Source organism: Falco biarmicus, chromosome 1 (genome assembly GCF_023638135.1).
Source record: "Falco biarmicus isolate bFalBia1 chromosome 1, bFalBia1.pri, whole genome shotgun sequence".
Classification (NCBI taxonomy): Eukaryota; Metazoa; Chordata; class Aves; order Falconiformes; family Falconidae; genus Falco; species Falco biarmicus.
In genome coordinates, this window is record NC_079288.1 from 5,236,502 (window position 1) to 5,374,780 (window position 138,279).

General features: G+C 38.2%; 1 protein-coding gene across 1 annotated transcript; it reads right to left on the reverse strand.

Annotated features, from left to right (window-relative positions):
- Positions 1 to 16,428: 16,428 nt before the first annotated feature.
- On the reverse strand, positions 16,429 to 78,723 carry ANKFN1 (ankyrin repeat and fibronectin type III domain containing 1). The gene is made up of 17 exons (XM_056360757.1): positions 78,538 to 78,723; positions 71,135 to 71,345; positions 66,620 to 66,814; positions 65,018 to 65,131; positions 50,687 to 50,784; positions 49,077 to 49,167; positions 45,203 to 45,310; positions 38,580 to 38,679; positions 37,274 to 37,406; positions 36,543 to 36,659; positions 32,585 to 32,800; positions 30,260 to 30,426; positions 28,679 to 28,829; positions 26,712 to 26,880; positions 22,946 to 23,112; positions 19,336 to 19,555; positions 16,429 to 17,225 (listed from the first exon to the last, which is right to left on the reverse strand). The coding sequence occupies exons 1-17, from the start codon at positions 78,721 to 78,723 to the stop codon at positions 16,429 to 16,431; spliced, it is 3,240 nt and encodes a 1,079-aa protein (XP_056216732.1).
- Positions 78,724 to 138,279: the final 59,556 nt, after the last annotated feature.

Below are 138,279 nucleotides of genomic sequence, written 5' to 3' on the forward strand. Positions count from 1 at the left end.
GTAAGACCCAGAAAAAAATATCTGTACAGCCTGTGCACTATGCTATACAGCCTGTGCTCTGTACATTTTGATGAATGCAGTCTCTTTCAAAAAGTCAGTGCTGTGAACTGCCAGTGAATCTGTTTTAAATAATGCTGAGTGCTGGAGAGGTTGCCTCCATACAGAAATGATCCCATATTAAGAGGTAAAAAACCTGTCTACATATACTACGGAAGGACATGGCAGCTTGAGTTTTCCACCTAAAACAAAACAAAGTCTCTATTATAGTTATTTGTTTATTCTCTGTACTGCTGCCTGGCCAACCCAGTCAGATGTGAAGAGCCCACTCTCTCAGGCCCTAGGAATACAAGCTATAGGGATTGCTCTCACCACCGGTACCTTATTAAGTGATGGCTTTCCCAGGTCATTTGAAAGGTAATCACTTCTCTTAATTTTAAAGGAAAAGTTGTTCTGAATCTGCTGATCTCTGCAAAGTGAACAAGCAGTCCAGAGAATTTAGTAATCAGCTGGATTTTATACATATTTTCAAAGTATTGCAGGTGTCTGCTGTGGGAGCAATCTGCGGACTCCCTTGAAAAGTTCATGGAAATGTATTCCTTCAAGTCATTACCCAGCCTTTCTCCCTACCCTCTACCATTTCAGGACAGGAGTACATATACAGCTCTCTCTTTTCCTTGGCATCTGGACAACTCTTCTACTGTCACTGCCCTGTAGTCCTCAGCTGGCATAAGAATTCCAAAATAAATGAGCGTGTTGTAATCAGGAGAAAAATATTGTGTCCTTGTGGTGTTGATGTTTTTGCAGCTCAGCTTCTCAATGGCCACCACAAGTTGAGCTGCATATTTCTTTACAAAAATATGCTTGCATCGGTAACTTGGCAGGCCACTCACTGAATAGGCATTTAGCTACCTGTTTACTGTCGCCAACAAAGTTCAGTTGATGAAATAGGGGCGAAGAGGCACCCTGAAAAACAGCACACGTTTAGCAAGTCGGCGGCCAGTCTTTACGGCAAGCAGACTTGTACTGCAGATCTGGTGGCCAAGAGGCTTTCACAAGTTTCTGTGAAACCCAAAAGCTAATAGCAAGAGCAAAATAGAACAGAACGTCTTTAAAGAGACAAAGATACTGACTAAATATCTAAGTTTAACCATGTTTCAAGAAATCACATAAGCAAAATAAGCCTCAGTGGGTAATTTACAAACCTGCCTCCAGGCAACTAAAGAAGAACATGAGCCAATACTCAAAACCAGCAAGGAAGTACTTAAAGGTGTGTGGCTGTGTGCAGTCACACAGCCCGAGGGAACGCATTACCCAGAGAACTGAAAGGGCCAGGATGGCATTTTTAAAGCACTCACTGTCAGCTTAGCTCTGCCAACTTTATCTCCTGCCAAAGCACATCCAAAAAGGCAGGTCTTACCTGTGTTCATCTCCCAGAACCAACACTCTTACTGGGGCCATTCAACTTCCAGTATCTGTCACTTCTTTCAAAAAGTGTCTCAATGTCATTTCCAGTAAAACTGGATGCACAAATCCAGGTTTTTTTTAATCTCCCAATTTGTTTTAATCTGTAGCCTCAGTGCTCCTGCAAGTGTTTTTGCCTGCCCCCCATCAATTCACACCAAACCCACCTTCAAAGTACGCTAATTTGCACTTCCAGCCCATGCCTTCTTGCCAGCCTAGAGGGTGCAGGTAGAGCCAGAGCTGTGTATTTGTTCAGGTTGGAAGATTTAAGTCATGACCACTCATGCTGCCCATAGTTTTCCAATGGCCTTTCAGAGGTCGCAGGGGAAGGACAAGCTCTGTGGCCATAGACTGGGGCAAAGTCAGCACCAGGAGCTGGAGGAGATGCTCCCACACCCGGGCGGGCACTGCCCAGATGGCAACGTCACCACCGTCCGGGCAGTACTCACTCCTGACTAATGACAACCCAGCTGATCAGACTACCTACTCACTCCTCAAACTGTTGAAGCAGCACACAAGTGTTAGTGCACTGCTGCGCTGGGCTCTTTGCTTTCTCCAGCACAGCTCAGCAGATTAGGACAGGGACAGAAAGGCCGCAGAGGAATACGTACAGCACAACTGCACCATTTTTTCCACAGCTGTGGATTTTTCTTTTAAAAGGGTAGTGACTGTGTGTTATGAAAGTCCACAAAATATGAAGCTAATAATAAACTGCTAAGCATCATGTGGAGTCTAAAACTGCTTAATTTCAGTGGCTGCTAACATGCAGGCTATTTAGACTCGTTAACAATGTAAACCAAAATAATTCCTGTATGAATTAAAGCATGGGAGACAAGAACTGTTACACCAGCAGGAGTCGCTAAATTATGCTGAAAATATGTACACCAAATGTACATGGTGACATTGGCTCTTTTTCCACAAATTTCACATAAAAGAGAATTGCCATACTGTACCATCCAGTATGAAAAAGCATTCAATAGATATTTTTTCATTTAAAGAATAAGCCAACACAAGAGACATTTTCCAGAGGTAAAGTTCAATCCATCCTTCAGTTTTTCTTATAACTTTGCACATAGCCTTAAAAAAACCCCAAACCAGACTTGGACACGCAAATTCGGCTGAAGTGTGACCACCTGAATTGATTTTTCCTTTAATGACTTCATCTTTATTCATTTCCCTCAACTTTCACAGAAATTATGCGTGCGCATGAATAATGCATACACAGGGCCAAACACAAACTATTTTGAGAGCACAGCTCCTCCTAAATTTTTTCATGGGAATACATACTGTGGTATATGTATCTGATGGTACATCAAATACACTTTTAGAGTTCATCATAACTCACATTTTTTGTTTTTCCATACTTAAAAAAAGGTATTGGGAGGCAAACAATTTATTACACACACACACACACACCCCCCATCTAATAAGAAATATGAATTTAGAGGGGCAGTTAGTGCAAAGGGCCAATCAATCTTCAGCAAGTTTCTCCAAAAATTAATTGTACTCCCCATTTCTACACAAAACTGCTCCAGTACCAAGACACAGGGTCTCACAATGCAGTTTCTTTTTGATTTTGTTGTTGGGACACCTTTACAATCTGAAGCACCCTTCTCAAGAACAGACATACTGAACAGGAGCTAACAGCCCTTAGTCATCTCTTGGTTAAATGAACTAGAAAGAGTTGCCTAGGTATCTTGCTCTAAGGAATGTCTTCCAGTCCTTGAATCATTCTTACAAATCTCTGCTGATACTTCTGAACCTTTCTGAAGTCTGACTTCCAGAACAGATGAAATACTTGCATTAGTATGGATCTGTATGTGGTAAATCTGGTCATTTGGCAAAGAATTAAAGTTAAAATAATGGGTTAAACCCGAAATAGAGGAGACAGTTAGCAAGAAAAATACCAGTGAAAGACATTTGTTTGTCTCTTCAAATTAGATTTTTAACATGAAAGCTGAAAACTAGATTATTGCCTACTTGGAATATAATCAAGAGCTGATGCTCAGTACAGCTGCATTCTCTCCAGCTTTCATGGCTTCAGTGGATGCTCGAATGAATCTTCAGTTTGTTTTTAAAATTAATTGCCAAAACGAAAATATTTTTCCTCAGCATTGGTTGAACTGATTTTCTGTAAACTGATTTAGCAAATAATATGGAACATGTTGAAAGTGAAATAATAAAGCTATCTGTCACAAAAACAATGGACCTCTCATCATCTTGCACATTAGTGGCCCAACAGTATGGATCTCATTTACTTCATACTTGCTCCAAAGTGAAAGCTATCATCAAGTATGTAAAGGATGTTCTATTCATAAATGGTAACTACATTTCCTTGAACATAATTTTATTCAATGGATTTAAAAAATACAATATTGGACACTGGACGCAATCTCTGCAGAACATAGGAGATCAGTGAGTGCATGGGATAAATTTTCTTCTGTGTTGCCCCTTTCCCCAATATTGCGGGAGTCTGCTGATTTACTTTAAGCAAAAATATTACCATAAAAACTCCAGCTGAGTAAATGGGCTTTTCAAAGCTTGTTGCATTAAGCCTTTTATTTTACCTACATTCTTACCCAAATCCTACCTTGACAGATGCAGATAGAAGAACTATGGTCTTTGAGTAAGTCCAGAATTGTATATATTCATCACGTATTTGTATTTTAAAAAGCAGTACAGTTTCAGTAGCCTCACTCTTTGAAAACTTGTAGGACCCAATGCCAGCATGAAGCTCGACACAGAAATAGTTACCACTTGAGCTTACACAGAAGAGAAAGCTCCATCACTTTTCAAGTACAATGCATTAATGAAGGGAGAAAGTCAACAGTGCTAAATTCATCCTGAATGTTAAAACCACGGACTGCAATGGCACTAAGGGTCAGAGATGAGTTTGGCCTTCTGTGGCTTCGGCTATCTAATTTAATTAACATTTACGTTCTAAAAAAACCCCCATTTGCAAGTACTAAGTAATATGGTAAATATGGAACAAATTATCAGCAACAGCAGGGGAGATTTAAAATATGCATCTTGCGTTTGGAGTCGCTCAGAAACCTGTGGTGATGCCATCACTCAAACAGAGTAATCTTTATGAGTTTAACTTTGCCAAGAATGCATGTGCAAACCATCACCCAGCGACTCACCCGCACGGAGGACACACCAGCTGCCCTTGGCTGTGGAACTGCCCAGCCACGCGGACCCGTGCCTGAATGCTCTTGCACAGGAGGTGTCTCCCAGCCACTTAGGGCCGTGCTTTTCAATCTCTTCCGATTTGAAAACCCTCACCGCTTTTCTAAGGCGTGACGCGGATCCCTGTGTGGTGGAGCTGAAGGGTGGCGATGGCTGCAGGCTGCAGCCTGGGGGGCTCAGGGCGGCCATGAGGCAAAGGCCTGTCCCCGCCACTAGTGCCCCAGCCCAGCCCTCAGCGCCCCGCTTGCCTCAGAGCCCCGAAAGCGACCAGTACCTGAGAGGTGACAGCGACTGTCGGTGGCTGGCGTAGAGGAGGTGATCCACGCGGGCTGGGGCACCATGTCTGGGTGGGGACCTGCCATAACGTCGCGTCAAAGGGCCCAGGGGCTGTGGAAAACATCGGGCGGGTTTTTTTCATCGCCCTCGTTTATGACCCCTTGGCTGTTTCCCCCCCTCCGGCCGCAGAGCACCGTAGGCCGTTACCTCAAGGGCAGGGCACCCCCAGGCGAGCCTGGAGGCCGCCATTACCTCAGGCTGCCCAGGAGAGGGCGCCGCGCGGCGGCGGCGAGACGCCATTTTGGGCGGCGGCGCGGGGCGGTGCGGGGCGGTGCGGGGGGGCGCGGTGCGGGGGGGCAGTGCCGCCCGGGCAGCGAGCCCCGGCCCGGTCCCCGAAGCACAGGCGGGCCATCGGGCAGCCAGAGCGAGTGGCACCGGGCAGCCTCGGCGCAGCCGAGCGCCCACCTGCCCCGCCACAGCACACAGCGTTTTCCCGCCATCACAGCACACAGCGTTTTCCCGCCGCCACAGCACACAGCGTTTTCCCGCCATCACAGCACACAGCGTTTTCCCACCATCACAGCACACAGCGTTTTCCCGCCGTCACAGCACACAGCGTTTTCCCGCCATCACAGCACACAGCGTTTTCCTGCCATCACAGCACACAGTGTTTTCCCGCCGACACAGCACACAGCGTTTTCCCGCCATCACAGCACACAGCGTTTTCCCGCCGTCACAGCACACAGCGTTTTCCCGCCGTCACAGCACACAGCATTTTCCCGCCATCACAGCACACAGCGTTTTCCCGCCATCACAGCACACAGCGTTTTCCTGCCATCACAGCACACAGTGTTTTCCCGCCGACACAGCACACAGCGTTTTCCCGCCGTCACAGCACACAGCGTTTTCCCGCCGTCACAGCACACAGCGTTTTCCCGCCGCCACAGCACACAGCGTTTTCCCGCCGACACAGCACACAGCGTTTTCCCGCCGTCACAGCACACAGCGTTTTCCCGCCGACACAGCACACAGCGTTTTCCCGCCGTCACAGCACACAGCGTTTTCCCGCCATCACAGCACACAGCGTTTTCCCGCCGTCACAGCACACAGTGTTTTCCCGCCACCGCGGGCTCGGCAGCGTCAGGGCTTGGGGCTGCTGAGGTGTGAACCTGCACAGCCGCAGCGCTGCCCCAAAGTGGTGAAGTTAATGAGGACGAACTGACTTAGGCTGTTAAATATATATCAATGAAAAATACCGGTAGTGTTGCAAGGGGTGTTAGGTTGGCATGGAGGATGATGTGGGTATTTGTGATATGCAGCAAATGCAAAAGACGGGATAGGAGGTTGTGACTGAGCTCCCAGCTCAGCTCTTGTTGGCGTCAGGGGAAGCTCTGGGTGCGCAGGGGGGGCTTGGGGCGAGCCCTGGCGCTCGCAGCAAAGCAGGAGCACGGGGCAGGAGGAGACCACTGCTCTCTTTGCTGCCTGTACTGAAGGACAGAGCTGCAAAGCTGAGCAGCACGAACCAGCATGATTTAGCAGAACCACCAGCCTTTGTAGTGACTTTTTGTAAAATTCCCACCTCTGGTGTCTGAGGGAGGGTGAGGCACGCGCGGTGCTTGGCAGTCATTGACGGGCTCCCTCGGCACCTGCCCGCTGCCCTCCTGTGCGGCACAGCCAGGGCTGGTTACCTGCTCGCTGCCTGCGGGGACGGGCTGCGGAGGGTGCTGCCGGGAGGGAAATGCGGCCAAGCCGCAGGGGGACGCATCCCGGCTGGGGCCGTGAACACGTGCAAAGTGCTGCTTGCACACATCTTCCCGAATGCAAAGACAACGAGCAGCTAAGAACGGTGCAGGGGTACGGCCACCCCTGCAAGACGGGGCGAGGGGCCGGCGGCGCTCCGTGGCTGCTCTGACAGAGTCCCTGGAACAGCCCGCTGCGGCTGAGCCCGTGGCGGGTGCGTTTGCGCATGGTGCATCTCACATCTGGAGACAGGCGGCGCGTAGCTCGTGGGCTGGACCTGTGCCAGGGTTAAGCCCCCAGTAGTCGGAGCTGGATCCCTGGTAGCACTCGTGATGGGAGGTCAGGCGCAATGAAAGAGCCCTAGTAGTTTGAGAAGGAACACACCAGCACCTCTCCTGATGGGAGGTCAGGCGCAGTGAGCAGGAGGGCCCCCCTCGTGCTGGCAGCTCCGTTCCAGTGTTTGGCCGGACTCCAGAAGATTAAAATAGAGCCTTAGACTGTCCCCTCGGCAGCACTGCCAGCTAGAGCCCTGACAATCCTGGGGTTGTACTCAAACGTGAGTCCCTCGGGAGCGTGGGCTTTACCCTAACAGCTGAGGCACTGAGTAGGTCGAAGCAGGCAGGGTTATTGCTTTTGTGACTCAGACTCGAGGAAGAGAGGGATCAGGATGGAGCCACGAGAGAGCAGGGGATCGGAATGAAACCACAAGGCACAGAGGGGGAAGGAGCAAGTGTGCCCCAGAAGAAAGCTTAAAAATCCTTGTTCTGCTGGGGCCGGGTTTAAAGCACGTATAGCCATGAGAATTGGATGTTAAACTATTCAAGCCCAAGTTCTGATTTAGCTTCTTTCTACAACTGTTTCAGGGAAAGAGAAGATAAGCAAAAAAAAAAACCCCAAAACCCACCCCCCCAAACCCCCAGTATTTTCCTTTTGCAAACATTTTAAAAAGCAATATGGGAAAAGGCGAAGGCCATGCAGGTTCTTGTGAAGAACTCCTTGTAGGTAGAAAAGTCTTTTGTGGTCCAGAACTGATCACAGCTGAGGGGAACTAGAGCCACATTCTCATACACGTGTGACTAATGGTAAGTGCTGGAACAAGACGCCTGATTTTCAGAAGTGAGAAGCACTCCCAAGTACCACTAAACCCCACAGCAGCGGCAGATGTCGGCATTTCGTACAGAAGGGTGTTTCAACCTCGTCAACTATTACAGATTTATTTATTACCACTTAATGAAGGCATCCACACTTGAGATGTTTTGCTTCAGGATTTTCAGAAAGTGATTACAAACACTGCCAGGCAAAACATTTTGGCATTGCATTTTTTTTTGGAAAATCAAATTTGGTTGAAATTGTAAAATAATTTATTTTGAAAAAAATCACATCAGTTCAGTAAAAAAAATCCCCATATCACCAAATTCAGTGATTTTATTTTTATATTTCCAAAACAAAGTATTTGTATTTACTGGTATGAAAGGACGCTTAATCTTTAAATTAACTTTAATGTTAGTTTATAAAGCTCAAAAATTGCTGCTCAGTTTAGCATTTTTTCTTTAAAACTGAGTGTGTATATGAGCAGCTGAATCTACCTGAATTTTTTTCCCCTGTGTGCTTGCCATGATAAAGATGAACTTAAAATCAGAATAATTAGACCTGTTATTCACACAGGTAAGGAGCAGAAGCCCTACTGATTAATTAGGATTAATTATTTAATATTTATTAATTAAAAACTCTTAAGAAAATAGAAATATTTTAGTAAGCCTTGTCTAAATGAAAATATATTTGTTTGAAAAGAGTTTGAAAACAACAGTCTGGGGAAGAGAACGGTGAAGCTTATTAATAACATTTTTTTCTGTGTTTGCAAAACAAACAAAAACCCCAAATCAAACCCAAAGCTTTTATTTAAGGACAGAATTAAAAAATAAGTTAACAGTTTGCTCAGCGAGATGGCAGTTTATATAAGTTAATACAGTTGAATGGAGCAGCGAAATGCTTATCTTTTGCTGTCAGAAGAACGAGTCAAAAACATGCCTATAAGAGTTTGTTAGCTTCTTTCCAGTTGGTTTAAAAGCATTTCAGTAAAACAGCATAGAACACAGAGGCAATTATAGAACAGCACTGTCCTTCAAGAAACCATGGCAAAGTTGTTGCAAAGGTCTGTAGGAATTGCACTGTTCACCTACTTATCTTCTTAAATAAAGAAGAAATCTCGGCTCAGGGCAAGCAAAACATACGAACAACCAGGCTCTAAAAATGCATGGTACATGCAAAAATGCAGCAAAGTAATTTAAGTACATGCACACAAAATTCCTTCTTTGTCTTGTGGTGTTTTTTCTAATTAATTTCTTAGGTTACTGTACATGCCTAATTACTTGCATTTGGCTTGGGTTTTTTTTTTTTCTTTTACTGACTTAGTAAATGTGGTAGCAATCTTAAGGTTTTGAAATTAAAAATCAAGGAATCAGAAATGACTGACAGTCACATTTTATCTTACATTTTAAGAATTACTTTGCTCTGCTGCTTAATTCCGCTTTGGCTGTGTTTTGAATAAAATATATTCCATGTGAAAATATCCACAGGTAACTCCAGTAAGATGCTGTTATTCTGAAGCTTGCAATGCCTTGGCATGTCATGGCTGAAATACAGACATTTGTCAACATTTACATTACCATATATACTTGTGCACAAGATACAGCTAATCGACTGATGATTTTATAAGGATGCCAGCCAGAAAATTGTGTCCCTGCTCTGTCACAAGCTCTTTGTGTGATCTTGGGCATGTCACTTACTCCAGTTATGACATTATCTGTACAAAAGGGAGAACAGTACATGGAATGTTGAGAGTCTCAGACAGTATGGTAGTTAAAATATGGTTAGCAACCTGCCCACCTTTGAAATAAGGTAAACAGTGACCCAAAGCAGAATTCTTCCAGTTTTACTTCAGTATTCAAAATGTGGAGTTGTTCGTATTTCTCTTGCTTACCTACCGTAACCTAATTTTATACTACATGGGAAATGTTGCTGTGCTTTTCTGTCTACAAGAATATGTGAAAAACAGAGGAATCACAACAAAAGACTGTGTTTCACTTTTGTAAGGTAATTCCCTCAGCAGGTAATATTTGGGGTGTTTCTTGACTACAGGCAGGTTATACATATCTGCAACACGGTACTGTTGCAATGTGGCCTGGAAGCAGGGATTCACACCAGGAACGCACAGCGGATTCTGCCAGGCTGTCACTGTAAACACGCAGCCGAAAGCTGCCGAGCCCCTGCGACAGCCCTGGGCTGGGGGAGAGGGCTCAGCCTGCCGGCCTGCGCGGTCGGGGTGCTGCTCACTGCCTTGATGCAAAGATGCTTGCGTGGCAGCAACTTCTGCGGTTGTAATGCATGGATTAGAAGGATGCCACTACAAATCTGACTGCCCAGATATCACTTCTATATTAAGGCATTTACATTTATATAATTTGAGTTTCAACTTCTGTTGACTTTGATGAGAGGTTATTTTTACCCACAGACTCTGGAAGCCATGCCTATTTCATTTAGGTTTCTGAATATGTAGACCAAAGTCAAAATTTGGAGACCATATTTGAAAGCTTGGCCTTAGAAAAAGTCACTTCCCAATAAAAATAAAAGAATTCAGGGAACAACACAAACTACATTCAGATTTCCATGGATTGTAAAGCTCATATACATGGGTACTTGAAGCTAATCAAATGGAATGTATTTCAAAAAATACAGTTTAAAGATTATACACAAGTACACATGGTATTTAGGATTATGTGAATGTATACAATAGCATTTTTTTGTTAATGAGGGAGAAGACAAAGTATATAATTTTAGAAGATCACAGGAGCTGTAAGAATGCAAGAGCACTTCAAGTCTTCTAAATCTTAAAAGAGCTAGGTTTCTATGATATTAGATCAAACAAAAAAATCTATGTTAAGAACATTTTTATGACAACGATTAACTTGAATAAACCTAAGATTTCTTTTACTAACCAATCTTTTTTCTAAAATAGTATTTAATATCTGAAGTTATAAAAAATATTTGTAGTCCTGAAAATTATTTTTATTGTCTATTTTATGTACTATACATGCCTCTTTCAGGAATTATTAAAGAAGCATGAGTCATACGGCACTCATTTACTCTTGGCTCATGGCCATCCTCAATATATATTTTGCTATTTTCAAACCATTTGCAGGTACATATGCATGAAAATATTGTTGTGTCAAGTCCCAAGATCACAGTTAGCACAGCACACATTGTTCATCTATGTATTTACAAAGTTTTAAAGCACATAAAATTGTGCATTATTGTGTACCAAAGTTTAAAATTTAACATACGCTTGGTTGCATATATAGCAAAAAGTTACAATAAAAATCTGAACAAAGACAACCAATAAACAGCCAAATTGCTATGTACAAACAAGGCAGGAAGCAATTAAATGCTGCCTTGCACATTTCACTTAAATTACTTTTTCTCTGAGGGGAAAAAAACAAACAAGCCCTCTTCCCCTCCCCCAAGTCCCCAATAACCCTAAACAGTCTTCATTTTTATCAGCAAAAAAACTGGAACTCCCATTGCATTCAGTAGGGGATTCATTTGCATAATAAGGGAGAGAAATTTGGTCCCTATTATAAAATGTAGCAATATATTATGCAGTGTGTATCCCCCTCCCCCACCCCCCCACTCCCCCAACACGTAACACAGCAGCAGGGTGGGCTCGCTCTCTGGGCCCACCTCCGACAATGGTCCCTGTGACCTCTGGGGGAATACTCCATGAGATAAAACCCCTTCTGTCTTCCTTACACATACCAGTTTTTACACCAGCATAAATGTGTTGTCATGATGATTCCACTGATCCAGATCCTCAGCTGGTACTGCGCCAGCCCCGTGAGCGAGCGGAGGGATGCCGATGTATACAGGGTGATGCCTGACTCAGCTTCAGTGGAACCACTCTTGATTTACACTGGTGCAAAAGAACCTGGAATGAGGTCCAAGGACAGCAGGATTGGGCCCAAACTGACCTTTATATAATAAAGTCAACCACAAGAAGTCTGTGCATTTAGCTTAAGATCTGCTGAATAAATTACTACAGTTCACAGTAATAAGGTAGATCAGTGCTACACCAATCACTTTCTCTAATGTTAGATCAATTTCACATAGCTTTTCCAAGAAGGAGAAGAAAAATAACAATAAACATAAAAAATATTATCTGACAAGCAAAAGAGGTTTTCTGTAGCCTGGTGACAGACAAGCTTAGTAACACATTGCCCTGATATAGGATGACTGGTTTAAAGGTTAAATCGTGCCCAAGTACTTGCTGTAGTACAGAAAGACGGAGGAAGATACTCTACCTGGCTCTTACTTCCCTCCAAAAGCCCAGTATGAGAGAGCTGGCTGGGCAGGAGCCCATAAACACCAGTACCGAGGAGGGGTGGTCTCTGACTGGTGGGATCTGTACAACTTTCAGCAATGTATGGGGCCAGCTCCAAAGCCCGTCATACCAACACAAGGGCTCCTCGTGACCTCACGAGTGCTTGCCTAGCAGAAGGGAGGGCGCCCGCGCAGGGGGAGCTGCTGGCCAGAGCGTGCTGCGGAGGGGCACGTGCAGCCCACCTCGGGGAGCGCTGCCCTTGGGGTTTGCAAAGAGTGTACTGGGCGAACAGCTCTGCTTCTCACTTCTGGGCATGATTTAGCCTTATGAATTCTACTTCATGGAGTCGAAAGATAAATTATACTTACAAATAAACTATTCTAGCTATTTAATGTTTTTCTGTAGTGGAAAAATCAGACTCAACCTGATGAAATCTCTGTTGTCTGAAAATTCAAGGCCTCTTTACTAAAAATACTTTTTGCTGATGGCAAAGTTCAACACCTCAGAGAAATTCAGAGTAAGTTTCCAAGCTGTACACTGTATTTTCAAGTACACTATACCCTTGTTGTTTGTAAGGCTGTATTAAAGTTTTACATAACAGTCATGAGCCATGCATTTAAACACCTTGAAGGAGTTGACCAGCAACTTAATGCGTTTCTTTATGCCATAGAGAATTTAAAGATGCACTATCTCTTTCCAAAGCACTCTAAACATAAATGTTCAGGATAAAATATTCCGTCTTCCCCCTCTCGCTTTAATGTCTGCATTTCAAACTATTAATTACAGGTTTCTCTGTGTGTGCTCTTACTGTATAGAAAAATCCAGTTGTTAATTAATATCTAAAGGGAAAGAAAAAAACCAGAAAACAAGTATGGGAAATAAATGCTTGAGTCACAGGTTTCTTGAGGCAAACTGTCCATGGGCAGACTGCCTTCTTGCGGATGCAAGGAATTCTGAGTGTAAACCTTGCAGTTTACCTATATCTTGCTTCCTACCAGCAGAAACAGGAAAGTTTTAGACCACTAAATGGGGAGATATGGTCCACGTCTTTTTTCCCTGTGGAGTCATAATATTAAAGCACTGTATTCTTTTCTAGCCAGTCCAAGTCATGCCTAGAAATAGGAGGGACTGGGTTCAGCCCAGGTGAAAACACACTCCCTGAAAAATGCAGGACAAAGGTTCTGTGGCAAGATATATGAATAAGAGAGAGATTTGCAAAGCCTAAGTACCCATTTTAGAGCAGAGCTTCAGCTGAAATAAGGTGGGTACAGACTCACTTGAATGAGCTGTGTGCTGGCTAATGAAATTCTAGTATGCAGTGGGCTCTGAGCCACACCGTTTCCCATTTCTGTGCAAGAATCCTTGGAGGGGCACTCTAGCTCAACCTGGAGAAAGGGTTCCTAGTAATTAAAGCAAACGTCTGAGTCTCTAACATTAATTTTATTCTTGATGGTGAGCCTTTACCTCTAAGCTCTACTCAGAAGAGTCACTCATGCCTTTATGGAGTGGGGACAAGGGTAAGTGTTCTGCAGGATTCTTCTGAATTGCAGTAGTTTCTTGTGAAATGTGAGCGATCTTCCTAAGGGAACTGCAGAAGTACTATGATTAGTATTATGACAGTACTTGAAAGGCACCACTTTCTACTATTATTTGTCTCTGGGTGTTCGTTACTATTCTTTTAAGGAGCTGCTTTAGTCAGTCACCCGCTGAATAGGTAGGGAGAGCAATTTTGAACAAAGAACACGTATTTCTATCAAAAGATAATTCAGTACTTTATAACCAGGAGTATTTAAAGTCAGAACCATCAATTACTATTTTGACTATTAAACTGTGTGGAAGAACTTCAGTCAGGAGGTAATGGGATCAAGGAAGCATGCCTCTGTGGCCATCATTTAAACACTACTTCTGTATGACAAGGTTAAAATCAAGATGGGGTAGACCGTGGCTAGCATTGGCACTCTCAGAGTCAAATTCCATCTTAGCACAGGAGATTATGATGAAGTCAAGCCCTTTCTACTAGAAAAGGATCCAGCACTTTGTTAGATACATGACTACTTCTGGAAAAGTCCAGCAGACGGAGTAGGCAACAGATTTTTACATCCTAATCTAACCAGCAGTGTATACCTGTTCTGCTGTAGATTTTTCTACTTCTTGCCCTCGCTGTTCCTGAAGAGCCAAAGCAAAGCAGGGTGGGTTTCATTTAGGAACATCTTGTTTTATCTCATCGCTTCCTGCAAAAACATATGGCCTCAGCATATTGTTATTTTTATTCTTTAATAGACAGTTTTACGGCAGTTTTACTTAGAGGCTAAATAGATTAGGGAGAGCCTGGGCTAGGTGCTGTACACTGGAAAACAGTGTAAATTAGTTTGACTTCTGGATATGAGCATTACATTGTTCTGGCCCTCCCTGGTGAAAAGCTTTCTGCTAATGAATGTAATCTAATGTAGCAAGCTGTCACTGCCTTCAGGGACAGTGAACCATCACTGTTCGGTTCTATGGTGTGTGAGTCAGGTTTTCCCCGTGCAGTTCCATGTGGCATAAAACATACAATGTATGTCCTTCTAGCTGCAAATTGGCACTGACACTTCTGCTCCCCCCCCTGCATCTTCTCACCCACAGGAATTTTCAGTATGGGTCTCATTCCAACCCTGTGGAAGTGAAAGGAAGTCTTTCCATCCTCACTGAGCTTTGGATCAGCTAATGAATGAATGTTTTTGGTGCAAAAAGTGAACTTCCCTCTCCCAGAAAGAAAAGTTACAAACTTTAATCCCTTATAGAAAGTTTTTGCCCTTGTATCACTGCGAAGACTCTTCTTGGCTTCCACACACTGACCAAGCATAAAATAGTGAATAACATTTATTTTTGAATTTATGGATTGAGTTCACAGGGATTTTAATAGCACCAGGGTTATGGAAGTGCTATTTTAATAAGGACCACAGATCATGGGCCCAAATCCTTACCTTTACCTCAAGGACTTGTAAACTCAACTATTTAACTCAAATCTCTTTATTGGAGGCCTTAGAATGTATCCATCTGGAGGCTGAAAAATTGAAAGGTAGAAGGCTGCGCAAACATGGAGTGAGGGAATTTAACCAGCAGGAATGTGGCCTATAAAATTAAACTTCAAGAACTGTTTAAGAAAAACTAAAGCTTGTGCAACAGCTGGGGTTTCTCTCTACATTAGTTCATTTTTAAGTGACTCAAATGTTATGGTTCTCATTAATACAGATTTAATTTTTGAAATCATCTTCTGTAGTACTGTAAGTCTTATTCTGGTTGCAAAGGACAAATCACGACTCACTGTGATCTGCCTTTAGACAAATAAAGCATGCTAAAACACCACCTCCCACCCTCCTTATGATATTAATATTTATTGGTGGCCCACATAAAACATCTCAGATTTAAAATGCACCCCAAATTTCCCTAATCTGAATTGCCAGAATATCCCACTTGCAGACATGGTGACCAAATACCCCGGAAGTTTACCATGAATATTCAGGAACAAAAGTAGGGGCATTTCTTTCCAATGGGTGTTTGAAAGTGCCACCAATATAAAGAAATGTGCTCTTTTGTGGTGGGCAGAAGAAAAGACCAAGCTTCACTTCAATCTCACTTAGACCCCACATATTATTCCTTCAGAATATTCGGAATTCCTTGTCCTCATTCTGCCTGCTCTTGACCTCAAAGGTTCACCTCCTAAGCTTTTAAAATAACTTGCTACTTATATAATTTGAAATCTAAGCTCCTGCAAAAAACCACTGTGATAATTATGTCAGGCTGTGACAGCATTCAGAGATGGTGTTGACAGCGTTTTCTAGATATTGAAAGGATTTTCATTTCTATGTAAGTGGCTAGAAACTCTGGGTTGACTGTTACTAGAACAGTTAGCACTTCAGTTATATGCAACCTAAATCCATTCAAGAAGGGTGAGAAGTAGAAAAATTTATAGGAAATGGTGGAAAACAGGTTAACAGAAGTTTAGGACACAGCCCTAACATGAGGACACCAAGGATGTTACAGTTTCTGCTAACTTGCAGGCAGAACCTCTCATGCTTAAAATCTTGCATGCTCAGAAAAACATGAAAATCAAGAGAACTGCAAAACCTGATTATTAGATTTGCAGCCACAGACCGTTCTGTTATGTGGTGACTGTTACGACTCTACCTGCAAAAGCTGCAGATGCCAATAATAGTGCTTGCATCATGACAGATACCCCTGTAAGACCAGAAATCCGGTGAAGTCCAAAGATTAGAATTCTTTTGAGTGGCATGAGTTGCCATTTCAGAAGCTGGATTTTTACAAATGGTTTTGAAAGTAATGGCCCTGCACGCGTAATGCTCACTATTTCATTGGGAAGCAATGGGAAGCAATGCAGAAGTCTAGGGTTAAAGCGTGCTGCTGAAGACTTCTGAGACAGCAGAACCCGACTGGTCATCTGGACCCATTATCTGTTGCATAGCATTGTGCACATCCCTGTGTTCTACAGACTGTGCGCTCATTGCCCAGGACTTGTTCTCTTCACCCAGAAGTGGTGTTTTACAAGGTTCCACATGTATCCTATGGACATTCTGCCTTGACTCCTCATACTTGCCTTTCCCATCTTCTGGAAGGCTGGATGCATGAGGTAAGAAAGTGCTCCGAGACCCATAGATGGGAATCTTTAACTGCTCACTGGAGGTAGGTTCTTGAGACAAGTCTGGAGATCTCATGAGATGCTGAGTGTACACACCTTCAGACAGAGAGCCAGACTGTGTCTCGCTGTGCACACGCAGCCAACGATGATGCCGGCTGAAGTAGTTGTAATGTTGATGTTTCCCTAGCTTTTTTTTCCCTAAAAAGCTCAGTGGCTGCTTGGAGCCAGAGGACTTATCAATGCTTTTTGATGTAAGCCCTGACATCGTTAGATTGCCTATACTCTCTGTGCAACATTCAGCGTTAGTATCAAAGGCACTACCCTCCGTCAGGCCTTCTTTCAATGTTAGGCAAGGCTTCATGTCGTGGACTTGGAGAACGTCAGGTGCACTGCCACCCAGGCCACTGCCTGCCTGCTGGGATATGTCGTGTGAGGAGGAATAAATCAGGTCTAATTCTCTGGGGCTTAGTGCATCACTGGAGTCATAGTCACTGTCGGTCGGAAGGAAAACTTCAGAGCAGCCTTCTTCATCTGAGCAGGGCTGGGAATCTGCAAAGAGAACTGATTAACACTAGGAAGACAAGCACAGGAGAGAAATTGCTTAATTGTCAGTTATGTTTGGTTTTTGGTTTTTTTTCTTAATTTAGAACCAAATCTACAAATCTTAAAATGTGTGTGTGTTTCCTCTGTGGAACTGTGCATGGGCCTAGGTGACAGCAAAGACAGTAGTCAGGGAGGATTTGCAGATGTGTTAGAGAGGTGGTGGTAGAATTAGCAAAACCAAAAAGGATTAATTTATTATAATAAGTACAGGGAAGAATTTATTTTGAATTGGGACTAAGTTCTGAAGGGATCTGTTTTCTTTTATGTTGTTTTCACCAGAGTTCTTAGACATGGAGATTTGGGAGAGAGAAAAACTCTAATCCAGATTCTGGTTTTATTAAAGATGTCAGTTAAGTTACTTCAGATTTATACCTCTGTGACTGTGAGTAGGGTGCAACTGTATGTGTGTGTAAAAGGCTTGAGGCCAGACATGGAGGCAGATGAGCAAAACCCACCCTTTTGCCCATCAGGTGCTTTATGCATGTTCAAATCCAAAGCACGATTCACATTTGAATTTGTTGACCAAAACTCACGCTAGCACTGAAATCACTGCTCTCTTTTGGCTACAGAAGGATCAATAAAATAGTAAATAGTGGCATATGTGGCAGGATGGGTTGATGCGCTGGATGGTTTATATTAGATCCAAGAAAAAAAAAAAAGTAGATTCTATACAGTGCTGACTATTCACTTTGACCTAAGGTACCATGTAGCACAGCAATAATGAATCAAGCCCATGTAGGACAAGGTAATGCTCTACTTTACATGGTGCGAGACCTAAGGATTATTCTGCTTGTAATACGGGGCAAAATAATAGCTCACAGAGAGATACTGAGAAAGAACCCCACTGTGCTGGAGCGAATTAAAGCACCACCATCTTTGGGTTTCTTTCCTCTTAACCTAATCTATTCAGAGTAGATTTATTAATTTTTCTTAACTGTATAAACCTGCCAATTTTTTTAAAAAAACAACCTTACAAAAATGTTCACGGCAGTTGTTTAACACAGCATCTGCTGCTTTTGTTTCTACTGTTTCATTTAATTGTTGCTTAAAAACAGCTCAGCAGAATGATGGTTTACATTTTTCTCCAAAGTCCTTATTCTGTTAGCAAATTGGGTATTACTGTTTAATCTGCTTCATCTTTATTTGCTGTGATCCATTTCTTTCATCAGTTTAATTTTCCCACTGTTCAGAGAAGGAATAATGGCCAATGAGGTGGGTACTTACTTGTTTAATTCTGTGTTTTAAAGTGCTTGTCTAAGACACTGAAAACACTGAGGTATGTGAAAATGAGTGTTAAATCAAACTACTGTTGGCACTAAAATTTGCACTGTCAAAACAAAGCAAGAGGAGCATTGGAAAGAATGGCTTCAAAGCAGAGGAACACTCAAAGCAAGGAAAGAAAATGACGATCAGAGAAAGAGAAGGTGACACATGGAGACTATGGAAAAGTCTGACTTAGATTCTGGACAAACTATTACAAACTATAGTGTAGAGTAGATAGGTGAGTGATGAAAAAGGGTCAATAGCTTTTTCTTAGTAACTCATGTCTCACCAGTCTAATAAAATGCTGAATTTGCACAATTAATACACAGGCATCCTGAGATTTCCGCAGAGCATTTGACAGGCTTCTTTACCACAGGTTTTGAAGCAATGAAGTTGTAATTGAGATGAAGGGAAAGCTCCCTTTATTTATTAATCACAGATTTTTGGTGTAGACAACAAGTGAGGTAGCCAGCTTTCACTGTGGATGGATTTTACTAATTCTGGACATCATGGAGAAGTCAGTGATAACACTTGTCTCTTCCAACCTGTTTGTTAAATGATCTGGAACAGTGAGGTGACACAGTTGGCTGATGAGTGATTATTCCGAGTAGTTGAAACAAAAAAATGGTTGTAAAGATTGTAGAAGGATCTCAGGGTATCGAGTTGCAAATTTTGGTAAAATGATTGTTAAAATACCTTGGCAGGTATGGGAAAGGTTCACTCCTTTTAGAAAAAGAACTGTTACAAGTGAGTTCAAGGATTTCACCTGACGAACAAAGAAAAGTTCTCTTACCATTCACAGCTTTTCTCCTTTGTGTCCTAGCCTCAGGTGAAGGGGGAGGTGAAGGAAGACAATCTAGATGTGAAGAGGTTGAACTGATTTTCTTTTGAGAGTGTTCCTCTGAAAGATCCACAAGCTTCTTTATGGGTAGGCCAGCTGCTGGCTGCTTGTATCTTGCATACTGCAGTGCTTCTGTGATCCATCTCATTTCTCTCCAGATCTCATCAATTTGCTGTAGGGAAAAAAATGGTGAAAAAGTACAGTGAAGTCTGTGTATTAATTTTATCTAAGTATGTACTTTCTTCAGGTGTCCAAGTAGGTGTGTAGTCACTGCCAACAGAAGCAGGATCCCCTGACAGGACACTTCAGATTCAGGTGTTAGAACTGCCTTTGGTTAGGTGCTTGTTCTCTTCCACCACTGCAGAGGCTGCTTAGAGCCATCACACTCTCAAATTAGGTACCTCAGTTAAAAACCTGTAGTTAACAGGGGTGAATCCAGGCCTAAACTCTGACATGGAAAGGAAATGAAAATTGTCTTATGATGGAGTAAGAAATTTGATCAATTTTGTAGCACACTTGAAAGTTGGTTTCGTTCTGTGTTGGAATGAAAGCAAGACTTCTTGAGCATCCTTGCAAATCCAGGATTGTGTTCAAAAGCAGAGTGCTCAGAACAAACCTAGTTCTTAACAGAAGAATATACATACATGTGGAAGAATATGTATATACATGGAGGGTTGAAGCACAGGTATGAGCCAAACTGCAGGTTTCTCCCTTACCATCATTCCGGTCTGTATACATTTTAACAGTATAAATCTACACTAAGACAGTTCTAAGACATGCCTGTTGATGGCAATAAGAGACAAATGCCTGAATCAATATTAGGATATAGCTTTAAGTATCTGCAGAGAGAAAGATGCTGTTTAATGTGGGTCTTGAGAGTCTTTTAATAATGGAACACTTAACATCTTCAAAGTAATTCAAGATGTTTGATGACTGAGCAAATGCTGCTGCAACCAGCAAATTACAGTGGCTGTATCATGTCCTTCTGCTCCAGTATCCCTTCTAGAACTTCCCTTGTACTCCTCTTTCTACAGAAGATTCTGCATTTAAAGAAGTGATCCTTCATAGTAATATTGCAATGTTTCAGGGGAATTACAGCCCTATGCAGTTACACAAGCTGCATTCTGCAGGAATGCAAGAACGAGAGCCCTGGGTCAGTAAAGGGACAGGCAAGAGGGAGGGGTACTTCGTGCAGTATTATCAAATCGGGCAGTGGCAGAGGGGTCAGTGAAAATGGGACCGCAGACTGATACATTCTAAGTCCTCCAACACATACTCTTACCTGGAGATGCTTCTTCCTAAAATGCACATTCAAAGTGTGAAGTTCATTGCTGAGGGATACCGTAGATGCCAGATTAGCTAGGGTAGTTCTTGGTGAGCGGTTTGGGGGACAGGATAGCTGGATAGCTGGATCTTTGTTTTGACCTACTATGGCCACTTTTACATAAAGGTGAAATCCCGACTCCAATGATGTCAGTGCAAGCCTTGCCACTGAGTCAATTTGAGCTAAGAACATACACTGATAAGAATAGTGAATGGTTCAGAATTAATTCATAATCCTACATCATTTCAAGACTTCAGTGTAGCTCCATGAAGAGAATGTCAGTTAGCAAACGTCCCACCTATTTGATTTTGGAGATTTTAGGTTTCCTTTCCGTGATCCTCCCTCAGCCCTGAACAAAATTAATACTGCATGCAGTTTAATAAAATGCTAATCCTGATGCCATTCTGTAGTGTCTCCTGGGATAACGGACCAGTCATTTTAATGATTCTTTTACACTTTAGGAACATTTGAAGCATTATGCTTATAAATTATTTGAAGCATTATAAATTGCAGTTTAACTTCAGGTTTAGTTTCAGTGCCTGTATATTTCTTTTCTTGCTGGCTGTGTAATATTCTGGTAAAGACACTCGAAGTATCTTATCTGCTGGTTGGTTTTTGGTTGTGTTTTTTTTTTGTTTTGTTTTGTTTTGTTTTTTTTTTGTTTTTTTTTTTTAATTTTTACTTTTCAGTTGCGCTCTGACTCCTTTTCAGAACAGCATTTATATAGACTCCCTTGCTCTTTACAATGTTTGGTTTGTGTAGTGACTTCAACACTGTCTTAGATGTAGGATCACACAAATGCTCTTGCGGTTTTGTGGTCACCATTGAAGATTGCGGTATGTGGTGGGCTGAGATACTTTGCCAATAGGTGGAATACAGCTGGTTTTCATTTGAGAGGAAACCTGACAAGGCTAATACACTGTCACAATAATTCAGCACAAAGCACTGAAGTTTAAAATGTTCTCCCATATTTTCCCAGCGTATGTATCTGACTCAAACACTGAGTCACATATATACGTCATGGAGTCATATGGAGAAGTCACATGGAGAAGAGAACTGTCTGTACAGTGCACGCATATTAATATACATAAACTTATTTTTGGTGTGAAGGATAAGATTTTTCCAAATGCTCTTGCACACTGGGAAAAAGCTAGATTTTCTGAGTGAGAATGGGAAGATGAGAAGGAAGGAGAGGACTGAGCGGTGAAAGGACAATGGAAGATTCCTCTCTGCTGCATGCCAGGTTGCCAGAAGCTTCAAAGTGGGCAAGGCAAAGAGGATCTGACTTCAAAGCAAAGAAGAACAGAAATCTTATCATCTTGTTCGTAATAATGGAGGGCTGAATCCCATTATAAATGGGATAAATGGTTGTCTTGGCCTCTATTCCAACAGAAGGTTGCTTGAATATGAAGAATATAGAGCTGTAAAATTATCTGCACCTCACTTGTAGAATGACAAATTAACTATGTCCATAGATGCACAATGCAAAGGTCATGAATTTTATCTATAAATAAGCAATTGCCAGAATGGTTTGCGAAAGGGCAGGCCTGGCTGTGCTGCACAGTGGGGTGTAGTTTGAACATCCCTGAGTTGAGCAGCTGAAGTCCTGATCTGGGAACAGTACAGGAAAATCAGTGTGAGAGACAAAGGCTAAGCAAAGTAGACAAGTATGGTAACATTTGTGGTCCTTCTGCGTTGGGGGACTGAAGCAATATTACTGCATAGTGCTGGACTGACTTACAGATGCTTTTTGGGCTAAACTGCCATCTTAAATGCAGAGCTGCTTTCTTCACTGTGATATCGTTGGTGAAGATTGTCTCCACAACCTAGTCTGAATTTTCATTTTATTTTTTTAAATTGGCAAGTTATCATAATGAAAAATGTTCTCAATTAAGGAAGACAAAGGAGAAAAACGATTGCACAAATGAATGCCCAAGCATAGTGCTACTTACATTAGATGGGAGGGAGTTTTACAGGCAGACTGACACATTTCTTTATAACAGTCTAGTATAACTGTCATTTGATTTTACCCATAAAAATCCTTGTATAAAAGCAACTACTAAGGAAATCATGTTCTGGGTTTGAATTTCATAAAAACAGAATTGCACTTTTGATACAACTGCTCTTTTTATGATGTCTGTGAATAATTCTCCATTTAGATTTCAAATTACAGCCCTATGCAGTTTTTAAGAAAGCCACCTTAAAATCTCCTTGGAATAGTCAGAAACAGACTATTACCTGTATGTAGTCTATAACTTGCTGGTGTCTTTGTTTGGCTGCAGCGACTTCACTGTCTGAAATTGCTTCCCTTAGGGATTGCTGGGTTTTCAGAGAGTCCAGCTCTATGACAGCAGAAAGGCGGCAATACAGGCTTATAAATTTTTCCTTGTAACAGCAAAAATGAACTGTGAAAAGACCAAGTGCAAAGGAAACATTGTTATATTCTGGTTATGAAATATGAAATCCTTAGTCTTCAGTACACAAACTTTATTAAATACAATTGCCAACTCTGGGTGAGTTACTTTAAGCTAGAAATAAATAATACAAGCTCTTAGTCTCCTCTCATTTACATTGGATTTACTCTGTAACTTCACTGATTTCAAAAGAGCAATTTCTAATTTATATCTAAGTGAAGGGATAATCAGGTCCGTAGTATGCAACTCCAGAGGCTATCTTGCCCTCGATAGCTTTAATTAGAAAGGCTCTTTCTAAGGCTTTTATAGCTCATAATTTCTTTTATCAAGAAAGTAGTGACATGACTGGAAAATGGAACTCATCTTTTATTTTTTTAATTGAGTGTTTCAGAAAGAAAGTATCATTTTGAAGGATGATAACTTTCTCATGGGCTAGACTAGCTTAAATAGTAACTTAAATGTAAATGACTCAGTAGTAAAAGCATTTCAGTGATATCACAGTTTGGGTGAAACAAAACTCTTTTAGGTGTTATCATCATCCTCTGAACTCTGATGCAGAAGGGTAACCCAGCAAGTTCAGGCATGACCTCTTGCTTTGTGTAATTTGACTTTGGAGCAGCACAGAGCTCTCTGAGCTGCCTTTAAAAGAGGTAACTAGATAACGGAGTCCGGCTGCAGTGCCATGGAGCTTCACAAATGTTAATTTACCTGGCCTCTTAAAGCTACATTATTCCAGAATCTGCAATTGCTCAGGCAAAACCTACCAGTTATCTCTATGAACTGCAGTACAGACATACCAAAGCTTGCTGAGGGAGAACAAGTTTTCAGAAATACCTCCCCATTCATTGGTGCTTCAATAAACGCAAGCATACAGCGTGATTTTGTTATAGCAGCAAACGCCAGTTGGGTTACTACTGCTGCTTGTATGGATTGTGGCATATTTTTCAGGGTGTTTAAAGTGTAAATTGCATATATTATCCTTATCATAAATATTAATAAAGAAACAAAACCAGTGTTATATGTCTACTTGTCCCTTGCAAACAACATGGTAAGAATAATTGAAGAGAATTTCTCAAACTAAGAAACCCAATCACAGAAGCGGAATTAGCATAACAATAAAGGCTTAATCTGAACATAGAAATCCCACAAAAAAGAGTGAAAGAAAGAACTCTACATTCTGGTTTCTCAATGATGCCTAGATATTGCAGGGATCTAGTCTGAATACTGTGTGGTCTTACAGTATATATGCCATATGTGGTGGACTCTTGAGTGAATTACAGCTGCGGTTTCAGCTTCAGTGCTGAAGTTTCTAGCCTTTGTGGTTTTAAGTCAGACCCTTTAATGTTACTTTAACAAATGTTACTTCAACATAGTCTTTTGTGGTTATGCAATTATATATTTGGTAGCCACCAGCTAATGGGGAATGGAAGCTTCTAATATTTGAGATGTGAATCACAGTCACTTTATAGAACATCAGGGATACATATATAATAAGTCATACAGAAATGTCATCTGCCTTTGGCCAGATGATTGCTTACTTTAAAAAAAATATTCAAAAGTAAAATCCAGCTTTCCATACTGTTTTCTCCACCATGAACTGCTTTTCCACTGCTAAACAGAGGTCTGCACCCAGAATGATTTTTGAGAGATTACTCTGTCACGTTTAGCTGTACTGCATCGTCCCATTCAGTGTCTATTGCTTTGTCAGCCCAATGCATAATACGTCGCAGAAGTGAGAACGACTCCTGCCCCTGGCCTGTATACCATATAAAGAGCATTAAATAGTCTGTGTGGAGGTTAATTTCACCAGAGGTGGAGATGCTTCATGCATTAATTTGCACAGCAGATGCAGCAGCCACCTCTCACAGGGAGAAATGACATGGGCTCAATACACAGCCCAGCTGTAGGCTTCAGGGTTGCGTGTCAGGACGGTAATAGGTCAGGCTTTAGGGCACCGCAGCCATGGTTATATGACCCAAAGCACTGAACTAACTCTTCTAGTTCAGTTATGTTAGTTTTATTTTGAGGGGGTAACTTTGCCTTGACAGATTACACCAGTTTATGTATTGTCTGTCTGTACAACTCACAATTTTGTGGCAGCTCAGCTGTCATCTGTCCTCCCACAACCAGCATAAAACCCCAGTGCTGTCACAGACACCACTTTGCTGTGGTTGGTGTGGCATAAACACAATCAGGTATTCCTGCCTGATCCAAATAAGGCTTGTGGTGCTGGATGATGGCAGGTCATGGATCTATTGTGACTGCAGAAATGCAGTCCTGGTAAGACCCTCCATTAACGTCTAGTCGTTGTTCTCCTACATTAGTGACTCCAACAGCGCTTAGCAATGATGTATCAGGAATAGTGTGGTAATGGTCAAGCACGGGAACAGGCTGCCCAGGGAAGTGCTTGAGTCACTGTCTCTGGAGGTATTTGAAAGACATGTAGATGTGGCACTTAGGGACATGGTTCAGTGGTGGGCTTGGCAGTGCTGGGTTAACGGTTGGACTCAAAGGTCTTTTCCAACCTAAACAGTTCTATGACTCTTTGATTCTGTGGTGTCACATAAACACCAGAGAGAGATATCACTGAGCTCACAGTTGCCACGAGACACGTATTCTGTAGTGGCTCCTTGTGTACTGACTCCATCCGTTTTGGCTCGTGTCTTTGTGCCTTCTCCAAGGCAGAGGAAAGAAAGAAATCCAGTTTTACAGTCCAGAAAGAAACAGAAGAGACTAATGTGTAAGGCTCAGCAGTCCCCATACTTATAATATTCTTCCTATAAAGAGCTATTAATTCCTTATGAGCTGCTTTTATGTGGAACCTTTCTTTCCTCTGTGGACCGAAGAAGAAGAAATGAGAAATAGAGGACCTTGAAGCTAAAGCATCTTATGCCTCAGTGAGATAGCTGGAAAACTCTGTTTTAGGGAATTCTTACCCAGTCAGCAATGCAGTGGAACAAGAGGGTTGAATTTGCTACAGCAGAGGATGAGCTCCCTAGAGAAGCAGATTCAAGTCCAGTGCTTTGGCATTTTTCACGACAGGCTTTTCCTGCACCAGAGCAATAGGACTGAGTCTTCTGCATTTCCCCAGGAAAAACATGACCCTCATGTGGGAAACTCCACTCAGACCTTTCACTAAATTGTGAGGGCAGTCAGACCTTGCAGACCATCTGCAACAAGGAACTGTAAAAATTATTCTCTACAAAACTAGTGATTATTCTTGTGACAATTTAGAGGGATTTTTTTCTTTTTTTTTTGCATCTCCTTTCACACTCCAGCCTTGCTATGTTGTGTGTAATTTTTGGTTCTGTTTTTTAAAGAACATCATCTTCCAAATAAGCTTATAGGCACATACTGGATAACTGTGGGCTTTGGTCTACGCTTTGCATTTCAATAATGATGGTTACAGTATATGCTTTAACCGCTCTGCTCCCTCTATAACTTGTACACAGTTATAGGTAGTGTTGTTGCCAAAGCCATCGTGTGATTTATTGACTCTCCACTGGGACAAGGGGGAAAACAGATACAACTTTGTGATTTTATTATAAGGAGACTGGGTTAATATTTCTAGGTGAAGCAAGCTACTATACCGAGTTCAAACATCTGAAGAGGGAGGTTAAGAAATCCTGAGTGTGGGGTGTAAGGATTATTCTGTCCTGGGGCAGTGCAGACGTCGTCTGAGGCGGGGAGCAGGAGAAGAAAGGAGACATTGTGACCCAGTTCCAACACCTCCTGTGTATACAGACGGAAGTGCTTAGCCTGTAGAGGGACACGCGCGGGGGAAGAAATAGGAGAGAATTACAACATGGCACTTATATAAACAACACCCCAAATGATATAAAACATTAAAGAAAATTTGCACAACATCAAGCTTGGAATTTTTATAAAACATAAATATTTGGGGGGGGGGGGAGCGCTAAATGTGGGTTCATGTCACTACATAAAATAAAGATTTAAAGCTGCAATGTTCCACATTAAAACAACACACACAGGCACAACCCCCCTGAAAACAACATTTATGTTTCTTATTAGGCAGAAAATGATCACATGCCATGTGCTTTTCAAGATTATGATTGCATAATTATGTGAAAACATGAAAATGGATTCAATTAAAAACCTTTAAGATTCAATTTAGGGTTGGTTAAGAGAAATATGCAGCTCTCCCTCAACACAGCACTGAAAAGGTTTAACAAGTGCTGCAGCACGAGAAAATGGCACACACAGGAGTTGGCCTGAGGCTGCCGTAGAGCTGCTGTGTGCAGCGCTGCATTTTGCCCTGGGTATGCACCGGTGTCACTGTCCATGATATGGTTTACCACAAAAATAATAAAAATACTTAAATAAATCTGTTGAATTAAAAATTCAATTCATTAACATAGAAGTTTAGTCCCGAGTCATCAAAACATTTACAACTATGTTAACTGCAAGGTCATGTTTATGTCTCTCTCTCATGCACAATAGATGAGCTTAAATGCTTGGCTGAACTGCAGCCTAAGGAACATATTGCACATTGAAATATTTTAGTCCCTAGCTCAAAAGAAAAAAAAAAAAAAAGGCACAAAAGCTATAACCTCCAAACCTCCAAGAAAATACACCAGCACAGAGACCTGTACAGAGCCCTATTGAATTACAGTGACTGACCACAAAGCAGCACGCCATCTGTCTTAATTTTGGATCTACTTGAGTCTTACTTGGCTCTTCACAGGCTAGACGGTGCAGGACTGATGGATTCCTTTTTAAAAGCAAAACCTAAACCTTTCAAAATCAAGAAATGTAGAACTAGATTAATTTATTTTAAGGCCACATCTTTCTAGCTGCACAAATGGACCTTGAACTAAATATAAAGATTACTTACTTCTACTTCAAGCCCTCTTTACCCTTGTAGACAAAAATAAAATGGAATTCATGTAAACAAGAAACAAACTCCTTAGCTTATTTCTTCATGGATCTTTCACATCATAGATTATCCTCCCTGACTTTATTTATTCACATACGTATTTCTTGTACCTAAATGTAAAGCCAGAAGCCAGATACCTCTCCTCACCCACAGCAATCTGGAGGTCTGGAACTATGTGTTTTAAAAGTGCTATGTTTATCTGTGTGTAAAAGAATAGCAAAACACTCTGCCTTCGGCAGGGCTTCCATACATCCTCACTATTACCTCCAAATGAACAGTCAGTTGCCCTGCTTGCCTGGAAAAATACCTATTTTTCTTTGCCAGCTGGGTAAAGGTGCTCGCAACTACTAGTTTCATTCAAAAGTGCTTATTTGCACCTGCCTGAGGTTGCACAAATATGCTAGCAGATGCAGAAATAGGAACTCACTGAAAATTTGTGTCTTAATACTTGTATGTTCACATATGCAGGAAAATACGTGTCTTATTGAAGATGTTCCCTGCATGCACACTTAGGATAATGGAATACAAAACTTCTCTGCTGTTCTTTTCTTGTAGCCGTAACATTTAATACCTACTTGCAAGTTACACAGTTTGTAGCTTTTAGTTGTGTTCTTAAGAATCAGTTTTTAAAAAGGTGATAAATACCATAAAGGAAAATACCTGATGCAGAGGTAGATTGATCTGTTTAAGGAGAGCTTTCACTGCCATCTGGAGCTCATACAAGAACAATTGAGTAGGGCAGTCTGAAGTATGATCCATACTTTCCACAGATTCTGAGCCAGAAAGTGTTTGGATCCATTCCCACTCATCTCTGTATGTTGAGTCAAGTTAAAATTAGAAATATAACAAAAGTTCAATGCACAAGCAGGAATTCAGTGTATGTGCATTTGGGATCTGTTGATAGTTTAATCCTCATACAGCAAAACATTCTAAACTTGTGCAATCCTGATTGTTTATGGTTAAAAATCTGACTTGAAAAGTTCAATTTTTCTAGCACATGTACATCAGGCTGAACATTCCTTGCAAACCTCTGAAAGTCCAACTACCTTTGACATATTTCACTAAGGCTTCACACTCCGGTTTTCTTTTTTGCATACTTCATTCCTTATCTACCATGTTATTTTAAAAAAAACATGCATTGGAAATCCCAACAGTGATAATTAGCAGGAAGTTTAATTTCTGTGACAGACTCTCTTGAACTCACTGGAGCCAAAGAACTTCCTGGTTTGCTCGAAATATATCCATTTTAGACCAGATAAACATGGGAATCATCTTTCTGGATCAAATCCTTAATTCACCCTGTCCAGTATTCAGTCTTGAAAAGCAGCCAGCACCAAACATTCAAGAAAAAAAAATTACAGGAAACCCTACTACAAGATGAGTAATAGATGTGGTACAATTTGCTCCTAAATAAAGATCTGATCTTAAACTTCAAGAATCAGAGATTGTTATAAACTCTGAAGCATTAGGCTTTATATTTCTTCCAAATTTTTTGTTAGCTTTAACTACTACATTCTGGATATCCTTATTATCCATATAGTTATCCAGTACCTTTCTCCTCATGCAAAATTATCAGCTGGTTGCTGAAATGATGTGGGATTAAAAAGCCCCAGAAAAAAGCCAGTAAAATGCATCGCCCACTGGGCAAGGACTAGGCAGCACAAAGAAGTGCACTTGCCCAATAGACAAGGGAAGCAATGGCCAAGGGGGAGAACGGCTTTGCCAGAGCACAGCAGTTCAAGGGCTGATAGCATTTGTCTGAATATGTCTTTTCAGTTGCTGCATGTTTGCTGTGGATTAGAGTGAGAAACCAGATATTACACAAGGGCATACACAGAGAGATCACCAACACCGCATGGTCAGTGAAAATCAGTAGAAAGGGTGACATTTAATTCACTGGAGGCTGAATCAGGGCTTCAGGCTGTGATCTTCCTAACAGAAACACGAAGATCATTACCACTGTGCAGAATCTGAGTGACTACAGGACACCGCCCTTGGAAGCCAGAGGGCTCATATGTGCGTGTTCTGGACAGCCCTTCAGACTGCTGGGTGCACGCAGGGTGCCTGTTTGGTTCAGCGCTGATCTCTGTGATGCTACGCACCCGAGCCAAACTTTGCTGGCACCTATCATTTTGCAATGGCAGAATTGCCTTAGTGTTTAGATTTGATCAGTTGTTTCAAACTTAAAGCAAATGTTCTCTTCCTACATATGTGTGTGTAAGTATGTATATATTCACTTACTTGGAGACATTGCTGTTGTCTCGGATTTTAACATGACACAGGACGTTAGGCAACTTCTGCAACACAAGCACTTTGATTTGATCCACAGAACTGCAGAGTTTAAGGTAACCCAGATACAAGCCGGGAGGGAGGCGTTGCTGACTTCGTTTGTGATAGGAAAGTATGTCCTGTTTTAAGAGAAACAGTCCTACATAAAAATCTTATTTTTTTCTCCACATAAGTGGAAGAGTTTGGGATCAAAAAGCAACAAATGTTTTTATAGCTGTCTTTTTGTTTCAACAGTGTTCCCAATTCACAAAACATTTAAGCACATGCTTGAAGGTATAAATAATCTCTGGCAGTTTGGATGCACTTGGACAAGTTTTTACTTAAAGCCATACACAGGTTCCCTCCACGTCATGCAGGAATTGGGCCTAAAACCCTGAGGTTTCAATCTTCTACAACTGTAGTATTTAAACTAGCTTAAATAACACCCACCTCTGCGATCCTGTCTGATCATTTCAGCAGGGAGCTGGGTCACGAAACTGATTCAGCTGAAAAACAACTCAGGAAAAAGAGCAGTCATTTTTCAGCCAGAGCAGTTCCCTAGTTTGCGTTTGGTACACAGCTACACCGATGGAGCAGAGCAGCACTGGGAAAAAACTGTCACCTGGGGAAGGTGGGAGAGAGGGGCTGCATAAGCCAGTACTGTCACCAAAGAAATCCCTGTGGAGTCCCAGCCTACATCTCTCAAAAACTGTTTCTGTATCACCTGCTGTCAACAGGAAGAGTATGAGTATGAGTGTGAGCTCTATGAGTATGGAGGTTGCTGGTTTGCAGAATTTAGTTAAAGGCTATGTTTTCTGAACAGATGTATTTATCAACAAATAGAGCTTACAAGGAATTAATAACAATGGTGTATTTGCAGAAGCCAGGAGACATTTTTAAGGCTGTGTATAGCAGTCCCCCAAAACTACCCTAAAAATGATGTCCGCTGCCATCCTGAGAAATGTGTGCTTCTGCAGTGGGTGAGGATTAAGACACCTGGCCTCATGCCTTTACTCTTGGAACCATCAAATTATCTGCCAGTGCTATGCTTGGCTCTGACCAATGCAATTAGACCCTCATTTTCACAAGCACTTCATGAACAAAATACCCATTCGATGATTAAACAAGTAATAGAAGAAAGGGTGGGCATTAGATAGGAATGTGTAAACCATTAGGGGAACATTTTTTCCACTAGGATCTCTGTGGAAATCTGATCAGGCCTGCATTTTGGGTTTCCTAATATAAAACTTTTGCCCAGATTGACATTTTTCTACACCTTTAACACATTTTAATACATTAAATCTAACATAGATCAGGTAAGTTTTATTGTCTTTTGGAAATTTTTTAACGTTTCTAAAACCTGGTAATGTGTATTTTGATTGCCTGTCAGTTTCCGGTACAAAAAGCACAGTCTCTGCCCAGGAAAGTGCCTTTAATTCAAAAATTAACCACAGCAGTCATCATCTAGTTGAGGGTGCTAAAGAAGGGATGAAGACAATGGCTTGTCTTCTAGTATTTTGGGTAACCGTGCAACTGAGTTTTAGAGAGATTGGCTCCTGACATTTTGTGAGGAATCGGTTGCTGTTACCTACAGAGGACATGTGTTAATCTTTATGTGAGCTATCTATTCTTAACTTGAGGTCACAGATACCTTGATTCTTGCAGGGCTGAAAACCCACACTTCTCAAAGATGTTAACTGAACTGACTATGCAAAACAACTTCTAAGATCGATCCTTACCTTGGTATTTTTCTAATTGTGAAGCCCAGGGCCATATTATGCAGAAATTAAAGGAGACTTACAGTCAGTAAAGAATTCTTTAGCAACTATACCAGGCTCCAAGGAACTCTGAACCTCACAGAACAAGTTTATTAAGTAGAACAGTAAGGTTTTAAACCTAGATTTAATGTTCAAGGTTGGATGGAAAAATCTTATGGAGTGTAGAAATTGTAAGTGTCTGTATAGGTGCTTAAGAACATCCCACAGAATTTTAAAGGGTTTTATATCCCTTGCTACAGAATTCTACAGCATGATTTCCCGAAACTGATAGAAACTACTATTCTCTGCTAGGTCTTTGAAGTAATTTCTTTAGAATCTCATGGATATTTTACATATTAAGGATCTGATCCCAGACCCACTGGAAGTAATATAAGTCTTCGCTTTCAATGGGAGCCTTGCCATTAATTTTATTGGGCACTGGATTAAGGCCTAAAATTCTACAAGACTCTTCCAAAAATCAGGGCTCTGGCACAGGCTTTACAAAAGCAAATAACATACAGTAAGAGAAGTAAAGCGCTACCTGGATTGTTATAAGCAAGATGTCTAATGCTGTTGGCTCCTCTGGAGTTGAAAGGGATTTCCTCTGGCTTTGTAGTTTGGATACCTGCATCCATTTGCCATTAAAAAATGAATAAAGACTCTCCACTTCTCTTATAGTAACTATCAGCATATTGCCATGTCGATCCTTGATTGGCTCATAAAAAACTCTGCCTAAGTTGTGAGTTCCCAGCAAATTCTAGAAAAAATGCAAATTGTAAAATGACAGTTATTCATCACATATCAGGAGAGTGGTATTTTTTGAAATTTTGTACTCACTGACATCAGTTCTATTGACTTAAAAAAAAAAACCCTAGACACATAATGTTTCTCAAACCCTTCCCCTACAGTCATATCATTCAGTTACAGAAGGAAAAGTTTTTCCCCAGGTTGTGTTTGTGGGTTGAATTGTGGATCCTCCGATGTATTTGGTCCAGCAGTATTTAGTCCAACTTTTAATGGAGAACATCAGAAAGACTTACGACCCAAAGCCTTTGTTGAAGGCAACACTGCAAAGTAATTCACTTATTTTGACAGAACTTCCTATTTTTGCCCAGTAATGTAAAGATAAAAGATGCAATTTTCAAAAGCACTCAGTGTTGGTCTAGTGGATATTCCTTTGCTATCTATGAAGCCCTTCTGATGTGAATTTACTGAAGAGCTAGGTGCTTATCTTAACCTCCCTGTAACCAAATGTCAGAGATGATACAAAATTATTCCTCTACCAAATTATTCATAATGGACACTTCAAATATTTTCTGTTAGGGTCATTAACTATAATCTCCATTTTCTGTTCTGTTTTTAAAATTATTCAGATTATTTTCAGCAACAAAAGAGGCCCTCATATCTGTGGTGAATGCAAATAATTCTATAGCTAAATTGTGGTGTGTTTGTGAAGGAACACAGAAGAATTTGAAGAGACACAAACCCTGTTTCTTTTACTTCAGATACCAAGAATGTGCTAGACAAAACTGGCAGAAACTAACAAACTACCAGGGCAAAGCTCTCCAGGAAAATATGTGAGGATTAAAGAAAAGTAATTTTAAAAGACTCCACATAAAATACATATTTTGGTCAAAATCCCTTTCCTCACACAGTAAGGCATCTGCTTATAGGTGCAAACACACTCAATCCAGTGACCAGCCACTGAAGAGATTCCCAGATGTCTTAAAGAAAAATGCCTAACATTTAAAATATGCTCATTACTTTGTGACTTTTCAAGAGATCTACAGTAAGCTGGATAGAGATGGGGGTAGTTTAGAATGCAAACTTGAATTCACAGTGTAGCACATTGTATGTTTGGGGAAGTGCCGTACATTAACTTAATGACACTGTAAATGGATAAATTATCCTGAAATGATTTATCTGTACTTAGCAGGCAATATTTACTTATAAACTGTATTATTAAATTGTTTATAAACTCTAGGTAGTCAGCACAGTGACTGCCCTTTATGTGGCATAACTTAGCTATTTCAGCTTTATGCATCCCTCTCCAGGGGATACTGCTGATGTCTGTATAACACCTTCCCTCTTCTTTTTTTAACTGTTCTGCCTTCTGAGGTTAGCCTCCATCACTGCTTAACACTGCGTGTCTTGAGTATACACTTTGTGTTAATCCGTGTGTCCACAAATCATTGTGTGTGGGACAAATCATTGCAGGTAGGTATTAGCCATCTAGTTGTCATATTAATCACTGCAACATAGGAATGTGCCTAGATTAAAACAGTTTTTACTGTCACTGACTGTATAGTCTGAATGGCATTCTAGCATAGAGAATGTGGGTACCTACTACTATGAATATGTGACTAATTCTTATACTAAAAACATTTTGTGTCTGCTTAGTTTGGCACCCCATCACTTGTGTTTTGTTTGCTTTAGTTGTGTAGTGGTAAAAACAGGCAAAATTACAGTCCCTGTTGTCTCTAAATCTACTGATCTAGCCCCTTAGCAGCTGTGTTGTCACTGGTCTTTTCCATTCTGTCCTAAATTCCTGCAGAGCCAGTCTATTAACTGCCTCAATAAAATGCATTCAACCGTATAAACTTTATTGAGATCCTTCCATTGGTGGATCCCATTAGGCCACACACCGTTGGAGGTTGGCAGATCGGTGACAATCCCTGTGTTTGTCAGGGGACCAAGAGAACAGAACAAATGTTAAGGACAATAAATTTGCCAGAAATTCAACAGAGCAATATACCACATGGACACATTTCCTATATCTCTGTGCTTCAAGCTCTGCTCTTAACATCTCCAGCAGCAAATAATACACTCAGTGTACTAGGAGTCTTGTTTATCTCGAAATGCAGTCCATGCATACTGGCAGTGCACAGAGGGAGTGAAACTGAACTAACCAAAGGAATACGTGCTACCTAAGCTGAGCTAACCACACCGGAGGGACCATTCAGCAGATATAGTTAAAACTTGCTCTAGTGACAGCTCAAAGGACTGACAAGCAGCTGCTGCTTAGCACAGGTGGTCCTCCAATAAAGGTACAGCAGACGGGCATTCCATATATTTCGGGATACTTCGGGGAAATCAGTCAAGACAGGTGGTTGCCCAGGAAGGCTACTCTCCTGTACGGCATGCTTTGCCAAAAGATGTAAAACAAACCCCACATGGATACTCTTAATAATGGTCACAAAGTATCTGGCTCTCGTAGCTGCTATAAAACCTAGCTTATTGTATGGCCTGGCAATAACAAGAGGGATGGCTATATGGCTAATACATGAGCCAGGCCATATGAAGGCCTTCATTAATTCCATGACCGTACCATAGAATTTTCTGGGAAGCTTTAGTGACTTCATTCAAACAAAAGGCAGGAGAAAGTGAGGCCTGGATATACTTTTTCTGTAAGAATCATGCACACATCTTTTTGAAAATAATGCATTTTGCCACAAAAGTAAGTATTTTATAGAAGCGTCTGCGTTCCAGCTAGAGAATTCATGTTATCATGAAACCCATTCTTCAAAAGCTTTACAACAAATGCCAGAATGTTCTGCCGGAGAAAGTTTAATCACTGTTCGCATAACAAATAGTGGACTGAGACACAGGTTTAATTGACCTGTTCAGTACCACTCAGGTTGTATCTGTAGCACAGGTTGGAATGGAACTGTCCTGAGAGTCACGGCTATGCCTTAACAATGTGCTATGAATAGTGCATGTAGCGCTGCTGTCCTTACCAACTGTGCTGAGGCATCAGCACAAGATCTATGCGCCACTTAATCTCTCTTAATCTCTGTTTTTATAGGTCGAAATAGTTCTCTGCACAAAGGTACATTTCACCTTGAAAATTTTGGTGGTTCAATTAAGAAATTAATGAAAGATCCGTTTTTATTCCCCCCCTGACAATCCACAACACCATAGCTATCCTGCTAGTCAAACAGTGTAGTTCTGCCCTAGAAGCTGTACTTGAGCCGTTTGTAAGCCATGGGTGAATCAAGAGTATTATTTTGGCAACTTCAGCAGCCTACTTGTCCTTCCTGTTGGGGACAGAAGCTATCTATTGCTGCAGCTTCCCATATAGCACAAGGGAGTGCTAAATCTTCCCCACAGTTTAAATATTTCATTAATATATTAATAATTAATAATGAATAGGCCTTCTAAGAGGCTTTTGAGTAGCAAATATTAGCATTATAACTCTTAAATTCCCAATCTGCAAACCCACGGGCTTATCTGTGGTCATTATTTACTGGTTCATATCTGTGTTTCTTCATCTGCCACTATTGTTTCTTTCCTTTCCTTTTCCTACTCTTTACTTTTAATGCAACTCCTTCCTTCCAGCTGGCAAGGGAGGCTCAGTGGCTCATTTCATTGTAGACGATAGTGCTGCTCCGAAGAACAGGCCAGTGGGGAGTGGGGAACCATAGGACAGCTGGCAGTACTATCCCTTAGCAATCAGGAAATCACTAAGTTGATAGCTAGAAATATGCAACGCAACCAACCTGGAGCTGTGCTGTGGCTGAAAGCATCTTTTGCCTGGCTTGAAGTGCTGTTGATGAGGACACAGATATAGACATATTCTGCCTTAGCCATCTAATATCGTCCCACATGCAAGACAACTGCAAAAAGATAACCAGTTCAGTCAGTTTTTGTTCTCAGCATTTACAAAAGCAGAAATGAAACTAAAAGCATTTTGGACTTGGAAAAATCAGTAGATACTGCTCATTCTGAATTTCTGCGGATGGCAATAGCCTAAATAAACATGAAACAGATCTTGAGTGAGACACAGAAGTTGTTCTGTAAACGTCATGCACCTGTTTCAATCGCTTTTGGGACTATTGCGTCCCCATTGATTGCGTGAAATTGATTTACTTTGGGGTGTAAAAAAAAGTGTGAAGATATCTTGAATGATGGCATAACCACAATACCAACTTTAAAATTTCTAGTTATTTCTTTAGGCTTTTGCTCTTAAATGTTCATAAAACCTTTATTTACCCAAGTAGTAATCACTTATGTAGGATCATACTTAAAAAAGTTAATTGTGCCACTGTCAGTGACTCAGAATTTAAACCATATAAATGGTTTGTGAAAACTGCATTTTAACATGAGTGAATGATAAAGCACTTCATCATTTAGCTTTGTAATAACATTGTTTTGTGTATTCAGAATGATGAAGGCCTATGCATTGCTAGCAGCAAATACCTAGAAGCATATTTAACCAGGCTGCCATTACCTTTGTGAACCACAGGAAATCCTGCATAACTGAACTGCTGTGAGAGTCATCAATTTCCACAATTGGGATTTGATCTTCATTGGTTACTAATAAATTGTCTTTGTAAAAAAATATAACAGATAAGTAGAGTCCCCTAAAGAAAGAAGGAAACATTGTCAAACACCTTTCATGTCTGTTCACATCCATGCTCAATTTTAGTCAGAGAATTGTAGATGTTAAGTTCTGAGGAGACAAATCAAATCATCTGGTCTTAACTTGTGTGTTATACAGATCATGCAACTTCAGTCAGTGAATTCTGAAAAATATTTGGGAAGCTTATCACTTTAGATGATGGGAGACTACAGGAATCTAAGAAATTACAAATCAGTGCAAGCCACTGACATCAGTTCTAGTAAGAATTTTGCCAGAGTAAACGGTATACAATGGAGGCTTTATGTCCTTTAGAAACCAGAAGTTTTACTGAAACTTTTTGTCATTAAATGAGGGCTTAATTCTGCCCTCTTTACTTCAGAGTAAATCTGAAGTAACTCAGTTGAAATCAGGTGGGTTATTTTGGATTTACATTAGTGTAACTGAGTGTAATTTGGCCAGCATATCTGCACAACTGTTTATAGAGATCATTCCTTTCAATATTTACCCTTGCAATTAGTTACATACGTTAAGTAGCTGCCTTAGGGAATTTAAAGACTCTGGAGAGCTCTTCTGAAAGAATCAAACTCTTACCAAAATACAAAGAAGAAAAAGCAAACTGAACACTCCTGGCAATGAAAGAAGAAATAATACAGCATAAGCAACTTCCGTTTGCTTAAACAAATTATCAGGGCTGAGGGTTGTTTGAATCACACTGGGTTGCCAACCTAGCCAAAGATGTTAGAGTATTCTGGAAGTGTTGCTTGTGGCCAATGGGCTATTAAAACATGTTATCTGAGCTCTGCGTTTTATGTTATGAATGAAATACACACCATAGTTTCATTACTAAGCAGCAGCAGAGGCAGTACTTCCAAAATACCTCAGTAATTGCACTTTGTGTCGGCACAGAATTTTTCACTCTGTTATAATTTGAATCCATTTCCAACAGTAACAATGAAAAGATTCTGTTGATTTCAGTAGGAACTTGAGCATTATTTTCCTATCAGCTGCACCCGTCTTACATGTATGTGATTTGATCAGGTTCGTTCTGATTGATTGCTCTTTCATTGGTAGTGGAACTTTCACATATATTTCTAAGGTGCTTTTCCCTATTCTGTAAGATCAACAACTGCTGGCTAAAACTCAGAATGTTTGGGAGGTAAAATGAATGACAAACCGTTTCAGAGTCTTCACAAACTTGTTCGATGAATGGAAAAGGTGCTTCAGGCTTCTGGAAACGGATTGCTTGCGACCAGCATTCTGTAATTTAGAACTTTCTAAAATAGAAAAGAAAAAGAAAACCAAACCCAGCACTTAAATTTGAGTTCATATCTCATAAAGAATCTTTGTCTCTTGAACCACAATACTACATTTCAGGCCGTGCCCACTATGTTCCTTTCAAAAGACCACATTTAGAAACATGTTCACATACAACCTTTTGCTTGTATTTTTATTATCTTAGTGATCTGCAACAGCAATTTCCTTATGTGCAGCAAATTCAGTTGGTAAAAATGTTTTGCTCCTAGACAACGTATAGCTTGAACCAATACTATGTACTCTTAATGTTCAGAATGGTTATGAATTTTGCAAGTGGTCTCAAAAATCCAAGAAGCGATTTGAGCCATCAGTCAACATTTTAGGGTGCTGTAATTCCTCAGTTTCTATCCATATATAGCTTAAGTTTCCAAGAACTCAGTAATTGGTGCCCTGCCAATGACTAACATCACAATATCACCAGTCTAGCCTAAGTAAGCTTTAAGGAAACAACTAAATTGACCCTCACTTTCTCTGTATCACATTAAACACATGTGCTTTTGTTTGTTTTTTTACCTCATCACAACTTCCACTCACCTGTATTGCTTCAGAGCTTTCACAGTCACATTTGCTCCCTAGTACTGGATTCCAAGGAAGAGGTGTTTAACTCATTTGTTCACTTCACATCAAAGCTGAGACCTGCTGTGTGCCCACAAGGATTTCTGGACCAGCTCTCTCAACAGAAGAATTTTATAAATTCAAATATTTGCCCAATATTCTAAAATAGGTGATTACATTTTTATACATGGTATTATTTTTACCTTTCATGAATTTGACATAATGGCTTTCCTTCTCTCATGCATTCCCTGACTTCCCTTGTAAGCCCAAGAAAAACCTTCCAGTGGGAACTGCACCTCACAAGCTCTGTGAAACAGCTGTGTCCACCTGTATACCTGTAAATGGATTTTAGAGGGTATGCCAATAGATGGCAGCCTGGAACATGAAGGATTTAATGATATATAATATATTGCCCATTGTTGTCCACATATGGCATTTAAAAGGAACCGTTCGGGATTTTTTTGCATTGTCTTTAGTGATATCCCTCCCATTTAATAGTATTGTAAGAGAAACAGCAGAAAAATTTAATTTACAAAATGGATTAATTCTTCAGATATTTACTGTGATCTGAAAAGAAAGAGAAAAAGAAAAATGTAACTGTGAAACTACATCTCAGTTTTCCAGGATCTGACTGTTTATTTGGATGAAGCATGGATACCCATCCAGACTGAAATATGACACATTTTGAGGGATACCCTTCTCCAGTGGGGAAAAAATATGGCTCATGAAGAACTGTTTGCTGAAAGCTGCTGATTGGTCTGCTTAGGTGTTTCTGGAGTAACACAGTTCCCACTTACCTCCAATTCAGAATAGGAGGTGTCTGTCTGTGTCTCCCTAGTGAGTTCTAAGTTTGAACATTTAAAGAACATCTAAATTTGCTATTGTCAAAACCCCATCTGTAGAAGTGCTCAACATATTTTTAAATGATGAATAAATTCGCACCATAATTTGCACATTGAAAACCAGAGAAAGAAGACACATTGTTAGCAATAATTACCACTCTGCTGAACAGCAAGTACAAAGAGAACAAGGTTCTATTGGGGGTGAAATCATACAATTCAGATGTATGAGACTTATTAGATCATCAAATCCATTGTATTTCCAGTGCAAACTTGTTCTCCATGGCATAGTCTCTAACATACTGTTCAGTTTTGTTTCAATACTCATCCAAATCCACCACTGCTCCTTTGATGCAACTGATCTTTGTTTTCTTTTCCTTTTAAAAAAAATTAATTTGTTTTTCTATCCACATCTCCTCAGATAATTTTTATTTTACTGTGAACTTTTTTCAGTCTATCATGGTAATGTAAACCAAATGCTGCATGAAAACTCCTGTCTTACTGTTTCCTTCTTCCGAGGTTAAGACCAATTTAGGAATATAAATGTCATTCTAATTCTGCAATTTTTATTTTCTTCTATATTAAGGATGGAGGGAAAGAAGGAGGAAATTGCTGAAGGCAAAGCAACATAATTCTGTATAAAACACCCAGAGACTGCAGTATTAAAATAAGAGGGCACATTACAAGTGAAATATATGTTATTGGGCTATTCAGTGGTTTGGGTTTAGTCCACAGCTTTGCAGAAGCCAACAGCAAAAGAAATAATGTAAAACTAGATGGAGACTGTAAACTCTCCCGCATTGCTATTTGCTTTTGTTTTACAGTATAGTGTGTCTGGAAGCCAAAAAACATGGAGCTGAGATTAGAGGATAATTTGGATCTACAGGAAATCGAACTTTGTTATTTAATTAACTAATAAATAACATAGAGTAACCTGTATAGAAAAGTACCAGTAACAACAAAGTAAGTTTACATTAATAAATGATACAGCAATAGAGCTGTGAGCTCTTTTAATAGGAGCTCAGGAGTGGCCAAGTTTAGAGGGTTGCCAGTGATTAGATTTAGATCAGAAGTATTCAAACCTGGATTGAAACAGGCAATTAACTACCAAGGTATATTTACAAAATTAGCAGTTTTTCTCTTCTCAGGTAGGATATATAAATGTTTCTTTGCCATTCAGTTAAATACAACAAATACTTAAAAGCAACACAAGCTGGTTGTGGAAAAATTAGAATAAAGTTGCATACTCAGGCCACTAGTGTGCATCTGGGGTCTCTGCTCTAGAGGAATGTCTGCTATGCCATGCCATTTCTCTGAGGAGGAAGATCATCTGGAATTCTTTGTCCTATCACTAGACAAGCGGGTGCCTCTCCTCAAGTGGGGCAGATGTGGAGTAAATGGAATTACCTCAGCGCAAAATTATCTGAGATCTTAACCCCAGAAATCAGACAGCCCGTGGAACAGCCAAGTATCATTTAGGGTGACCCTGAATTAGGAAGCAAATTAGCACAAGATGAGCTAGATCCCAGTCCTGTTGGAGAGCATAAAATGGGGTTTAGAGTTTTCACGAATTGTGTAACCTTATGAAAATACATCAAATAGCTGGAAACTTCCAGACAAATTCAAACTCAATTTAAAGCCACACATTTTTAGCAGTGCAGACAACTGACACTGGGATAATGTGCATGGAGACATAATTCCACACAGAAGTTAAAGGCATAAGTAGTGGCCAGACACCTCAATAGCTTGAGACCATGATAGATTCTGTATTACCTCACCTCTAGGTGGGATTTCTTTCAAAATGAAAATTCTGTATCTCATGATGAAGCTATTTGCATGACAGTCATATTACTGGGTGACATATTTTGGATTAGAAAGACAGGCTCAACAGCTGAAGTTGTAGCTTCTTGAATTGCCCCTGAAATTCTCAGTCTATGGCTTGGTTCTCAAGCCTGCTTTTGTAGATTCTCACAAATAATTATAATCTAAACATTTTAAATACCCTGTGGAATCAGAGATCCTTCTCTCTGTTAAATGCAATAAAACTAGGTGCTCTGCTTGTGAATCAAATTAAAATTAGAATATCTTTATTTCACCTCTGACTTGCCTAGTAAAACACATTTCAACGAAATTTCAGAAAGAAAATGTCTGGTAACCTTTCTTAACGAAGCATTACACAATTACTTAATCCACTCAGAATTGTTTAGAAAGAATGATCTACAAGAAAAAAATGCTTAAAAAATACATTTGAAGTGTTGCCAGGACATACAACTGTAGTAACTCAGTTATGATAGTCTGTAGCATGGTATTATGAAGACAAATGGATGACTGTTGTTTGTAATCATCAGGGTTTTCCAGAAGATTAAACATATGAAAGCAAAGCTTCCTAAGTAATTCCCGAGATTTCATCATATCACAGAGCAGGTTCAAAAGTAACAGCTGATCTAATTCCAAAAGCTCTTAAACTCACTGTACATTCCAATGTATTCTTCCTGGTATTTTTGTAAGCTTGTTTTCTTCAGCCCCTGCAATGCAAAGCATGGGGCAAAAGGCAGGCTGCAGTGCAAAGCCTGAATGAACAGACTTGGGCAAGAGATCTGCCTGGAATCTGGGCAATTTAAACCTCCCAGGTCATGCTGGAGCAGTAGCACATAGCTTTGCTTTTCTAGCTCCTCAGTATTCTGAGGCTTTTGCCCATGTTATCCAAGTAATCTCAGACCTTTTAGATCAATTACCCTCAGTTTTTTCCAACTCCCTTGCACTCATCCTCCACTCTCCTTTAGCCAGCCTGAGCAGCAAGAATGTGATACTCCGCAGAGAAGTCACTCCGTGAAAAGCCAAGGTGCCAGTAGCCCAGGTTTGAGTCCTGTCTCTGTCTTCACCAGCTTTAATTCATGCAGAACTTGATTCTGCTCTCATTTATAAACCATGACAAATCAGTGGTTGTAAGCAGATTCAGGCATACTCTACAAACAATGTCCAGCTATTTACTGACACCTCTAAGACAAACAAGGAAAAGAGAGGGTACAGTATTAACATATAATCAAAGAAGAGTGTGGTAAAGAGAAGCATGGCAAAGAACAAATAAATGCCTGGGGAGGTCCTCAGCTTATGTATAACAGCATATCCATGCTGACTTCTGCCCGTGCTAGACGAGTCATGCTAATTTACATTAATTAAGACTCTAGCTCAGGCCTCTGCATTATATGAAGTGAAAGCCATTATTTGGGCTTTTCAGTCATATACAGTAGCTTATCTCAGGTCCTTGATCAAACTCCTCAGCTTTCACTGAGGTTGATACCCTCAGATTTCACTGGCGTTCATAAATACCAGAATCAAATTTCAGAGTCAAACTGGTGTCATAATTCTTAGTTTTTCTGCAAACTCTTTGTCTTTTTTCTTACCAAATTACTGCAATACAAGGGATTGACATCAGTCATATATTTAAGGCAAATTCCAAAGGCTCTCCTATTATGTTACAGTCCCGTTTTATCCAGAACATTCTACTGTGTAATGCTAGCATTGCAAGCAATTATGAGATTTTTATTTGGTTGGAGGCAAGGGCGTTGCTCAAGCTGACTCCACAGTGTAGTACTGCCACATGTAAGCTCCTACATCCTCTTTCTGACATGCAAGAAAATGCTCTGAGCTAAACAGATTTCCTATATTGTTGTTATTTATTATTTAAGGAAAAGGAGTTAGGAAATCAACAACAGAGTTGTCTGTGCTTTGCTTTGAGACTGGGGTTAATTTCTGGAGCAGTGGAATTTTATAAGAACCAGGCAGTGGTATCAGATTCTCAAAAGAAGGGATTTTCTGCATGTTGTTTATAACTGCTTCTGTTCTGGGCTGCTATGTCAGTAAAACAATTTATACTAAGAGTATTTTCAGATTTCCATCACTTATTCCCTGTTGACTAGGAAGGTGGCTCGAACCACCTGAGATACGCACTAACTTCAGAAAGGAAAAACTACCATGGAAAAAAGACTTCTTTAATAGCATGAAAAAGCAATGTAAGAGAATACATCAGCTGTATTTTCAGTAGTAAGACCACCTGCAAGTGATAATGCTTGTATGAATTTTAATTAGAGAAACAACATTTTCTTGCAGTATGTCCTTTTCCTTTCCCAGCAACATAGCTGAATAGTTTAAGTTGCTATGGTTACAATGGGTTGTGGCAGACTGTGGATCATTGTGATAGTGACATATTTGCACTTAAAGAACAAAGGCTGCATCTTTCCATTTCAGCCAAATGATTTTAGCCTGAAGTATTTCTATGATTTAAAATCAATTGATGCAGCTTGACATAACAGTCATACTAGGTGAAGAAAAATGAAAACTTCATGGCAGTTCAACTTCTCAGTTTAAAATAAGTTCCTTTGCAATGAAGCATTATTCCAGTTAGAAGTTTATTTTAAGAAAATAAATAGTACTTTTCAACAACCCGTATAGAACCGGAGTTTTTATATATGCTTTAAAAAGAATGCCAAGCTGTTGCCTTGGCTGTTGAGCTATTAAAGGCACAGTCTGTTTCTCATGAATGAAGAGCAGAGCTGGCTGAGATTTGAACTTTCTCCGAGTTTTGATCCATTCTATTTGAAAATGTAGCAATCTTATCTTTCCACTGCATTGTGCAAGTATTTTTCATTATAGATTGGCATCACATCCACTAGAGTACTTAGCGTCTTCCATTTGGAGGCAGCCAAGTCTCCTCTTTTGATCCAAAACAGTTGTTAACTCTCTAAAGTATTTCTTTATATGAAAAAATAAAAGAGAGATCCTTGAAACATTTCAGTGGAATCCTGTGTGAAACTAATTTGCAGGAAAAAACAAATCAATAGGTGTGTAGGGGCAGAGGGAGAAAGGGTGTGTCTGAGCTTGTGTGCATTCTAGCTTTCAGATGTTTTCATCCAACTAATTTCAAGGGTTAAGAGCAAGATAGTGCGCTAAAGTGATTCCAGATGGGTCAATATTAATATCTTTCTTTTCCTGATGAATGAGAAGGTATGACCTAGTTAGAAAACTGCTAAAATTACAGGCGCCACAGAGGCTTCAGCTGGTGCCCTACCACATAGATATTTATACTTACCTCTGCAATTATAATGCTGATGAGCTGCTCTAACCTGCTGAAGGAGACGTTCCAGGGCCTCAGTGTGTCCCCTGTGCCGAGGTTCTCTTCCACTGCAGTCTTTCCAGTCTATTTAACAAAGGAAATAAACAGAAATGAAACACAAAGGTGCAGAAGATTTTAAAATATTTTCTTGCCTCTGATACTTCTTGGCTTTAGAGGAGTTTTACATCTGGGCATGCAGGAAAAAATGGCAGTTGTTTTTAAATCTGCTGTTGCTACATGTACAATAAGTTTCCTTTGCCTTGTGCCAGCTAGGTAATTAATCATAATAATTATAAACAAAGAGCTCACAATCAGCTCCTAGAAGCTCCTGTAGTGACTGACTAGACAATGGCTATTTCTCTTCGGTGCATAAATGGTCTCTGTTACCACAGTGCCGGAGCTGCTCTCAGCCTGTACTGTACTGACACTCTCAGTACCTCACTAAGGTCACACTGCGGCTCCTTCTGCATTTTGTTGAGACACCAGGAGCCTAAACGGCTCTCTTACAGTTATAGCAAAAGCAATTGCAAAGCAGAGAACGAACAGCTTCCTACAGCTAGAGCTAGCTCTGTAGCCAGAGAAACATGCTCTGAGTAAAATCACTTCTGAAAATCTGCTCCCAGCAGAGGCCTGAACAAACGCTGGCAATTCTTGCCCTGGAGTCTACGCTCTGCTCAGCACTGCACTCGTGAGGCAAGAAGCTGCGGTTTCTGTCCCACATACCTTCAACTACAAAAGACTGTTTTCACTCATTTGCTGCTAGCTACAATCTCAGTCTTGATCATAAAAACCAGACAATCTCATAACAAACAGGAGGATGAAAATGTGCGTATCAGGGAGGAGCTTTTAAATTCCAGACTTGACTATTTTCATACTTTGATTATAATGAGAAAAAAGTATTGCAACAGTTTCCTGATTCAAAGTAATGGTGGATCAAGGTATTAAGAGATCTGTCTGCAAGGCAGGCATGCTTCCATCTTGCTGGCATAGAGGCCGTGTATGTATTCACAGCCACCAACAAACAGTTTGCTCACTCACTAAATATACAGATCTAGTTTCTAGTGCAAGTTTGGAGTCAGGCATTCCTTCCAATGGGCTGACTATGCCAGGGATATAAATACGTATTCACTGCCATTTGGTATAGCAGCTAGAGTAAGCCCCTTGAAAGGGTGGAAAGAGAAGACATTTGCTATCCTGATAGCCTGTGGGCAGTTGTAACAGCTGCAGAGTGGCTGTCCTGCATGTTGTATGCTATTGCAGAGATCACGGGCCAGTTGCATTTATAGCTCTGTGTAGGGAGGCCAGTTCTTAGATCTCCTGTGAGCAGCCCAGAAGAACCAACTGATAGTCAATCAACCAATCTCAATCAACCTCGTGGTTTCTCTGTGTCAGTGGTTTCCAAACTTTTTGAGCCTCCAGGTTGCTGACTACCTTAAAAATGACATGGAAATCAGACCAGCTTCCTTCATCGTCCACCACTCACATGCTAATAAATAAGCTAGCAATGTTACTACCTGCTATGATTTCACAGACCAGCTGCACACTCTGGCCACCACTTTCCAGGCTGCTCCTGCGTATGTGGGGGAAACAGGAGGACAGTGGCAAACATTCACTGCCATGCTTCATGGGTGCATCTCCAAGGATGTCATTAACCTCTGGTGCTCTGGGATTGGAATGGATGAGGATTAAGCCCTGAAGCTTTCATTTCCTTTGCGTGTTCTTCTGGCTGCCGTTACAGACAACTTTGCAGAGTATTAATGTATTCACATTTAATTTTTAGCTTAGGGCCATATTTTGTTACACAACACTGGTGTAATTTCAGGTTGCTGCCTTCTTGCCAAGCAGGAATCTGCTGGTTTTCAAACCCAGTGGTGAAGGCAGTCACATGGATAAATAAGTGCTTCCCCCAGTAACTGCAGCATTAAATATCATCTTCTCTTTCAAGCTCTAATTCTGATGTTAGTATTACTTAATGAAAGAATTTACATTTAGGCTCTGACGGTCTCACTTGCTGTAAAGCTTACACATGTGTCACTAAGGATACTTAATGAAAAAAACACATTCTTGCCAACTGTCTATATACAGTGAGCTAAGTGCTTAATGATTCTGTGTTCATCAATAAAGGAAATATACATATATAGCCATGAAGAAACCTTTCTTTTTGCTGTAAACTCAGAAAAAGATCCCATATATATCACATGATGCTCTTGCTGTCCTGCAGGGAGATCCAAAAGCCTGCTCTTGTTACCTTGGCTGCCTTTCAGAGAAGCACCCCCACAATGATGTCCCAGGCACTTCAGTAGTGCTCCCATGGATGGTATTGCTCTCCCTGGTGGAAGCAGGGTCTTCACCAAGTTCTGAGCAGCTGCACATGACAGCATGGCCCTAATGCCAGCAAGTCTAGGACTTTCTGCTACTCTAAAGCCCAGAATCCCTGAGACACTAAACATGGGAAATGAACTTAAATATCTGCATAGATTTTGTGTTGATCCACTGAAATCTGCAGGAAAACTTTCCTTACATCTCAAAGCTTTTGAACTGGCACATATTGTCAGATTTCAGAAGGTTAATAATAGTGGACAAGAAATAGACAGTGAAGACAATGCAATATGCTCAAAGCAAAAGTTCATATCGTACAAAGCTACAGTCTTAAATGTCACGTACCTTTCCAGGAGTGCAAGTTCCTTAGGGATATTCAGCTAAATAACTAGCAGCTACTGTAAAAGAGTGTGTTCCTCAGCTGATGTAAACTTTTGTTTTGTGGGGCCAAATACCTGGCTATAGTCAAGGTAAGTGCATGTTATGAAGTTACTCATACTCCAGAGTAGTGAGTTATCCACATAGCCAAGAGTAGAATTTTGTCCCACGATTGTAGCACATTTTTGTTCTCAAACAGACTATTTCTTTAGCCTAGTTCTGGCTTTATTCTGGGGTAAACAAGAGCAAAACTGAAGCAAAATGGGACAATGGTACTGCAAGAGCTTTGTTTATCCAACCCTTTCCATTATGGCTGCTGAGCATAGGTACAGCTTCCTTTATTTTCCCACATTAGCATGCAAGGTTATTAAATTGTTACATTAGCCTTATAAAAACAAGTGCTAATGCAATAAAATGAAAAGCCCCACTTTACTGCATCAATCAATACAAGGGAAGCTGTAATATTCTGAGCCAGTTTGGCAGCGAACACTAAGTCTGGAAAACCAACTAACAATACAATGTGATTATAATAGATTAAAAATTGCAAATGAAAAATCATAGTCCTAACGGAGTCTGAGAAAACCTGTCATAGGTTTGAAAAGGAAGAAAGGCTTTTGGACACGTGTGGAACATTTTAGTGCTTAATAAGGGTTAGATCCTATCAACATGCATGTCCACATTGTTTTACATACAGGATGCTCCAAGAACGATCCATTGCATGGGATCTATAATTCTACAAGGCAGAATATAAAATAACATTACGATACATGTCATACATGTACGTGCTTTGGTTCTAGCAGTTCAAATTCATGTTTTGATCCATTCAGGCACTGACAAATGAGGTTCCATATAGCAGAACTCTATTAAGAGAAATGAAGGTCAAAATACTTCTTGTTTTTTTAAGTGTGACTAGATGAAAATGTACTGTCAAAAGACTGATGAAGAATAAAAGGTAAGACGTATACATATATGATTATTTTGCTTATTTTTGAGGGGTGGGAGGAGCTGAGGGCTTTTATTGATTTAATTCACTCCAAGATGACATGGCAATTAAATCATGATCTCCAGAATATTTGTCTTTTTCTGTTTCTGAAGACATTCTTACAAAGCAACATCACTAATCAAACTAGGAGGGCAGACAAACTCAACCTACTTGAAGGAGAAGCATTTTCAGGAGTAGATTTGCGTGGAGGTCCCCATCCTCTCATGTTGTATGCTGAAACACGGACATAATACCTCTGGCCCTGCAAATGGAAACAACTGGAGTCAAATCTATCACTTGACTCAAAATCTTGGCTGTAATAACTGGAAAGCAGTCCCTCCCAAAGATGTTTTCTTTGAAAAACTTGAATAGCTTTCATTGGCATCAGCTGATGCACCATGACAGATTGAAACATAGTACAAAGATTTCAGGACAGGTTATCTGCTGAGCATTAACAGAACACACCAATTCCAGCTGACAAACCACAATCTCTTCTACCAAAGCAGAACCCTAGGAACTCTTATCAGACTTCAGGAATAGGGACTCTCCTTTTTCCTGTGGTATTTAACAGTCTCTCTAGCAGCCCAGCAATGGAAGAGGCTTTGTTTGGCTGCCACTGAAATCAGTCAGACCTTTATCACGGATTTTGATGTATAAATCTAGGCTAATGGAAAGCACTTTTAAAAGTCTAACTTTTAATTTAAATATGCTATACACTGTGGAGAGAAAAGACAAACACACAGTAAGCACTATTCTTAACTGCTTATGGAAGTGACTGTGCAAGCTTGCTTGATTTTAACTTAAGAACAGATACTGTTTTGTTGTTAGAAAATGAGAAACAGAGTAAATGCATATTGTGGCTCAGCTCCCTGAAAGACGGTGTGCTTTGTATCAAATATTTCTTCAAATAAAAGGCTAGAAAAAAATATTTTTTTTTCTATTTTATGTAGAAGATTTTGTACTGTGTCCATTGCTTACTATTCAAAGTCAATTCTCTCATTTTGAGAGCCCATATTTTGGGGCACTGGTCAAGGGTCACATGCATACCTCCCCCTTCTATAACTTTGTAGACCTGATTCAGTGTGCAGTGAATTCAGTGGAAAGGCTCCAGCTCAGTGGGTGCTGGATTAGGCCCCTCTGATGATGTTTCCAGTGCAAATAGTTGCATTATGAGCAAGCTTTATTTTCATCAGGTATTTTGTGAATCAAAATTTGCTTGCAAAAATGGTCCTGAACAGCCTGTAGGAAAAAGACTTTCAGACACATGGTCAAAACTACTCTGCTTAAGAATCCATATGAGTATTCATAAATTTTCTCTATTGCTGACCCAGTTCTTATCAGTGTAAAACTTTTATACAAAAATACATTACAAAAATGAAGATGATTGCCATCAATGTGTGTGTTCCTGGAAGAAGCAGAAGAGAAAGAATGTTATTTTAGCTATTGGCCATCAGAGTCAGGACTAGATCTTTCACGAGCCTTTGATTTGCACCAAGGTTATCCTGTGATCCACAAAACAGCAGCTTTCAGTCCAGGCTTTTCTGATCTCCCCTAAGCATGACAACTTATAAAACAGTTCATGCTGTCTGTTTATTCCTTTGTGACTTTCTGATTATGGATACCAGACATATTATGCTTAATGACTGGAACTTGTTGCTAGAGGAATGGCACACTACAGTTATTACCAACATATTACCAGGCATGGATGAGAATTATCAGTGTCTTTGTATCACTGGTGCAGCAGGGGCCATCAAGATCTAAACGAGTCATTTGGTACTTACTGTTCTGAGACCCATAATGGTGCACCTCAAAGACTGAAGGTTATCCATAATTATTTCACCAACCAAAGGAGAAAAGTCTTCTGAAGAGCTCCATTCCACTAGGAAACAAATAGCAGGAGAAAATCAAATCAGATACCAGTCCAAGCAAAGTAATCAAAGTACTCGAATCATTCACAGGTTACTTTTTCTCTTAGCAGTTTCCCATTCCATGTGGATACAAAAAGTCATGTTTAACAGTAATGTTTAGCAAAACTTCACACAGTAATTAAATTATATCTCTGTGTATGAGAGAGAAAAGCAAAATATTGCTCACAAGCTTTTCAGGAAAGAATGCTTAAAAATACACTGCAGTACAAATTACCTTCAGTCAACATTTGCCCTCATTTAAACAATTTCCTTTCAAAGAAAGAGAAGCAGTGGGAAAGAGTAAGCAGAGGATTTGGGCCTGATAATCCCATTTGGCGGTTTAGACATCCAAACCAATAAAAAGTACTGCTTTGCAACTGGATCTACCTAGCTAGGCATGGGCAGAGTCCTTTTGGTTCCACAGGTTCACAAAATTCTCATCACCAGGCCTTGGCTAATTTGTATTGAAATATCCTCCTCGGGACTAAGATCCGACACTCACCAGAGTCTCTTCATTGGTTTCAGTGGATTCTGGCTCTCTTGTCCAGGCCTGCTGCTGCTGTGGTTGCTGAAATTACAGAGCTCCACAAGCACCTATGAAGTTGTATCCACTGTTGAAGTGAATTCAGTGGTGCTGGGCTGACACATCCTTCCCAACCCATTTTGCAGCCTAAATTACAATGGGTACCTTCACCAAAGTGCTGCCGTCAACTTGTACAGACAACTCATATTCCTGCTTAAGGAGTTATGAAATCAGTAGTCCTACTGTCAGTACTCTTTGTCAGTGATTGCAAAAATGAATGTGCATGTAAAATAGTATCAATCAGACCATGAAAAACCACTAGACTTAAAAAAAAGTATGTCTGAAACTGATGGCTGCAGGTAGGAAAACAGCCTCTTTTGCTTTAACTATACTTTATTAATATTTATTTATGATTAAAGGTTAATCCTGGAGTCATACCTCTGGGATTTAGTAACTTGTACCTTCAGACTCAACTTCCAGGAAAACCTTCAAAAACATAGTGAAATTAATCTCTTAAATTATTCTACTGTAGGCATGGGAAAATCCCATCAATATTCTGGATTTACACTGAAGCAGACAATTCAACTCAAAGGTTTCCCTCCAAGATTCACAAAATAATTTATAGATATTTTATTTGCATATTTTTTAGTATTGGAGTCACTAATTTAGAATAAATCAGAGGACAGAGATATTTTAACTTCAGCATGTGGAATTTCAATTTTCTGGCCGTGTCATACCGGTATTTCACGTTAAAAGAAAAAGGCTTCGCAGAATTTTTTGCTCAGCATATACAGCATTTAACTGCCAACACATTTTTCTAAAATAGCTAAGTATTAATAGCATAACTCATTTTTCCTTTCTCTCCTAATTGCTCCTTTTCTGTGATTGCAGTTTGTGAATACACAGCATGTTCTGCAACATTTTTGTGTTTGCTGCAATGAAAAGGATATTGGTTTTGTCTATGGTCTTTGAACTTTTTCACTGCATATTTTTCTAGTTTTCCACGGGTTTTAAATGTACAATTACTTCCACCTTTAGTGGAAGCTATCTCTGTACATTAGAATGAAAATGTAGAGACTGTTACGTTACCATGTTGTAGGTTTTTGTTGACAACTTCATTATAGGAATACTTGTAAGTACCATCAAACTTGATGGCCTGTCAGAGGTTCCACTGTAAACCATGGGGTTTAGTGTTTATAACTCCACCGTATTAAATCATTGAGGACATCATATACATGCTGCAAACTTAAGACACGTTGTCTGTTTTCCAGAAGGATAAAATGGAGAAATTCTGTTCGAACTGCTGAACATGTTATCAACAGGCATGTGGTCACTTCAAATACCATTTTTTTTCCCCAAATATTCGTGTAAAACAAGATAATGTCACTCGACAGATTCTGCCAACAAATCCTGCCTTCACTGAAATCCCCAGGCACGACTGAATGCGCCTCTCAGCATGAGGGGCAGTGGTAAGGTTGCACTTCAGGCAGCACAAAACAAAAGCCAAGGGTGAAATAAGCAGCTTTAAGCTGCTTTTGAGCTTCCCGGTTTTTTAGCTGTTCTATGGACTGGAGACTGCCCAAACATAAACTGGTAGCTCAAGAAGTATATTTAAATTTGGGTAGCTTACACAAATAAACATTGCAGCCCTGTTCTTGATGTGGGACTCCTTCTCAACCCTTCCACTTGTATTTTGGTGTTTAGAAAAGCGCTCCTAATATGTAGAGATCATAACACACTGCCTGAAGAGGAATTAACTGCCTTAATCTAAACAGGATTGCAATCCTACACATTTGCAAGCACGTGTACAGCAGCAACATCATGATACTAGTGTTATGACTAGCAACAGCACGTCAGTTTGTGCACAGAAATAAGGACCACTGAGTTCAGAGGAAGCTGTTACCAAGGGGAGAGAAGGCTGACATTGCCTTTAAAGCTATCTCAAGAACAGCTGAACAAGTGGGTTCTGAAACAATAAATCACAGCTTTGCTCTGATGTTCTAGGGCAAACTGTAGCCCCAACTCATGCTGCTAGTGAAACACCAAGTGCAGGGCCAACACCCCCATCCAGTTGCTGGGGGACACCACGATCTACCAGTCCCTGGAAGGACAACTACTCGCTAGGGAGAGCAGCCAGGTCTGCTAGTCCTTTCACAAGGTACTGACACTATCACAAGGGACCCTCTGGTTCCCTCAACCTGCCGAGTCTTCACTGGCTGCTAGGCTGAGGCTCAGCTGGGCTTCCCATCATACAGCCAGTAATGCCGGCATTTTGCACTTATCTCTTCAACTTACACTGTGGTGGCTGAGACCCATGAAATTGAAAACATAGGAACATGATATTAGCTTGTGGATCAGGTTATGGTTATTGTTATGACTGAGAAACCCCCTTTTAAAGGATATTTACAAGATGGTGTATACAAAGTTACTCAGAATTCAATTTTGAAATATATGTATTTTAAAACATCCCATTTGGAAAAAAACCTGCCCCCCAATTTCAATAAAAAATTCCATAACTGAAAAATAAATATTTTTTGAACAGCTGTGTTGGATTAGTGCCTTCTTTCCCCCCTTGTTTCAAAGTACTGCTGAAAACATATCAACAGTATACACTGAAGCATTGCTATTTTTGACAAAATGTCATTCTCTGACTCATGATATCTGTCATAAAGAAGCTCCTGAATTTTTTTAAATTTTTTGCTTACTTTTAATTTTAAGAAGTTGGGTTTTTCTGCCATGATTTCTACTGAATCAAGTGAGAAGGGGATGACATGGTATAGTTTTAAAGAAATGCAAATTAAGTCATTTATCACTTAAACTCCTGTTATACATTGCCAGATTTCAGCTTTCTACCATAATGGTAATCTGAAAATAATAGATAAATTTCAGCTATAGTAATTCATTGGGTATTAAACCTTTTAGAAGAACGTGAATACCACTGCCTCTATTTTATAGATGGGCAAATGGAGGCAAGGAGAGGTAGAGCATCTCATTTACTCAGCAGGCTGCAAAACAACAAGGTACAAACTCCTATGACCTGTATTACATTTATTGGGCCAGAGCTGCTCACACTTTCTGGCTGTGTGGGATATATATATTTAGTTCTTTCTGGTACCAATACAAAGCTACACAACCATGGCCTTACCCTTGTGATTAATGTGGATCTAAAAATTATGTAACTTTGTGCATGAGCAACCCATCATGAAGATTTTGCTAAATCTTTGCCTACTTTCTGAGAGAGTGCTGGAAGAGACTGCTTTGGTAGCAAACAAAAAATACCAACCATTTTTGTAACTCTGTAGTACTTGGGACTTTAAGAAAGAACAAAAGGTGAACTAACCTCAGCACTTTAAAAGTTCAATATAAAAATGCTCAAGCGTAGAAACTTGAAGATGAAGAGGGTCCTTTATAAGAGCCCAGGAACAAGAGCTGGTCTTGTAGACTGTACCAGCTGTGCTGCAAAGGACCTGAAAGCTGTTGGGTGAATTAAGGATGGAGCATGTTCCAGTCCTGTTCTGAACACCCCAAAGGGCTGCTTTGTTGTGAACGCTGAATGTCTTTGCTGTTGCGGCTTTCCATCTGACACTTCACGTTATGTCAGAGCAGGGGTTTTTTGTGTGTTTAATATATTGGTGACTATGTGTTTTAATGAAGGTGCCCTGTATTCCAGAGCTAGCAAATGCACGATGTGTTGCTGCGGTCGCCAAGATAAGTAGTAATTTTTAAATAAACAGCAGTATAAACAGTTACATAAAACTCATGTAAATTGCTGGCACATAATTTTAGACTGGCTTAAGTTATGTAACTTACTTGTGGCCAAGGGTGTTTTTTTTTTCTAATGCTCAATTCATGCACTTTAAAATAAAGGGAGAAGTTTGTTTTCACCTGTTTCTTTTCCATCTGCTATCTTTCTGTTATACTGCGCACACCTTAAACAGCTTATCAGAGAGATTGACAGACAGACAAGAAGCAAAGTGAAGGCACAAAACATCTCCTGGCCTTATTGTAGATTCATTCAGGAGCACACCTCCTGACTCAAATAAATAGCCTGAGCCACAGTAGAATTTGTCACTTCTCTTGGCATTTGTTTTTGCTTGCACTTAAATTACTCACTGAATTGCTGAGTAGATTAATTAGGCTGAGGGACATGAGTCCTGTTGCTAAGTTGATGGGGTCTACAGAATAGTGTACTGAGCTGGGATTCTGGGTTTTATTCATGTATTTGGTACTGACTTGCTATGTGACCTTGGGCAAAGCATTATGCCACTCTGGCCTTTAACCCAGACTTAAGCAACAAAGATTCTCCCTCCTTTGCTTCCTCTCCATGTCCAGGGCCTAGGCTGAAGGACACTAATCTTAGCTTGTGCTTCCAAGGGCCTCCAAACAAATAATTGCATTGTTCAATAGCTTCCTTTGAATTGTAAAGCTGAGAGCACTAACACCAGAAACCACTTCACACCATGCCTGCTGATCTTTATGAAATAATGTTAATAATTTACACTCGTAATGTCTTAGAAACTTGATTTAAGGATATTGAAAATTCATGTGAATAAAATCAGGATGAAAGTACCTAAACAAATATTTAGAAGTATAACACAAGTGAAGAGAATTGAACACTATGAAAAGAAGGAATCAGTTTGTTGGTGCAGACAGCATCACCAGCTCAGAGAACATAGTTTGCAGTATTTGGTCAGCTCCTCCTAGCTGCCTTGAACTGTTCTTTCCAGCCTGAATTAAGAAAGGAACCCAATTTTTGCAGATTTACGCTCAGGCTCTGTTCATGCCATTCTCATGTTTGGAAATTCTCCAAAGAATGATAGAAGAAAGACAAGTCATACCAGCTGTAGGGAGTACTGACAGAGATCTCAGCATAGTGCTTCCATTAGGAAAAAACAAATGTTTGGCACTGAGGAGTTCGTATTTGTTCCCATGGATTTTTTTTTTTTTGTGTGAAGGGTATAATCCATCCATAAACGCACACTAACACAGAACGCCTGGAACCAGTTGCATTCTGCTCAGTAAGTGTAGAGAGGGAAAATCTGATATGAGCCACAGCATTTACAAAAGGGACAGGTGAACTTCTAATCTGTTTGTTCGTTTTGGGACTCTGACTGGGATTTACTACAGTGTCTGAGGGACTTAGGCATATTGCCGTGCAAACACAGAAGTTAAAACAGCGTAGTCATGGCCTAGGACTAAGATTTCTAGGTACTACTAAAAACCTGAGCTCCTAACTGCTATAAATACTAACGTTCATTGTTTTGGATCTTTGGATCTTGTCTATTTCAGTTATTTCTGTAAACTTATTCAAGACTGTACGGGATCAGTAGAAGCATCAATAAGGCTGAAGAGGAATGAAAAAGATGCAGACAGCACTGTGTCCACCTGAAGTAGATAAAACACAGCTGTGTTTTAGTGTGAAAGAGCTACTGGTGATTCAGAGGCCTCTCCTCACAACAGTCAGAAGGAATAGTGCCGAGAAGAGTACCAAGAAGAGCATTCCTAGCCTATTCCTAGAGAGCACATCTTCATTTGAAACTTCTGTGGCTATAAATCTTCATGATACTCGTTTCAGAGAATTGTTTTGTATCAAATACTTTATTTGCAGTAAAGCTTCTTCCCAAACTGCCGTGGGCTCTTTGACCTTTCAAGCCTGCTGATAACTGATAATGTTAGCTAACCTTTCTTGTGGCCCTCTTTCTGGATGTTCCTTTGGCCCAGATCAGAACACTGTATTTTATGTCTTGATGTTTATGGAAAGTGTTACGACAGCAGGCTGGGTGTCAAAGACACATCTTTGCTTGATCATGATTTCACTAGTTCATCTTATAGCAAAATCTATGTTATATAAATGATTTATAAGATACTATTCTTATTGCATTGTAATAAAATTCTCATCAGGAGAAAATTAAGAAATTGACCTTTTTTTCTCAAGTATTTAATTAGTGTTTTCCTATTAGTAATTCTTTATCCATTTTTAATGAGGTCAGCTATTCCAGTACAAAAAGAAATTTTTTCCTTTCTGTTAGTGAAAATGACATCTTACTAATATTTTATAAATAACTAAGAAAATGTGCCATGTGGGTGCACATTGCCTTCCAATGTGGGCCAGTGGTTAAAAAGCTACCATGGATTATAATAACAGCCAAGATTTGGGTCTCAGCCCTGCAATGACAAACATATCCCACTCTGGCTGTAGAAAGAAAAGTGGGAGAAAATACATGTTAGAACTGTGGAAAGGAATTGGAGAATAAATGGGGTTCTTATGCAAAGGCTTCACATCCTAGAAAGGTATAACAGGCTTGGCTCTGGTTCTGCAAATTTCCACTCCCAGTGGGTATGTTTTACTCATGTAATCTGTGTAACCAAAGCTGGTGGGGAAGCTTGTGAACACAAGGAGTACTCATTTGCATGAAGCATGCATAGATTAGGCTCAGCTTCTCCCCAAAATATAATACATTAAAATCTAATTAATAATGAGCAGTTGGGAAAATGCAAACAAGTAATCTATCACACTGTATGAGACAAACCAGAACACTGACCAGCAAGCACTGTTAACAAAGAAAGTAAATACAGAAACGCTGATTCAAGTAACCCGTTCAAGGGGATTCTCCTTTGGTTCACCTGTAATATGTTTTTAAAGAGGGACTTAGCTGCACAGATATTGATGAATCATATTTAAGGCTTTTATTTCTTTACAAACTAATCCCTACAGTAACTTAAAGAGCTTTCACCTTTTCCTAGCAGTGCAGCCAGGTGTTGTAGGCAAAACGATCTTGATTTGAGGAATTTTTACTTAATTTCATTTATTGCCAATTAACACAAACTTCTGATCACTCATTCAGAGTGAGAGGAAAGAAAACATAAACAAACAAACACACATTTAAGTGAACACCTTTCCACTGCCTTTCCCAGGCTCAACTTAAGCCAAACACCTATCCCTCCCCCCTTCCTACTGTCAACTTCCCTTGTCTTCACCATGGGGTTACACTCAGCAATGGGCTTTTCCACCACATTTAGAGCTAGCCAGGAAAGTTGTGACCAGCACCTGGCAACTCCTGACCTCCCCCCACACCAGTGTCCCTTGGCTACTGAAACCTGTCATATATGCCCAACACAGCACTCAGGCGTGGGCTAAGTAGGTGCTTATGTACTAACTCATTGGGTGCTTAGACATGAGCTAATAGGGTGCTCATCTGTGAACCATCTGAGTGTGCATTAGTAAATTAAATGGGTGCTTATGCATGAACTGATTGGGTGCTCATACATAAATTGATTAGGTGTTCATGCATGAACTAATTGAACACTCATACAGGAAAATGGTAAACCCTGCAATTTATGCTCAATACATGAGGTAAGAGATTGAAGCAGATCTAAAGGCTCGATTCCAAATTTACATTCATTTATCAGTTCTGTGGGTCAGATCTAATTACTAGAACAGATTCAGATTTTGGTTGGAGAGACAAACTGACTTTGTTTTAGACCCTTTATGCTTGTAAATGGTCCAGAAAAGTTCATGATGGACCAGAGAAGACTTCAGACAAAGCGGTGAGCAGGAAAACTTTGCCATAACCCCTCTGAAGACATTCTGGTTTTGTTTAAGTCTCCAGTGAGGAAGCATTCCCAAACCCACGAATCAAAAGATCTAAATCAGGAACCTCCTCCAAGACAGAAGCTGAAGGTTTTGAGTTCCAGTCCGGCTACTGACTGTAAAAAAAGTCACCTCTTCTATGAAATACCTATGAACTGGAAGCTATAATGCTTGGCCACATGCAAATAACTTAAAAAACCATACTAATTTTGATAAGTCAAAGTAAACGTAGAAGGTAAAACAAAGTCTAAAATTCAGCAAGATATGAGCCTTTTTTCTTAGACACTAAAGGCACTTAGAAACTAGAGCCTGTATGTCTGGGTTTTCTCATAGCCATTCATCTTGAGCTGCTGTTCAAAATCCTTATAAAACACAAAGCAGAAGAATGATTGAATTGAGTAACTGGTGTCTGATCAACTACATCAGTTAAATATACTGTCACTTAATATGTGACCCATGTTCAAAGGTGTTTTAAATACATATCAAACTTAAAAAATAGAAGTTATTAATTTTTATGTTGTCCAACACATACTACAGACATTCACAGGCGTTAGAAATAGAAAGGTTTGTTTTAACATTTATACATTTCTGTACTTGCTAGGCATAAAAATAGAAGTCAAATTGCACAGTCCTGTTAGCTACGAAAATGTAATGTGCAAATAAAGTGCCCAGGAGACCTAATAAAATGCCATAAATGAACTACTGTAAAAAATATCAGACCACACCTATTCAGCAGGATAAATTCAAATGTCTTACAAAGAAATGTATTCTCTTTTTTTTTTTTTTTTTTTTTTTTAATGGAGTAAGAACTGTTTTGGGGAAAGAAAGAATGAGTTTCAAAATATACAAAGAAACTTTGAATAAGTGAAAAGGATTTCAAGATCAAGTTGAATGCAGAATGCTACTTAATTCCACAATAGACTGGAAGAAGATCAAGCAGTGACATAACTTCTACTTTAGAAAGATGCATAGGTATTAATATTAAAGCACCACATTTTCATACCTTAGATTCACTTCTACAAGCATTCATTTCCATAATCAGGGTTCTTCTAGAAATCAAAGATAACACAGACTTGCTGTCTTGGACTTTAACACTGCTATGTGCACTGTTAATTGCCACCAAAGTGGGGAAAAAAGCTGGAGATGTCATATATATATATATTTAAGGCTTTGTGCAAGCTCTGCCTATAATACTAGCTAAATCTGTCTGGAGTCAAACCTACTGTACAGTACTAGGAGGATCACTGCAGGAAGCCTGCTATGGAACAAATCCAAATTTGATCAAACATGGCAAGACAACTATTGACAAATCAAAGACATAATTACAAAACATATGGAATATGCTGTTTGTGCTCACAGGGACAAGCAGAAGCCCACGCAAAATGATGATTATTTGGTTGTAAAAGGATAACCCAATACAGAATCACAAAAAATATGTAGATAGTTTTTGTAAAATCTTTGAGGTTTTTGACACCGAAATTTTCAACTAAAAGTTTCCGTTGGCACAGTGAGATGTCAACTGAGAATCTCAAATACAGATGTTTTTTGAGCTACAGAACATATATCATACAGGTCCAACCTGGCAGGCTTCCTCGTCCCATGATCTCAGGTGCTGTTCCTTAATAAAAGGCAGCTCCATTCATCCTTTAGTTGAGACTTCCAATGGTAACACCAAATTGCACCAGCCTTTCCTGTACAAAGGCATTTGACTATAACCAACCCATATCATGCAGACATGTGATAGCAATAAACTGTGGCTACTGCATATCTAGCTAGGACCGAACCAGTGATTTAAAGACAATTTAAATTATTCTCATGCAAAAAATTCTGAAATGAACCACAAATTGCCTTGGAAGAAGGGAGGCAGGGAACGACTTTTTGTCAAAATTCAAGCAAGACTCCTTCTCCTGATCTAAGCCAACATGATTTTTTTTTTTTTTAAGAGCTACTTTGACATAGAAAAAAAAAAAAATATCTCCGTCCAACAGAAATCCTAGAAGGCAGCTGGGCAGTCCTGACAAACATGAAATATTCTGCTAAAATATCAAACTAAAAAAGGTAACAAGGGCTAAAGTGGCCTAGACGGCTTAGCATCACTATCTGGAAAATAACTTGGCATCCAATCCACAGCTACATCCAAACAGAGAGAAGATTGGCCCTGTTTGCTATATCAAACATGGCTCAGATTTTTTTCTCTCTTCCTCTCTCTTCAAACATAAATAGTTTCAGGCTCTTAAATAAATTAGCTCAGCTTTGGTTATACAAACTGTTTCATTTTTTTGCCCAAAGGGAATATCGATATTTGTTTAAAAATGGTAAATAATATATAAACGGAGATTTTCCATTGCATAGTGATCCTTTTTAGTAGGTAATGTGCTATGTCCATTCTTCTTCCTTATCCTATACTTGGGGATCACAGCATTGTTGTGTCCCAATAGACTACTTCTATTGGGAAATGGATGAAAAAAAAATTATGCTATATGAAGAGGTTTACTTGTACTTATTAAATATAAAAGCAAAATAACAATCAGGTTTAAAATGCGCAGAGAGTAAGTGGAACAAAATTACTTACCATTACTTATAATTATTTTTTTTAAAAGCCTTATGTGTGTGCCTTGTGTGGAACATGTGAACCCTAGAAAGGCTAATTAGTGAAAGACAACAGCTCTTAAAAGCCCTACAAGCACTTGCTGCTGAGCTCTGTTAGGACTGTTACTGGGAGGCAAGTGGTGCCTATCTGGATTATGTTGCTGCTAGGATTCCTTTGCATCAAGACAGTTACAACAGTGTAGCTCTAGGATAAAAATACATCATGCAGTAACAATATGGCAGTGTAACAGAACATTTTACCCTAGCTTCAACTGTGCAAGTTATTTTGTACATTAGTGTGGAATGTTTTGATTGTATTTTCAAAGATGTAAAACTAAAGCAGGTCTTAAGTACTTCCACAATGGGATGTGAAGTTTGACTTTAGGGCATGATTAGCCAAGGGCAGGGTTTTTTCTACTCAATATTACAGTGATTCTTCACATCCTTCCAAAAACTGGCTGGGGTGAGGTGTCTCTGGCTTTGACTCTTTCTCTAGCATGGAGCAGATTATTACTGTTATTATTGATTTATGTCATGCCTGTCTGCTTCCAGCCCCAAAACACTTTACTAAGTTACAATATACATAGGAATAATTTCACATCAGCCACGACCATGCTGTAGCCTTCTCTGGAGGGAAGCTGAAGGGAGCCATTAGGATGGTGCCTGCAACATTAAACAACAATCCAGGAGAGGAAGTAAAGAATACTCTGGCTCCTTAAAGCAATGGCTCAACAGAATGCAGTCACTGAACTGCCATCCAGCTGGGACACCAAAGTCAATACCCGTTCACCCTGTGTGGTTAAAATTAAATCTCCTAATGAAGTGAGATGGTTTTAGTGGTTAGAGAGTGAGTGCAAAGTATTATTCTCCTGTATTATTATTTGTAAGTTATACAGCTAACAAGGGAAAAGATCACACACAAGAAAATAGCAGACAGTTAGATAATGTTCCAAGGCCAGTTTCTAAATGACATTTGGGCAAATAAAGCTTTGGAAAAACTATGTTGAAAAAAAGATGACACAGAAAAAAGGAATTGGCAGTTTCTCACTGTTTTTAGGGAACTATGCTAACCAAACAGAAGTGATGTCAGTTTTTATCCTCTGTAATTCAGGTCCAGAGAAAAGAACAGTATGGTATTAGCTTCTGTTAATGAGCAGGTATTCCCTAAATATTGCTTTAAATGCTCCTGAATTTCAATTTTCTTAGAAAAAGAAAATAAATTATTGAGGGGAAAAAACCCCGCCCTAACAGCTAATTTTTGTCTGTGGATTAGCAAAGTGTTTAGATGGTTTTCTGGATAGGAGGTTTATATATATCACTAAAAAGATCCTCACACAATGTTATCAAGCTCTCCTTTCAGGGCTAGTAATTGCTAGCTGGTTCTAATCATTCTTGCAAGTGATCATTTGAAAGGTTCATTTTATGACCCCTCAAACTAACACAAAGAATCTCACTCCATAATGTAATAAACAATTCTACACCCAGTGCTTAATTAATTCCCGAAAGTCACCAAAAGAAGCTATTAATGATCTTTCTTTTTATCTAACCATAAATATGCAAGTCTCCTGGGATAATGGATTTAAAAAGAACATTCTGGCAAAACTAACTGTCAACTTGATAAAGCATAAAATGATCACCAATGAGAATAACTCAAAATACAACAGCAATGCTACCTAGTCTGATTAGAAAGTTAGGTCGGGTTGGATTATATTTGTCTGAATATTGTGTTTACCAAAAAGAGGACATGGTGCAAAACAGACTCAACCTAAATGAATACATAAAAGAAAGATACTACAACTTTTAAAAAAATATTTTAAAAAAATCAATTCTATTTGGGAATTTGCTTTACTGTGAAAATATCAACAGTCATTATAATTAGAGCGTGGCCAATATTTCAAGGTTGTTTAAAATATATGTATTAAAAAGAATAGGCTGATATTTTCAAGAGACCTTAAGTATTTTAGGAGCCTACGTATTGTTTTCACAAGTAAATCAGACAGTAGGAAGCCCTTAAATGAAATTTAGTTTCCTGGCAACCCAAGCTATTGCTGAAAATTAGATTTAGGCTTCTAAAGGGCTTTGATGTTTTTGAAAATCACACTTCCTGCAGCACTGCACAGCTGACTAGGTGTAATACAGTAATTTACCCTTCTACTGAGGCTATCAGGAATGGAATCACTCTGATGGCTTTACTGATGTCTGGGAGGTTGGGTTTTTTTCCTTACACTTTAAAAAAAAATTTTCCTGGACATAGCCAGTGATGACTGGAACCTCTGACCAGAAACAGGGGGGGGTAAAGAAAGACAGACTCTGCCTTTTCCAAAATAAGCTCATGCAGTCCTTTGGGAGATTGCACTTGATGCCAGCAGAGCCTGTGCACCAGCAAGTCCCACCTTCAGTAGAGCTCCCTGAGCTATTGGACCCTTGATGGACTGGGGCTTTTTGAATCTCTCCTGTTGAAGCAATCCCTGTGACACCCACACAGAGAAACATGAAATTCTCCTGCCCCACAGCACAGCCATTATGTTTTTGCTATATGTATGGAAATCCAAGTTTCAAGTACTTCTCAGATGAGTTTTTGATTATTAATACAAGGAAACAAACACAACAGGAAACGTTAAGAGAGGCACAGTGGGAAATAACCAAGAATTTTCAGGCTCCCCACCCCTTGACTCCCTTGTGCTAGGTAAAGGCGGCCTCAGATCTTCAGAACAGTGCTTTTCAGTTTCTTGACCTGTGGAAGGACTCAGGCTCCCACCGGAAGATGGACGCTGTGGACTGCTGCCCTTAACACTGAAGAACATACTGTTCCAAGCATTTTAGAAAACCTGGAAGTTCCTTTAAACAGGAAATTTTAAAATTTCTCATTTTTGTTCTAATCTTCAATAAATTTTTTTTTTTTTTAATGTTGGAATTTCCTGTGGAACAGAAATTCTGTTTTAAAACCATTTCTATTAAATGCTATTCAGATGGAAGCATTTTCCTATTCATTCCACTTTGCAACTAACTGGTGCCACCCCAAATGTATTGCTCTTCCAAGAACGATGTGGCAGCCCTGGAATAGCTAATTAGTTGGGCTGTATGATGCCTCTGCCAAAAGTTTCAGCTTCCAGAGGCATTCCTTTAAGGAATGGTGGTGTGGGTTTGGCATTTACAAGGATACACATGGTTTTGGGAGCCCACAGGCACCAAAAGTTAGCTTGTGTTTCATAACTGCTCATCTCAACCCAGTCATTGAGTCCTAACCACAGTGAGTCAAGCAAACTTCTTCAAAGCACTCATGGAGAAAGCTTTTGGTTAATTTATTTTTGTTTTTTAATAAAAACTGTCTTTGGGGAATCTTTTAAGAAAATTCCACTTCTACAGCTATTAACTGGGAAAATAATTATATTCAAACATTACTGGCATTGTAATATAATGTCTTGTAGATAAATAACTTTGTCACTTAGTCCTCAGAGTTTCTACATTGTTAAGGTAAATGAAACATGTCTAAATCCAGTACCTTTATACTTGGTCACCACAGCTGAGTTGACACTCAGAGGTTCTTGGAAGGTGACAGTGAGTGATGTACTGCTTGTTACCATGAGACAGACATTGGTTGGCGCCTCAGGGGCTCCTGGGAGAGAAGAGAAAACATCAGCTCTTCAGCACAACAAATCCTATTCAAACAATGTTTCTGAGTCTTCAAAGAACCCACTGAAAATCACCCTGCAATTGTGAGCTTTGGGTTGTAGGTGTTTGTGCTGTCTGCCTTTTGAGCATTTTAATTAGTGCCCCTGCTAACAATATCCTGCAGACACCATTTGTTTCTATCATGGTTTTTGGCTCCTTTTGGTTAAAAATATCTTCCTGCATATATGTAACCCAATAAAACAGATTCATGCTAATTATGTCAATGAAAAGCCTCTATAAATCTCTTGGGGTGGGTAGGAGGAGAGAGAAAGGACAAAAACCACAAAGAGCTAATTAAACCTTTATGGTTTCACTAACAAACTCAAATTTATCAAATAACAGAAAACAATTTTACATTACTGTGATTCAGAAATTGCAAATTCCACAAATGTTTCAGTGCAATAGTTCTAAAACCTTGTTATCAGTTGAGGCCCAAGATTTATTTTTTTTTTTAAAAAAGCTCGATTTGCAGAATATTAATCAGACTCAATTCAGAAACCAAACACAAAAAGTCATGACTTACTGCTGGGATTGATTTAAAAAAAATCATTACACATACTTACTAAATACAGGAAATACAGCAGTAGTGTATCTAACACAAGGAGCACTACATCTATCTTGAAGAAGTAATCTTAGAATACAATAAATTTGAGAAAATTATCTGTAAGTAAATTTATATAAATATGGTTGTAAAAATGTTAATGGCGATGATTGTATGTCATTGAATATGATATGGCTAAAAGATCTACAGGTGGAAAAATTCAGCCCTGTTTTACTCCTTCCCTTGGGCCCAAATTCACATTTACTTTGGGTACAGACTCATTTGTACAACTGTTTAAAAGTAACCCATTCTGTGACTACGCTGATGAAATGTTATACATGGATGCCAAAATTATGATTATGTTTTCACAGTTTTTGTGTGTAAAATGAAATTGCATTGTTTGATCAGATTTTTAGAACTCCATTCTTCTAAAACAGAATACATTTATTTTTTAAAAATCAAATTACAACAGAAAAAAGGCCAATGTTCCCATCCCTCTTTCTCCCTATTCATATATTCTTTTCTAATCATCCTGGTTTAAACTCTGAGCACATTAAATGAGATCAAGGAGTAAATGAAGAGAAATAAGCAGGACAGAATCATTAGTTCCTGAACCGAGTCTGGAGGTCTAATTTTTGGCAGCCCACTCCTTTAGGAGCAATGTGCTTGCCGCTCTCAGATTTGGTTCTCGATTGCTCTAACATCAATTTCCTTCTCACTCTTGGGAAGGCCATTTAGACATATACCTCATTTTTCCCACCCTAACATTCGTCTGCTTCATGTCAGTGGTTTGAGATCAGTTAGTGAGAGTGTCTTTGCTCAACAAAGTCAGAGTGTTCTCAGTTGTAGAGTTCTTGTCTTGGAATTTTGCAGCTATTTTCTTCTACTTACTAGCGTGCTCGTAGCCTGCCTTCATGCGCTTGTATAGCCTGTATCTCCATTCCCATGCTTTTAGTTGCTTCTCTTTGTCTGTGTTGTCTGTACCAAGGCCTTCATTCATCACTTGTGCGGACAATTCAGTAACTCGCTGCTGTGCTTCCTGGACCAATGTACTCAGATGCACTGACCTGCATTCCATGTTAAAAACTACCAAGAAAAGGGAAAAATAAGTAATTGCTTGGTAGACTTATGTGTCAAAATTCTGGCCTTATCCATACTGGTATAACACATGGAAGGTCAAATCCCTGAACACTCTTGTCTTCCGGTAGTTATCTTATCATCAAGTGGATTACAGTATGCCAATTTAGACACTTATGGATCTAGCCGCTCAAATGGGATTAATGAAATGCATAAATTGAGCAAATTTTTCTTCCAGTGTTTCTCATATGCTTAAAAATGTTTTTATTAGACTGAAATTGCATATATGTTTTAAGTTGGTGGAATATTAAACATGAATAAAATAATACAGCATTTGGTTTCTATCCAACCCCTACTTTGCTGTAATATCCTAAGCTTTCGTAGAAAAAGAGAAGGTTGTAGCAGTTATAAACACATACAATATATAAATTTCTACAAGCAAAGAGAGATCTAATTGGTAAACTTAAGAATGAGAGTTTTGTGCCCAAGAGCCATGGCTGGTATGGAATGGGTCCCTTTCCAGGTTTTCTTTGTGCCACAGCTTTGCCCATGTAATATCTAATCAGTCCACTGACAGACTGGACAGATAGCGAGCAGCTTCACACACGGAGAGTTTGTTTTTCTCCAGTGCTTAGAACAATTTAATTTGACATTTAGCAGTTCAGATTGTCTGTATGAACTACTGCATGCTACATAAAGGTGAAAATGAAGATCACATAGTTTACAAACTAAGATAGGTTTGATTTTAGCACAAAGTCCTCAAGACTGCCCTAAACCAGCTCCTCAATTATCAAGTGAAATGGGGTGAATCGATTCCTTTTTTTCAGAAATGCTCTTAGCCTGAAACTGTTCAAACTATTTGCAGTTTAGAAAATAGGACTCATAAAGGTGTTTAATCTGAAAAGAAATGCAACCACTGATCTGACATTCAATATGCAGGAAATAATGTACACGAGCAGAAAATCTGAAATCACAGAAAATAACTTGCAGAAGAACTCTGAGACAGCCTTAATTTAAAAGGCCCCTATTTACCAAAAACACTGCCACAGCACAAGCAGCTACAATGATGGGGAGTTGCTGTGTAGGGACAGCCAGGTCCCCCCAGCTCTGACAGGTTTTTGACATCAAAACACCACATGAACAAAGATGTCTGCGCACACGAATGTCTTATTCCTAAACTGGAATCTTAGTATTATGGGACAAATCAGATTGGAAAGGACCTTCTCTAGTCCAACGTTCTTATTCAAAACAGGGTCAGATATAAGGTCAGACCAAGTTACTGAGGGCACTACCAGCCTGGTCTTGAGAACGTCCCAGGATGGAGGCTTTACAACTCTAGGCAACCTGTTCTACTGCTTTACTGTCCTTATGGTGAAAAAGGTGTTTGTTTTATCCTCTGAACCTCTCGTTTTAACTTTTGCTCTCTCTTATATCACAACCGAAGTTTAGTGGAGTCTAAGAATAACCCTGCATACTAATGTGAAAAGTGCCATGGGATCTTTAAAGCCACAGGAGGAGAGCAAATAATTACTCAACGCCTCTGACATCCAAAAGGTTGTTTTTGAAGAATGTTTGTCTCTAAGACTTTGCTTTCAGAAGCTGGCTTGAAGCCATCCTTCTTGAAGTTTGATCATCCTTCATATGGACATCAGAGACATATGGCTAGGCTTACTGGAATCTGCTGGTATCTTCAGAACTGCCCATTTACTGGGAGGCCAAAGGCGATACGATTTCCTGGATCCATGCCTGCAATAAGCATATAACACATCTGATAGCACAACAGGACTGAGGAAGGAGTTTTTATGTGCCAGAACTTCAGGTGATTGAGAAATGGCATTGGTTCAAGTTCTTGCTAAGGATCTGGCTCTATCTGCTCAATCAATATTCTGATCCACAATTGTCAGGTCTTGGAAATGTGTCCAATTAGCCACAGGAAATTTTAATCTTACTTTTATTTGGGTTCACACGAAGAAGCCAAGCCAAACCATGAGTATATGATGAATAAGGGTAACTGAAAAGATAATGCAGTGGACTTTGCCTCTTCCCCAACTAAATTAATATTTTAAATGCTGTACTCTATGATCTTTCTTATTTTGTGTTTAAGAGATGTTGGGTTCCTGTTAAGATTTACACTGTCTGAACTCCACACAGAAATGAAGATCATAGTTTTACTTTCTATTGTTTTATCTGCTGCTGTATCTTAGGCAGAAATGCAGGTGATACAGATGGAAGTTATCTATCCTCCAGATCCTCTCTTCTACATTGTTAGTTTAGGGCCTATAATGAGATTTCAGTTTGATCACTACAGCTAGTATGGTAGAAAAGCAAGAGTTTTCTCTGTAGGAAGCTTTCTGTGTGCACTTGGAATGGGGAATTCCTCTACCTTGCAGTCTCCCAGATCTGTGCATCTGTTCTATACACTTCCAATCAGATTAAGAGATGTTTGTGTCCTGTCGCAAAATTGGGGTGAGTTAGAATTTTCATCAAAATCCCCTCCCCTCCCACTTAGCCTGGGGAAGTCTTGTTCAACTGCCCACCACAGAGAAATAAAAATGCTCCCACTGGGTGCTGGATCATGTTTTTGCAGCCCTGAGATCATACAAACAGAAAAGACGGGTTAAATACAGAAAGCAAAGCAGAAAGACTAGAGAGAATAGAAAGTGACTGTTATCAGTTCCACAAGAATGAAGCCACATACAAAGATGCTGTAAACCTTTGTTCTGAGTGCTGAAAATAACATTTTGCCTTTTGCTCTCAACTAGCAACAGTAAAACCTTAAGGTAAAAAAAATGCAAACCAAACAATCATTTGCTTTTTATTGAGAATACTTTATCCATTATTTCAATTAGAAAAACTAAAAATCAAGATAAGTGAAGTGGAAATTTGGTGGGTATATTTTGAAATGGAAATGAGGTGGTTATATATTCATATTCTCTGTGTTCATAGGCATGTTTGCATTAATTACAGGAAATGAATACTAATTTATGATTGCCCCTGCTCGCCATCAGACTGCATTTATTTACAGATGAGGTCAATGAAAAATTAGTTTAGTCTTTTTTACTGCTGTTTAGAACACTCAAGACTGTGTTTTCCTCTAGATTTGTCATGGTTAATGAATGTTGCTTCAGCAGTCAATCATGTACTCTAAATGCTGTCACACTTTTTTTTAAAGCCTCAGTCATGAACCATGACAGAAAAATAAACAAATAAATATAAAACTAAAAAACTCTTTTCACTGAGCAGCTACACTATGCAAAAATCTCCAGGGAAGGTTAAAGGAGGCCAGAATAAATGATAAGTGCTGTGGACATAGAAAAGCAATAAAGGTGTACCAACACTGAGGGTCTGGCAAAAAAACTTAACACACACATGCACACACACTCTCCAGTGAAAAAACTGGCAATGTTAGTAGCCTCAAGGTGCAATTTCCTGGAGCACCGAGATTGACATGCCAGCACTAAATGTTGTTAATTTAACTAACTTCAAATTAATGGCAGAGTCTGCAGTGGCCGAACCCCTCAAACACAGTCTCATTATAGCCTTGCTGGGAATGTCCTAAATATAGGCATTGACAGTTTAAAACAAATTCGCATACATTGGTGTATTTTTAGACACAAGTAAGGCGTCAGAGTTTGTGTCATGGTATACAGTTGATTAATTGGGTTGGTAAGTCACCCTCCAACCCACAAATTGTGCATAAAAATGCCCACGGAGGAATACAAAGGAGTTTTATAACTACAATATGTAGTTACAAGCAATATTGGTATTCCAGTAAAGCAAGGAGGTCTGTTTTGTGTTTAGAGTTTCTCTGGTTCTGTAGAACTTTGAAATTCTCACTTAAGTGAGGAGTCTGTGGGTAATGGAAATGATAGATTTCAACACAACCTGTCTCCTGAAGGCAGCATAGTCAAAATCAAAAGGATAATCAAAATAAACCAAAGTCTAGACAGCCTATCGTCCTTTCATTTTTGATGACAAACTCCGTATTTCAGACCACGATCTTTGAATCACTCAGTTCCTGTTTCCGTATTTTTAAAGATTTTTTTCTCTGTATTGATATTAACTCAACTGCCCCAGTGTTAATCACCAACCTGATTCATCACTTGCTGTATCTGACATGAAGAACAAAAAAGATCCACTGAGCATGCATTCAACAAGCAGATATTGCTGCAAATGTCCTCCAGCACTGTGGCACTGTTGTTGGTATAATCATCTTTATGATAAAACCAGGGAGTTTTTCTTTGTACCTAATTTCCAAAACCAACAGCAAATCTAATCTCCTTTATTAGACAATTATCTCAGAGAATTCAGTTTTGGTTCTTTACTTACAGTGTGGGCTTTCCTTTGCCCCAACATGTAGAAGGGTCCTAGCAATAGGGACGTTGTTTGTCAAAATGGCAATATCCAAAGGAGTCAGTCCCTCACTGTTCGGTGTGTTCAGGTCCAGTTCCTCCAGTGTGTATTGGTAAAGAAGAATCTGAACAGCATCCAGATCTTGCTGTTCTACGGCCTCAAAAATAGCTTCATTGCACTGGAAATTCTGTGTATCAATAAAGAAAAAAATTCAGTAAAACTTTTCACATGTCAGCGTTTTAGAAATATATTGAGAAAAATCATTTTTGTGAGATTGCTCCAAAAATATTCATCTCCAGCCCCAGCTTAGGTTCAGGTAGTAACATGGAAATTTCATGGAAATTAAGGTCTGTGGGAAGATTCAAGTAAGATTCAAACTCATACAAAACAAACCCATACTTATTAGACATCTGTCCTGTAATCAAACAACATGAAGGACATTACAAGTTTTCAGCGTGAAAGTGGATGAAAGTGATTTTGGCAGAGTCTTGGACTATTGATTTTTTCAAACTCAAAATTTTATATAAAAATATATAAACTCAGGTGACCAAAATCCAAATCAAACAAGCTATTCTGGAGAAAATCCTTCACAGCTCCGGTGTGAGCTAGTAATCGGTACTGTTCATTCAAACACTTCAGTCATTTCTAGGTGCTCATAGTTTTGCATTTAACTTCTAATTAGAAGCAGCTTTGAAATGTAAGGTCCTTAAATAAAGAAGTAGAAATGAGACTGAAAAAATTGACTATCTAGTGTGCATGTCCAGAAAGTGATGTGTCTGAATGGCAGAGAACACAAGCAGACAAAACCAAGAACATACATGGCACTGACTTTCGAGCAGGGAGGACCACCGAACCTTTTCCTTACCGATGTCAAGGAGATAAATGAATGCTATAATACAAAAGAAACCCATCGTTTCTTAACTGAGCTGGGGAGAAGCAGGTGCAGGAGAATAGCATGGCCTGCAGGGCTCTGTTATGAGAACATCCTTCTGGAGCCTACAGTGATGACGTTATTTGCCAAGATTCTTTAAATTCTCTCCCAGTGTCCCATTGCCATCATTACCCAATAGGTTTTTTTCCCTCTTAAGAATGAATTAGTAGAAGCAAAAGCCCAGCTAAACAAGGAGGGCTCAGCGTGTGGTCACATAAAGGAACTGAGATCTATTTAGACATGTTGTGCCAATAGGCATACTAAAGAAGTGGATACATAAGAGGGCAAGCGATCCAGCTACATGATGTAAAGTAGCTTCCTGTGTCCTGAAACCCACCTGGAGGAAACACAGAAAATTCTTATAAGATAATGTATTCTTTATGATATAATATTGAATTGAAACTGTTCTCTACTGTGATTAGAAATTAGCATTTCAGCCACACCAAAACTTACATTTCTTTTTTTAAATTGGTGAAGTTTAATTTAGCACATCTCTGTCCAAGTTTTGCTGTCAGTAAAACAACACTTTCTGAAAGACCACTTATCTGGTGGAATGTCTTTTGTCTCCTCCTAAAACACATGAACTAATGGTTTGCAAGCAGTTCTGAAAACTAGAGTCCACAGCTACACCTTGGGATTCGATCAGTCCTACAGGGTTTGTTTTTTTTCAGTTGTGCTTGAAGTTAAAAGTGTCTTCAGAAATTCTCAGGCCTTACAGAGAGCTTCTGGTCTACTGTTTTGCATGTGAAGTCTTGGTGCCTCACTAAGAAATTGCAAAGATGATGTTATTTTAAAGTTTTAATGTGGACCCCACCTATGCTGAATATTAGGGATCAGCAGAACAAGACAACAGATACACATAAGATGACCTTTACCCAAAACTGTCAATATAGAAAAATGAGTTATGTTAGATGACTATCTAAGGATGAGGTGAACTATGTATGCAGCAATAAAGCAAATCTAGGAGTGCAGTGCCAATTTGGAAATCTGCTTTTTAGACAGAAGCATAAAAGATAGCTCATGCTGGAGAAATATTTTTTCTGTAGATTTCTATGCAGAATAAAAGACACTACTTAAACAAGTGCTTCACCGAAATGGGTCTCTATCCAATTCTTGCTTTCAGATTCTTCTCTAGATAGTAAGATTCAGATTCATTTTGTTATCAAATACTTAGATCATACTTCCGTGTTAGGTGTAAGAGAAAACTATCAGAAAAAGGAACAGTTGAATGGTAAGCAGCTAGATTTATTATTCTTTATCCACTGCTCTATTCAAGGCAAAAAAATCTGTCTTTCAGGGCACATACTGTCATTAGAGAGGGTACATCTCCAGAAAATTTTAGAAAAAAAGGCCAACACATGTTTCTTTTATCATAAGATAAAACTTAAAAATGACAGAACTTTTTACTGCAATGCAGCAATATTTCTTTTCATTCCAGTAGCTACACATATCTGCTGTATTGCTTATATAACACCACCTTATCCTGAAATCAGAGAACCTACGCTTATTCTAGGGTCTTGTCCCTATTCTGAAGGGATGAAGGGCTCTAGCTAGAAACGAAAATAATTTTAATTGATTTTAATTAAATTTTTTATTTAAAAAAATATTAAAATTACATTATTAAAAATATTTTAATTAATGGTATGATTCTGATACATGCGATACATCATCAAATTTCACTCAAGACAATGGCATGCATTTAAAAGCTGCACATCACTGTACTATGCATTCAAAATTAACATAAATTGATCATTGATGTTCCACCTAGAGGGAAAAAACCCCAAAACTGTGCTCCTTCATTCTTTGAAACTTCATTATTATGAATGCAGAACTGTGAACTGATAGACTGTTTTGTTTCATATAAATTAGAAATGCAACATATATTTACCAGTTCTTCAAAACTATTTATCAACATTCTAAAAAGCATTAATTTCATCACAATTTAAAACCATTTAAAATTCTTTTTCTCCTGATTTTGGAACTTTCTCTATAGTGTTGTTTATGTAAATAAAGGGTAATTATGCTTCAGAAGCATCTGCATTTTGATCCAGTCAGAGAACAAGCAAAATGGTATTACTCTTGTAATTACTTATAGTTAGGAAAACCTACTTATTTAACAGTAAATTCATAAAGAGCTTACTAACAAAGGGAACTGAAGTAAATTGAATGACTATTAGTTTCCATTTCTTTTAGTTAAGTTCGTTTTGGGAAACACTGGCTAAGAATCTGACAGCTGAACAAAAGGTACAGCTTGTGAGACTACTCAATGACAGGCTTGTGGTGCTCGCTTAAGGACAGGAAACTATGTATTTCTTGGTTCACATTTCCACTTCTGTGGCACAGGGTACACATACAGTTTTCCCATTTTTTTGAAATCAGAATAGTAATTTTTTTAAAATCTGTTTTATGTGTGTGCATAAAAGTTAAACGAGTTAGCATTTGTAGAGTGCTACCCTAAGTGGTCAATACCATTATTTGGCTTTAATTCCAGTTTTGTGTGAAACTCAATAAATCTTGTAATACGTCTCAGGAGTTTCTTGTGTTATATAAAACAAAAAACCCCAACCCTGTTACATAAAAATAATAAAAAAAAGATGGCTAACTCCAGTATTACAGCTGAAATTAACCCAATGAAATGGCTGACAAAAGCATTTAGCCCTTTTCAAATATATATACACACACACTTTAACAACAGATTTTACCTACCTGAGTGATTATTGTAGAATTATTTTAAAACTTTTGATTTGAATTGTTATTTTTGGATTCAGTTATCAAGATTTAGACCTGCCTAGATGCCTTTGAAAATGCATCTTTGGATTTTTGCTTGCCAAATGAAATACCTGAAGTATTTGTGAAATTTTGGTGTTAAGTTGCTGAACAGAATCTAAGCGCATGCTTAAGTTAATTCCTCATAAACACTTGCCAGCTAATCTGTTGGCTCAGGTTCACCAAAAGGAGAAAAGTAAAAGCAAATTTCTATTTCTTTATTTCATTAGAAAACTGATTGAAAAAGCTATGCTGATTTAAACAAGAAACAGAGCATCAATTTTAGAAGGTACTTCATCCAATCCAAAGAATTATGAGACCAAATTGCAAATATCACGTTTTCCAAATGAACAATTTGGACACAAGAAACAGGCTGAAATATGTTGGCAGGTCTCGTGACTTCAGGGTATAAATACATGGGAACCGCATATGGGCTTTCTAACTGGGCATGTATGCATCCCTCATCCACGTAGCTGTGCACATCTAACCATGCTATGGTGAAACAGCAAAAACATCTACCTCATTTTCAACCATGCCAGTAAATTGCCCCATTTGGAATGTGCATCGAGGCTAGATCTCCAAGTCCAGAAAAGTGTTCTATATACCTGAACAATTTTCCCCAACTATGTTTTCATACAGAAAACAGACATATATTTGAAGATTATATAGTTTTCTGCAAAAAGTTCGTCATATTATATGTAAAAGACTCTCTGGTATTGCAGCATGATTCAGACATCTTCAGCCCACGGGTAAGAAATACAAATAGGGGTAAGACATAGTACATTTTAGACCCCATGTCCTTAATTTTTTACACCCCATGTCCTTAATTTTAGTCCAGCTGGTATTGCCACAAATACTAATGAAAGCCTTCTAATTTCTTGGCTTCTTTTACATTTACTAGATTACTTTCTCCTGCTCTGAAAAGACAAAACCATTGGATTCAAAGAGAAACTGAATCACATTTACAAGTGATCAGGTAAAGTTTAGGGGCAGTTTTTACATTGCTTTTTCCTTGACGCAGTCCTGCAGCCTCTAATCATTAGCTAGACAGCTGTGCTATGTGATTAATTTATTTAGGTGTTGCTCTGATGCACAAATGTATATACTGAAAAGGACTACAGTATTGCTTTGCAGTAAGTAATAACCATGTTCCAGTAAGTGATTCAGTGCTGGAGTGTTTAGAAATGCAATCTTATGTAGCTTAATTAAAATGAAGTGCCCCTTTCAAGATATTTGCTCCAGGTTTGACTGAAAAAGTCCACTATGTGCTACTGGAGTTGGAAAAAACGTTAAAGCAGTTTCTCCAAAGACTTGTTTTGATAAACATGAGTTCAAGAATAAAGCTATTTTGGGACATTGCTATGTCTGCAGCAAGACAACAATTTACTGAATGGAAAGTGTTTCACAGCAAGAGAGAATGGAAAGAAAAGTCTTCACTAGCCAAAGCCGAAAGAAAACAATTTCTAACAAATGTTGCTCACTTGTCTGGAGACATGATTTTAGCTATTGACTTAGCTCTGTAGCACAGAAACTCAGTGATTAGAAAATACATCAGCTAGAAACTTGAGCTGGAGTATTTCCACTCTTTCACTGATGGATTCCTTGCTATTTATTTCTAGGGAAAACTGTGAAAAAAACCCGGGCAGAATGGATAGAATGGAATCCAAAGCATTTTGAGTTCAGTGGGAGCCTGACTGTTGTGGACACCAGCTCAGACCCCAGATGGGTAATACTGAGAGGTACCTATGCTCACTGTAGGTCAGCAGTGACAAGAGTCATGCTATTCCCATGACAGCATAGTAGGTTGGGGAAAACAAAAGTAACACAAGTCTATATCCCATTAAACTACCATCCACATCACAACATAAAATCAAGACTCCTAATTAAGATTACTAATTGCACAGGAAGTCCCACCACCTGACTGAAAGGGAAGACAAAGTGAGATTTTAAGTAGTTAGCTCTGTGAATAGCAGAGGATTTGAGCCACAAAAGCAATATGCTGCTCCTCAATCTTTGGGCTATTCTCATTTGCAATTTCTCTTCTCATTAGTTAAGTATGACAAAAGGCCCCATATTTGAAGAAGTGTGTAATTTGAAGTGTATATTTCAATAAGCACTGGTCAGAAGATATCTAACAGACAGGCATTCATTCAGTCTACATGTCAGTCTGCTCTGGCATGGTCCCCAGCTCTAGTTTATCCTTCTCTCTCACTCACCTCGCCATACACAAGCTTGCAATTGAAAAAGAAAAGGCAAGAAAAGATAGTGGCTAAAAAATTCATCTTAAGAATCTTTTCCTACAGTTCATACTTAGAGACCCAAATTCAAATGATCCCTACAAACTGAAAGCATCTGGAAACCCACTACCTCAGAAGCGCGGTTGTTGGCTACTATGCTAAGGTTATTCTCCACTATCGGGCTCCGATTTGGTTTCAGGCTTCTCCTGTAAATCAAAATGTATTGGCTGTGGCAGAGCTGAGAGGAAGGAGCCATGATCCCCTGCTTCCTTCAGGTCATAGTCTTTCTTCACAGGAGAGGGACAACAGTCTCTTGACTTTCTAATGCACTGAAGCTACATTTCAGCTTAGCTCTTCCATGGGGCATGCATGGATCCTCTGAGTTCAAGAAGAGAGTGATCCTAGGGGATAGGGTCATTGAATTGATTTAAAAATTATTTTCAATTATTGCATTGATTCATATAATTCCAGTGTGCTTTTTCTTCTGACTAAGTGTAATATTATCTGGCTCAACAATATTTAGCGTTTAGTCCTGCATTGCACTAAGCATCTGCCTTAGTGCAACAATGGTTCCAAGAGGTGTCTCCTGGCGCATTCACAGACACTTATAAGTCATGGCTCTTCAGAAGAGGAGAGGAACTCTTTCCTTCAAAATAATTCAGAGAAGCTGAGGGATGTGTCTGTTCTTCCTACTTGTGGAAAAATGGGAATTCATGTTTTTTTGGCAGTATCAACAGCAAGTTCATCTTCCTCCAGCAAAGATAAAAGATTCTGTGTGCACTGAACTTACACTGTGCCATTACTTCAGCAACACAGTCCATTCTTCAAAATGTATGTGCTGGAGGTTGTGTAACTTCACCAGCACTGGCATAAATAGGAGCACTTGTGAGTGTTAAGTCCAGCAGGTGCTGATACACTTTCCTGTACTGGCACTAGATTGCCCAGCTGTATTCTGTGACTAGGGTAGGGAATCCAGGCCAGACTGCTTCATGCGTGATCTCCTTTTTCCATGATCTTCTCTAGCGATCATCAGCACAGTCTGTGAACAACCTTGTATTTATCTGTCACAGCATGTAAGTTCCACTTGCACTGTTTGGAAAAAAAGATGACTTTAATAGTCATCTTCAGTTTTCTTAAAATACTTATTTCCTTTAAAAGAAGCACTTGTGTATATGTATTTAATCCACATTTTGTCACATTAATGGCAAGTTAAGATCTTATTCCTAAAATAAAGCATTATCACTTGAGTAAGGTAGCTTTTCTTCAGCCTTCAAGAAGGTCTGACTTTATTTTGACACAGGATCATAAATGGTAAGCCTGGGAAGAATGTACAGCACTGGTCAGGGAACAAAGTGAGATGATGAAAATTGACAGATTAAAAGCAAAACGATTAAGGAGATTAATAGGACAGTAAACTGGCAATTTGATAAATATCAAGTAATTACCATTGAAGTCTTGCGGAGACTGAGCCGGTCAGATCGAGCTCTGAAATATGCTTCGTCAAAGGATGTATGACTCCCCTTAAGCTTCTCTGACAGGTTCCGATACAACCGCTTTGCAGCATTTGGAGAGGATGGCACGCTGTTCTTTTTAGTCTGAAGGAGACTTAAGTTATGCATTTGCTGTGTCATTTTCAGCTAGTAGTTTCTAGAAGAAAAACAACAGCTGTTTAACAGCGTTTTGCTACGCGAATGTTATTGATTAGAACTGTATCATTGAAATGCACATTGCAAGGCTTCTGTGGCAAAATTCACTTTCACACACACAGTTTTTAAACACTCAGAAGCATTTTTTTGAGTTTGTTCCATGGCAAATTGCTTTTTATGGAATTAGTCCCATGGATATCTATGGGGAGGATGAATAAAGGATAGAAAAATAAACCAGACCATTTCAGAACTATTCTCTAATTTGTATAAGAAGAAATGGTTTAATTTAGTGAGGGAAATGGCCTTTTGACAGAGTGAGTTCTGGTAATACAGGTGTCAGAAACAAACACACCCAAATGTAAATATTACTATACAATTTGGATAACATATACATAACCTGCATTTTGTCAGTACAAGGTTTTCTTGAAACAAAACTGAAGCAATTGAGAGGGGGGGAAAATATCTAACTGATTACAGAACACAATACAGGACTGAAATTTTTAACTGGTCAAGTGACTTAAGTTTGACACAAGCACAACTGTGGCAAGATGTGCTTTATTTGCCACATTACTATCTGCTAGCAAACCGTGTGCTCCAAAGACCTGTGATGTTTTCAGCTGGGTGGGTGGATTCTCTTTCAAAGCAGTATTTCTCACTCGGGAAGTATGTCTGGATTAAAAATATTTTTTCATCTCTGAACCCATCGCAAGCTACTACAGAAATAATGCGTGAAGTTACATTTAATTTGCATCAGATGCTGACACGTTACCATCCAAATATAGGTTCATTGCTACAAAGAATGTTCTTTTCTTAGAGTTTTGAGGAGCATTTGGCAGGGAGGGAACCTGCTCTGTGACCAAGACTCCTAAGGCATTAAGTTGTAGCAAGTAACAGCTGAAACACGGAAAATCTGTTTAAGCTCTGTGGTAGGCATAATGAAACATATATGCATTTTTAGTTTTAACTACCTATGGCCAACTCATGCCTATGTTATTGCAAAAAAAGCCCTTACACCCCATGTTTTACAGTTAAAATAATCTGTGATTCTAACTGTTGCTGTTTCCAGCTTCATACTGAGCAGTTTCTTCCCTCAGTTAGTGGACAGGCACTGGTTTCGTCTGTATATTGTGTAACTTTATCCTGCTCTGTTTGCCCTGTCCAATTAGACTAAAAACTCTTCCAAGAGGGACTGCCCCCTCTCTCTTAACACTGTCTAGCCTAGTAGGATTTGCATATCACCTCATAATTAAACAATAGTTTCTATGCTGTATGATTACAATAATTTTTCCATATTAGGAAAAATTGAATTAATATTCAGCTCTCTGGAAATACTTTATGTGGGAATAGTTTTGCCTTTCTGAAGGGAAACTAAGAACCAGATTTGACTCAACTGCAAGCACAGGAAACAATCCCCAGGGATCTCTATAAGTGAAAGGTGACGAAAATGCACAATTTCTTCATATTTCCTTTTTCCCTGACAGGGGTATTTACACATTTATAAGACAGTGTCTCCCTAGAAAACCTCACAACTGCAATAGGAAATCTGACTACCTTTTCAGACTATCTTTTTGTGGAAGTAAGTTTTAGATTCTTTGTACTATAATACAAATCCTGTAACTTTTTGTTCTTGTGGTCTCAGCCTGCATCTAAGCAAATCAGACTGCAGGACCAGACTCTAATAACTACTTACAATTATGAAAGCATTCTTTACTAAACGCTCACCCTGCTGTTGAGGCTGCTTGTTATCATGAATTGGTTCCTAAGATTAAAGACACCACCCAGGTCTTGTAAGCTGTCTACATCTTCCTGTCTCATTTGTAAATTGTGGTGAAGCACACATCCTGAGCACAAAAGTATCTGATAACAATAATCTCACATATTCTCTGACTCATAGGGTATTGAAGAGAGACCAAATCTGAATGAAAAGAGACAGAGTCAACATAATTGCCATATATGATGAGAAGACTTTGTTAAATTAGGTGCACAATCAGAAGGTAATTACGTGAGTTGCATCTCTGAAACGTACGTGCAAGAGTGGATATGAGAGGAAACAAGTTCCCTGGGTCTCAGGGAGCAACAATACTACCATGATTTTGGACTGCTTTTCTCTGAGCTTGTGGAATTACCTTACTTCAAAGGTGAAGTGAAGCTCACACAAGCAATTCATCCTGCCTTTTAATTATTACATGCATTTCAGCAGTGCCTACAGTGTAGGACTAAGTGGAATCACTGTCTCTTCAAATAAAGCATTTTATTTTCTGCCCCAAACAGCAGGCTTGCATAGACTAGATAGAAAGGCTGAGTGGAAACCAAGGAACAGAGCAAAATATGTTTAATCAAAGTCTCTGTCATGAGAAGTTGTTTGTTAACATCAGACTAGAACATAACACTAAAAGTATGATCACCAATGCCAACTCGCCAATGTTCCAGACATGCCAGAATTATTTGGAACCACATGCTGGAATCAGTGTGGGTTAGGTTTTACTCTATGACAGTTGCTGAAAAGTGTTGAGTTTTAGTATGGGACAACTTAAAAGACAGCCTTTTGTTTTACAGACACATTCATGCAACCATTTGGGAGTATAAACATGAAAAAAATTCTTTTTAAGATGGTCAAAACATTCCATTCACATCTGTCTCTGTTTAGCATAGATTTAACAGTTCAGTTTATTTTCAGATATTTGTTCAAAATAAGCTTAAGAGATAGTTGATTATCCCCAAAGCTGATTACCCATCTTCCACTGTTCAATGTTATTAGTATTTTAAAGAAACTCAGCAAATTACCAAGTATAATAATTTCTCTGTTAAAGTAACTCGTCCACAGTTTTTATGGGTATCAAGAGCTACAAATTATCCCACATAAATTTCTCTTCTTACCTCTGTTCTTAAGAATTTCTTCCTTTAATCAATGAAGTACAGGTCAAAAATCAGTCCCAATTTGTGGATAAAAATAGGCCAATAAATGTCAGGCATGTTTGTAAAGGAAGCTTCAATTTCCCAAAATCATTTGATTCCAAGAGTACAGTCATTGAATACCAAATACCACACAGTTACTAGTAAGCTCATGAGAGAGAGAACAGTTTGCATTTACCACACAAACAGAAATATCATCAAGGCAAGGACAAAAAAAGAGCAGACTCATTCAATACTTAATTCAAAGGTAGCTCAGCATATTCCACTGTGTTTGCTTCAGGATTACATGTTTTTTTATTTAAAAAGCAACAGGCTCAGCACCTCTGAGTGGACAATATTGCATTATGGATAAATTCCAAGCTTCATCAAGCCTGTATGCCAAAACGTAGCAAGAAGCTATGTAGACATTTAGTAAATTTACATTAAGTAAACTAGGCAAACCTATTTAATAGGACGTCTTATACCTATTGTGGTATTATTAAAACCAAACAGGAATACCTGTTATTAAAGCTAATATGGCTTATGCCTTTATCAGTCGTCCCTAGGCTGATAAAGTCCTCCTTCCATCTTACTAAACTACCTGCTTGTTGACTTCAAACCTCTAAGTTGCCTGTGGAGAGGACAGCCATTGAAGAAGAGCTGATCCAGGCTGGAAATTTTTGGTGTTGATGTGATGAGGCATTTATTTATATTTAAAGTCATGTTTATAGAAGCTGTAGTGCTTGTAGTTAATAGAACTAGTATTGTGACAATACTCCCGAGGATTAAAGTAATTACTAAAAAAGAAATTTGGCCAGCCTGACTCCTGGAAAACCAAATATCTTCTCCAGCCTTCACTATGCAGGAAGTCTATTTGTATCCATCTCCTTAAAATCAGGTGCCCAGGTGTCTTTCACAGAATGCCTTGAAAGTCAAAGTCAAGCTTTTCTTGAGAAGTGGACAAGTTATTTTCAGAATCCAACTTTTTACACCAAACAGCTTGACAGCACCATTTTCTTTTATGAGATGATATTAACATGAGCAAGCAAAGGAGAAGCACCTCTCAGTCCATGAACAATTTTCCAGGAAATCTGAGGGTTTCATAGGGTGTTCTAGCCACACATCTCCCAATACACATTCAAAACTCCGAATGGTTTGCAGCCAGTTCTCTGTTTCAATGCATACGCTGTAAAAAGAAGCTAGGTTCTCTAAATATGTTACAGCACTCTAGGATGCTGGTGTAGTCTCAGAACCAAAACAAATTTAGGTATCATTGGGCTGCTAGCCTATGTTCCCAACCCAGAAAAGCCTAGCAGCAGTTTATACTAGGTCTGCTTGGGCCTGTTCCCCATGGCATGGATTACCGTTAGTATTGATTCTATCTGAACAGTTTGACTACAATTCCTAGGAGTTGCTGGAGTCCTTTTCACCTTGATCTGGTTAATGAAACAGGATTTATGCATTCAGAAGAAAACAGTCTGTTACTAACCATTTATACAATGGCTTCTGAGGACAGTAACAATAAGTTGTCCACGTTACACATGAAAGCTTTTTCAGTACACAGCCAGAGCAGATCCCCAAGACTAACATTAATGTAAGGAGAGGACAGACTTTTATAATCTCATGAAAGTTTCTCTTAAGTCAAGCAGGTGAATCTATAGAGAAGCTAAGTAAACACTAAAAATTGCAGCTATTCAATGATAAACCAGGTGGCATCACTGCTATCCACACAGAATCAGTGCATCACAAATGACTCGAAACATGTAAATGTGTCCTGTATACTAACCGTCAATATCCTGAACTGAATTAGTGCATGGAATAACTGTGAAACAATAAAGCAATAGGTTGGTTACATATATGTCTGTATATATACATATATGGTTGCATAATATAATGCAAATTAACCACATTTTTTACCAGCGTGCTGAAACAGTAAGATACAAAATGCTACTGAATATTATTGTACTTAGCATATTTTCTACTCACATACAAGGTATGAAATTATAAAAGAAAAGATAAAGGTGAGCTGCATATTCTGTAAAACCTCCTGGAAGTGCGATCTTATTAGGTTGTAGAAATGACTCCCGGGACACCAACAGAAAAGATATTGGGCAAAATTATGGGTAAAATGTATAATAAATAAGGAGTTTAGACAGCTCAATTCACAAGATTCTATGATTGAAAACTTATTATTTTTTATTGTATGTTGATATTCTGTTTTTACAGACAAACTATTTTGTAAGAGCTGTCCGGCTCCTTTTTTAAATCATTCATTCATTTTGGATTTTTTTACAGCCATGTCCTCACCTCACCGATCGGGTAGAACCCTGAAATATGCATTGTCTTGATTGAAATAGCTAATCTCTCAACTGAAATGCACTTAGCCTGAGGATATATCATTGTCACAGCCAAAAGTGTTACAGTATATCCAAGACTAATGGTTTAGAAACAGGAGATGTCCAGAACAGATCCATTTGAGATTTTAACCTATGGAAGTCTCTGGACATACCTAGTATAGTCAGAATGAAACAATAAGGGCATCTCAATATGGTTCAGAGTAGCCCTACTAGCATTCTCACAGCAAGTTAAGAACTACAGTAAGCAGCATGTTACAAGGTTTCCCAGTAAAAGCCAGAACTAGACAGAACAGCAACAGCAGCTCCCCTTATAACTAGTTATAATTAACAGTAGTTTGCATTTCCAATAACTAAAAACCAGAAAACTTACAGCAGTACTGTGTTACCCTGGAAATAACCACCAAAAGTCTTGTCCGTGTGACTGTCATCCTGCTGTAGCATGTACCAAACCAGCAACCAGAGTCTTCCAACACACATTTCATGCTGCACATACTGTAGCTTCATCTTTGTGATCAGATTTCTACTTGCATTTCTAAGCACTGAAATAACTGTTTTATTCCCCAACAGCAGGATGCTTTAACAGCCAAATTCAAATACAAAGGAATATAAATTCATTACCCTTATTAAAGCCTTTTCATTTTAACTGACTAATACTGACCCAATATTCATGTCCTTTTAAAAACATATTGCAGAGAGAGAAAAAAATCTAAACTATAAATCACTGTCTGTTGTATGTGACATACATGCTGCACTGTATAGACAGGTGCACCAGCAGGACACAGCATAGCTGTAAAACCATTAACTTCAGATTTTAGGAAAACACAGTTTCTAAGAAACCACTCAATACTATGTGTTCTTGAATATGTTTATTAAAAAAATTTATACTTTAAACTAAGAGTTAAGAATATATGCATTAAAGAGTTAAATTTGACTTACCAGCTTAGGCTATCCAAGGCAAAACGTGACAAGTTGCTGGTAATCATCCACTGTCTTCGTTCAATGAACCATATTGGCTTTGCTGTCTCTGCTGGTTCAGCCTCTGGGCAGAATGAGTAAACCTCTTCCTTATACTGCATGAATGATCAGATATGAAAAAGCATATTACTAGCAATTACTGAAGTCCAAGATCACTGATAAGATCTCAGAGCAAAACAGTATTTAAAGCAAATAGTGCTGTATCACAGGTAAAACGTTTGGTGCCTTAAGTCTATACTAGTTACCTCTGTAGCTATAGGAATGATGAATATATAAAGCTGTTGCATCCATAGTCAAAGATTACGTGACTTCTGTATGCTTTTAGCTTGTTGTATCCCTTAGAATTGATCAGCAGCACAGCACACAAGTAGAAAAAATAATTACTGACAGAGTAAACAAAACTGCAATTGTAATTAATTTGCCATGAAGTATGAGCAAAAAGACATTAATATAGCCATCTTAAAGCAGTTAGTTTTATGTTAAACCAATAAAGGGGGGGGCGGAGGGGAAATCACCGTCCTACACTCAGTCCAGTAATGCATGTTGCATGTGATGTATTGTTTCTTCTTTCTTCAAGCAAGCTATCACTACAGCTGTCTGCAATCATAGCAACAAAAGCAGCAACCATATCCATAGCTATGTCCATCTGCAAGATCATTTGAAAGCTCCCTGCCCGAACAGGTTACACTTAAAGATTATTAAATGAATAAAAAAATGTATTTTATTGATGCCTATGTCTCGGCTAGAACAGATCCTTTAATGTCTGCATTTAAGAGCTTCCAAAATAGTAGAACAGTGATATTTCAGAATATAGGGGTTTTTACTATAGAGCAAAAACCACAAATGCTGTATCCCACAGAAACCCAGAAAGATGCTACAAAGTCAGAATATGGAATAACCATACACAGCCTTAGAATTCTAAAAACAGTGTAGGTGAAACAATCCAGAAAATTGTTATCCTTCTTGGACAGTCCACTGGGTTAAATTCATGTAACCAGTACACTCCTATGTAACATCTGGCAATAGAAAAAAAATTAAAGCACACTAATTCCTGGGTCTGTCACAGCCCATGAGTATTAATATTTACAGAAAATGTATATTTTATTGTTTTTAAAGGGATACCAGAACTACTGTTACAATCTGCTGAAAAATTTTCGCTAGTTTTATTCAGCCATAATGCTTAATTTTTGGAAAATTTTTGGAAACCTCCCAAAAGCTGGTGGCCAGTCTGATTCTCCCACCCTTTAAAACACAGTTAAGGATACTGTACCTCATAGCAAATAATGTCCTTTTGCCAAAGTAGCTGAAGCTAAAAATCTGGTTCTGGGCCTGACATTTGTATGTATTTGAGTTTTTTAAATCAATCTGGATACAGACCAAACCGTTTTTTAAAAGTTTTTCCATATGCATGCATATATTTGTGGGTGCATACATAAACCTGCATATACACATATTTCAAAGACATAACAAGAATATCAGATGCAACTACCTGCATGTTTTGCTGCAGCAGAGGATTACAAAGTGCTGTGACAATATGCTACACACAACATTTCTCCTCCTATACTGTGAAAATCACAGGCTGTACATGTATAGGAGTCCCTCTTTTGTTCTGCTGCTTCTAAGGATCATTAGTCAGAAGGCTGCAGGACAGCTAGCTGAGGTCACTGCTCCTTGCCTACAGAAGGAAGATTGGGAATCTTCTGAAAACCACCAAATCCCTCTGTCACTTGGATAATATCTGGGAAAAAAAGCATGCTGAAAATCTGAAGCATCTAAATTAGTTAAAATTAAATGTAAGCATAAAAATTCCATTTTCAAGGCTGTGCTGAATAGGGATGATTCCTCTGAGTCAAAATCCCAGATCAAGTTTTTTTGGTCTGTATAGACCCCACCTATGGTACTCACTTGTGAAAGAATTCTCAGTTTCCAGCTGTTTTCAGGGGAAAAAGCTAAAGTGAGCTTACTGAAACTAGTCAGTCAATTCTTAAACATTTTCTATCAATTTCTTATTGCGGGTTGGTACTCTCCCTTCTCTCCTTTGCTTTCTCCTTTCGGCTTGGTAGAAAGTAGACCTTTTGCAGTTGCCACTTCAATTTTTATAATGTTTAGTACTTCTGTATTGCACCTAAACATTATTTAGTAGAATAGTAGATGATGTTTTCTTGCCCAAACTAGTTCTATGAAAGACAGTTTGTTTATACATATTTCTAATCTTCCTGTCATATGAATTTAGGTTCATTAAGCTGTTCAAAAGCCAGAAAACATGAAACAACACTCAGTAAGGTAAGAGAAGTAATCATAAATTTCCCAAATGAAAAACCATTGATGAATGAATGTGTGTAAGTAAGTGTGAGAGGCACCAACATCTAGCTCTGCAAATGAAAAAGACTAAAAGACCTACAGAAAACAAAAAACAGGGTTTATGATAAAACATACGCAGGTAGGTTCGCTAGTCTGATCTTGTACAGAAAGCTGCACGTTCTTTGCCTTTGATGATTCCATTAGATGGCTCAAAGATGACAGCCATTTATTAGTTCACTTGCCTGTATTTCATACTTACTAGTTGAACAGAATATTTTGTTTGCTATACTTATACTGCTTACTTAACCTGTTGTGACAGATGCTCATTCCATGTTTGATCACTTTAAAAGTTTACCTACCTGCAGTACACATAATGAGCTGATTCCACAAGCTGCTATTATTATTGTTGGTAAAGCTGCACATTTCTATGAAGATTTATGTTTAGCAGTACATTTCATTTAAAGAGGCCACCCAAGTTGGCTGATTGACTGACACATTTACCAAAATGTTTACCCTGTATTGTTCTCAGCTTTATCCACTGCAGATATTTTTAGCAGTCAAGCAGCCCTTTGTATTGGCTATTAATTCCAGTTAGCAAAGTCTGTTTGTTTCTTCTGGACACAGGTAACATATCTGGGATGAGACAGGCTGTTCTCATGCAGAAGATGAGAGAAGCTCACAAAGCTGTTCTGTATAAAATCTCAGGGCAGCTGAAGACATTCATTTTCATTTTGTCAATCAATAGGTGGCAGTGTTTATTCACCCAGTTCAGAAGCTGGACCGGTCCATGGAGCAGCAGCTACACGCAGGCATTACACTGTCCCAAGTACACAATATCCAGTGTTTAATTGCAGATGGTATTTCAGTAGCAAGCACGTCCTTCACATACAGAAACTAACATTCCTATATTTTACAGTGCCTTATGTTTCAGCACTATGCCTACTGAGTTTGCAAAAAACGCTTGGTAAACCAACAATCTGGAAACTGGGTGGGAAGTTTGGAGCAAAGAAACTCACTCAAACATTTGGAATTTGAAAGCTTCACATGGAACCTGACTTTACTTCCTAATCAGTCAATGGCAAAGCTGTCATCATCATTAGAGACAAAGTTGTATTTTAGACTGTTCATAATCCCCCTGAAAGAACAAACACTGCTCAAACGTCAGATCTGACATCCTGTACACTGTCATGGCCAGAGTCAGGCAATGTAGCCAGGCAGGTCAGATACTTGAGAATGGGATCTCCAGCTCCCCTCCCAAAGTAGCATGGTCAGGCCAACTCTGTCTGACATCTGTGTGCTCTCTCATTTTGGAAAACTGTGACTAGAAAGGTGGTTAAAGTGACTCTGCTCCTTGAAACAATATTGGGGTGTTTTTCTCATATAGCCAAAGGTATTCAGTGGGAAAGGTTAAAAAAACAACACACAAACCAACCTTCAACCCCAAAACAAGTCTATAAAACTATATCTTTCTTTGAACTCACACTTACTCTTTCTTGCAAACTTTTCTACATACAAGCTACTGTAGTAAATTCCAGCTCTGGTTTTGGCAATTTCTGCCTCTCTGGCTGCTTGTGTACCTATCATCTTTCATACATACCCTTTAGCCAATTTGTTAATTCTCTGTCCTATTCCCTGGTTTCTTGTGTTTCCTCAAGGACATTGATCTGAGTCTTATGTTTCACTAGTTCCTTCAGCCAGTGTTCTTGATCCAAATCCATAGCAAATAACCTATTATCCACAGAGACACAGAAGTACTCAGTATATTCATAAAAAAGACAAATATTTCCCAGTGCATCAGTCATAGGCATGATCAAACTCAAGAAATTCTGAAATTGTGAGTGAAGAAAAAGTAATTGTGTTTGGACTAAGTTTATAAAATTTCCTAATGAGATAATTTTCCCAAGTGTTTTGAAATATTTGAGACACCCATGATGTAAGCGACTAAAAGAAACCGAGCTTGGCAGGCCCCACTCCTCCAGGCTTCCTGCCTTAGCTGTGGTTCCTCATCTACAGTCTTCTCAGCAAAACCTGGATTTCAACACATACAGCTCTGCTGCAGGGCTGAAGCTGGCAGATACACCAATGCCTGGGGCTTGCAGACTCCCGCTTCCGCTGGAGGGGATGTGCAGACCAGGAGCTCTCCAGCTTTATGGCAGTCTGTATGGCAGCAGTGCCTTGGAGCTGGCGACTCTGGTTTCTTGTATTTCTGAGTACGGTTTTAGATGAACTAGCAGGAAACCAGAACTGTTTCGTCAGAATTCTTTAAAGATGGCATGGTTTTTGTACAGTTTGTTTTTTAACAAAGTGGCATTTCCTTTTTTTTTTTTTTTCTCCGCTAGTCTTTTTAATTGGAGAATTCCTGAGAATAATAATCTGCAGTGCAATAGAATCAAGCCTGGAGTGTTTGAGCCACGGAACACTCCTTAGTCATTTGGGATCACCTGGAGTGTAAGTTAAGGCAAACAGAAATACTTAGTATAAGAAATTTGTCAAATTCTTAAAGCCAGTACTGTTTGAAACAAGGAACCAAAGAGCAGCTGCTGTTATCCCAAGTGATCTACATACATCCAAGATGTGCTCACCAACATTGCTTTATGGAATTGCTGCGCCCTGTTGCAAAAGCAATGTAGAGCAGAATGCTCTTTGCTAATGGTTCCTGCAATTGTTCTCCATATTAGGAAAAACCTTAAACTTCTGCAAACACATCCATCTTCAGAAAGCTTATAAAAGTACATACATGCCATGAAACCTATCTGAAGATATTGCTCTTCCTCAGAAACAAATTACCCAGCCAAACATCATAGAAATAATGAAGTTGTCAGCAACAGCAGTGAAACTCTTGTTTTGTCAGTCTCATGTTGATTATACTATCTAGTCAGACACTCCATATAGAGATAATTTATGCCATGTATTGTTTAGCTATGACTACTCCCAGCTGCACTGCATTTAATCCAAGTTACACAGAACATTTTACAAACAGAAATTGACAAGCTTTTCATAGCTGGACATTTCTAGATTAGGAGACAATAAAGAAAAAACTGGATTTACTAAAACTGAGTATAGAACAAAGCTGAACAGAGGCAGACACACAATTCCAGAGAAGCACCCTTTCTTTTTTTTTTAAGCTATAGCTCTGAAGTGATGCTGTCTTCAAAGATTAGAACTGTTTTTTTAAGGTTGTGAGATGGTCATTGAAGAGACCAAAAATAACTTATAAATAAAAAGACAGGTGTCATTGCAACTTTTGTATGACTGCAGTAATTAGCAATGTACTTGGTAATATAAGGCCTGTTTCTGAAGGTGAATCTCCTTTTTCTTCAAAACCTGATGTATAAGAGGATCTATTATAAAAAACTAAACAAGTGTCATTACTTTTCATACCAAGTAAAGAAACAACTTTGGTAAGAGAAGAACAACTTCCTACTGTTCTGTGAACCCCAAGCAGTGTTTATTTCACTAAACAGATGTTCCTTAAAGAGCAGCTTGTTTGCCCTGATAAAAGCAGAAATCTGTTTAAGGGCAACGATTTCTTTTTAACAAGTATTTTATAGTGATTAAAATCAGGCATTTAAAAAGTAAGAATAAAGTACTCTTTCAGAAAAATTTTGATCCTGAGGACAAGGAGTAGGAGGATGGGGACTGTTTTCAAAGGCTAACATTTACCTGAGGAGAACAATTTTTCCAGATCCTAACAGACAGACTACTTTAGATAACAGTTCTAAACAAGAGCATATTTGTCTGCATTATCAGAGAAAGAACCACAAAGAGATCTGTCTCACTACACCAGCTTTTGTGAAGAGCCCCATGGGCCATCTCCATAGCAGAGAAACATCACACTTCCCAGCTGTGATAGTTTTACACAGGCTGGATTTCATACTGCTATCATTTGGTCTGATGTGACTGTTCATTTACATCTTAGTTAAAATGAAAATAACTCTGAGGAGTTCCAAACCAGTCTCTCACAGGAGCAATACAAAAACCTAAACAGAATAGAAGTGATTGCCATGAAGTAGCTCCAGGCTTTCCAGTGCAATTTTATTTCACATTGAGTTAAAAAGCACTTTTAAACATTCATTTTTGCTGAGCATTTATGATAGCTTTCAAATCATGAAGATCCAAGGTTTACTACAGAGGCAATGTGCATGGATATAAAAGAGTTTTTGTTAAAGCCTTTTTATAATTTACAGAAACAAGGACATATGATTATGTATACTTTGCCAGGGGTACACGGCACAGTAAAATCAGTGGCAAAACTCAGAATGTGTGATTGTTCTTTCCTGAAGTGCAACATTTCAATAAAAGTAAAATTAAAATGCAAATAGTGCAACCAAATCTTTGCAGTGCAGAATACAGAGATCTGTAACATACTTTGCCAAAAATCATTACTTTATTATTGCAGCGGAGGCTTTGAAAATATGCAGCAGTTAAAATAGCAGTTCATGAAAATATCCTCCCATCACTTTCCTTAAGCCCTAAACCTGATGAATCTGTTTCCTTTCAATTTAGTTATGTTCACCTCTCAGTAATAAACATCATTACTAGTCCTCAGTTTGTTGCCAGGGGTCCCATCTCCGCCACCAAGAAGAACAGAATAGAAAGCAATTGTTGCTCTCTAATGAGCATATACTTTTTGGATGGCTTTAGTTCACAGCTTCACTTTCCATTCCTGCACCTTCCTCATGTCCTAATGCACACATCAATCAACAGCAGAGGTGAGAATTTAATATAAAATAAATTTCTACTTTCCATGCCAGGTTGCAGCAAGCATTACTCTGTTTTCCAACAGGTCAAAGAATCAGATTCAGACCATGAGATTTTGGTTTTATTTCCCAGATTCAAATTCTGATTTAGCAAAATACTTGGGATACAGCCCTCAAACCACTTATTATTCTTTTCAGGACTTAAAAAACCCCAATCCCTCTTCATGAGGGATTGTGTTATAGGCCAAATCCTATCATGTTAGCAAAAGTCTCTGACCTTTCATCTTGTTAATAGGCCATCTGGGACAGGCTTTACGCATTCTCACTCGTCCTTAAATCAGGGAGAACAGTGCTGGTTAAACTTGGGGCAGAAGGTGCTTACAACACACGACAGCCCTCTAGCAAGTGCCCACGTTCACTCTAGGTAGTACAACTGGCATGGCCTGCTCTAAGTCACACTTTGAACTGGTTCAGTCACCAGCTGGGCCAAATTTCAAAGTTCCTTTTGTTCTTCAACTCATACTAACACACTTGCTAGTCCTTGAGTACAAAGACATCAGCTGGGAAAACCTTTGTGATACCAAGCGCACATATCTAACTTTACTGTATTAAGAATGTTTTACCTACATATTCACTTATCTTTCAGTTACATACAGAAAATTGAAACAAATATTAAAAATTAACTTCAAAAAGTGTAAATAAACCAACACCCCAACAGCCTAGTATAAGTAGCTACTACCTGTATTTTTATAAATGAAGTACTTAGAAAATGTTTGTACACCGCCATCCAGACATTATGTTCATTAGAGTTGTCACAGGAGACAGATGGGGATAATAATTTGGTGTTGTGTTAAAAGGTTGAATATTGATTTGAAAACAAGGACTCATGGTCCAATGAAACAACATTCTCTGCAGCTAGCAGTGCTAATCTGACTTCATCTGAATTGAGTTAATAAATATTTGCAAAACCAGGCAGCTTAGGTGGCTTAATTAAGAAAACACTTGCTTTTCACCTTTAGCAATTCATTTCCTCCAGGGTCAGAGTTTGGTGGTCTTACAGCTATCACACAAACTTTTTCACACTTTGGAGTGATTAATGATCTCTGTTCAGAAAAATTATGAGGTGCTATAAGGAAAAATTAACTGAATTCACACAATGTGAAACCTCTCACTGAGTACCTTTTCTCTGCATTTTTTTTAAAAAAAGGGGCATGATCTGCATGCATGTATTTCATAGATAACTTGTACACAAGTAACCTTCAAACCTGCACAGAACTATCTTATATAGTAATGCAGAGAGTCTCTCCTATAGGCAACACTAAGTGCAATTGAGCTCTTACAGATATTAAGTGTTGGCAAGGGAATTACACATCAAGTATCATTGATCAATGACACCTAGAGCCCTTGTACAGAAAAAAAATGCCCACAGGTTTTAATTCAGGTGCTCTTCTTGACTGTAACAAAAACAAAAACCCAAACACACATTGGTTTTACCACACCAATGAACACTTTAATTTTTTTTGTGTTTTCCAATTAGTAAATAATATGCTTTAGATCATATTCTGCACTGTTTTGCTTAGTGCAGATTTCTGAATGTTTGCAACTGAGAATATAATTTGCCTCTTTGAAGGTAACAGTTTGGGCAAACTCCTGCTTCTGGGCCTCTATCCACTGTTCCAAATAGCAACAGATTCCATACAACATCCAGTGTTGCTACTCAGCTAGCAATAAAGTCATGTATTTGCAATGAGAAGTTTTCTTTGTGATCAGTTTTTGGTTTTGCACTAATCTGAGCAGTATTGGCAAATATGCACACCCTGGTCAAAACCTGAGCACTTATTCTCCACCTCTTTTGGTGATAGGTTGTTGATCTGTGAAAACATGACTAAAATCACGTGTTATGATATTATTAACCAAAACCACTTCTACTCTGATGATGGTATATTAAAAGTTGATAGCAACAGCTCTTTAGGTAGAATAACCTGTTTCTTTAAGAAGAGAAAGGAAGTCCCAAAAAATAATGAAGTTGAAGGTTCAAGATGCCCAGACAGCAGTACCGGTTCTAATATGACTACAGACACCTCACTGTGTCTTAGGTATGTTACAATTTCCTTTTCTCAGCTTCTGATCTGTTAAATAGAGAGCAGATAGGCAAGCGTGAAGCTTACCTCACCAATATTTGTTAAGTATTAAGATTTTCAGATGGACAATAGTTTATTATGTACAGTCCTCTAACAGAAAATCTTGTGCTCTCATACTTTGGAAGTACTTGATCTTTTCAATTGCCTGTACTTTATAATAAAACCATGTATTTTGTTTTAATTAGGGGCCCCAATTAGAAAGAACTTGAGAATTACCCACTATCAGCATAAAGGATGAATTTACTGTCTTGCTTCATCTTTCAGATCAACTTGTTGAAAAAGAGAAGGTCAAACTGATTATTCCAGCTGCACTTTGTAAGAAGCAATGTTAAACATAACTTGTAAGATTCCTTCTTAGAATTGCTGGCGCAGATGGTTCTGTTGCCTACCGTTCAATACAAATAAGGTGAATTTTCTTGAGAAATATTGAACTACAGAGCTGGGGGAGGGAAAGTCAAGCCAATAGGAATGACCCAAATCTTGAATCATAGAGAGCAACCATGAAAAAACATACAGAAACTCTATTTAATTTTTTAAAAGAAGGAGCATTCAATGACAGTAATATTGTAATTCCTTTTACAATATTCTATCAGAAAACTCAGATACATTTCCACGCTGACTTCAGTACAGAAATGTACATTTTGTACTGGAATTACTGTTGTAAGTACCAATACTTGAAAGTTCACTGGATTTCAAATAGGGCAGGAAAAGAAAGTAGGGAGGGTAATTTGTCCATTGGTTACTCAGTGTACTCCTGGCAAAGCTTGAATAATTAGACACTAATATTGTTCTTATGGCTATTTATATCTCATAAGTCTTACCAGAAGTGCTGGAATTTTGTCCAAGCTTGGCTTATCTGACTTACCCCCCAACTTCACTAAAGTACTGTGGAACTGAATTTTAAAATCACTGACATGCTACACTGATACTTGTGTTAGAAAAGCCCATAGATTAGATAGAATTAGAATAGAACAAAATTAGTGGGTAATGAATAATGCCATTTTTTCTTTAAGTGAGGCTATATTAAAAACCAGCTTAACACTAAGAAATGAACCTGTACTTCAGCAACAAGCTAAAGGACCAGTATTTCAGTATCATAGAAAAATCTGATTACTGAACCCATTACTATATCACAATCTCACAGTTTAAATACCACTTCATATTTTATGAAAAACATCCAAACAATTGCAAAAAAAATGTTCAAACAAGCTCAGTCCTTAAAGAATGATTCTTTAGATGGGTAAGATATCTGAGACTTAGCTACCAGCCTCCTGAAAACATAAACTGATAGGCAATCTAAAAATTGGATGCTCTGATATATCAGATACAGAATGTGCTGAGAGAATACAAAATTGTGGGACACGCAAAAGGACAAGTGGAGCAGCTATGTCTTCTAACAGTGGAGGCAACAGATACAAGCTTAATAGTACTAGCCCACCACAAAGATTTTCTTCTATTTATACCAGAACTTAACTTTTTAATGTAAGTAATAGAAAAAACATAACTCAGAACTCCAAATAGTTCTAATATGAGTTTAAAGGAATAATGCAGTCATAGTTACACAATGTTAAAAACAGAAATTTCAGGGTTTTTTTTCCAAAAACTTATCTATGGAGAACAGAATTATTTTAGTATGCAGCATAAGGAGAATACTACAACTGGTTAGTTCTAGACAGAGTCAATTATACAGCCCTCATGAAAAATAAGGAGTTCAGGCTTTAGAGTGAAATGAAACTTCTCTAATTTTAAGTGAAGTTCCACAGCTCCATGCTATATGACATTCATTCCATAATGGGGGCTCCTATTTTGCTGGCAATTAATAATCACCGCTCTATGTTATTGCCTTTCGGATATCTCCTAAAGATCTGGTGGTTTGTAAGCTTCCTCAGCACTTTGAACTCAAGTTTGGGTAGGAAGAATCTCTCAATAGGTTACAGACATGAAACCTCACTGCATATGAGAAATATCTACTTTCTTTAACACCAGATTCAACCGTTAAAACCAGATAATCACAAAAGAAACATCAATCCTAACTTTGGCAGTACTGAGCTACTGCTGTTCTGTGCTATCAATCAGTTGTCAAAACGTAGAAGAAAACTGTTTCTAAGTTCAGGCACTATTTCCAATTGCACACATGGCGCTTACAATAGATGACAGTATAAGACTTAAATGCCACTTGTGTACCAGAAATACATTTGAAATGTGAAGTGGAAAATGAGTGATCACAAGTATACAAGAAAATAAAATAGTTAGGATGTCAGTAGTAAGTTTTTGCAGTAAAAGGTGTTTGCCTGCAAGATGTGGTTTTGAAAGTGTATGCTCCAGAGAGTCAATTCCTTTTGATTTCTTTTGCCTATCTGTCTATCCAAAGAAGCATCTGAACTGTATTTCCAAGCAAACAACTATGTAACACTAGATAACTTCTTAGAGATAACTCATGAAATTCTCCTTTCCTTGAAAAGCGATGCAGAAAGTGAAGGAAGTACTGTACTGGCAATTACTGTATCAATATGTATCCATCTAATAAAAAGCATCCAAGAGAGAACTTATTAAAAAGAAAATACTAGATACACGCAATGAGCTTTTTAGACATGATTAGAGAGCAATTGTATTTCTTCATTTATAACTACCAGGTAAATAATTTTCTGTAATACTTTTGAGAAAACTGCTTGCAGATGATTTCTGAATAAAAAGAAAGGAAAAATTCACTACAGCATTTGCTTCAAATTCTACAACCAACTAATTATCAAGCAGTGTCTTTCAATATGGAATAATTAATACTGATTAGTGTACACAGATGGGTGAGAAAATTAAGTTTATAAGTGAAATGTGAAAGTCTGAAAGTAATTACAATGGAATTTTATTCCATTAGTTCTATATAAAAAGAACTTTATATTAGTCCTATGTACACTCATTTTCACCTCCCTCCCTAAGAAGAAAAGGCAGCACAGTGATATACAAATTCACCTATTTCAAGTAACACAGGATTTCACACCGTTATTAATCCAGGAAGAAATGAAACAAAAAAATCTCCTTTCTTTACAATTGACGTGTCATGATTAAAAAAGGTCCAAAAAATGGCATTTGTATTATCTGTGCTGTTCTGGAAATAACACTGTATTAAGAATGAATGAAGAAAATAAAGCCTCAAAAAATGAAGATGACCTATCATGGATTAGGAATTACTCATCCAAAGCTACTGACGAGTATTAACTGCAACAGGATTTGAGCCAATCTATTGTTTTGAGAGTATTTTGATTCATTTAATTATTTTGTTGGACAGCACAGAAGACATGGAAGGCTTGCCTTAACTACAGACTGAACATCCTGCAACTCATCTGTCTATGTTCTTTTATTGGCATCTTTTATGAAATCTGAACACCCAAGCTAAAAACTTCTTTAACTTCCACTGATATCTTTGTAGTAATAACAAGCAACTGTTAAGGGGTCAAAACATGCAGCATCCACCTATTACTGTTTTGGAGACATTTTTTTTTAAATCTTGAAACACATTTTGTTTAAAAAAAGGCAGATGCTTAGAAGTCATGTAGAAAATTACTACTCCACCTACAGTATTTTTCCAAGATAAAGACCAAGGCAGGAAACGTGCTGGAAACTAATTCAGTACCAAATGACAGACAAAGTATAGATTATAGTGAAAGAGAAATAGATGAAAATGTAATTTCAGTGATAGAATGATCTCTTGTCTTACAATAAGCTATACTCTTAAAGAATTCTCACCAGTTTCAACTGATACAATTTCTGTCAGCAGAAGAAAGCAAGCCAGTGTTTTGGTAAATCATTTCTAAAGTCCCAACAGATGTGTATCTCAATCATTCAATATGAACACTTTAAAAGAAAAAATGGCCCAGGACAAGTTGACACTCATCTTTATAGAATGGATTTGTAACAGGATCTGGGAAAGGAAAACATACGTGGGACTTCTAAGAGCAACTTTTGATCATAGTTCTTCAATTACAGTAGCAGTTTGTAACCAGCTGAAAAAATAGCACACCCTCGCCTTTAGATATATTCTATGACAGAGGAAATTGGAATTTGCTTTTCCTAGAGCCAAGTGAAGCACAATTACACAGACTTTGTGTAACAATGAAAGCAACACTCCAATTTATTTTATCTTGAAAGTATAAATAAACAACATAGGATCTCTCCTGAAGTATGTAGATATACATAAAGCATTTTGTATTTCTACAAAGCCTCCAAAATGTCAGTCATTTGACTGAAGTATTATACGTGGGAATACAAACAATACCAGCTTACTGAAGAGACAGACAGTTTTCTAGTGGCTTTGGAGTAATAAAAAGATATACAATAAGAAGTCTGTGCAACTGTTCAAAAATCAGATTTTTTTTTTGTTGCAATTTAACAACTGTTTATTACAGTGTAAAGATGCTCCAGTTATTACCTCTGTGCTGTCTGGTTGTAACGTAATAGAAGACTGAAAAATTACATCAGAGTTCCTAAAGCAAATGTTTAACTAAGATTGTTTCACTCTTAGAAAATCAGGATCTTTGTTTTCTCACTGCTTTGATGGTCACATTCATGACAATAATCCTGTGAAACACACTGCTTCAGAAAGGACTTGGGGATAAACTGCTCTGATATTGAAAAAGCAGAACTGTGGTGCGTTCAGCAAGAGTTGTCAGTACCTTCAACTCACAGAAACTATTATTCGGAAAACAAAGCTGACTGTTACCCTTAAAACTATTCTGCTGTCAACATGCAACAAGCTAGTTAAAACGATTTAATAACAACTTACTATACCCAGAAATTAATTGTAGTTATGAAATTGCTTTCTTGTATTTGGAATTACAGCAGAGCAGTTTTAGAAGTAACAGGAAAACATAAAGAAAAGTCTTCTTTCACACTACTCTAAAAGAAGTAATTTGGAGGACTGGCAAAATAGTACTGTGGAATGAGAGGTCTGATCAAACTTAGTATCTCATTAATTTTGCTACTGCAGGAATAAACCCTTCCTGATCAATGTCTGGATAAAAATATAAATATATTTTACTTAAGTATGTCATAAACCATAATATAGTAATTTCATAAGCATTGGCACATTGCCCTTCCCTCACAACAGAAAAGAAAACCTGCTTTCTTATGTCCATTCATTACCCTTTAAATGAAAAGGGAAAACATATTAGTCCAATAAATGTAAGAGCTGCAGTCATGATAAAACATACAAAGTTATCAGCAGAAAAATGTTACACATTAATGGTGTCCTCAAGTACCCTTCTGTAAAGCTTCCTGATGTGTGACACATCACCACTTCAAAGACTAGGGAACTGAACATATTTTTACACCGACTTATATAACAAAAGAGGTTTTAATGCAACTCCAAGTAAGTCTACTAGATTTTTAAACTGTGAATTTAATACTTAACAGACACCCCTTTAAGTTTTAATGCAGCTGAAATTGCTTCCATTCTAGGAAACAAAATTAATAGAATGAGTCCTGCTTTAGTCTATATTTTCCAGCTTTTATGACCTTAATGTTTGATTTAAATTGCCTGCAGAGGAGCCTGAAGGCTCCACAAATTTGAGCAGCTAGATGAGTAGGCACTATAATCGGCAATGCCTATGTTCTTACTGAGCTCTGCACTGGTGTAAATATGGTTCAACCTAAAGAATTCAGGAAGGTTTCACATACTGAGGCAATAAAGTATTTACTTCTTAATGAATATTTTTATAAATTTACACAGTGGAAACTAAATTTTACATATGTGGGAGAGGAAGGCCAAGATCAAACATGTTGGACTTGGTCCTGCAAAATTATGAGCACATGCTTCACAAAACACATGAACCAAGCTGTTGCAGGAGCAAAGCTTACAGTCACAGCCATCCCTCAGCTGTGCGCAGGGCAGAGTAAGATAAAGTAAAACCCTCTTTGCGTTGTGACCTTGCCCTTAACTAGTACAGTGGGGACTTCATGTTTCTGGAGCTGCAAGGCAGGGCTGAGAAAAGGGTAGTAGAAAGGATTTCTTCGGAAAAATTTCCAATTTCTGAAGGATATGAGGGGAGTTACTGCAGGAGACAGAAAGAGAGAAATTCTCAGGAGATACAAAAGGAGACAGAGAGATGATTAAGACAGTTCTTTTGCAGGTTGCAAGGTGAGTGGCAAATGTCCTCATGAAATACTTGTGCTACTTCTTAATGTAGATAAATATTTCTTTAAGCTGCCTCAAGTGTGCAATGGCAAGCCATAGACCTATAAGCAAGCCCAGTACCAAAATAATAGCGAAGGGATTTGAACGCACCGAGGTTAACTGATTTGTAAGGCTAGGTTATATTAAAGCACTTACACAGCTATTAAACCTCATGTTCCTTCACCACAGCCCCTTTACTAGTGATTGTAGGAAGAAACTGTTCTTTGATGAGTTCCCTAGTGAATGAGACATTTCAGACTTTTCTTTACGATTAGTCTTGTTTTCCCCACCCACTTACAACCTCAACTATAATGGGGCTATTTAAGGTAACTACTACAAGGCAAACCCACATTTTTTGATGTGTATATGCAAACCCAGCGCTCCACTTACAAGGCATGAAGATGTTTGCTCTATTAAGGGCACTGATTGGAATTCTGACTGATCTAATTCTGATGTAATGACTGATGTAATTCTGCCATTTTAATATGCCCCTCATATATCCCTCATGGGGATTCTTGTGTCACACAGCACATGGCATTAATCAGCAACATCATGTCACACAGCTGCTTTTTGGCATCAAGATCAATGATTCTGTTGAAATAAAGTTGTCTCCCTGGTCATGCAAAATGAATAATTTCCAAGCACATGTATGACACTAGGACTCAAAGCATTGTCACTGGCACACCAGTTATCTCCTGGAGCCAGGTACGACTGCAGCTACGCTTACAGTAGAAATCCTTCCACTGAATTTAACACTAAAATGCCAATTTATTCAGGCCTCAAGAAGGCAGTTATTTCATTCAACACCAGAAGTACAACTGGATTAATAAGGATGTGTTTTTAAAAGTATTGAGGAAAACCTGGTGTGAGGTTACAAGCAGTACCTCAGAAAGTTCTTCTTGAGACAAGAAGCAATTTTTTAAAACAAATGGAGCAGTTCCAACAGATTGGACTGACTCTATAGTGTTGCAATTAGATCACTAAGCTGGTAAAAGGGAAGCTTATTCCCTCTTCTCCACACCAGTCCACAACCTGCAAATTTTTAATTACTCCTCAATCTGCTTCTTCCAGAGAAGAAATGTAAATATGGATTGGAAGAGCACAGATTCCATGTGCAGTGGTCAAAGCTTCCAGTTCCCACATTCATTAGTCAGAAATTCAACCTGAGCCTGAGAAAATTACCCAAGAGTTGATGTCATTCTATTTTGACAAAAGTTTCAATTTTTATGAAGAGCTTTCCAATGAAAACAGTACAGTAAAAATGCCTAATTAGCTCCTATTTAGCATGTTGTGGATGTGCCATAATGACCACCCTCCATTTTGTGTATGAAACCAGCTGAAAGAATCTAAGTATATGAAATACAGAAGCTTGGAACGTTCTGCAACATGCACAGTAGTTGGAAACAGGGAAAAAATGCTGCTGAAATCTTTACACTATGAAGATATGAATAAGAAAGATAAACATATACTACATAGTAAGCAACAAGCATAAAGCTTTCATCTCTTCATGGGAAATCGTACAGAAGGTGAATAAACCCATACAGACCACTGTAGGAATTCATGCCATACCATTTAAGAAAGTTTTCTTTTATCCCAATAACTTACAAAGCATATGCACTTAGAACGGATTTCTATTTTCTTGCATATTTGCAGCTAACAGCTATTTTTAAAGCTACTCATTTGTTTAACTACCAGGCTCAACAAGGAAAGTTGTCAATTCAAAAAAGAAAATAAATCAAAATCAGTTAGATTTGGCACCTTCCTTGTTCATTCTTCCCCAGTAGTCCTAAATTATGAGTGGTTATTCTTCCTTCGCTTCAGATCCCTCTCTAAGCTCTCTCATCAGGGTTTCAAAGTTAGATGATCAAATGCTCAGAGAGGCACCTAATTTCTCACAGGCACTTCTGAAAGCTCCTGACTAGGTCTACAGTGAACAATTTTCTTTCTCTCCCCCTGCCCCCACCCTTTTTCTGGCCTTTGATCTTTAGAAAGCACAAATGCCATTACAGTGAATAAAGTCATAGCCCACAGAGTCAATCCCCTACTATTTACCTCTTTCCTCCCTGCCCCCCTTCATGACCAAGACTCTAGCACAACCAAGCTAGTTAAGTTGGGCTAAGATACAGCAGCAGGTATCATCAGCACTGTGACAAATGAGAATGCGTGTCAGGGGAGACTGTTTAAACAAACAGTTAGATGCTTGGGAACGCAGTCAGAAGACCTAAGATCTTGCTCTTTTTTCTTTTTCTTTCTCCCTCCTTCTTCAAAACAGAAGATTAAGTTTGCTGTGAACATGAGCTGATGAAAAGAATTCAAATAGTGCTTTGAATAGTGCCACTGGGAGCGTCACAGGAGAATTACAAATTGCTGCTGGAGACACCAGTCTCCCTTTACAGAAAGTTAACATAAAAGTACACATATCTTCTTTCTATAAGGTACTAACTTGTAAATTAACCTTTAATGGAGTATAAATGATGTCCTGAAAGAACTGCTTATGCAGCTATATTTATGATCTAGAAAATTGCAAATATTTACAAGATTATAGGTGTTAATGGTCTGTCAAAAATGTTTGTATATTGTACATACATTAAACCTCAGTTTAAGACCACCCTGCTATAAAGACCACCCCATTTCTTGTCCCATATAGAATTTCACTTTGATTCCATATATTCCGTTCCTTATTACGAGGCTAGGCCCCAGCATACACCCAAACCATTCAAGGAACTTCACCTCCATAGGATCCACTTGCTTTACTCTGTGCCCAGAGCCTCTGTGAAGCTCCCTGCCAGCCAGTATTATCATTGTTATTCACCTTCAATAGGAGATCTGAAGAACAGTCCAAGTTACTCCACTGCTCATGACACACTCCAAAGGCAAAGCAAAGCAGGAGGGGGCAGTCAAACACAGGCTTAGGAAAACTGAACAGCACTTCACTGCAATACAAGCAGCAGCTCCACCTTCCAACATTCCTGACTCAGTTTCCCCACTCTGATATAAGCCAGTCAAACTTTTTAACGAAGCATCTTTAGCATCACTGTAAACATATTTACTGTTCTGCCATGGGTCATCAATAAAGAAAACAGATAACCACATCCTGCTGTCTGGCCTCTTTTAAGACCTCTGCTTCCAAGGGCTTCTGCTGCTGTCTACACAGCAGGTGTACCCAGGAAGGCCTTTCATCTAGCTGGTAGAGCAAGCCCCCTTCCCTGACCCAGCACTTCTACAGTAGCCCCCTATTCCCTACAGCTCTCTCTCAACTAAGCTTCTTGTTGTTCTTTTATCTCACCACCTGGGTGCAGCTAATTAATCACATGTGGGGCTACACACCCAACTCTTTAATACAATATTCTCTCCCTGTGGCTCAGTAAAATTCAAACTTATCGTTTTCTACATTCAGACCTCAGGTCTGAGCTTTCTTTTTTTTCACTCAGCTCATTATTTAAACTGTAATTTTCCTTACAATTATTATTAACCAGTGCCACCACAGTGAAATAAAAAGAAAACATTCCTCTCTGGGTCAACAGCAAATGCTACATTTGTCTCTGATTTAATTTTTCTTTGATAAATAATCATTAATGTATCTTTTCCAGACACGTTATAGTGACAATAATTTTAATACAAGCTGTTGAATGTATTTGCTATGCAAAGTGAGAGATTAATTTGTACTCTGATGTATTACAATTTCTTTCTGGGCAATCAAGTAACTTTCTATGTCAGAAATTTGATTCAGATTTCTGAACTGAAATGTCTTTTTCTGCAAACATTGTCAAATAAAAACAGTTGGAACCTGTCAGTTGTGATAGTGAGATTTCAGTAAGTTTAAAGTTTGAATTTTGAAAAAGGAAAAACTTTTTTTTTTTTTAAATGTGTGTATCTAAAATGAGTTTCTTGCTCAAAAGGCATTGCATTTTTTAATACTTGCTTTAGAAACATCAGTGTATTCAGGCATAAATACAGCTGGGGAAAAATAAATATTTTAGGAACAAATACTTGGTCCTCTGCCCAGGTTTTATTACAACAGATTATTTTCTTTTGTAATTTATCATTTGCTGTACATTACCTTGCTCAATGACTGGGGAAAAAAGTTTCTTCTTTAGGAGAAAAAAGTCAAATGAAAACTTGAAAAGGCTCTGTCCCCACTGACCTCATGCACATTTTTATTGATATCGAATTGCTCATATTTTTTGCCTTGCCATTTTCATTTTTATACCTGCTGGGTCAGATCTTCAAATGATGTAAACTGGCATAGACCTAATGGTTTCAATGAAACTATCAGAACTGAGGATCTGGCATTAATTATTGGGGATTTTCTGTTATCCAGTGAGATAATGTAAGAACGGTTCCTCTCCTAACTTTGAAACAGAACTATCTGTAAGCTAACTATAGAGATATGTTGTAAGAGAACTGCTATTAGGAAAACATTAACTTCTAAGATTTTACATGAATCTTCAAATTATCTCATTATTTTAATGCTGTAATCCATGTCAAGAAAATAAAAAAAGTTGTTTCTCAGAAATTATGAAACATTTATTTTTCTTCAAAATACAGAATTTTCTTAGCTCAATGAAATGATGCCATTTCAATTTTAGTGTTGTTTTACACAGAATGAGCTGGCTTATATTAGTTTGGCTGCTAATAAGTGCCACAGCAAACAACAAAGCTTATATATAATTTTGGTTTTCAAGCATTGTGTTTAACCCATTTTTTTGTCTGGCATAACCAGATACATTACGAGGTTCCCAGGTATTCCTCTCATGTTGAGCGCATAGTTTCAGTGACTCTTCTCTAAGTCTTCTAAGGCTGGTCAGTGAAAAGGACTTTTTATACAAGTCCGTAGATAAACTTCAGAATTTTATTTTTATAGTCTTACAGGTTATCGTCTGGTTTTGGGGCATCCACTGAGTGGGTCAAAAGCCCAAGATCTCTAGCAGATCAGTGAGACGTTCTGTTGCAAGCAAACATTGTACATATGCAGCTTCTGTGCTTCTAACAGGTATTCCCTGTGTCAAACAAAAGCATTATAAACTATGTATTTAGAACTCTGTTATAGAACAAACAAAACCTCCACACAATCATGAGTCTGCGTCAATGAACTTTGAAGCCTCTAATGTTAGCTTTCAAGGATAAAGAGAAAACTCAAAAATCTAACTAGACACCTGAGACACCTCTTAATTTTCTCCGATCATCAGAGCACTGAGCTATATTTTTCCATGAATATAGCTGGATTTCTTGCTGCCAATACTCATACTGAAGGGTGTTTTCCACCAACAGATGGAAACATCCTGATGTAAACATTTGTACATTTGGCTAGTTTATATTATTTTGATTTTTTTTCCCCAGTTTTTTTCTTTGGAAGTGTATATCTAACTTTGGTGTCTTCCCTCTTGATACTTATACATAGAGTTATTGTGGATCTTGAATCAATGTCTTTGTGAATCTGAGCCTTCATGTTTCTGCATTCAAGTTTTCCCCTCTGTAAAAGAATAAACAGTCCTTCCTTTCCTCTCCTCTATATGTTCATGTTCAGACTGTAAATTCTTCAGGGCAAGAATTCTGTTAATAAATGTTGGTTTAGTGCCTACTACAATGGGTATCTGCTCACAGTGGGGTACTACTATGCTACAAAAAAAAAAAAAAAGAAAGAAAGAAAGAAAAAGTAAATATTACTGACAGTAAAAATACAGCTCATCGACTAAAGGTGCATGAAAAGAATTTTGTCCTGCAGGACATCAAAGTTCTTAAAAATTCATATGTCAAGAATTGCCATCTGAACTAAATTAGTTTTGTAGAACTAAGATTTCATGGCAAATAAAAATAGTATATCATCTTAATAAAAGCATCATGTGCAAAGGGAAAATAAAAGCAAGAAAGATATAATTTTATAGTACTTGCACAGTTCTTCTTACTCTGAACTGAAATTCAAAACTACCAAAAGAAGCAGCCATCAGCAGCCACATAATCAATCTGCTCCAAAGCTGGTGCTGGTCTCCAACTTACTTGATACAAAGGACAGTGGAAACAATAGAAAAGTTTGCAGGAGTGTAGTAAATAACTCTAATGCTTTGAATTGCAAAGGGTAAGCAGCCTACCAAAAGTATTTATCAAAGTCATATTGGGGGAAAGAAACATCACCAAACAGAACGGTGCAAACCAGATGCTTGGAGATTAAATGGGGTCAAAAATGCAACCCTAATTTTCATAACATCCTCATAAAAATTCACAGGAAACTGCTTTCTGAACCTGTTATAGAAGAGATTTTTTGAAAGTTAAAGGGGAGTTGCAGATTGAGATTCTACTGAATAAGGCCAGAATTACAGAGGAAGGGGAAAATAACCTGTTCATTAAATAAAACTAAGAACATAAAAATCAATACAGAACAATGTCTAAAAGTAGCTGACATTCATGTCTAGACTTGTGAGATCAGATTTACATCTTTCAATTTGCACTTGTATTGAAGGTTCAGATCAGAGTCAGATCTTTAGCCCCTTTAATGAAGGAGCTGCAATTGTTGCATATAAGGGAACTAACATACCTGACTTCTGTGAACTCCCCAGACAAGACCCTAAATATAAATATAAATATAAATATTTATTACTGCATATCATCTGCTCAGCAAACTGAAATCACATAACTGAAAATCAACACTATAGAGATTAAAATGTTTGTGTTTGAGTGTTATTGTTTGAAGCTACTCAAAACATAAACAATTTTTAGCTGTATTGTGATTTTTTTTTTCCTTGAAATCTCAAATTTGAACAAAAGTTCATATAAAAAGTTCATGTTTACTTTTTTACCTGTTACACAATGGGTTGGGGGAACAAAAAAAGATTTTTCGATTTACTTTCAAATTTAGCAATATTGGACCAAAAATTTTTTTAAATGGTCTGAGACCTTCCAGTTTGGATGTGTTTTTTTTCTACATTAGACAACAAGATTCAATGAAAAATCAGTTATTCACCTCTAAAAATTCTTATACCGTTCAAGATGACCTGTGTCTTGTTACCCCAGGAGTTCTGAAGCAAGTGCTATTATTTTTTGTCTGTATATATAATAATAGGGGATGTCACTATTTTTATTTTCTCACTGGGACTAGAGACATATGATTCAATATACAGAAAATGAGGTTGCCTGAATTTTATCAACATGAGCTCACAATCAGACCAATTAGTGGTGCACAAAACTAAATTTCTAGGTGAATTTCTAGAAGTAGAAGCATTGTTAGGATGTTGATATCATATTTAATTTACAAGATTGCAGCTGCATTACTGATAACCTAGAGAATACTCACACATCTGTGCGCTTTGTAAATCATGAGTGAGTGATCCAAGAGGGGTGTAATAAATAAGGAATAGAGGGGAGGATGTGGATAGGGGACTCGATCACACTCAGTGTATAGATACTTTGCTTCTGCCTCATCCTTCAGTAATGAGTTTCTTCAGCTTCTTTAATCTAAACACAAGTGTAAAGAGTAGGAGCAATACATGCACTGACAACATTGTGCTTTTTGATATATACAAACCCAAGCCTAAAGTCCATTGAATATAACGGAAGATGTCCCTTATTATCTCTGTGGTGAACAGACTTCAGCAAAAGAGAGGATTTATTTTTAAGAAAAAATTAAGATGGAACCCCTCCACGTGCAAAGGCCAAGAAACCAGAAGCCTCAAAAAAGTAAACTAAGGCTAAGTTATATCTCTTAAATATAATGAATGATGGAGCCTATTAGAAATTAAAGAAAATAGATTTTGTAAGTCCTCGTGATGCCCTTTAGCTGCCGTTCAAAAAGCCAGCTGATGTTTTCATTTACCACTAACAGTGCCCGTGTCAGCAGCTCTAGGACAATGCCCAAAGTAATGACAGGCATTTAATTTTCAGGCTTTGATATTGCAAAACAATGCAGCAAAGAGAAATGAAAACAACAAATTGGTTGACAATTTTCTTTTAGACTTTTCCCTTTCATATCTACCATACCAATTTACCTCCTGCTGACTTGCAAAAGAAACACAGTGTAATTAATTTGCTTGAGTGGACAGTGAAGGAATACAGAATGCAAATATGAGAACTGTAGCTTTGGTGTATTTTGGCTGACAGTTTAAGCTGTAATAATTATCTGCCAACAATTTGCACGAAGTGTAATTTCTGATGCAAATTAATTCTTGGAAGAGCAGACAGCGAAGTTTTAAACAAGGAAAAAGCACCCCTATCTGAACATACTGGCCATACTCTTTTTGTGAACAGAAAATTTAATAAGTTGGTGTGTTGATAGAACATGTGATATAAACACACCATGCATAGGAGTGACTACACAATGCAATTTATTTCCATCAATGATTAAAATAATCTACCATACTTATAAAGGTCATATTTCTTCTATGGAAATTAAGGAACACATTTTCTTTTTCGATTTTAGAAGAAAAGCGATTCTTAAATAATACTGCAACTGAAGCACAAGTTGCAACTCTCTCCTAAATACTCAAAGCCACTATGGCTGTAGAACATGGTTGTGTTCTGTGTTCCTACAGCCTATGAATGAGTCTATACTCAAGGCTGCCCTATGCAAATATGATCTGTGTGTCACATGGATGGTAAGTCCAACACTCCTGCGAATCATCAGACCTAGTGTGCATGTGCTGTACAGACTCTTTGTGACCAGATCACCTAGTCTGATGAGGTATGTCGGATTAATACACATGCTTGAAATTACTCTATGGCACATGCACATAAAGGCTGGCATACCAGAAGCACTTTCTCTGCAGCAGAGTTGACTTGAGGTGTTCCTACCCTCCCTCATCTCTGGTTCCATCATACAGTTAACAATTCAGTGCCCCCTGTCCTCCTGTCCTGCCATAGCAACTGTTTGTGATTGCAACTGTTTCAGCTAAACATAAAACATACCCTTCTGGAGTTCCTTTAGTAAGTCCGGATTGAAATACACATATGCTGTGCAACACCTGTGCAGCCGGATCAACACCTTGAAAATATAGTATCAGACCTACTGTATGGGGTATAATTGTTGTGCACATGAGGAACAGAACAAATCTGTGCGTGCAGGGAAAAAATACACAGAGCTTGTGAGGCAGGTCAGATGCTTCCTGAAAAACTTGACTTACTGGGTGAGTGCAGCCTGAATTGAAAGCACATGTGTGGTAGGGCAGGTCTGTCCAAAGCTTCCGGCAAGTGTCAGATCTATTGCAGACAGACAGCAACTGTGTAGTGCATGTGCACTTACTCACTTCTTGGAAGAACCAGCTTACTACAACTGCCTCATGGGACGCAGTCACTGATGCTCCTGTTGGCCTGCTGTGTTACCAGAAATCCTAGATGAATGTTTGAATATCACAAAATCTTTGAAGCTAAGAGTTTTATCCAGAAAGAGGAAAATCTGGAGGTGTGGTATCCCATATTTCTTCTTCAGTAAACCCCTGTGTGAAGAATTGTTTCCTAATTGAAATTCTTGAGTCACTGTAATGACTATAATGTTAAAACATGTCAATTGTATCTAGTCTGACACATGTCCTAAGTACAACAAGCTAAACATTCCCATACTGGAATTGTGAGATAATGTACCTGTATACAACATGGACAATGTTTCTTGTAGCTGTGGGATACTTCATCTCTCTCCCTGTATCCTTTGCTACACTTGTACTGCAGCATAAAGGAAGCAATCTCACTCCCTCTCTCACTAAAAAGGGATTCAGCTTTCCATAAAATTGCATGTTTGATTCAGGACAATATGATTGACTTTCTTTTTTTTTTACAAAAGACAGCTTGTGATAAGATGGACATGGTGTACCAGTAAAAAGAGTCCACAGAGGTTCTGACTTAAGCTTAAAAGTTGGTACAAGTTAATTATTCTTGAAGCTAAAACAGCTTGAAAAGAGGTGTCCTTTGACAATCCCTAAATCTGAATATTTGGCTGCAGAGACTGCTAGTTTACAGTCCTTCCTACACACTACACTTTTATCTGTGAAGAAATTAGAAATGTGACTTTGAACATATCATATGTACAGAGGAAACAAAGAGATCATAAACTCACTATTTACGCCAAACTCATTTTGCCTAATGTGCTATTTTGGTGCTAAAATACAACTGGAATGATGGTCTCTGCAGATAAAATTAGAAAACTGATACTACACTTGTTAAGTAATTTGCTATACCTGCACATTGAACTGACCTACTGAAAACTCTAGTGGTGCTTATTGTCACATCCAGGGTAGGTGGGCTCAGATTTCAAGCAGTGGTTGAGCTTAAGAAATACCTAAACATACAGATGGAGAAGCAGTGTGGAATACTGGATAACACTGGGTTTGGGAGTGAGGAGACTTCATTTCTATTCTTGTTCTAGTGACTGTGACCAAGTCGCTTCCTGTTTCTCTGACCCTTTCCACCCTCATTCATCATCTGTCTGCACAGCAAGCTTGCTTTCTTACACGCAATACCTAATAAAAGAGGGCCTGTAGGTGATCCTGTAACACAAATATATCTGCACAATGCTTCTTGCCTATGTTTATTAGGATGTGTTCCCTCCATGATATTGTATGTTTATGATTCAAGAGATGGAAACATGTAACCATCAAACTCACAGAAGACATTATTACCATCATAATTCTCAGTGGCAAAACAACCTTACAAATATGTAGATCATTAATGGTGCCAAAGGCTTTTTGTTTCCTTTTTTACTCTGTAAATCTTTTAGTACGTATCAGGTACAAATGTATTTTCAAGCACCAATTAATATATTTTATCTTACTTATTTAAGTGTGTGGAAGTGTTCATCTCTGGCAATGTAACTCACTACTGTACCTGTCTACTATTCTTTACTCATTTTTTAAACCCACAATTTCATGTATTCTATTTCACACAGGGTTTGATTTTTATGGAAAAGGCCATCAGTAATTACTGGTACTTGAAAGCTAAATTTTCTCAAACAATTTGTAACTTTAAGCAACAATGCAAAAAGGGAACAGAAGTTATGTTCAAAGTGAATAAAGACTGATCTAAAAATTGTATTGCCACTTCCTAAAAAATGTGAATAATAAGACAAATGGGGGAAAGAGTATGAAAGACAATTGGAGCTTTTTCACCATTATCTGAGGACCAAAAATACAATTTTTATTACACACATACTTAACTATCAGCTGCCATACAGTCTTTTTTGAGCTACACGCCAGCTCTGATCAAACTGTAGAACACCATGGATAACAGCTGGCAAATGTAACACACACTCCTTGGTTAAAGTTCATGTCATCGGCAGAGTAAAATGCATAGTGCTAAACCCTAAAATGTGTTTAGCATTCTGGTCTTAACCCTGGAAAGCATTAAGCACATGATTTTCTTTAACCCCTCAGAAGTCAAAGTAGTTCCACTGAAAACAATAAGACCTCAGTACTTAAAAGTTAAGTGGAAACTCAGGTAGGCTGCTGGTTTGGGACCAACAGACTTTGCAGATCCAACCACTAATTCACATCCTTGTTTTCAGATGAATACATTTAGATCACCCAGCTCTGTACAATGCTTGATACAACCTATGGGTAGCAGCAGAACCACTAGTTCTGTGAAGGATAAATAATGTTGCTACAAGTAGATTGGATATATTCACATTACAGGTGTTACACTTCAGTTAGTACTAGTTCGGTCAATCTTGCTTATATCCTTGATATTATAAATATGCAACATTAATAAGAGCCTACTACGTCAAATGACGTTAAACAATTTGTAAGCCAGAAGTTTTTGTGAGAAGAGCTCAGTTTCTTGAAACACACAGCTTGTAATGAAACTGAGAAGAGCAATTATTTTTTATCTGATAATAAATATAAGAGTAAAAGAACACAAACCTAAAGCTAAACTGATGAAAAATCTATGCTGAGCAATAAGGTGATTAGTTTATAAACCTTAAGTACCCCAAAATACACAAAAACACTGTAATAATTTAAGATGGAATACCTCTACTAAAATAACTGCTAAATAATGCAGATAAATAGGTTTAAAAAAAAAAAAACAAACCAGAAAATATCTATGCACTGCCATGTTATTGACAAGGTTTTCTGAGCAGACCTCTGTCTGTGTAGGTCTCCCCACTCCAAGTTCTGCACGTTCTCAAAACATCAAAGTCACTATGTATGTGCCAGTGAATCAATCTGCCTATGTACAGCACCTTTTCTCCAGAGCTCTGAAAGTTCAGAAATCCTGAAAAAATAGTTTAAACTCTATTCTGCTCCAATAATTCCCAAGTGAAAATAATCCAGCCCTTCTGAGTAAGAGTTCTCACAGTGTCATGTGCTGCCCATGGTGTCTTATGTTTTTTTGTTTAAAAAAACCCATACTATCTCTCACTAATCTTGTATCTAAAATATTTTTTTTTAAAACTATATGATTACTCCTAAAATGTACCACTTAATACCCCATTGAAACAAATGTCATGATTGGAAAACTCATAACAAAATCTCTTTTTACAGCATAGTCTCTTTACAATGTAAGACTATTTTACATGTTTTCATTTAAGAAGTAGAAAATAAAGCTCAGCAAAACCCTTTAATGGGAACAATCTTAAGGCTTGTCCACACAGGAAGTTAAGCTAAATTAGCTGAAAGGTGTGAATTTAAAGTGCATTAAGGTAAAGTGAACTACAGTCACGTCACTTCTGAATGAGAACATTCACACCAAGCTTTAATGCACTTTAACTAATATACTTTAAAATCATATCTTTAGTTAATTTGTCTTAACTTCCTGTGCAAACAACTCCTCACTAGCACTTACTGAGAGCCACAATATAGATTGATGTGGGTATATTTATAAATATACCTATTAACCTTAAGACTCTGAGTCAATAAAATTTTGGATGTTAAATAAAAATAAGAAATATGTCCTTGCATGAACTTCTAGTGCAATGAGAGTGCAAACAGTCCTAGTGTTCTTAGTGTAAACATATCATTAATTTAGCCTTAATTTGTATAAAAGTATATTAACTACTCAGAGCCAGATTAAAAAAGGAAGCACTTGCCTATTGTCACTGACTATATTATGAATTTATCATGAAAAAAAATGAAATGTAAATAAACAGAAAAAAAAGCTACGTTTTATTTAAATACAGCAGATGTATTGAGATTCACCAAGAAGGGCTAAATATAAAGGACTTATATTTAAATTCATTTCTTAAAAAAGCAAGGAGAAAAAGCTCTAAATTGCTTTCTTTTCTGAGAGATGTCTGAAAGTCATGGTTATAAAGGATGCCTCAAATTATCCAGAAAAAGCAAAACAAGACTTTGCCTCAGATAACCTGCAAAATCAATATTAACTGTGTTTTCCCTGCCATCGGTCAAGTTAAAAAAAAACAACAAACTTTTCAGAAGCAGCTCTTACAAAAAGAGAACAGAGAGATACTTAACACCCCATGTATATTTGCAGAGTGACTTAGTGCTCTGACAAACCAAGGAACAATGGTCTGGCATAACCACCAGTGCTCAGGCTGTTGTGCTCAGACTGTTTTGCTCTACAGACACATTGAGCTCAGCTACCAGGAGTCTAACTTGGGAAAAAAAAGATGTCCCTTGCAAGAGGAGGAGAAAAATCTGTTTTTCAACTGGGCTGTCAGACTGACATTATCTGTCCTCAGCACACAGGCAACCCTGGATGCAGCCCCACATGTTCTCAAGATTACATAGAAGCCCCTCGACTTCTCCCTAGCTAGCCTCTAAGTCCTTCCTCTCTCTTTGAAAGCCAATGAATAGCACACATTTGGATCAAAAGGGAAAATGCAGTAGTTCTGAGTCCTTTTTTTAAAACTGATGACTTAGAGAATGGGATAGCGGATCATGAAAAAGATTCTCTCTATAAAGAGGACTGCTAAAATAACAGCACTGATGGTTGCTGAAGTATAAACTTATGAAAAAAATACACCGTTCAGCATATATGACCTTTTTTATTTTATCAGTTCAGGAAAACTTGACCTGATTCAAGCACTAGATGTTCTGACTGACTAGGCTACAACAGAATAGAGATAAGATGGTATATAAATAAATATTTGCATCAGCTTTCATCAATATTTTTAAATGCTGAGTATTTCCAGAAAAGTTACTTTAGTTAACAGAAGAACTCCATCAGTTAAAAGCTTCCTTAAGCGCATTGATAATTGTGCTCTAACAATTTTATATGGTAACACAAACTAAGAGTATTATATTAACACAGGTAGCAAAGCTATAGCCATTTACAGTTCAGCAAAATGTAAGAGACTGTCCTGGCTCGGGCATCCTGGTGCTATGTACTGCACGTTACAAAACACCCTCAGTGATGAGAATATCCAGGTCTGTTTGATAGCTTTTTCTGAGTTCCGACTGTTGCTTAGACAACAGAGCCTTATGCTTTGAATCTCAGTTAGAGCCACAATCCTCTTTTAGTTCCTCATATTTTCTGATTTCACCTAACAGGGCAGCACTCAGTACTAATACAATCTTTGGACAGTTTTCCTATGGCTTGATATTCTGCATTTTGTGCTGCAAGAGCTTTTAAATCATGGTTCATTTTCATGATGAAAGCCAGTCACAAACTTAAATTCTCATACATAAACCAGAAAGGCTAACTATTAGGTTAAGAGTCACAGTCAAAGGCAGTAAGAATGCGTGTGGCAAAATTGAGCTATTTGTCCCATAGCCCCTGTTTGTGTGGCATCTCACTCATCTCATCTCACTTGGTACCTTCCCTTCATTTCCACTACGTTCTCTTCAAAGCCCTTAATTCTGTTGTATGTCATAGAAGAAGTCAAGGAGAAAAAGCAGTTGTTGCTTTTTCCAGCACTACAGTAAATGTAGATTGCCTTTAGGGGGTGTTTTCCCTGAGCAGTGGGCACTCACCAAGTTGAGCTAACCAGAGTTCAAGTTTGTAAGCAAAGATCTATGGTCATTTTCTGTTTGTGCAACAACATTACATAGTCCTAAACTTTTGGCCTCCCATCATCTTTCTTGTAATTTCCCCCAAATAAGACTGTCAATATGCTTTAAGAATTCTAACTGATTTGAAGTTTGGTTGTTTTACACTCTCAGTCCTTTAGAACCTTACTTATCCCAAGAGCCTCTAAACATGATTTCCACTAGTGTGATAAGCAAGGAACAGCTCCCATCTGATGCTGTTTGCTGTGTCCTTCTCTTCCCCTTCTTTGTAGCTTATGGAGTGGGGAAGTTTGCATTTCACTTTTTAATTATTCCTCCCTCCCTGAACATAACACCAGAACATCACTGTCTACAAGAACTGAAAAGTGGGAGCCGTATTCTACAGGAGATCCAGACCCTGCCTGGCCTGGGCTTGACTCAGTGGAAGGACAATTTTCTCTTTTGCTCAGCAATATAGGTCAGGGACATGATGTAATCTATAGAAAGTTGTGCATCAATCTTGATTATCCCAGATACCACATCCTAGAAATACAGAAAAGCCTTAAAACAGCAAAAACTTTAAGAGAAAATGAACCTCAGACAGGCAGACATGTCTAATTCATACCGTCAAGCTACGAGCTAAAAATTTAACTTCAGTGATTATGCCTGAGACATTTAAATGGTTTTAAATTATAAGTCTAGCAGAAGTATTTTTCTAATAATAAGCCATTAATTCTGACAGTTTCAGACTGTCTGAATCTAGGTGCATAAACTGTAGCTGCCTCAATCAGTGCTATGTGTCTGGCTATTTCAGGCATTCCTTGTTGGTGTAAAGAAAGAACAGTTTGTCCACCAAGCACAACAGCAGCTGAGATTCCCGTTGATTGATAACTAAATGTGCCGTAGTGAAAATATATTCGGATAGAGCTGAAGAAGCAGGCACAGCAAAGATGTAATGGGGGTGGAGGAAGGAGAGATGAAACTGGCCACAACAGGAAATTCCTTCTCATGAGTCTTCCAACTAGCTGACAAGAAGGATTTCATTCCTGCAGGTAACAGTGCCTTTATATTTAATTTTCTACAACATCTGTAACCATGCAAATTTTTACTACTCTATATGCAAGATCAATTACTGAAAATTTGTTCTTGTTGTTCAGGTCATTTCTCCACTGTATATTAGTACTGTTTCACATGCAGGCTCCACTGATGTCAACAAAATTGGGTTGTAAAGAAAGCATATATGTAAAGGGAAGTTATTCTGCCAGTTGAAGAATTCTTTATTGATCACAATTAGGAAGTTGGAAGTTTCTCAAGCCTAAAGTGGTTTATCAAGAGGCTTGTAGTATTTATTTCCAGAGAACCAATTATTTTGCTGTTAAAATTGGCACATGTCACAGTATTTAAATTGAAGAACCTTATTTTAAAAGCTTTACAATTCTATCTAGGAAAGGAGTATTTTCTGCTGTAAATATCAGTATCAGTATTGTACACAGTGCCCAGTAAAACTCAGCTAATTTTCCAGTTTGGTGAAAATTTAAGTTTTTGTGTTCTTGGCCAAATGTCTGTTTGAACTTCTGAGCATTGACAGCCTGAAAAGCAAGCTAGAAGTTTCAGAGCAACAGATTTCTACCATTTGCAAACTGTGAAAAACTAGACTATAACACTTTGACAAAATTTGGCCCAGATCCTGATTCTGTAGATCAAGTAGATGAGCATCACTACAGCATTTAACACCACATTAGAATTTCCCATTACATTAGTCTCTTTTCTAACACACCTTCAATCAGTATGGAAAGACTTTTGTCCTCCTATGCAGTAAAATATTAAAAGTATGCACTTAAGTTTAAACAGATGCAGTCTTTCTGTCAATGACATAAAAGTTTAAAGTGCAACAAGTACCTGAGAGGCAGATAATCCTGTAATCAAAATGCCATGCTGTTAGCTCTGTTGGAAGACATTGTGAGGAAGAGACAGCCACCCTGCCTTCATTTTAGGTGTATACGTGGGTAGTAAATGCTTCCTTTATTGTCAGAGCAGTGAGGCAAGCATCTCAGAGTAACTGAGACTGGTTAAACCTGGATGTCATCTACCTCCAGGGAGGTGAGTCTGGGCCCCCCATTTTGCCACCTAAGCAAAGTGGTGCAAATCCATACTGTAGCGAAAATAAATTACGTTCCAAAGGACTGAACCATGAATCCACAGGTATATCTGAAAAAAATTTGGAACAATCTTTTCACCCTTAAATACATTTTATGAAATGCAGATTTCTTGATAACAGTTGAATATTTCAGATGCAGTTAAAAAAGATACTTGAAGGCACAAGTCCTTCTTTAAGACTAGAAATTTACACAGCCATTTCAGCACAATCTGCTCATGTTTAGGCATGGGCTGAAATATCCTGGTCAACTGATACCTGAAAGGGGAAGAGCTTTAAATGCAGCATCACAGATGTGATTTTTAAATCTTTTTGTGGTAATAGTCAGATTCAGAGCTCAACTTTTCAAGGGACAAAACAGGGAAAATAACTATATTGAATTAGGTTTTGCTCTGAAAGAGAAGAGGACGTAGGAACACTCTGCTATTGAGACAGCTTCTTTACAGATGACAGCCAAGCTTTTGTTCTTATTCTAGTTCATGACTTTTGTTATCTATGAAGCTCTCCAGTATTATCTTTGATCAGTTGTGAAAAGCACAAAATCAAATGACGTGGCAGAGGTTTATGCTCTTGAGAAATCAGCCTCCTGGAGTGAATTCTAAATTAAGAAAATACAATTTTTGTTTCATCTTTTTCTTGGAAATTTCCATATAAACTAAAAAGATACCATTCCCCATCCCATCAAGCCACATAATTCTTGGAAAAAGAACCACAACATTCAATCATACAGAAGAACTTGTCTGAAACAAGCTAGGAATGAAAATCAGATTTATTTTTATTTCCTTATGAGTTTGTTGCACAACCTAATGAAGGGGCACTACCCCATTCCTGGTGAACAGAATTAACTCCAAGTTATCTTCCCCTCTTCAACAAGAAGTTCTGAAAGAGATTTCCAAGGAGACAGAGCTGGGGATGACTGCAGGGAGACTCAGGCTGACACACTATGTAGAAGCTATTACTAGTAGTAATAGTGTGGTAGTATATATCAGTCATGGATTAGTGTCACCTGATGATACTGAACTCCTCTATGAACTGGCTGTTCCCCTGCTCCAGTTAAAGACATTTCCCTGTAGAACTTTTTCAGATAACAAGGTAAAAAATGAACGTTGGTTGGTCTGTCTTGCCTAACTAGAGAAGAGGGGTAGAAAGATCCCTTTGTGTTTCCTTCCCTCAGAGAACTGGTAACAAGCCTAGTCTATTTTGTTATTTCCCTTTTTCTCTTCTGTTTTGTAGTTTCCAATTTTGCAATGAAAAGCATTCTTTTTTATCTTTGCCAGAACAATTTTTGTCTTGCAATATTAACCTTGCTGGTGCAGAAGCAGGCGCAGGGAAGTAAAACCTCTTTTGCTCCTGTTCACTGAAGGTGATGAATCCAGATAAACCTGCGCAGTATGCACAGGCAAACCCCGTTACGTCTGTGACCAGAACACATTTGTGAGACTATTTGTTTCCTGCCAACCTGCAAGGAGCACTGAAGACTGATGTTACTAGGTGCTCAAATCTGGGGAGAATCATCATACTTTGCAAAAATACACCACTGTCCCATTGCCAAAAGTCGAAATGACCCATATATTTCACTGTTGTTCAAAGGGCAAGATTTTGCAAAGAAGCCTATGAGATTTAGTTGTTGAGGTTCCCATTAAAGATTTCAGATTGTTGTGTTTGATTATTAAATTTCAAAATCAAAATCAAAATCAAATGTCAAAGGGAAATGTAACACTGTGTTTATGAAAAGAGCAGATTGTAACAGTTAAAATGAGGACATGCTCAGGTGCATGGCTTATATGAGTCAGTTTTTATCTTTGTATTTCTAGTTACAATGAATACATTTAACCAAGACAGAAAAGATGGCTGTGGGCCTTTAGGTCCCGCTCCTATATCAACAGCACTTTGCTGAGGGTCAAATGCTTTAGTACACTAAGACAGAAGTACATAAAAAAGTCTTCTCCACCTTTCCCATACACGGGGACTGCATTTAATTTTCATAGTGGTTAGCAGATAATTTATTGTTACCACTTCTTCCTAACATGTTTGACCAAATATGCCACATAAAAGCTCTCCCCATGCACTGTTAAGCAGACCAGGAGAAACTAGGTAAAAATTGTATTTCATTTTGAAACCTTCTACACAGATCAGTCAGATGCAAACTAGGGTGGTTTGTCTGCCACCAGTGATTGTCTTACAGAACATGAAAACAAAACCACAAAGTGGCTGACAGTCTATTTTTATATTTCTACCCATACAAGTTTGGTCATGGCTTCTCTAAGGATGCATAGCTGTCCTAGTTTGAACTTGTAGGAGATCTCAGTATCCCCTTTTATGGATTGTGTTTCCTTTATATTCAGCCAGATGGAAACTTGTATTTTTTTCCACTTTTGCAGTCTGGATTACAAATTGGGGGTTGCTCTGCTTCTGTCTGTTTATTTCCATTTCATTTTCCGTTGCATTTGTCTACTCAGGAAATTACTGCAAATTACAGCATACCGATTACTTTGCAGGAATTCTATGTGTTAATCCATTCACCATACCCCAAATCCTTAGAAAGGAGAATAAACTGTCTTGTACTTACTGAGTGTTTAAAGTTGCTGCATATGCTAATACACATAATCCAACACCTTAACTTCCTTTGCAGCAATTTTTCTATTAACTATTTTAGGTGACATTTAAAAAATATCTTGCAACAGGTATATTTTGGATCTGCTGCTGCCTCGTTTTGCATGTTAATAATCCAGTTCTTCCCATACAAATCTCAGAGTCCAACTTTTAAATGAAAAAAGGAAGTGACTCCCAATAAGGACAGATTTCTAAACCCCACTGTTTTAAAGTTCTTTCTGTTCAGAAGAGCAAGCTCTTTATTTTATTAAATGCCTGCTGAACCCTCAACACTGGGTGTTCTCTCACACATGGAGAACATTGTCATATATATGGTCGCAGCCATTATTAATAGCTATAGTAAGACACTTTAAGAAAGAACTTTCAAAAGCTATCCATTGCTGTTTCAGATTTAACCAAAGAACAGCAAAACTTGTAGAATCATGTACAAACTGTTCATGTTTCACTATGGAAAGGAAACAATTTATCTCATTTACTCTACACTTCTAATCCTGAGTCTATTTTTTTTATTGTCTGCAAGAATTTCCCTAGTCACACCAGAAAGACAAGCACAGCAGAAGATTCCAGTAAATCTTTGCACAAAACCAAAGTCTCTCTCTCCAGCGTTCCATACTTACCAAACATGGTGCACCTTTTTGTGTTGTAGCACTCAAGTATTATAAATCAACAACACCAATTTAGTACAAAAATTTCCACCTGCTGCAAACTGGAACTTTGCACATGACCGACTGTCAATAAATATTTTTTTTCAGCTTTACAAAACAGAGAATGATGAACAGAAGCCAGAGCTTCCAGAAAGAATAAAAAGTCTAGATCTGAAGAAAATTACTCTTCTTGCAATACGGAAGTACAAAGAAAATAAGAGAACATGTTGAGAGCAAAGACTGAATTACAATCTGTGGAGATCCCTAATGTTACAGATTTTGGATCAGGGAAGGAATGTACATTAAAGAATAATTAAACTTTTTAAAAATAAAACAATTTAGTAATACATGGAAACATGGCAAGCATTTTTGTTATGTTTGTTACCGTACTGGTATTACATTTCAGTTTGTGAGGGGAATAAAGGTTAATAACTCCAGTTAAAAAGAATATTGTTGGCAAGCTTGAGGACACAAACCAGTTATTTTGTACCCAGTACAGCAGCCAGCACGAAACATTTCTACCATAATCTGCAGTTGGTCAACTCTAAAACATCTAATTAAAGCAATTATTCTAGACTTTAATTGTTTATTTTTATTACTATCGTATCAATAAGCCCCTGCTGAAACTGGAGCTATATGCCCTACAAACACTTAGCAACAGAGAATACTTTGCCTTTCAAGCCTTCAATATAAATAAATAACACACAGAGGAAACAGCAAGGTGAAGAGATGATAGTTACGTGTGGGTTTAGTTACATAGTGGTGGAGACATGATTAGCAGCTGACCCTGCTTAGCCCGTTCCAGTTGGATGCCTTGGGTTTTACATATAATTTCGATCTTTTCTTTAAGAACAAAAAAACACCAATAAGAATAGGAAAATGAAGTATAAGCTACTATTTCAGATACAATACTGAGTTCTGGAAATTTCAGGATTCTGATCCTAAAGACCTTGTGGTTTTTAGGTAGAAAAAAAGTGTTATCAGCTTCATAAATGAGATACCTATTTAAATAAGCTAATTGATTCTCTAAAACAACCTTTGAAAGTTGAAATCAAAGCTCATTGAAATCAGCTAAAAACTTCCATTAATTTCTGAGGTTTTTGGATTATGTTCACTTTCTGTCTCAACAAAACCCTTTTATAATACTCATTTGAAGTCCCAAGATAAATCTAAAGACTCTATTTAAGAAATGTATTGGCCTAACTAACATGAAATAAACAATCTTACCACTCGTTGGGAAGTCTATCACTGTTGAAACCTGATCCTGTAAGGCAAACTTTGTTAGCAAGATAAAAGCCCCAGTAAAATTGGCTGGGCACTTTGAAAGAACTATGGTACATTACGTATTTTACTGCTAACATGCATAAATCAATCAGTGTCCTGAAAGGAGTAGTCTTTCTTAACTCATTGATTTAAGGCAAGAAAGCCCAATCGGCACGCTCATGTATATAAATAGCTGATTTTGATGAGGTAAGACCCATGAGTAGGTGTTCGCAAGCGTAAGGTCTGAGACATACAATTTAAAGGGAGTTTGTTGGGTTTACTACTAAATACACTTTATGTCAACAACTTAAATATGAAGTCTAAAACATTGCCTTTTTCAATAGCAATATTAAGCTCAGCAAAAGTTTTCAAAGGAAAAAAAATCACACTCAACAATGACTACTCTTATTCTCAATATACAGTTTCTCAGTATCGCATTAAAACAGTGCCTTACTATCACCTTCTCTCTACAGATACCTGCAGGGGAGTTAGTTTTTAAATCATTTTAAAATCCACTATTAATCATCCTCATAAAAAGCATGCCAGAAACCTGGACAGAAGTTCATAAGAAAATAGCAGAGACAGAGAACTAATTGATATCTATAAATAATGTTTAGCTGCAAGATATGAAGATTGTGTAAAACCATATGTTTATGTCTCACTTAGCCATCTCTTCCTGCAAAGGCACACTGTAGTCTGTGAGTGGGTGGCGAGTAGATTAGGAGGAATTGGCTAAAACATTTTTACTTTTCCCATTACCATCCACCTATAGCATCTCTGCTCTTTCTGTCCCAAGTTCTTTGTTTCTTGAATGATGACTGTAACTATAATCCTAACTGGCACTCTATTCAGGCTGTGAGGACTGAAAATTCTCAGTGCAAATGGTACCACTTTCACAGATTTACTGTTGCATACTGTGGGTTTAAATAAATAGCCATATGAACACAACAGCAGATATCAATTGGAGAGACACTTTTGCCATTCTGTTTTGTTCACTTAAATAAAAAATAGCAAAGAATTATTGTTGTTCAAAAGGGACAATAACGAGATAGGATGGGAGCTGTCTGGAGCAATGCTTATCACCAAACTGCAGACAAGCAGTGACAAAATGAAAGAAATTTCAACTCCTCAAACTAATTTTTCCCTCCACCCTGTTTTTCTCTTACACTGCTCAGAATCTGGTATGCTGTCCAAAATATCATCTTCCTACCAATTTACAGAGTTTTAAAAATGCATAAAACCTCATGCCTGTAGCATGACATGATGTAAAAACATATGTCTCACCATAAGACATCAAATGTTGCAACTCTCAGCCTCTTATTATCTAAATGACATTGAATTATTTTTTAATGTACTGCTGCAAGGAACAGTTAGTTCTTTAGCTAATATAAAGCGTAGTACTTCAATTGAATTTGGTAGTGCCGAAACATGTCACAGCTGAGGCTCTATCCTTACCCTTGTGAACATTCACACTGCAGAGTTTCTGTCCTAAATGCTCAAAATAGATACAGATGATGAGATACAAAATATACTTTATATAAGAATATTCTGGAAAGCAGTGAACATGCAGCTATTATGACATTTGTTTTTAATCCCAGATCGACCACAATGGTCAAGTTCAGACAGCATCGGTCTAAGCATTATAACATTGTGTTAGAAATCTGAAGGACCCTTTAAACAGACAACATAGAGGCAGTCAGCTGCCCAATGATATCAGAGTTTCTTTGTACACAGTACTGCAGTGAAAATCAATCAGATTATACAAAAGGAATTATACAATGGAAGTAACTTCTAAAATAATCATAATTAACTAATTGGATGTGGGATATTTTATAACGTATCAGCCCATTTAGTTTTCAAAAGCCCCTAACAACCATCATCTGGTTTAAATTCCAACTCAAACAAAGTAAAAAGCTATGTTGATTATTTTTAAAGAATAACTTTCTGGCTATATATTAAATAAAAATTGAATGATTACCTTCACTTGTGAGCCAAAAAGTATTGTCACACCAGACAGAATCCAATAAAAATGGCCAGTTCTTTTCCATATCCTTTTGCAATGACCATAGATCAAATTTTCCATATATAAAATGCCCAGTGATATATATACATTTCAAGAGGTACAAATGGCTAAATGGCAATTCTAACTCAACATTAACTTCTGAACAAATTTGATACACTTCATTATAATAATTTTTGAAATAGTAAGAATTTAAAATATTATTACAGAAACCTACCCAAACAGTATAATCGTATATTCAGTGAAGTATTTCAAACTTTTTCCTTTGCTTTTCAAAAGTGCACTGACTGCAAATGTCAGCTTCCACAACATATTATTTTAGTCATTGAAATGTTGGACCTGAAATTCCTATCTATTTCAAGTGACAGTCTGACTGATCTAAAACTTAAATTTGGCTACAAAAAGCATTGTGTTTCAGTCTGAATATCTACTCTCCTTTCAAAAAAATTTTTTTACTCCTCTGGTGATGCATAATAGCTATTGTACAATCTTGCACTGCCCAAAAGAGACGATGGAATCCAGCCTATACAAAGCAGAGATTTACGAAGTGGCAAATATTTGCTTGAGACAACTGCTGACCTTGAAGGAACATCTTCAGGAGACCAGGCATGCTGAGTGTTGCCATATGATTCACACAAGGATTAGCTCTGAAGAAAAACTGCAGCAACTTAGTATTTAGAAGAAACTTGGATTCAGGTACATCTTCTCAGCTTGATTTCATTGTGAAATTTAAATCCAAACATCATTAAACTAAACATCATCAGGATGCAAAAGGAAATGGAGACATTAGCCTTAAAAGATTTAGAACAGGTTGTTTTAGGATCCCTCAGCAGATTTCTATATTTTTCAGCTTACCATCTGCCTTCAGGCAGGAAACTAACCCTGAACTCAGCGCCATTGTACAGGCATTTCTGATATATTGCTGGGGAAGGCCAGTTTAGACATTAACTTAAGCTCATACTGAACTTCCAGACTTTCCACCAAAATGCACTCCAAACTCTCAAGGTTTACTACTACAGAACAAACCTAATCTGAATCATATATGAGATGATCCTTAACACAGGCTTGAAGACGACACAAAAACATGCTACAAAATCAGCAAAGAACTTTTTTCAGGTCTTGCTTTTACCTTTTTTAGGCCAAAGAGAAATATTTCTAGAGACAGAGAAATGAAATGATAAACCACAGTTATTGTTTATTTTGAAGACCCTTCCACTTAGCTTTTCCTACAACTGTCCCAGAAGAATGATCTCATGAATACATCTATTACAATTCAGAATAGCTTCTGTATAGCAGAGTCTACAACGCACATTTATGTGCTTTTCATAATGGTGCTGAAAGAGTAGACAAGGGAAAAGAAAGAAAAGATGCTTTTTTTATCCACCAGGTGGAAGAATAAGAGAAAGGAAGTATGAAAAGGCAACATCTACAAACAAAAAATTATACTAAAGTAATATCAATTTGTCATAGGAAGAGGAGAAAACATCCCCACAAATCCCATGACTAAAGAATTAATAGAAGCAGGTGGTTAAAAATGAGGGCATAAGGCTCTCGGTAAAACTCTCTTGATAACATTCAGGTAGAGAGAAGAAACATTAACTCTTCTCATATGTATGATGTTTGTGAATTTGAAAAGGCTTTGAGACAAGGCTTGTTTATCCAAACTCCTTGGTGAACTCCTTTAGATGTCCCACCTACTTCTTGCACTTCAGAAGGTGTATGTGCACTGCTCATTGCCATTATGTTTTTTCAGCACATCACATTGTGATTTTTACACCTTAAATGCTGGGGAATATGTTTTTTCAGTACAATAAATCTTTGGGCTATAACCATTTCCAGTTGTTTATTCAGTACACTTCATACCATATCAAGTATGCCTACACATCAAGCTAACATAATGTCATTATCGCAAATTTTGTTGTAAATGAGCTAGCAAGGATGACTCTAGCAATGAAGATATGAAGGCATTAGATTTAGTATACCTTAGAAACTAGAGTGCTCTCATGTGTCTTTGAGGAGTTTGTCTTCCCATCGACCTGGAACAAGGTTGCAGTGTTTTTATAGCTGCTGTCACCTGTGCCAGTAGAAGAAGAATTGTATTTGGCTCAGTGATATGACTTGACTAAGTGGAATGCTGGGGCGATGAAAGACTTGGGGCACTTAGTCTACTTTCAGGGCCTCCATCTATGTAAGCAAGTAGCTGGGCCATTAGTCCCATGGACTTACTGGCATTTGCCCACATGCGTCTCTAGCTACATTACAAAATCTGTCATGTAGACATACCCAGAGTCAGGACTTAAATGACACAAGGATAAAGACTGTAGCTACTTTGCTCAACAACAGCTACAGACTGTATATGGTCACTAGTCCTGGTTTCTTAAACACTTTAAGGCTCTCTGAAAATGCCAGACAAGTTCCAGGATTGGAAACAGCTATGTAAGAGCCATTCACAATTCCTAGATTTTCTGGCTCTTCCCACAAAAGCTGCTGAAAAGTCTTTACAGAATAGGATGCCCACTGTCTACCATCATGCAGTGCTAATGTGTTTTAGCCATGGATGGATGGTAACAGGTTGCTACAGGCAGTATCGCACCAGATTATCGCATCAGTCCTCTTTTCAAGACTACAATATAAAAAGCCATGATCCATGCACAAGCTAATATACGGTTTTCTTTTTAGCCAGAGTATCCTGGAGGAGTTATACCTGCTGATTAATGAATAAATCAGACTGAAAAAAAGATAAGGCATGCCTTCCACTTGTTGTTGAAGAATCATGTAGTATATAAAAATGGTAAAATCCAGAAATTTGATCTGTATGAGATTATCCTTCTTGCTAAAAGCATGAAACTTCTCCAACTTCTTGGCTGCCAGCCACATGAATAAGCTTCTCATAACTCTTCCTATAGGTCAATCATAATTCATTTCTTTAATCTTTAAGACTAACATCCACTTTTTCTTCCGTTCTAGCTTAGTATATATATGTGTCCTATATGTAAAACATCAAGAAATTGAAACAGGTGTTGGTATCAGTCTAATCTGCTTCGACATTAGATCTTTGCTTCCTATTCTAAGATATGTAGCCCTTCTGTAGATTATTAGAAATCTTGTTATTTACTTAGTTTCTGGATTAGTGATCCTTAGTGTTACTTCCTTGTCTCCAGATTTCTGTGGAGGCTTCATTTACGTTTGCAGCACCACTTCAAACACTTGGATGAAAGGCACAGCATAGCTACTGCTAATAACAATACAAACTTATTAAATCTGAAATAACTCACAGTGCTGTCAGTGGCTTACTCATACAAAAACCTCTAACAGCAGGCCTGGCAAAAGGACTGACATTTTTGTTCATCTGAATGAAAATACACTACCCAAAAAGATAGGGTAAATGTTGAACAAGGGAAAACTGCAGAACTACACATGAAATGGGGATAGCGAAGTAATAAAGATAAATCTGCATTTACTTAAAATCTTTGCTAAAAAAACCCCTAACACCTAAACTTAGGATTTTCTTCTATTACAAAATATATATAAATAGAATTTTAATTATGAACTCAAGCACTACCTACTAAATGTAAAATATTTTAATCCTGTACCTTAGCTAGTGTCATGGATTCATGCAGTAGTATTGTTCCAAGTAGAGCATAAAAGGAGGGAAATATAACCACAGAGAGAAAAGGGGAACAATTCATTTCAATGACATTACATTATTGCCTTTGTCTTTATTCAGGCACAAAAGCTAACAGTATTCATAAAGGTGCAAACATAGCAATTTTTCTTAATTTAAATGGGAGCTAAGAGACAAATTGCTATGCAAAAGGGAGCATTACGACTGTCTGAACCTGTGAAACCTGAACCTAGGAAAAGCTCAGTGGTACTGGGTCCTGTACAAGCACATAGCAAGTGATATGTAGAAGGTTAGCATTGCATAAGGAATAGGAACAGTAATAACAGTATATTATTGACATGACTGTGGATAGCTGATCCATGACACTCCTGCAGCCTCTCTGTGCATGTATTTAGCAATGACTATTTTTCCTGCAGTAATCACATTTGAAATAAGAGCAACTAAGTTGCCTGTAGTGGTAAATGCATTCACTGCGACATTAGAAGGCTCATCTGTTAAGTGTGGAATAAAAGGAAGCCTGCATCCAAATATCAATAGGCATCACCATTTGTCAAAATATGAACTTGAATGCTGGAATTTTAATTCAAATATGATGAGAAAATGTGGCCAGAGGAACTTTGTACATTAAATTAGGAAGAACTGTGAGAGAAATTAATCACTTATGCAAGTTCCCCACAATATAACTGACTTAAAATTAAATTAATTTGATGTCTCTTTTTAGGTAAAATGACTACAAACTTATGGAGTTTATGCCTTAGCCTTTTCCAACTAAGACTGGCAAGAGCTCTGGTAATACGTAACACTTTAGGGACAGCAGAACAAATGTTTATTTTAATACATACAAAGATTATATTTCATTATTTTGTAGTATGCTGTATTTCACTGAAACACAGACAGTACTTTACCAATGCTATAGCTATTTTGAAGGAAATAAACTGCTCTATTTCTGTTATTTATACATCAGCACACACAAATTTTTATGCATATACACATTTATGTACAGATACTAAATGCACACATCTCCTCTTCTGTACCATGAAGAAAAGCAATTAGATCTACGTACAGAAAAGTTAATTGAGTTAAATCTTAATGAGAGAGCAATACTTTCTCTCAGATTCTGCATACCTTATCATTAACTTCAAAAACAAATATAATTTTGACAAGCAATATGGTATATTTCTACAGAACTTTACAGTCCTTTCAAGATTCTTATGGCATATCATCTCCATTTAGTGGATGGGGAAGAAAAACAGAAGTGAGGTGAGATGCTCAGGGTTATAAAAGAAGTCAGTAACATACTAAGGACTAGAACACAGTTGTGCTAATGTTTCCAAATCCTGAAATGCTAAATGCAGACATACAATCCTACCAGTAAACAAGGTAAGCATTACGTTAGTACCCCTGTTTCAAACATACGTGCCTACTGGGAAGTGCTGGACACTTCTGGTTGCCAGCCAGTAAACTTTCCCCCTCCTCAGCGTGAACTCTGATTGTGTGCCAGTTCACTTACCCATGATTATCATTTTTTCTGTCTGATGAGCGTAGAACAATTGCCTTTCGAGCAGTGGTTAGATAGAGCCGGAAGAACCATTTGCCTCCAGCCCAGCTGTCGGAGTCTCCATGCAAGATGCTGTGCAAAATGTTGAGTTAAAAGAAAATACGAGTAGGGGGAAAAGAGAGCTCTCTGAGAACCTCCACATGGTTTCTGTTGCTAAGGGAACCACTCCCTTTGTCTGCATAGGTTAGGAATGGCTGCTTCATTTGGAGTCTGTCTCTTAAGTACTGAAAACAGCACAACAATTTCACAAGAAAAAAAAAACCCTTCAGAACATCTCAGAATATCTTATGACCAAAGGAAAACTGAACTTCCTAGCAATTCCTACATTAAAACCAGCTATTAATTGTTGATTTGAGTGACTCCAAGGAGACCATAGAACTCATCTGTGCCATCTGATGGGACAACATACCACTGCACACAGTTTAATTTATTTATTGTAGTCAGCTTTATGGGATCCAGGTAGCCAATTACGGAAAGATAGATCAAGGAATCAGATCGTGTTTACTACAGCAAATGGAGAGAGATTAATTGTAAGAAATAGAAGCTTTTAATAGGTATTCATGACAGACTATGCCAAAAAGATGCCTTTACTTCTGTAGGCTCCTATAAAAATCCAAGTCTGAATCCTTAGCTCTGTTCTCTCTGGCTGTTTTCCCTTGCTGCCTCTTGTTCCCCAGGCCCAGCACTGCACTGGCCATGTTTCTGAATCCCCATATATCTGAGAATCTACATTCTATACAGGCCCATTGGTCTCAGTCCAATTCAGCATCTGGAGTTAGGAATCCCTGCTTCTTACGCTTGTCTGTCCCTGACTTTATGGAATATACCAGGATGTGCGCTTCTGGATAAGGGTGACTTCACTGTGAGTCTGAAGCCCTACAACATGAAGAGCTAATAGAAGTTGTCATGCACACTGGGAACAGAAACACCTCAAGTCTAACCTCAATTTTTTTCTTTGCATTAACAAAATCAGCCTCTTTATGAAAACATACAGCACAATACAATCGTATCTCACTGTCTTTCAGGTGACACCAAAACCAGCATCCCAAAACACTGTGAGTGTAATTTTTTTCTGTGGCATTCCTTGTTTCAATACCTTAATATTATGATGTAGAAATGATCAAAGACTTAGATCGAGATCCAAATTTTCAAGTATAAACTTATCTGAGCCCTTTAACACATCCAGAGAACAATCAGAAAAATGTGTTACATTACATCGGGGTGAATAGACAAAAGTTCAGAATCTTAGATGATGTATTTCTGTATGGAAATCAGTTTTTGTCATTCCACCAGAGAGCAGCTGTGAATGCCTACAACAATGGAGAGAGGTCAGAACTAGTTCAGTCTTACGGTAAAGACCTGAGCTTGACTTTATGCAAGGTAGCTGCTGAGGAAAGTCAGTGCCAGTGTTCTATTTTCTGGAGACTTGAACTGATTTTTTCCCCCCTCTCAGTCAGACTGTTCCTCTTAGAGAACACTAGGCAGATAAGGGTACGAGACGTCTTTGCTTACACACTAGTCTAGCAGTGATTCTTTGACATAAAGACCTGAAGAATTCAGCTGTCACTTCATTGCACATGTTGAATTGTATTTGCAGCATGATATGTGTTGCACCCCCCTCCTTTTTTCCTCTCACCCCAATGAGTCAAATAAAGCAGTCAAGATTGCTTTGTAGAGAGGCCCTTCTGCTCTCCTTTGCAAAAGATTAGGAGATTAGAGAGGGCAACTGAGAGTTCAATTTCGGGACATTAGGAAAGCAACCATTAACAAAACAGCATCATTTTCAGCAAGGAATAATTAATAGGAAACCAATTAAAAACGTTGGGATTTTATTTATTAATTTCATTTCAGAGGATTAGTTTGAATTGCTCAATCCTGCTGTGTATGTGTATGTGCGTATACACACACATCCCATTTTCTCCTCCTCATGGATGGACTGATACCAAGGTGAATGCAAGCAAAGGATCTTGGGATTCTGTGCACCCACAGCAAGGAACACAACAGCTTTTAGGACTGAAATAAAGTTTCTGCCAATAAATTCTTTACTCACTTTCTTCTGCTGCTGGCAACCCATGGAGCCTTGTTCAGCGTTATTACAATGACAAGGGCGAAAACATGTGCATTTAGAACATTCAAAATCCCATCATAGTAAAAATCTTCAGCACTCCAAATTAAAGCTTAGTGAGTCTAACAATGCATGCTTCCTAAGCCTTTTACAAGTATTTGTGTACGTAATGCTATCATTAAAACAGGAGTATTTTGCTGATCATTCCCATTTTATCACTTCAGAATAAAAAGACACTGGGAGCAATTTCAGATCACATTACAATTTTACGAAAAAGCCAGGGATAGCATCAATGCAGCCTCCTGGCTCTGCTACACAATGTCCTGCACAAAAAAAGGACAAGTAATGTTTTTTTGCCTTATTTTGATGAAGAAAGATATTTTCTCCATTTAATAGAAACTTTAGCATCTTATACAGGACATTTAATATTTGCCTATTATTACAAAAGCAACATTTTTTTTGACAGACTGTCACTGAGGCTCAGACTTGGTGACCACAACGCCAATTTACACAGAAGTGGAATTCTACTCTGGAACCTTTCTTTGACAAAACAGAACTTTATCCATTACTATAAATCCCACCTTCTCAAAAGCTCAATTGAAAAATTAACTGCTTCAAGCACTGATCTCCTAAAGAGTCTGACTTTGTTATGCTAATCCAAGGTATTAAGAATAATCAGAAAAGGAATTCATTAATGGCTACTTGAATCAACTGCTTTTTGTCTCAAATGTGAACACACACTCCCAGTCAGAAATTACCTAACACAGTGTGATTGAAGTTTATTTATTTACTTACATATAATAAGTGACTGAGCAGCTTGCAGTGCATGAAGTGAGGCTATGGAAAAGTACATTACAGTGCTCCTGCTTCAGGGACCTCTCAGTCAGAATTTCAGTGTATAAGCCTATTTTCTGTTTATTATTCAGCCAAAAACATTGAAACTCTCTATCCCCTCAGTCCACAGGCTAAAACTTAGTGACCAAGTAAAGATTGCCTGCCTTATTTAGGGCAGGTTAAAGGAATTTTTAAAATAAATATTTACAAAACTCTAAAAATATCATCTTGTTTTGTTAAGGTTAAGTGTTTAAACACCTTACCTGTTACAATTATAGATCCTGTTATGCAATCAAAAAGAGAAGCAGATGGAGCTGTTAATAACCTCAATGACAATAGTGCAATATGCAGTTGCACAGGAACTAGTATTTCCCTTATAAGGAAAATTTTTCATATTCCTCAATTATTTTTTTTCAGTTGCAACTTAGAATTAAAATTCTGACATAAGAAATTTTCCATAGGAGGGTCATATTTAAAAGACTCTCTATGTAAAAAAACCTTTACTTTGAATGAACTGACATGGATTTAAATGACCTGTGAGAGTATTTGTATGGTTGTATGTGCATGTATAAGGTTTCTTGTCCACTTTTGTGAGCCCAGACTCCCATCCTTTGTGGCAGTCTGCCAAACAGGCCAAGAACGTGAAGAAACTTTACTTTCTGGCACCATTCCATGTGAGATGCCGGGGAGCTGAGAGCTGGGAAAAGCGGGTGAGCTGGCAGGAAACCAAGCACATTTCCATCAAAAATTTCATTGGAATAGACATTTTCATGCAACGTGTTAGGTTTTGGTGAACCAGCATTAGCTGAGAGAAAAATGTTCCACTGGAAATTTTCCAACTTGTCCTAGTGCTAAGATTTTGACACTTGGACCTCCTATTTTTCATTCAACTGAAAAATGGATTTCTATTTCCCAGCGTCAAGCACAGAGATAGAATATAGTTTGTTGTACTACTGATTGTCTAAAATTATTTGTCCCAATAGCGTAGAAAGAAGGTTTCTTTTGCCATACTGCAGTGAGTGCTGTTCTTTCACGCCTGCATGCACTTTTGCAGTCCCCCCACCCCCCAGGTCTTTCATCTAAATGGATCACAACATGGAGTGTCAGCAGAAGAGGGACTCAGTGGCAAGAAAACTGGTTTGTACTGAGAGGCAGATTTTAATATGCAACTCTACATTTCTCTACAACTACCTGAAAGGAGGTTGTAGCAAGGTGGGGGTCGGTCTCTTCTCCCAGATAATAGGCAATAGGTCAAGAGGAAACAGCCTCAGGTTGCGCCGGGGGAAGTTTAGATTGGGTATTAGGAAAAATTTATTCACTGAAAGGATCGTCAAGCATTGGAACAAGCTGCATCACCATCCCTGGAGGTAATGAAAAAAAACATAGATGTGGTGCTTAGGGACATGGTTTAGTGGTCAACAGCTGGGCTTGATCTGAAAGATCTTTTCCAACATAAATTATTGTATGCTTTTATGACTCTATGTTTCTATTTCTGGAACAAGTTCTCTGTCTTAGATTCTGTATCAGTTCAGTAGGGCAAACAGTACATTCCCACTTCGAAGTGTTATTAGAATTGATACATAAGGATTATAATAATAGACCTCTAACAATTCTGACAAATGTATAAAATATATTAACTTCAACTACCAAACTGCAGAAATCTCTTGAAAATGAAGCCTTTAACATTATCTTGAGTAAAGATATCACAAAGTTGTAGCACAAAACAGGTAGAGAAGTCTATAGTGCTGGATGAACAGTCAACCGTATGTTGAATGCACATACAACACCCCCACACACTTCAAATATTTGACTTTACAGATTCTTTAAGACAAAAATGTATATACAAGCTTAATTTAGCCCATGTGTTCCAACACTCCTTTTAATTATAGTATTTGCTTAATTAAATCTGCTGATTCCCTCTCCCCTTTATTATTCCCTCAAATCAGGAGCTGAAGGGTTTGGTGTGTCCATATGGTCTTCTGCAGGGTTTTTTTCCCAAATTTTTCCCCTTTAAATATAATTTCAGCTAACAAGAGATACTGTCTCCTCTACCAGCCTTTCTTCAGAGATCCATGAATCATTATGGACACCAAACAATTATTCCAACATGGCCTTTTGCAAATCTGTTTATTTTGCCATTTCTCCAAGGTAGCAAGTTGAACATGAGAAAGCCTCTGTGCATGAATTAATAGAAAAAACAACATGCCTGTAACCTGGCCTCACTAAGCCAAAACACTCAGCTCTGCTTTCAGGCACATACAGAATTTTTTCAGTTCAATCTCATGTTTGTGTGTGAGTATTTCATTTATCCTACTTCAAAAATTCAGACTGTGTATTAGTACCAAAATATTAGATTGCTTCAAAAAAACCCCAGTCATGTGTTGAACAAGGGTTCTTAAAACTAGGGAGGGCTAGACAAGAGGTGCAATACCTGCTTTATTAAAGAAACTGAGACACCAGGATGGTGCAAGTACTGCAGAAATTGGAAGTGACATCTGGATGCCACTTTAACTAGTGAAAAGGATAATTAATGTAGTGCTTACTACTGCTTAATAATCAGGAATAAAACCATGTCCAGAGCTAGCATTCCAAGAATGTTCCTGGATATTTTCTGAAGTCCAACTAACAGCCTACACAGAAAACAGCAGCTTACTTTGACCAGCTCTGTTCTGCTTCTTATAGTTGGTCTTCATAGACCTTTGTGTTAACTGATTTTATGCTTCTACTATATTTGAGAAATGTCTGTTTGTGCTCCACCTGTAATTAGGGTAGCTTCATTATACTGCATAAACAGTTTTAGTTACTTAATGAAGTAAAAGTGAGAGGGGCATCTAATTTAGGAAAACAATCACAAATAGCAATGGATGGAAGTAAGAAAGACATAATTTCTTAGTTCATTCGTAAAAACTACCACCAGCAAAACCAACTATATGAGTCCCAGGATAAACCACCGGTTGACTGTAAATTGATATTTTATCTTTTCTTTGTCCAAGTAGGCTTGCATCAAGGTATTAAAGGGGTACGTTAACATCTTTTGCATTGTGTTTGAACAGAATCCTAGTCTTTAACTAGGACACAAATTTTCCATTAAAATATTGAATGATAACCATACTACAGATTTTGCAATCTGTCTTTGCAATAGCACTTTATAAGGAGGTAAAACCATGCAATTTGGCAGGTATTTTTAGAATGAAATTCTGACATTTTTCTATTAAGACCAAAATGTTCTTCTTAAATCACAAAGTGGATATGTACATTAAGGTGCTTTAAAATCTAAATAGTATTGTTAGAATTTAACGTTTAATGAAACTTATCACATAAGTTACAATAGAAGTTCATCTTATTCAAGCTGCACATGTGAAATTTCTGAGCTTACCAGAAAACTTGAACCAAATACAGCTTTGTCACTGGTTGGAATCTGCAAAACTGGACAGTTTCTCATTCTTAGCTTTTGAACCTGCCTCTCAGAACACTTATTCATATTATGCCCCATTCAAGGAAGCGATCTCACTGGAAAATCTGAGTAAACAGTAGGACAGAAGTTCCAGACTCAAAAAGCTAAAGAATATTCTTTTTTCTCCCTTCGTCGTGTTTTAAATGAATTTAGTGCTTGTGTAAAGGATTAGATCAACAACCCTGAAGACCGAGCGTTATTGTTATGCACATGAACACAGCCATTTTCAGTGTCCTTACTTCGCACTGATGTATGTTCACTCTGAGTTGCAAGTTTAACTTATCATCTTGGACATTAATAGGGCTTCCCTCAAAACTAGCGAGAGATAAAGCATAGATTTCTTAAGCTTGAGGGTAAATATCTACATAATCGTATAGACAGTTGATTAATGCAGTAATTCATCACCTGAGCTTTTAAGTTCTCATAGCAGAAAGGAAACTGAACAACACATTCTCAACTGAGCACTATTACCACTTGTACTGCAGTAGTAGCCTTCAGTCACTAGCTCTTTCACTTTGAGCAAAGGCACCAAATTTGAGCTCAAGACAGCATTAAACATATCCCTATAGGACTGCTGTCTTGCTTTTTGCTACTAGTAATTAATAAGTATTAGTGGAGTAACAATATATCAGCCAGTCTTGTGTTCTATACAGTACACTAAATCCCAATCCTAGATATATTACAGTAAGTCTCAAGGAAGCCTGTGGACATTCCAATAGCTTAGTGAGACAGAGTTAATTCAGCTTCATTATCTCCACTTCCAGGAAATTTCTCATCCTGTTTGGAAGAGTAACTCATTTCATTTTCAGAAGTATGAAACTTCTCCATCTCTATTTCAAATTGGTGTCAATGTTTCTGAGCTGTGCAACTACTTTCCTTAAGTACAATTGAAAAATTGGCTCCAAGGCTCCAATAATGAAGATATTTCCCTCTCCACTGCTAGTCTCTTGAAATCTTAGTATAGTCATATTAATCATGGAAGCCTTCTGAATCTCTATTCTAAATTCTTAATTCTGCTTCTTCCAACTATAAGTTTCAAAAATATTAATGTCAATCCCTGGCAAATGAGACAGAATAATCACAATTTTTTAAAGAACTAGGATGGCCATAGAAGAGACAGTGGCAGAACTGAAGAAGGAAAAGAACTGAAGGAGAACAAAGTGTAGAAGAATGGCTGCAGAAACATGGCCTTAGAATCTCTGAAGATCTGCACAATCCAGGCCTGGTATTAGAATAGGCCTCTAATCAGAATTGTACTGAAGTTGCTGTGCTGAAGTTAACAAGAAAGGTAGCCTTGAGCTATTCTTGAATCCTGAGACCAAGTAATTATGTTGTGCCAACAGGCCGTGGCTGTAACAAGCTACAGCTGCTGGGAAAGCAGGTGCAGGGCCAAGAAAGATAGGGACCGGTATGGGAAAATAGGGAGTAACAAACTACAAGGCTGAAGCACAGCAACACAATTAGCTACATGGATAGAATGCTTATTTTAGTCATGATAATTAGGGGTGTGAGAACCGCGCATATTTAGAGACTACTAACCAATTATATTTCTGCTTTACGAATATGCATGTGTATCGGTTCTATATAAGTAGTGTTAGAAACTAATAAAGTTGAGCAAGATGCATAACTCATATTGAGTGTCTTCTCGACTCCGGCGAACCCTTCTTCCAACAACAAAGGACCAATTTGATTAAATTAATTTCCAATTAACTTTTAAATACAAGAAAATAGAATGTATTTCAAGCCTGCCTAAACTGATGGGAATATATCAAAGAAATTATTTGCACAGAATTAGCAAAACACAAATCAGACCTATGGATACATACTGGTCAATATCTCAAAGCACAGTTCAATTATTTCAGCTAGTGTTCATTGCCTCTACTTGACAATGATGTGCATCTTACAGTTCCCGTGACAAACATTGACTTCAGATTTGTTACCTCTGTTGTTAATTTCTGTTCTTTATAAAATATAAATTTAGAAAGTTAAGCTACTGACTTGCAGAAAATTTAAATTTCTAAACAACAGCAAAGTTCAGTGCGAGCATCATGAGTGAAGCTGCTGTAGCATATTTCATTATTCTCTTTACACCAAGCAAGTCTCTCTCATACTGTAAGTTTATATATAGATATAGACACACTCATATATTCAGACTAAATTCACTGTACTATGTTTGATTTCTCTTCACTATACCTATTTGTGCTATCACTGAGAGCATTTCCAATGTACATATTTGCTCTGACACCTCTGGATATCATTATCTTGTTCTTTCATGCCCTTGATTGCCTCGCTTCCATATCTTCTGTTGCTGTGAAAAAGTCAACAGTAGCTACAAAGCTGTCAATTAATTGGATTTCTTTTTCTCCTGTATGCATTTAATTCTTTATATACCTGAGATAGCTTGTTCTATCATTCAAGTCATTCATGTTTTACCACAACCCTTGGTTAATTTTTGCAGAAATTTATAGCTGGTTCTTGTATTCTTTTCACTTTGATTAAGCTAGATGAAGAAAAAAAATAAAATGACTACATTTAATCCAACAATTTCTCAAAAGTAAGTTTCAGAGAAGCAGGTCTTCTGTGGGTTCTCCCATCATCAAGCACACACCGGTAATATTCCTTTCTGTGTTTCATAAAGGCAAAAAGAACTCCTAAAACTGAACTTCACCCACTCCAATCAAAATGCCACTCAACTGCTGATTGAAATATCCTTCATTCAAATCAGAGTGAGTGCCTTTAATGGCTACCCAAATGGCTGTCAAATTAAATAAGAAACAAAATGCAAATAAATTAGCATTCCTAGCTACTGATACACTATAAATATTTATGAGGAAAAAAAGATGCTGTAATTTCAAATGATACCACAGGCCCATTTTGTACAAACAGTTAAAACAGTTATACATGCAATACTGTACTT

Coding starts and splice junctions, on each gene's coding strand:
- ANKFN1 (XM_056360757.1), bottom strand. CDS start 78,723: ATGACACAGCAAATGCATAACTTAAGTCTCCTTCAGACTAAAAAGAAC. Junction 71,346..78,537: donor GTCTCCGCAAGACTTCAATG/GTAATTACTTGA, acceptor ATTGATACACAG/AATTTCCAGTGCAATGAAGC. Junction 32,801..36,542: donor CAGCCACAGCACAGCTCCAG/GTTGGTTGCGTT, acceptor CATTTTTTCTAG/AATTTGCTGGGAACTCACAA.